At 42.6% G+C, this 144179-nt stretch overlaps 1 protein-coding gene across 2 annotated transcripts; it reads left to right on the top strand.

The window, feature by feature from the left end:
- The first annotated feature begins 16214 nt into the window (after nt 1–16214).
- On the top strand, nt 16215–108353 carry SLC35D2 (solute carrier family 35 member D2). 2 transcript variants are annotated; one of them, XM_040416982.1, is made up of 12 exons: nt 16215–16462; nt 28005–28038; nt 33376–33462; nt 38070–38137; nt 45478–45549; nt 51610–51678; nt 56178–56280; nt 61285–61377; nt 64814–64881; nt 68878–68956; nt 77219–77301; nt 107832–108353. In XM_040416982.1, the coding sequence occupies exons 1-12, from the start codon at nt 16344–16346 to the stop codon at nt 107992–107994; spliced, it is 1038 nt and encodes a 345-aa protein (XP_040272916.1). In that variant the 5' UTR covers nt 16215–16343; the 3' UTR covers nt 107995–108353. The 2 variants fall into 2 exon arrangements, with proteins under 2 accessions (XP_040272916.1, XP_040272918.1); XM_040416984.1 differs by lacking the exon at nt 33376–33462.
- Nucleotides 108354–144179: the final 35826 nt, after the last annotated feature.

Genomic DNA, 144179 nt, shown 5'->3' on the forward strand with positions numbered 1-144179 from the left:
CAAACTACAGAATTAGGGCAACCCATATTGAGTTTTGATTGGCTGTTAACCCATTTTTTCCAGTAATAAAGTAATGGTTAAAATGGAAAATTTTCCAAAAAATAGAAATTTCTAAATTGGTTCTCCATCTGCCATTAACTCTTGTGGAACACCTAAAGGGTTAACAAAGTTTGTAAACCCAGTTTTGAATACCTTGAGGGGTATACTTTCTTAGATGGAGTCACTTTTTTGGAATTTCTATTCTAGGGGTGCAAGGGGGGGCTTGAAATGGGACATGGTATAAACAAAACCAGTCCTGCAAAATCTGCCTTCCAAAACCCATATGGCGTTCCCCTCTTTCTATGTCCTCCCGTTTGGCCAAACAGTGGTTTACGACCACATATGGGGTGTTTTTGCAAACTACAGAATCAGGGAAACCCATATTGTGTTTTGTTTGGCTGTTAACCCTTACTTTATTGCTGGAAAAAATGGGTTAAAATTGAAAATTTTCCAAAAAATAGAAATTTCGAAATTGGTTCTCCATCTGCCATTAACTCTTGTGGAACACCTAAAGGGTTAACAAAGTTTGTAAACCCAGTTTTGAATACCTTGAGGGGTGTACTTTCTTAGATGGAGTCACTTTTTTGGAATTTCTATTCTAGGGGTGCAAGGGGGGGCTTGAAATGGGACATGGTATAAACAAAACCAGTCCTGCAAAATCTGCCTTGCAAAAACCATATGGCGTTCCCCTCCTTCTATGTCGTCCCGTTTGGCCAAACAGTAGTTTACGACCACATATGGGGTGTTTCTGCAAACTACAGAATCAGGGCAACCCATATTGAGTTTTGTTTGGCAGTTAACCCTTGTTTTTTTCCAGGAAAAAATTGATTATATTGGAAAATTTTCCCCAAAAATCTAAATTCTTAAATTTTATGTCCATTTGCCATGAAGTCTTGTGGAAGACCTAAAGGGTTAACAAAGTTTGTAAAAACAGTTTTGAATACCTTGAGGGGTGTAGTTTCTAGAATGGGGTCATTTTTGGATGGTTTCTATTATGTAAGCCTCACAAAGTGACTTCAAACCTGAACTGGTCCATAAAAAGTGGGATTTGGAAGATTTCTGAAAAATTTTAAAATTTGCTTCTAAACTTCAAAGCTATGTAACAGCCCCAAAAAATAAAATATAATTCCCAAAATGATAGAAACAATGAAGTAGACATATGGGGAATGTAAAGTCATCACAATTTTTGGGGGTATTACTATGTATTACAGAAGTAGAGAAACTGATACTTTGAAATTTGCTAATTTTTCCAAATTTTTGTTAAATTTGGTATTTTTTATGCAAAACAATTAACTTTTTTGACCAAATTTTAGCAGTGTCATGAAGTACAATATGTGACGAAAAAAATATCTCAGAACGGCCTGGGTAAGTCAAAGCGTTTTAAAGTTATCAGCACTTAAAGTGACACTGGTCAGATTTGCAAAAAATGGCCTGGTCCTTAAGGTGAAATAGGGCTGTGTCCTTAAGGGGTTAAATGCCCATTCATTTTATCTGTATTCTGTGTTCTTCACTATTTTGCGTTCATTTGGTAGCCACAAAGACTGGTTGGAAAACTGTGAACTTCTTGTGGACAATCGATGTTTGCCTATATTTAAATGGTTTTACTGGCTTCATCCTGAGAGGAACACCTTCTGGAAGCCTGCGGCAGTGCGGTCCTTTACTGAGATTCATTGACGCACTGTGTGAAAGTAACCCACTTCACTCTGGGACCTGCAGCACCACTCATAGGCATCGTGACTGAGAACTTTTAATGATATTAATACACCTACCCAATTTTTTTTGTTTTGTTGATTATTAATTATATTCTGCAGTCCTTGGCAGACCAGATCTTTAGCTGGGCAGAGAGAACTGTTCCATCAATCTCAGCTGTGCACCTAAAAGGTTCTCTGAATCAGTTTCATAAGATACTTAGGTGTAGTACCTTAAAGGTTCAGATTTTGGCCTTAAATGGGTTATGCCGTCAATTACCTTTCACTGTAAAGTTCATCAAGAATTCTATATCACATTCCTCCTTGGATTGTTTTTATTTAATTTATTTTTTTCAATTGTTTTAAATTTAGCTCATTTGTAGTTTTCTTTTACCCCTCCTCACCCATGCTTGAATCTGACTTGCTGTCCCATCATGCCTTAGGGTAGTGAGATGTGTCCTAACATCAGCAAATCATGTGACACTAAGGCCTCATTCACACGACCGTTGTTTTGGTCCGCATCCGAGCCGCAGTTTTTGCGGCTTGGATGTGGACCCATTGACTTTAATGAGGCCGCAAAAGATGCGGACAGCACTCCGTGTGCTGTCCGCATCGGTTGCTCCGCAAAAAAAATATAACCTGTTCTATTCTAGTCCGTTTGGCGGACAAGAATAGGCAGTTATATCAATAGCTGTCTGTGCCGTTCCGCAAATTGCGGAACGCACACAGACGCCATCCGTGTTTTGCGGATCCGCAATTTGCGGACCGCAAAACACACAATGGTTGTGTGCATGAGGCCTAACTAGTTAATTTTCTACCTCCACATATTCAAAATGCTCTGTGTAACTTGATTTATAACAGACAACTTGTGCTAATGTCCATCATTTGTTATAGCAAAATTCATCATTATGTTTATCCATCTGTCTGTCTATTATCTATCTGCATGACCATGATGAAGGACAACATGTGTTTGTCTGAAAATTGTAGCATGTGAATTCACACTCTGCTGCTGGCAAACATTGAATCTGTATGAGGACCAGGGACGTTGCGGTCACAGAGGGTGCGACCGCGACTGGGTCCGGTGGGGGTAGGGGGCCCGCTGCACTCACGTGTAATGGGAGTGCTCTGACGGGGCCCAGCATGAAGTACAGTGAGAATGCCGGGCCCCGTCTGAGCGCTCTTCAAACACGAGGGGGCGCAGACACAAGGAGGGGAGGAGCGCACCCACCCGGCCCAGCAGTTCTTGTCACTGCCGTGCTATTTGTTTTTAGAGTGAAGCAGGGAGACCTCTCCGCTTCCTGCTTCACTGTTCTTCAGAGCTCAGGTGCTCCCCCTGCAGGCCACACATAGCACTGTTGGCTGTGGGAGGAGCGCTGAAGGCCCAGGAATCGGCCTCCAGCACAGCCAGCAGCACAATGCGAGTGTGGGAGCGCGCCATCAGGAAGAAGGTAAGTATGTGGTTTTTTTTTTCCTATAAAGCTGCAAAAAGTGAGAGGGCACAGAAGAGCCTAACCACTGTGAGGGGCACATATGTGGCATAACTGCTGTGAAGGGGCACATATCTGGCATAACGACTGTTAGGGGGCACATATCTGGCATAACTACTGTGAGGGGCACATAATCTGGCATAACTTCTGTGAGGGGGCACATATCTGACTATAAGCACTATGAGGGGGCACATATCTCGCTATAACTACTGTGAGGGGCACATATCTGGTCATAACTACTGTGAGGGGCACATATCTGGTCATAACTACTGTGAGGGAGGCACATATCTGGGCATAATGACTGTGAGGGGGCACATATCTGGGCATAACTACAGTGAGGGGACACAAAAGTAGGCATAACTACTGTGACAGGAACAAAGGTGGGCATAACTGCTGTGAGGGGCCACAAGGAGGACATAACTATTTTGAAGGGGCCACAAGGTTGGCATTAGTACTGTGAGGGGCCACAATGTGGGCATTAGTACTGTGTAGTAGCATTTAGGAGAAATGTCCAAGATTACCCTGCTATACATTGGCATGGCTCAGTCTTACAGGCCAGCACAGCGCCCCCTGCTGGTGATTTCACAGGGGCAGTCACCATCCCTTCCTTATGTGATTATTCTTTTTTTTCTCTATGACGACAGGGACCTTGTTCTGGATCCAGCAGACATCAAGCCGACTCTAGCGACACCCTGGATAAGGTAGGACCAGATTTTATTAGGACTGGGTGAGTGTAGCCATGCATTGGGCTTAGGGCTCTATAACACAAGCGGATCCTGTGTGGGTAATCCACTGCGTGAAAGAGAACCAAGCCCCGTTCCGGACAGCAGAGACACGGAGCATTAACATGACTGATAATGCTCCGTCCCTCTCTGTAATCTTTTTACTACAAAATCACGGTGACAACTTTATCTCACTGTGATTTTGTAGTAAAAATTATGTTAATGCTCCGTGTCTCTGCTGTCCGAAACGGGGCTTGGCTCTCGTTCCCGCAGTGGATTACCCGCACTGCATCCGCTCGTGTGAAAGAACCCTGCAAAAAAAGTTTTTCAAGAGCTCTTTTTGTTATTCCACATAATCTTTATGTTTTTTGGTGCACTGAATCCGAAAATGACCTCCATTTTGTCATAGGACATCACGTTTCCTGACAATTTAGGTAACTATGTTAAATAAGGCAATACCTCAAAATGAGCTCGCCTACACACACTAAACTCGATTCTTCTTCCCTGTGAGGCTCTTCTTGGTGCATTTACGCTTGTGAGTAGCATCTGGAATGTCTCTCTGAAGCATCCAACAGTAGTCTGACATTATTGTAATGCTCCATTTTCCCTGGTATCTCCTTTCCATCTCTTTAACGTCTTGGTGGAATCGTTCACCTTGTTCCTCACTCAGAGCTCCCAAATTTTCAGGAAAGTAGTCAAGGTGGGACTGGAGGAAATGCACTTTCAAACTCATCAAGCAACCTAAAGCTTGAAATGCTTTCAGCATTCGTCCGATGATCTTTTTGTAGTGAGGATCTTTGTTATTGCCTAAAAATTTCTGTACGACTTCTTTAAATGCAATCCACCCTTCTTTTTGAGGATCCGTCATGGTATTGACAAACTTTTGATAAACTATAAGCCTTCTAATGTCTGGTCCGACGAACACACCTTCCTTCAATTTTGCCTCCGACAGGCCTGGAAACTTGGTGACCAAGTATTTGAAGCATTCTCCATCTCTTGGAAGGGATTTTACGAATTGCTTCAGAAGAACTTTATGGGAAGGTACAAAAGTTTCTCGGAGGGCATTTTTTTCACCGACTGTTAGCACCCTTGGCTGCCAACTCTTCTTGGTCCAGACCTTCGACATCGATGCAATAAACCAACTTGTCTTCCTGGGTGAAGTAAGTAACAAACTCCTTTTCATGATGTCTGAACCATGAAGATGACACTCGTGGCAACAATAAATTTCTGCTTTTCAGCCTTGATCTGAGTAACTTAGAGGCATCTTTGGGAAGATTCAAGTCTCTTACCAAATCATTCATCTCCTTCTGAGAAAACAATTTTGGTCTTGTATCATCTTTAAAGTCAGAACTTGATTCGTCATCTGGTTCAGGTATGACTTCACCTTCATCGGAGCTAGGCATCTCTTCCAAGGTAGCAGGGGGCTTGGGTACTGGTATATCTGTGCATTGGGGGATGAGACAAATTGCTGAGTGAAGATTGGGGTATGAAATGGAATGCTTACATTTGGAATTAAACCCTTTCACATCGCATAAACAAAAGTAACAGTCGTCACTATGGTTCTTTTGCTCTCGCCATACCGTTTCTGTACATGAGATATCACAGTGCTGGCCACTCCCCCCTGCACTGACCGGAGCTGCTGCTATCTGCCCTGTATCTCCCTCCCACTGGATTCTTTAGGAAATATTAACCTCTTCTACCATTAGAAGCACAGACTCAGGGCTGAGGCTTACACATACAGCATGCTGCTGAGTATCCCAGTAGTCAGACATGTCACACAGAGCAGCACTTGTATTAACCCCCTTTGCAGGGGGGAGGGGCAGAGATTGTTTACTTGCAAATAACAACAAAGGGCCAAGAAGAGAACTAGGGAAATGATCAAATATAATTTTTTTCCCCCTAAAACTTGCTTAGTTTATGTTTATATTGCTGACCATCAGATTTACAGTGCTATATTTCTTTTTACATAACTCGGACAACCCCTTTAAGTTTTTGTTTGCATTTTATATCTTAAATGCACTTATGTGAATTAATTAATAGTAATTTGGACTTTAAATTTGGTTAAAAACACATAATATATAAAAAAAATACCAAAAATAAAAAAAGTGATAAATTTGAAGACAATTTTGTGGCAAATCATGACGTCTAGGAGTTTTTTTCAATATTTAATTTGTTTTCAGCACACCAAAATACATGGAATTAGATAAAAATAATCAAACAGATTTTTAGTTGTAGACCTAAATCTGCCGCCTTTTTGTAAAAATGGGGGGGGGGGGGGGCAATTCAAAGTTTACACTGGTGCCCATAACACTCTAGTTACGCCACTGATGAGGATGATTGATTACATTATCGATTGCTTCTCCCCATACTGTGGAGGAGATGGCTGCATGTAAATCCAGCTTTCTTCTTCACTGACAAGCAGGAACGCATCTTTCCCGGCAATCATCTGCCCAATTGAGCAGTGTAAAGATTTAAAATGGACAGCGATTAGATATCTGGAGACAATTGAAACTTGGAGGAAGGATATTTACATATCGTTTTCAGGGAGGAATAAAGGAAAGAAGATTAGAAAAGGAACTTTGGCAAGATGACTAAGGCTACTTTCACACTTGCGTTCGGAGCGGATCCGTCTGGTGTCTGCACAGACGGATCCGCTCCTATAATGCAAACAATGGGATCCGTTCAGATTGGACCCGTCTGCATTATCTTTCAGAAAAAATTCTAAGTGTGAAAGTTGGTCAGACGGATCCGTCCAGACTTTGCATTGAAAGTCAATGGGGGACAGATCCGTTTGAAATTGCACCATATTGTGTCAAATTCAAACGGATCCGTCCCCATTGACTTACATTGTAAGTCTGGACGGATCCGTTTGGCTCCGCACGGCCAGGCGGACACCCGAACGCTGCAAGCTGCGTTCGGGTGTCCGCCTGCTGAGCGGAACAGAGGTCAAACGGTGCCAGACTAAGGCATTTTCAGAATGCATTGGGGCCGTACGGATCCGTTCGGGGCCGCTTGTGAGAGCCTTCAATTGGAACTCACAAGCGGAACCCCGAACGCAAGTGTGAAAGTAGCCTTAAATCCACCATTCATGTTGCTTATACTTCTCAGGACTTGTCATGTCCCTTAGACATTACAACCCATTGTACAAGAGCAGTAGCAACATCTTGGGCTGAAAAAGTCAAGGCTACAGTTGACCACATATGTAGAGGCGCTACATGGTTCAGTTTCCACATTTTTTGTAGTTACTATAAACTGAATTTATTGAACGTAAAGGCTCTAGTTCCACCCTGAGTAGTCTAATCTGGTACTACTCCAGCCAATAAGAACAACCTCCATGTGGTGCTGTCATGTTGGACTCCTGGAAAACCAATTTCCGGTAGGACTAATTCCTACTTTCTCTCTCAAGTAAATTGCAACACACTCACACTAGTTTAAAGCCAGATTAATCTGTGCTTGGATCCAAGGATCCTAAGGCTAAATGCACACGATCAGAATTGCGTGTGGATTTTCCGCGTGGATATGCGTGTGGAAAATCTGCACTGTAGGTCATGTACATTTTATTCTATGAGAATTTGAAATTCTCAGTGCACACGATGTGGATTTTTTTCCGCGTGGATTTTGACCAGCGGTGCGGATTTTAAAATCCGCAGCATGTCAATTTATTTTATTTTTCCTGACCGGATTTTCTTCATTCACGTAGTAAAATCTGCATGCGGAAAATCCACACCAAATCCGCATGCAAATCTGCACCAATTGATGCGGATTGACCGCACAGATTTGCCTGCGAACACCTGCGGATTTCAGTGCGTATGCTCCGCACATGAATCCTGAACGTGTGCATGTACCCAATCTGGAGAAAATGGTCATGGGTTCTACTAGTAGCATAGGTCAGTTTATAAAGTGAAAGATCAGTATTAATCAGTTGTATCCACTGGGATACTATGGGACATTTAGGGGGTTTCCAATTAAGAAGAATGACCTTTCCAGTCTAGAACATTAAAATTCTATGTAGCCTTCTGCTATATTATGTAGGGACTAATTCAGAGACCAGGTGCAACAACTAACTGTAGGCAAGTAAACTCCAGGAAGCTCCACATCCTTTGACTGTAGTGTGGCACATCCTGATTAGTCATTTACTGATGTGATGTGGTCGTATATATCCAACTAACATTTATGAGTGTTCCCAGGCTACCAAAAGAAGTCGTAATACGGGTTCTTGGGATCTACTTATTGGAGCTGGTCTTGTAGGTGATATAGATCAGCTGTACACCTATCAAAATAGGTGTGGTGGGATGAAGTGTTAACTATTCATATTACCTGCTAGGTTAGAAAATCTGGGAGAATATATGGTGGATTCATCGTTTGAACACACTTAAACCTAAAAGGTTAAATATAGAATTTCGGGTGACCTCAGGAATGATTAACTGAGGTATGTAGTGGATGGCCCACAAATTGCCACGACCCAGGTGTCTGGCGACACTGGAGTCATTGTATATGATACATTATGATATAAGGATTGTGCAACTTATGTATGATATATTTTTTATATTCCGCAGTTATTTATTGAGAGTTGTGGACACCTGTGGGAGAGATCGCTTTTCCAGGTTTTAACGATTAATATTATAAGGTAACTGAAATGGATACCATTATTACAGAAGGACTTTAATATGTGAGTATATGTATGCAAATGCTTATGTGTCTAATATACAGGGAAGTATTCCGGGGGGGGGGGGGGGGGTATATAGGCTGTGGTCAATATTATATCTAGTCCTCAATAAATATAGGTAACGATTATAATGATTGTGAAACTCAGGCTGGGGTCAGTACAAGGTTTTTACTGCTGCCTTTAGTGAATACAGTGCTTGGATGTGTGGATCCACTATAGATAATGTTAGGTGATATGAAGGTGTAATGTATTACCGCGATGTAATACCGATAGTTGACCAGGTTTCCACATATGGTGACCTTGGTGCTCCTTCGGTGTTTGCCCTGTTATACATATAGGATGCAGGGCAGGATGCTGAGTTAGGCATCTGCCTGTTGCGACATTGGCCCGCCCCGAGTGTCAGGTTTGTGATGTGCTGCTGTATGAAGGAAGCACAGGCGTAGTAAGCAGAGAGACACGCCGAGCTGGGGGAATGCTCCATCTTTAACATAGCGCTGTGAAAGTACGTTGCGAGATCGGCCTGCCTCTAACACCGGGTGATGATGCCTTAATGGTACTTAATAAAACTGAGGAAAAAGTTGCTTGTAAGTCTCCCTCTCTTCCACAGGAACCCACCCACCCATACAGGGAGGGGGATGAGGTAGTGATCAAAACACTGAAGAAAGGAAAATCCCAAGGTGACTTCGCATATGGCCCACCCATTACCGTGGTTGCAGTGACCAGAACAGCTGTGCTGACTGAACAGTCTCCAACTTGGATCCACGCCACCCGAGTGAAGCTTGTGAAAACAAGAGAGGAGGCAGGAACGGAGGCAGACAGCCTTGGCCTTGAAGAAGGACAAGAGGTACTAACGGGGGCAGACAGCCCTGACCTCCAACAAGACCCAGAGGTACTAACGGGGGCAGACAGCCCTGACCTCCAACATGATGAGCTCCTCACTCTTTTCTGGAAAATGGTTGAATGTACTGACTAAGATTGCTTCAATAATCTTGTTGATTTTACCAATTAGCAGTATGGGAGAAGTAGCCGCAACTAGCAAGGGCGGCGTCATCACCTTTTGATATAATTCATCTAACACTCACGTAGCTACCTACACCTTTTGTCTTTGTGATATATTGAAAACATGTTCATATTATAACTACTGTTCCAACAACTATGTAGAAGGACAGGCCTATATATGTGTAACAGACTCATACTGGGGAAAAGGTTGTGCATACTGGGGATCAGTGGGATGGAATACAGGGACAGAATGGGGATATAAACCAGAAAGTGCCCTCAAAAGGAGGGATAAAAATTCTAAGTCCCTTTTGACTAGAATGACACTCCTTGAGAGAGGGACGTGTTATGTGGACACCTCCTCATTGAATTATTGCAAAAAAAGGTCAGCGGAAATAAAAATTGTATTGACAATAGAAAAGCCTGGTAAATATGATGAAGGAGATTATGTATTGGGATGGTACTTCCATAAAATGTGGGGAGCTGCGACTTCTCGGGTAACACAAATGTTCAGACTTAGGCCCCTTTCACATGGGCGAGTATTCCGCGCGGATGCGATGCGTGAGTTGAACGCATTGCACCCGCACTGAATCCCGACCCATTCATTTCTATGGGGCTGTTCACATGAGCGGTGATTTTCACGCATCACTTGTGCGTTGCGTGAAAATCGCAGCATGCTCTATATTCTGCGTTTTTTACTCAACGCAGGCCCCATAGAAGTGAATGGGGTTGCGTGAAAATCGCAAGCATCCGCAAGCAAGTGCGGATGCGGTGCGATTTTCACGCATGGTTGCTAGGTGACAGTCTATTCACTGTATTATTTTCCCTTATAGCATGGTTATAAGGGAAAATAAAAGCATTCTGAATACAGAATGCTTAGTAGGTGATCAATTGAGGGTTAAAAAAAAAATAAAAAATTAACTCACCTTCTCCTCTTATTCGCGTAGTTCCCGGTCTCTTCTTTACTTCTTTAATGATGAACTACCGGCTAGGACCTGTGGTGACGTCAGATCACATGCTCCAATCACATGGTCCATCACCACGGTGATGGACCATGTGATTGGAGCATGTGATCTGACGTCACCAAAGGTCCTTTAGCCCACAGCTCATCATTAAAGAAGTAAAGAAGAGACCGGGAACTACGCGAACAAGAGGAGAAGGTGAGTTAATTATTATTATTTTTTTTAACCCTCAATTGATCACCTACTAAGCATTCTGTATTCAGAATGCTATTATTTTCCGTTATAACCATGTTATAAGGGAAAATAATAACATCTACACAACACCTAACCCAAGCCCGAACTTCTGTGAAGAAGTTCGGGTACCAAACATGCGTGATTTTTCTCACGCGAGTGCAAAACGCATTACAATGTTTTGCACTCGCGCGGAAAAATCGCGGGTGTTCCCGCAACGCATCTGCACATTTTCCCGCAACGCCCGTGTGAAAGAGGCCTTAGAGATATGTATAAGTCTAAGGAATACCAACCCATCACAGGTGTCCCCAAAAACCCACTAGCCCCACATATAGTTTCTCTAAAAAACCTAAGGGCCATATCTGATCCCACATATGAGGATACTTTGGCCATGGAGACGGGTTTTTCTGATGTTAATTTGTGGCTGGAGTGGATGAAGTATAGTGCAGCCTCTGTGAATAAAAGCAACTGTTACATATGCGGTGCTGCCAAACCACACCTAGGTACCGTACCCCTAGTGTTACCAGAAAGCGTTGAAGAATGTTTTTTGACTCTTTTTGTTAATATGTCTTATAACTACAGTGTATGTACAGAATGGAAGTCAAAATACCCTCTGTTGTTAAAAAATCCTCGCCCTGGGGCAGGAATCCAGGTATATCCAGGTAACTACACATGTTACAAAGGGAGTACACATGGGAGGAATGTACAGAATTTCACCAAAGGTTATTGTCACAAATACAGCAATCTGAACATATCCCTCACTCAGAACCAAGTATACTCCATAGGAGATGTGTACTGGATCTGTGGAGATGGAAAAATAAGATCCAGATTGGAAGGTGCCTGGAAAGGTGAATGTGCGCTTGCCAAAGTTATAATGAATCAGATATTATAGAAAAAGGGGTGCTAAAGATAAACAAAAGAAGCAGCCCCCTTTCAAGTTTTGATCCCCATGTGTATATAGATGCAATAGGTGTTCCAAGAGGGGCCCCAGATGAGTTCAAAGCTAGAGATCAAGTAGCTGCCGGATTTGAATCAATATTTCCCATCATTACTGTGAATAAAAATGTGGATTGGATAAATTACATATACTACAATCAGCAAAGGTTTGTAAACTATACCAGAGATGCATTACAAGGGGTTGCAGAAGAACTACAAGCAGACTCAATCATGATATTCCAGAATCGAATGGTGTTGGATATGATTCTTGCAGAGAAGGGCGGAGTGTGCCGAGTATTGACTGATCCAAACTCATGTTGCACATACATACCAAATATTACTGGCCCCACTGGTAAGGTCACAATAGCTATAAAAAAGCTTGAAGATCTGTCAAAAGAACTGAAAAAGAAAACTCAGGTATAAATAATCCATGGGATCAATACTTTGGGTGGTTCACAAGTTGGAAACAAGGTCTCATGCAACTAGGGATTGTCATACTAATAGTAATTGTAGTAATAGGTGTAGTAGCATTATGTGTTATTCCCTGTGTGAGACGAATGCTAGAAAAAGGGCTCTCTAATATGTCATTATATCAGACTACTCTACCCTAGGAGGATCGAAGCCCAGATGGGTATAAGAATTACCTAATATCATATAGAGAGAAAAAGGACAAGAAAGGAAAGAACCATGTAGTGTGATACACTAAAGGTTCTTAAGAGGGGATTTGAAAGGAATCCATGTTTCTTTTTATGTCAAAACTCTGATTGCTGTTAAACTAATTGCTGTTAAGTTTCTTTTCTCTGTAACCCTGGATTTTATCTCTTTGACACTACTCCCGGACAATATTCCTAATATGGAAGTTCCGTTTTTGTTTCTCTTTTTCTGTCTGTAGAATAGAACGTGTTAATATGATAGGTTGAATACATAACTTATGATGATATGCTAATAAAGGGGGTAAAACCCCCTCTATATAAGCTGTGTGCATTAAAAATAAACCTCAGAGTGTTCATTCAGTACATCACTGTTGCGTCTTTTATTACCTACTGAGTGAAGAGCTCTCCTGACGTCAGAACAAGACTCAAACCAAGCCGATACTAGAAGTTTTGTGCCAGGGGTACCAAGTGGGACGTTGAGATTCCTATCACCTGGGTGTGTAGGTTTTTAAAAGCGGCCTATAGATTGAAACCCAGAATTAAAAATATGATCGCTCCATGGAACCTGAATACTGTTCTTACAGGTTTGTCAGATTCTCCATTTGAGCCTCTAGACTCCCTGACTATTAAGTGGCTTACTCTTTTCTTAGTGGCAATATCCTCTGCGAGAAGAGTCTATCCAGGAGCCCTTCCTTAGAGTGTTTGAAGACAAGCTCATATTCAATACAAAAAGGAGTTGTAGAGGCTCACCCACCTGTAGGTGTGGATAGGTGCTCTAGTCGCGTGTTGACCCACACAGTCAAAGGATATAAATGATTATTTAAAATAAAATGTAGCGGCAGGCACTCAACCTGTAGTACCATACAGTGAAGATGTGGAGGTGTAGATTAAAACTTCAATTTATTTGTAAAATCTAGAACCAGACAGATCCTCAATAAAAAAGGACACATGAAATTGTACATAAATGCCACTTCATAAAATAAATACCACTTCATAAAATAACTCTAAAAACTTGCACACAGAATCGCATATGTTAAAATGACACACCAGCATGCAGGTCCAGATATAGTTATTTCATCCAAAATGGCCCTCTATTGATAGTCACTGCTGGAATCAGGCCTATAAATGAGGACTAATGGGGCCTCTTAATCAATAGCCTCCTGAGTTTGTTATATAATTTTTATCTGAGGTAACTGGTTGAGATGACGAATAATATAATCCTCAGTTTATTAGGCTGCGGTCGACATTAATGTATCGTATTAACAGCTGAATAGCTATTCTGTTTGCATTGGATACTGAGTATTAGTTTAGTTTCATTGGCGGCAGTTCTATGCGCTGATATGATAGATAATATAGGTAATGCAGATGATTACTTATTAGTACAATTCGCCTGTTTTTCCTTATGGTTAGTAAAGTGCATATGTTTGTGCATATATAGGTTGGTTGCTGTATAGTAAATAACTTATTAGCAGCCCGTACCTCCGCTACCACGTGGTGTCCCACGGAGCGGTCAGTACCTGACTTGTTTTACCTTCCTCCTGCAGATGACTCCAGCCATGATGTTTCGCCGTCCAGATATACTGGCTGCAATGTTCCAACTGCAATACCTCACGTGGTCCTGGAGGTGGCAGCTCGGCGTCCCACGTGATCAAGTATGTTGGTTTCCGGCTATGCGGTCGGGTCCTGGGTATCAGAGGTAGTACAAAAGTTCGTATAAGAGAAGCGCTTCTACTTATTAGATGCCAAGGCACTTGATTTTATCCATGAATGTTGAGAGTAGGTTCTGGAATATGGGGATCAAACAATACGCGTTTCGAAGTGTATACTCACTCCATCAGTGGCTTTTATGTACAATTTCATGTGTCCTTTTTATTGAGGATCTGTCTGGTTCTAGATTTTACAAATAAATTGAAGTTTTAATCTACACCTCCACATCTTCACTGTATGGTACCACAGGTTGAGTGCCTGCCGCTACATTTTATTTTAAGCTCATATTCAAATTAGATCCCAATTTTCTCTCTAAGGTGGTTTCTACTTTCCACAGGTCAAAAGACATTGTTATTCCCTCGTTTTGGGCCAACCCCCAAAACGACCAGGAAACAAGATTTCATAATTTAGATGTTAGAAGAAGTGTACTTCATTATCTATATGTCTCCAGAGATTGGGGGATAGATAAAAACTTATTTATTCAGTTTTCCAGCCCAAATAAGGGTAAAAAAGCGGCAAAAAGCTCTATATCCCGCTGGATTAGGTGTGCCATTTCTGAGGTCTATAGAGCCTCCGGTAAAGAAGCTCCTCAGTCCCTCAGAGTCCATTCAGCAAGATCCATGTCTACTTCCTGGGCAGAGATAGCCTCTGCATCTTTAGAACAAATTTGCAGAGTGGCCACTTGGAAGAGGGCTCACACCTTTACCAAGGGTTGATGTATTTGCCAATGAGGACATGGCCTTTGGACGCAAGGTCCTAGGTGCTGTTGTGTCCCCCTAAAGTTTACTTTGTTAGTTCTCAGGATGTGCTGTCACGGAGACGACTGGGGAAATGAGTATTACACTCACCGGTAATCCGGTTTCCTAGAAATCTCCATGACAGCACATATATTCCCACCCTTTTGTTGATAATTTTACTTTGGTTTATGTTCTACCCCTTTATTTATTTTTTTATATATATATCTATCTACCAAAACTATTTGTAAGACAACAAGTAATAAGAATGACATCCTCCAACGGCAAAACTGGAAGGTCTGTTTGACCCTATTGGCCATGCCACTGATTAGGAAAACATTTGTGTGGCACTGCCATTGGCAACACACTCTATATAGCTTATTTCCTATGACCAGACACATTGATCCGTAATAACTTCACTCTAGCTACCATTCCAGTAGTAGAGAGGAGAATCTGCCATTGATCACCATAGAGATAGATCACTCCACTGATGTGTGGTCCGTGGTAATAGGAGGCCCACGAGTTGAACTCCTCCTGCTCCCTGACACCGAAATTTTTACAACTTTCACTGAGTTCACTGGTAGCTGTATAAATTTGCATGCACTAAGCTCCCCCTAGTCCTATGCTATGTGAAGGGAGACAGGGGGTCATATTGCTATACTTAAAGTCATATTGAATGTGACTAGTATTTTAGCATCCCTCCAACCAATTGATAAATCTGTTACTGGCTGCAGAAGGTTGCATTTCTGGGGCAATAATAGGATAAGGCTAGTTCCACACTAGCATTTACAGATCCAGCAGGCTGTTCTACATCACTGCCATATGGTGACGGAATGCTGTCCAGTCCCATTAACTATAATGAGGTCTGGTGTAGATCCTGCCGAAGCCCAGCAAGTATGCAAAGAATCGGCTGGACAAATACCGATTTGTGTCCGGTCATTTCCTGGCATTCTATGCCGGAACAGCCTGCCAGAAGGCTGTGTCGGCAGCGTGAAACTAGCCTAACACACGAAAGGTGCATAAAAGCGCCAATCAAATTGTTTACGGTCCACTGGTGCTCTTCCTGCCCAAACATTGGGCAATCTGATAGGGCCCTAAGGCATCTCACTCAGCCAGCCAGAATCCTACCCCAAAACAGCTGTCTGCAAAATGAAATATGACTTGGCTATTATCTAAATTTCCCCTTGCCGTGTTCAAAGGCTTGTTAATAAGTCAGACATTGACTCATAGGGAGCCACTTCCAGAAGGTGGCACAAGTGAGGTATCTGGGAGATGTTGTACATGAGAAGTGTTTCACTATGTTAAGTGCTGCATTGCTCTGTGAGTATTTGTCCTGTTTCACTCCTCTTTCTCCCAGTTTGTGAGTCACTCCCTCCGCCCTTTACATACCACCTGTCCAAAGGTGGGGCCAGGTGACTGCAGTGTGTGTTGTTACTCTGTCACTTTACTTAGTTACGATGGCTGTGCCAAAACTATAAGGCAGACAGTGTCCTGGGTTAGCCGGACCTTCACCCAGAACAACATGTCAGCCAAAATAGAAGCTGCGTCCTCCTGTAGAGCACGGCTCCTCTCAGCTCTTTTCTATGGTGTGACCTCCTTCCTGATTATCCTGGTTAACAAGACTGTGCTCACCAGCTACAGGTAATCCGTGTTGGTAATATTGTGAAAGTGCGGGGGTTGTTGTACAGAAGTAAATGATATTATGGTGGGGGATTGCTACAGAGTAGTAAAAGTTCTGATACAAGGAGGCTGAACTACAAATGTTATCTGGGTTTATGTCAGATGAAAGGTACAATTACTGAATCCAACACATCTAATGATGTGATTATTACAATAATGGTACGGTGAAGCAATAATCGGAAACCTTGTTATAGATAATAGCAGGGCTTTATTTCTCTACAATACATTTTTCTTTTGCTATAAAATCTTTCTCACCTGTCAAGAGGAATCTGCAAAAAAAAAAAAAACTAAATGGTCCAGCGCACATGTTGAGATTGTAGGAATTTAATTTAACAAATCAAGCTGCATATTTTTGTGAGCCCCCCCTCCCCATTTTCCCTAAAAATCTAAAAAGATAGGGGGCTATTGATCATCCCAATACATCATTTTTTCGGCCTTAAAAAGTCACAAATCCAAGCTATTGTGCTTAAATCTAGTAGCAACTGGCATTTCTACACTACCCTTGCCACTCTCTGAAAAGGGTCATTGGCCCCTGCACATTTATCATAATTTACGCAGTTTTGTTGTGTAAATCTTGACTTTAAAATCTACGCCAGGTAAGTGCTGACATATATTTCATTCAGGAGCACAGACTGCCGGGGGATGTATTTCACTTATGATGAAGCTTGTGTCTTGTCATAAATTAAGTGCACCCTCCTCCAGCACAGTGGATATCAGGACCAAAAAGATCTGTTAGGGAAAATGAAATGTATTCACTGAGCTGATGTCTCCTGGAGCACTGGAACGGGACTGTGTTATCTACTCTGTATTTACAGACACATACGGTATATGTGCAGCAGATTCTGTGGATCTGTTGCGTTCACTCTATGTGTCCAGCTCAGGCATAGGGTCTGTTGTCTGGATATATGTATACACACAAACTGCACCACAACTATCCAAGATCTCTGCTCAGTAACCTCATTACAGTAAGGTTATATTCGCACAGCCATTAAAAACAGACTCGGGGCTCATGCTCACGCGCGTAAGAGCTTAGTGTCTGTGCTGCAGACCGCAAATTGCAGTCCGCAATGCATGGGCACGACCGTGGGGCAGCTGCATGCGGATCATGGACCCATTTACTTGAATGGGGTCCACGATCCGCATCCGACGGTCCGCACAGCTTTTACGGAACGGAAGCAAGGAACGGAACCCCACAGAAGTACTTCCGTGGTTCCGTTCCGCACAGTATCTCCGGATTTTCCATATGTGGGCCGCAATATGGCCACGACGGGGCAACGGTCGTGGGCATGAGCCCTTACTGTCAGTTTTTCATGGCCATTCTGCATCCATTTTCTGGCTGTTTGCTCATTTTTAATGGCCGTTAAAAATGGCCATGAAAGACAGTTGAATTGCATTTATTTATTTTTTGCATCCAAACCCCTACAGTGCCCGCAAGTACACCGCCGCAGTGCCCCCAGTATCTATAAAGCCCTCCCTGTAGTGCCCCCAGTGTCTATAATGCCCCCATAGTAGCTCCAGTATTTATAATGGCCCCCTGTAGTGCCCCCAGTGTCTATAATGCCCCCCATAGTAGCTCCAGTATTTATAATACCCCCCTGTAGTGCCCCAATGTCTATAATGCCCTCATAGTAGCCCCAGTATTTATAATGGCCTCCTATAGTGCCCACAGTGTCCAAATGCCCAGATAGTACACCCATTATATATAAGGCCCCCCATAGTGCCACCCTATATACACTCCCCCATTAGTGCCCCCCTGTATATAAAATGCCCCCAATAGTGTTCCCCTAGCATAAAAAGGCCCCCAATAGGGCCCCATGTATAAATAAGGCCACCATAGCGGCACCAATTCTACTGGATACAGAAAAAAAATCCCCTTCCGGATCTCAAAACTGGACAGCAAAAGCACGGATATGAAAGTAGCCTTAAAGAGGATCTGTCACCTAAATATATTGCCCTATATAAGACAGCTTATTTCAGAGAGAGAGAGAGATCCGCTCTTCTCTTCGCCCAAAAGGGGGAAAAATATTGTGCCATTTGGCTAATAGAGGAGATGAAAGAAAACTCATTGTTATGTACTCTCTCCAGTGAATTATAGCAGACTGTGGTGTAACCAGTTAATCCTGTTTCCCTGCAAAATCTTTGACATTTCACTATACCATCCAGCTTTTGAGAAGAGACATCAGGAGGTGCCAATGACAGAAACATATTTTTTCCATATGCTCCAGCCATTTATGTAGGGAATGCCTCAAACTCATGACATTTGAAACAAATAGAAACCACATACTAGGCCAATAAGAGTGGGTGTGAACGTTGTACTACTCCTTCCCCCTTAAAGGGGGCATCAACTCCTTTAATATTGATTAAGCTGTCTTCAGGAGAGGCCTGAATATCTGATCAGCAGGCGTCTGACAGCCCGTACACCCATCGGTCAGCTGTTCGGTAGTAGCTTTGGCACCAGAAGTGTAGTGGAAGGAGCTGGTAACTGCAGTGCTGCTCTCATTCACTTTGTTCACTCCATTTATCACAATATCTAATGCTGGATCATAAATTTGGCGCACCTATAGACTTCGTAGTCTAACTTTAAACCACCTATGAGGGATGAGCGAACTCAACATTTTCAGGTTCGGTGTTCGGGCGGTGGAGGAATTATGTTATGGATTCCATTGACGGGAATTCTATGACGGAATGCAAAACGGAAGCCTTTAAGAGCCATTCCATTTTGCATTCCATCATAATAGAAGTCAATAGACAGCATAACGGATCCGTCTGGTTTCCGTTATGCAGGGCAGAACAGGCTTCCGTTTTGCCTTCCATCATAGAATTCTATTATATTCTGTGCTAACGGAATCCATAACGGAATTCCTCCACCTCCCAAACGCGGAACCCGAAAATGTCAGATTCGCTCTTCCTTGCCACATATGTCAGCAAATTTTGGAGCATTTTTTTGCTGCACATTAAGCCACGGGTCTTCTCCCGCAAAACTATGCCCTTCTGCAAAGCGACACCGCTCATCAGACAAGGAGTAAAAAAAAGTTTAAAAAAGTGTCTAAAACACTTGATACATGCAGTGCAAAGCATGTACCCTAGTTTTTTGTGCAAATGGCACCAAACACTGGTTCATTTTCAATAGTTTATCTGCCCTTATATATATATATAACATATATAGTGTAGTTTCCAAAGATGAGGCAGCACTCCAATAGATATAAAAAGTGGATTCTTTATTCCCCTCTTTATTCCCCTCTATAGTGGATTTGGAAAGTCTTCAGACCCTTTCACTTTTTTCACGTTTTGTTATGTTGCGGCCTAGTGCTAAAATCAAAAAAAATCATCTGCACTCAATACCCCATGATAAGAAAGAGAAAACAAAATTTTAGAAATGTTTGCAAATTTATTAAAAAGGAAAAACTGAAATTTCTCAAACCCTTTGATGTGACACTTGAAATTTAGCTCTGGGGACCTCCCATTTTACTTAACCATCTTTGAAATGTTTCTACACAATGATTGGAGTCAACCTCTGGTAGATTCGGTTGATTGGACATGATTTTGAAAGACACACCCTGTCTATATAAGGCATCACAGCTGACAATGCATATCAGAGCAAAAACCAAGCCATGAGGAGAAAAGAACTGCCTGTAGAGCTCATAAACAAGATTGTGTGGAGGCACAAATCTGGAGATGGGTACAAAATAATTTCTGCTGCACTGAAAGTTCCCAAAAGCACAGTGGCCTCCATAATTATTAAATGGAAGAACACTTCCAAGGACACTTACAAGGGCTGGCCGCCCTACCAAACTAAGTAATCAGGGGAGAAGGACATTAGTAAGAGTGGTAACCAAGAACTCAATGGTCACTCTGGCTGAGCTCCAAAGATCCTGGATGCAGATGGGAGAAACTTCCAGTAGGTAAACCATCACTGTAGCACTTTTATCGCTAATATTGGCACTTCGAGAATTCGCGAATATCTAGAATATAGTGCTATATCTTCGTAATTGCGAATATTCTAGATTTTTTTTCATCATTACCCATGATCCCTCACTGCTTCTTGCTTGTGGGCCAATGAGAAGGCTGCAATATCTTTGAATTTTAAGTGTAGTGTTGATCGCAAATTTACGTATCGTGAATTTTTATCGCAGATCACGAATTCGCGAATATATGACGAATATTCGCCCAAATATTCGTGAAATATCACAAATTCTAATATTTCCCCTGCCGCTCATCACTTTAGCCCTCCATCAGTCTGGGCTTTAACTTGAAACAGCCCTGGAGAGATCTGAAAATGGCTGCTCAATAACATTCCCCATCCAACCGGACAGAGCTCGACAGCATCTGCAAAGAAGAATGGCCGAAAATTTCCAAATCTGTGCAAACCTTGTGGCATCATACCCAAGAAGACTGGAGGCTGTATGCTACAAAAGGTACTTCAACTAAGTTCTGAGTAAAGGGTCTGAATATTACTTATGTCAGTGCAAGATTTTTGTTTTTCCTTTTTAATAAATATTGAGTACAGTTTATTTATTTTAGCACAAAGCCGCAACATAAAACTTTAGAAAAAAGATATAAAAAAATAAATGTATAAATGTTTTTCTATATATATGCCAGGAGGACATTCAGCAAACTGCATAAGCAAGCAGTTTTGTTGAACTCTTGCAGGCAGTGGGGAGCCTTTTCCCCGACATTAATGGAGTCTGTAAACTATACTGTGCTGAAGGATGTGAAGGAGAGGCAGGAAATACATCTGCGACAGGTGAGTTGTGTAAGTTTATTGTTTTCAAAGTTTTTACTACTAAGCTGCCCAATCCCTATCCATACATGGCCAATCCTGCCCAGTCCTCTTAGAAACCCGTTTCTCCACTCAATTACTTGCCAGCTCGACTACCTCATCCAAAGCCAGGTTTTGCATCAGCCGTTGGCTACCTGCGACTACTTGACCCTCACAAATAGCTGGTACGCGGGGTCTGCCAGGTATCACCTGGTACCGCCTGGCTGGTTGAAGCACCGCAATTCCAGCCTTACATACTGTAGCTGCAATATTATTTTCATCATTACCTTTTGTCCTGATGACCTATCTCCCACCCCAGCCTCTCTCTCCAGCTCCTTTTTGTCCTCACTGCTGCCCACCCTGCTTCTTACAGACCCACAGCTCTCTCACCCCCTGTAGCTATCTGTAAGCTCTCCTGACATGTCTGCTTTTACTAACTACTTATATTTGCCATAAAGTAACAATTTTGGAGCATCTATTCTTATGCTATTCCTTTATGATGCCTGACACTATCCAGTCAATGCTGCCACTGTCAGACCGTGTTGGGTCACACTCCAGCTGGTAACACCCATCTGGACCTTTATTGCGGACTGCTTAAAATTTTTTCATAACTTCTAGAAGGAATAGTACAGGAATGGCACAATATTGAGCCATAAGAATAGATGCTCCAGAATGCAAGTAGTTACTAAAACAGACATGTCAGAAGAGGTGACAGCTCCTCTTTAACATTCAAGTGTCACCATAGTGAATATTAACTGAAAAAAAAGTAACAGTGACACCTAAAAAACAGAAGCCTGATTTTATTGTGTGGCTTGGACAGGACAGTACTGACAGTAAAACTGTGGTTGTTGCCCATAGCAACCAATCCGAGCTCAGCTTTCACTTTACCTGAGCAGTTTAAGAGATGGATGTGACCCTTGTTATGCTTCCCTGCCCGCTGAGTGGTGCACTTTGCGGAGGGCAGTAGTGTTGTGTCCAACATGTCATATTGACTTGAACAAAGAATTGCGATAGTGGAGGCCTATAACACACAGGCTCGTAAAAAGAAACACAGGGCTATTTGCTGGTCAATTTTCACATTTTCCCATTTCAGCAAAAAGCAGTATATATGGTTTGGTGCAAAAGTGGCATACGAGGTACATGGGGGAAATTAATCAAACCTGGTGTAAAGGTAAACTGGCTTAGTTGCCCATAGCAACCAATCAGATTCCACCACTTATTTTTCATAGCTCCTTTGGAAAATGAAAGGTGGATTCTGATTGGTTGCTATGGGCAGCCAAACCAGTTTTCCTTTACATCGGTTTTGATAAATCTCCCGAAGTATCTGTGGCTATTGCAAAGAACCATAAGACAACCATGTGTTTGGACATCCATTGTCACAGCAGAAATCCAGGAGAGGATCATACGATACAAGAATTATTCTTGCAGAACATGTTGACGTGTACTGAAATCGTTCCACATTCATACCAAGTGTCTGCTGTGCAAGAGTTTCAGGAAGGGGCAAACAGAAGTGTGTGGTGGATTGTAATTAGATACTGACGAACATATGGGCGCACTGCAATACCTCATGTTTTATATGAAGCGTCCTTACTCCTAACCGGGTGTGTAAATTGCAGAACAAATAGTGACTGGCACACAGAAAAACAATAATGACTGGCACACAGAAAAAACAACACGGACTGGCGCACAGAAAAACAATAATGACTGGCACACAGAAAAAACAATAGTGACTGGCACACAGAAAAAAACAATAGTAACTGGCACACAGAAAAACAATAATAACTGGCACACAGAAAAAACAATAGTAACTGGCACACATAAAAACAACAAGGACTGGCGCACAGAAAAACAACAAGGACTGGCGCACAGAAAAACAACAGGGACTGACGCACAGAAAAACAACAGGGACTGGCGCACAGAAAAACAACAGGGACTGGCGCACAGAAAAACAACAGGGACTGGCGCACAGAAAAACAACAGGGACTGGCGCACAGAAAAACAACAGGGACTGGCACACAGAAAAACAACAGGGACTGGGACACAGGAGAACAATAGGGAATGGCACACAGAAAATTCCCATGAGCTGCACAAACAGCCACTTTGTGATCTAAAATTAGCATTTGGTGCGCAGCTTTGGGTACAACAGTGCCCGAAATGAAACAAAACATTTAAATGTATGTCTGGAATATGGAACAGTTGGTACAGAAGGTGTTCCTGGACATAAGACTGGCACAAGTTACACAGGTGCTGGCAGAAACCACGTCATCTCCTGTAATGGGTACATTCGTCATTCTTCCATGATCCTGTACAAACCACACAAGGAAAACAGGGTTCTATTTTTGGTGGGCCCACCCTTTGTATAAGATATATGGTACCTCCCAACTTTTTGGACGTTTTAAGGCCCCTTTCACACGAGCGAGTTTTCCGCGCGGGTGCAATGCGTGACGTGAACGCATAGCACCCGCACTGAATCCGGACCCATTCATTTCAATGGGTCTGTGTACATGAGAGTTGTTTTTCACGCATCAGTTCTGCGTTGCGTGAAAATCGCAGCATGTTCTATATTCTGCGTTTTTCACGCAGCCCTGGCCCCATAGAAGTGAATGGGGCTGCGTGAAAAACGCATTGTATCCGCAAGCAAGTGCGGGTGCGATGCGTTTTTCACTGATGGTTGCTAAGAGATGTTGTTTGTAAACCTTCAGTTTTTTATCACGCGCGTGAAAAACGCATCAAAACGCATCAAAACGCATTGCACCCGCGCGGAAAAAACTGAACAACTGAACGCAATCGCAGACAAAACTGACTGAACTTGCTTGCAAAATAGTGCGAGTTTCGCTGAAGGCACTCTGAACGCATCCGGACCTAATCCATCACGCTCGTGTGAAAGGGGCCTAAGAGGGACACTTATGGTTCATTGTGTGAAAGATCCATTTTATCTGCATATCTATACACTTCAATAGTTTTCTCTTACGAAATAGCACAAAAATGATCTGAATATAGAAATTTCCTAAAATTCATATTGCATCAAATAATGAAATAATATACAAGGTGGGCTGTAATATGCATATGAGAACCAGCCAAACACTTTCTGGATCAAAATTGTAAATACAAAAATGTAAATCTATACCGCAGATCAAAAAAGGACATTTATGGAGTAATGAGGGACTTGGTTAAAAAATAGGGACTGTCCCTCCAAAAGAGGGACTCTTTGGAGGTCTGGATAAGGTACAGAAGCCTCCTGGATGTTCCAGGAGAGTTTACAATTATGTATTATACTATTCAATATCTCAGTCACCGTTTGTCACTAGTTTTATGCTACTGTAACGCTTGTAGATAGGGACAGACACAGACAGTTAGCCCTGACCTGGACCCCAGCCCGCTTACTCATCCTACATGCAGTACGAGCCCTAGGTAGCTAGATCGCAACTGGTCGACAGTCCCTATACTACTAAGGTGCAGAGACAGCCAAACACCAAGAGGCAAACACAACACACAGGGATAGTCGTATGTAAATAGGTCAGAATCAGGCGGACGATGCAGTGGGAGGCAGAGAAAAGTCAAAAGACAAGATGAGCTCAGAACCAGGCGGGATGCACAGTACAAAGCACGAGAGACAGAGAGTGGTCAAAAAACAAGCCAAGGTCAGAGGAACAAGCAATCCAATAAGCACAGGTACCCGGAATACAGCTAATGAGTCAGAGACTGGCAATGGACAGTCCTGGATTTCCACAGCTGTCCTGCAGTCCCAGGATGGCTGAGGAACAGCTGCCTGTGCGGCCTAAGGAGCACTGGAGCTGGATTAGCCACTGCAGGTGGAAAATAAAACAGACTATGGCCTTTCACATGAATGATGGGGATTTTCAGGATCTGTTCAGGAAAAAAAGTTTTTTCTGTGCGGGTGCAATTAGTTTTTGATGTATTTTTCACGCTCATGAAATAAAAAATTAAGAATTACAAAGTACCGTAAATCTCCTAGCAACCATCATTTAAAAACGCATTGCATCTGGGTTGCCTCTGGTTTTCACACAAGCCCCATTCACCGCTATAGAACCAGAGCTCCATGAAAAACGCACACTATAGAACATGCAGATTTTTTTCCTCAACGCAGAAATGATGCGTGAAAAACGAATTCAAATAAACAGGTCAGGATTCAGTCTGGATGCTATATGTTTGCTTCACACATCACACCCCGATGGAAAACTCGCTCGTGTGAAAGGAGTCTACATATTTTACGGGGGTGCAGAGGGTATAGGCCCCCATTCTCGTGATTGGTGGGGGTCCCAGCGGTGGGAACCCCACCAAGCTAATAGTTATCCCCTATCCTGTGTAATAAACGGAATACCCCTTTTACGGCTGTTTCACATGATCAAGTCCATCCGTGTGAGCGTGATCCTCCGTTCTGTACTCATTATCATGATTTATGGCAGGATCATACTGGCAGTTTATGATCCTGTAGAAGTAAGGTGAAGCAGATGCACACAGCATTATAAATCAGTATAATGCCGTGCGCTCCTGCAAGTCCAGAACGGGGGATCACGCTCACACACGGAGCGTGATTCTGGCAGTTGACTCGCTCGTGTGAAACAGCCCTAAGGCTGCGGTTCACACGGGCGAGATTTCCGCGCGGGTGCAATGCGGTAGGTGAACGCATTGCACCCGCACTGAATCTGGACCCATTCATTTCAATAGGGCTGTTCAGATGAGCGATGATTTTCACGCATCACTTATGCGTTGCGTGAAAATCGCAGCATGCTCTATATTCTGCGTTTTTCACGCAACGCAGGCCCCATAGAAGTGAATGGGGTTGCGTGAAAATCGCATGCATCCGCAAGCAAGTGCGGATGCGGTGCGATTTTCACGCACGGTTGCTAGGTGACTGTCTATACACTGTATTATTTTCCCTTATAACATGGTTATAAGGGAAAATAATAGCATTCTGAATACAGAATGCTTAGTAGGTGATCAATTGAGGGTTAAAAAATAAAAAAAATTAACTCACCTTCTCCTCTTGTTCGCGTAGTTCTCCCGGTCTTTAGTTCTTTAAAAAGATGAACTATGGGCTAAAGGACCTTTGGTGACGTCAGATCACATGCTCCAATTACATGGTCCATCACCGCGGTGATGTACCATGTGATTGGAGCATGTGATCTGACGTCACCAAAGGTCCTTTAGCCCATAGTTCATCTTTTTAAAGAACTAAAGACCGGGAGGACTACGCGAACAAGAGGACAAGGTGAGTTAATTTTTTTTATTTTTTAACCCTCAATTGATCACCTACTAAGCATTCTGTATTCAGAATGCTATTATTTTCCCTTATAACCATGTTATAAGGGAAAATAATAACATCTACACAACACCGAACCCAAACCTGAACTTCAGTGAAGAAGTTCGGGTCTGGGTACCACAGTCGTTTTTTTATCACGCGCGTGCAAAACACATTGCACCCGCGCGATAAAAACTGAACATCGGAACGCAATCGCAGTCAAAACTGACTGCAATTGCATTCCTACTCGCGCGGGTTTGCCGCAACACACCGGGACGCATCCGGAACTAATCCGGACACGCTCGTGTGAACGCAGCCTAATAGTGCTTGCCTGGCAGCAACAGACTACCTTTGAAATGCTGTATGGGAATCCATGCTAAGAATATTTAACTCATAGTGCCTGCTGCTGGGCAGTAATGTAGTATGGATGGCATGTGTATGAGGGAATTGACAGCTGTCGTATGCGTATGACCGCCCTTAGTTTTAGACAGCGTTCTCTTTATGTATGGGGTTTATAGTAGACTAACCTTATACTGACTGACATATTGCAGACAGATCCGTGAAAAGGTGGTCAGTGATGCCTCCATGAAGATGTCTGTGATGGATCTGTGTTGGGTCTGTGTGTCATCCGTGTTTCACTGACACAGCTGAAAAATAATTTTCAAAGCATCTCTTCCTAATGATCTATGAAACACGGATGGCATCCATGTTGCAACCGTGGTTTTCACAGACCCATAGACTTTAATGGGCGGGATGAACAGACAAAAAAGAGCATGCTTCTGTACTAAAAACACGGACCCACAGAACCTGGTAAAAAACTGATGTGCGAATACACACATTAAAATGAATGGGTACATGTGCTCAGGGGTGCACCTAGCCTTTCTGCTGCCTGAGGCGAAAACTGAAATGGCGCTCCCCCAATGCCAATTTCTTAACCTAATCCCTTTGCCACAAAGAAAGCGCTCATTGCCCATGACCCTTGCTGACACGTACAGCACACGTACTTTGATCACTGACCTGTGAATGAGGCTTTAGGGCTCATACACACTAACATATTTTTTTTCTGTGTCTGTTCCGTTATTTTTGTGGCCTGTATTCAGAACCATTCCAAAAAACCCAGAAATGACACGTGCATTTCGTTTCTGTATGTCCGCACGGCCGTTCGGCAAAAGAAAAGAACATGCCTTATTTTTGTCCATATTACAGACCAGGATAGGACTGTTCAATTAGGGGCCCGCCCTTCCATTCCACAAAAAGGGGAATGATCACGGCAAGTATCCGTGTTTTGCGGATCCACAATTTATCGACCACAAAACAGGCAACGGTCATGTGCATGAGCCCATAGGATAGGAGCAATGGATGTTAGTGACAAATAGAAGTATCAAATCCTAGGTTGATAATAATTTGTTATTGATTTGTATCTATGTAATTCATAGATATATTCTATATATTAAAAACTCTTTATATTTTTCTTTATCAAGGTTTCCATCTTCAACATTTCTTGGAGTTGGCCAGGTAGGTCTACAAATAACCTTAAAGGGGTTGTACCCTGATGGATGTGAAAAATTAAAATCAGACATATAATACATGACAATATCTTTCTAGCGATCTCCACATTCACTGCTCCATTTGCTCTGCTAGAAAGCTGGAATCTGATTAGTTGCTATGGGCCACTAAGCCAGTTTTCCTTTACACCAGTTTGATAAATCTTCCCTGACTGTGTGAAAACGGCTTTAGTCTATAGAAAAATAGCAAGTACTCAACACAAAGTTTGATGTAGGAGCACTTCTTTAGGCCTCTTTCACACATCAGTGAATCACGGCCATGTAGTCTCTGTGTTCTCCACGAACCGCACATGGATCCATTGACTGTTTATTCACATTTCAGCAACAGGAGACATGCATTACATTGGTTTGTGATGTAGACCAAACGCCCATTGAAGTCTACGGGTCCATAAAAACCACTGACAGAACATGGATGGCATATTTTTCCAGTCAGTAGTTTTTGAGGGACCGTGTATAGGAGATGCTCTGGAAGTCCTCTTTTCAGCCTAGCAGTGCACGTGGAATGTGGATGAGGGCTCAGTCACACGACTGTATGAATGAGTCCGCATTCGTTCCGCCTTTTTGCGGAACGGGCGCGGACCCATTCATTTCAATGAAAAAATATAGAGCATGTCCTATTCTTGTCAGCAATTGCAGACAGAAACGGCATTTTCTATGATAGCAGTGGCCATGTGCAGTCTGCAAATTGCGGAACGCACACGTGCCGATATCCGTGTTTTGCGGATCTGCAAAACACTACAGTTGTGTGAATGTATAAGGAAAGAAACGTGAAGGACGGCTCTCCTTTTGCCTGGTGATGTGTTGGTGCTCCAAACTAGTGCCACACACTGGTCACAAAATGGAGGTAAGTTAAGAGAAAAATGGAATCACATAGAATCAATAAAACATTTTTTTAGAACTGGATATAATAGATAAACAATAAAAAATAGACTAGATAAAAGTAAAAATGTATGAAAAAAATATAAAATAAATGGATAAAAAAAATATCCAAAATGTCTAGTCGACTGGTACAGTTGATGGTAAGCTTTGGGATTGAGTTGGTCTGGATGGTGGATTGCGCCTAAAGTGGTGCGCTGTAGGATTGGCGCATCAGATCGATATGATAATAGAACCAGCTATTATGGTAGCACATATAAGTGAGCAAAATATAGATGAGCACAAAGTATAAGTCCTCTTAGGAAGTACTGAGTGGAATTTATATACTGCTCAAAAAAATAAAGGGAACACAAAAATAACACATCCTAGATCTGAATTAATTAAATATTCTTCTGAAATACTTTGTTCTTTACATAGTTGAATGTGCTGACAACAAAATCACAAAAAAATAAAAAAATGGAAATCAAATTTTTCAGCCCATGGAGGTCTGGATTTGGAGTCACCCTCAAAATTAAAGTGGAAAAACACACTACAGGCTGATCCAACTTTGATGTAATGTCCTTAAAACAAGTCAAAATGAGGCTCAGTAGTGTGTGTGGCCTCCACGTGCCTGTATGACCTCCCTACAACGCCTGTGCATGCTCCTGATGAGGTGGCGGACGGTCTCCTGAGGGATCTCCTCCCAGACCTGGACTAAAGCATCTGCCAACTCCTGGACAGTCTGTGGTGCAACGTGACGTTGGTGGATAGAGCGAGACATGATGTCCCAGATGTGCTCAATTGGATTCAGGTCTGGGGAACGAGCGGGCCAGTCCATAGCATCAATGCCTTTGTCTTGCAGGAACTGCTGACACACTCCAGCCACATGAGGTCTAGCATTATCTTGCATTAGGAGGAACCTAGGGCCAACCGCACCAGCATATGGTCTCACAAGGGGTCTGAGGATCTCATCTCGGTACCTAATGGCAGTCAGGCTACCTCTGGCGAGCACATGGAGGGCTGTGCGGCCCTCCAAAGAAATGCCACCCCACACCATTACTGTCCCAATGCCAAACAGGTCATGCTGGAGGATGTTGCAGGCAGCAGAACGTTCTCCACGGCGTCTCCAGACTCTGTCACGTCTGTCACATGTGCTCAGTGTGAACCTGCTTTCATCTATGAAGAGCACAGGGCGCCAGTGGCGAATTTGCCAATATTGGTGTTCTCTGGAAAATGCCAAACGTCCTGCACGGTGTTGGGCTGTAAGCACAACCCCCACCTGTGGACGTCGGGCCCTCATATCACCCTCATGGAGTCTGTTTCTGACCGTTTGAGCAGACACATGAACATTTGTGGCCTGCTGGAGGTCATTTTGCAGGGCTCTGGCAGTGCTCCTCCTGTTCCTCCTTGCACAAAGGCGGAGGTAGCGGTCCTGCTGCTGAGTTGTTGCCCTCCTACGGCCTCCTCCAGGTCTCCTGATGTACTGGCCTGTCTCTTGGTAGCGCCTCCATGCTCTGGACACTACGTTCACAGACACAGCAAACCTTCTTGCCACAGCTCGCATTGATGTGCCATCCTGGATAAGCTGCACTACCTGAGCCACTTGTGTGGGTTGTAGACTCCGTCTCATGCTACCACTAGAGTGAAAGCACCGCCAGCATTCAAAAGTGACCAAAACATCAGCCAGGAAGCATAGGAACTGAGAAGTGATCTGTGGTCACCACCTGCAGAACCACTCCTTTATTGGGGGTGTCTTGCTAATTGCCCATAATTTCCACCTGTTGTCTATCCCATTTGCACAACAGCATGTGAAATTGATTGTCACTCAGTGTTGCTTCCTAAGTGGACAGTTTGATTTCACAGAAGTGTGATTGACTTGGAGTTACATTGTGTTGTTTAAGTGTTCCCTTTATTTTTTTGAGCAGTGTATATTCCCAAAATGGTAAATATTCTGGTAATCTGTTTAATTGGTTGTGAAAGGTCTCCTTTGAAAGAATATCTCTAATTTTGTGTTGGTTGTATTAATGTTACCACACAGTAATCTCAGATATTATTCATGTGCTTCTCTAATATTCATTCATTGGTCAGAATACATTTTCAGACTTAATATGGTGGTGTCTGTTAGTACTCACAATTGCAGAAACAGTGTTCATTCGTGGCATCCCACGTGGAGTACCTGAACGGTAAGCTTACCTCTGTCTGTGCACTATGTCATGCCAGGAAGGAAACTTGATGATAGCTCACTTATATTGTGTGTAGAGCAGGTACGTTCCACTGTATCTTTTTGCCGATGGAGTACTGTGCCCCGCTGTTTGTCTGCGGCAGTCCCGATGTCTCGGCTCGCTGTACTGTCGGCTCCGTGTCTTTAGTGTCCCACGTGTCTCAGGTTGCGCAAGCACAGGTAGTGGAAGAGGGCTGGCTGATTGATTCTTCCTGTAGCGTGCCAGTAATGGTGTGGGGTGGCATTTCTTTGGAGGGCCGCACAGCCCTCCATGTGCTCGCCAGAGGTAGCCTGACTGCCATTAGGTACCGAGATGAGATCCTCAGACCCCTTGTGAGACCATATGCTGGTGCGGTTGGCCCTGGGTTCCTCCTAATGCAAGACAATGCTAGACCTCATGTGGCTGGAGTGTGTCAGCAGTTCCTGCAAGACGAAGGCATTGATGCTATGGACTGGCCCGCCCGTTCCCCAGACCTGAATCCAATTGAGCACATCTGGGACATCATGTCTCGCTCTATCCACCAACGTCACGTTGCACCACAGACTGTCCAGGAGTTGGCAGATGCTTTAGTCCAGGTCTGGGAGGAGATCCCTCAGGAGACCGTCCGCCACCTCATCAGGAGCATGTACAGGCGTTGTAGGGAGGTCATACAGGCACGTGGAGGCCACACACACTACTGAGCCTCATTTTGACTTGTTTTAAAGGACATTACATTAAAGTTGGATCAGCCTGTAGTGCGTTTTTCCACTTTAATTTTGAGTGTGACTCCAAATCCAGACCTCCATGGGTTGAAAAATTTGATTTCCATTTTTTTATTTTTGTGTGATTTTGTTGTCAGCACATTCAACTATGTAAAGAACAAAGTATTTCAGAAGAATATTTAATAAATTCAGATCTAGGATGTGTTATTTTTGTGTTCCCTTTATTTTTTTGAGCAGTGTATAAATTCCACTCAGTACTTCCTAAGAGGACTTATACTTTGTGCTCATCTATATTTTGCTCACTTATATGTGCTACCATAATAGCTGTTCTATTATCATATCGATCTGATGCGCCAATCCTACAGCGCACCACTTTAGGCGCAATCCACCGTCCAGACCAACTCAATCTCAAAGCTTACCCTCAACTGTACCAGTCGACTAGACATTTTGGATATTGTTTTATCCATTTATTTTATATACATTTTTACTTTTATCTAGTCTATTTTTTATTGTTTATCTATTATATCCAATTCTAATAAATGTTTTATTGATTCTATGTGATTCCATTTATAAGAGTGCCCATCCATTTTTCTCTTAACTTACCTCCAGTTGTGTGAATGTAGCCTGACACAAAGAGGGCCAACATGGGAATAAACACAGAACCTTCACAGCTGAAACACTGACCGTTTTTTCACGGATGTCATCTCTTAGGCCTCTTGCACACGAACGTGTGCTGCGGTCCGCAATGCACGGGCACCGACCGCGGGCCAGCCGCATGCGGATCACGTCCCCATTCACTAGAATGGGCTTCGCAATCTGTTCGTTCCACAAAAAGATAGGACAAGTTCTATCTTTTTGTGGAACGGAAGCACAGAATGGAACCCCACAAAAGCACTCCATAGTGCTTCCGTTCCATGGTTCCGTTCCGTTCTGCACTGCATCTCCGGATTTGTGGACCCATTCTAGTGAATGGGTCCGCATCCGTGATGCGGAATGCACACGGCCGGTGTCCCATGCATTGTGGACCCTCCATATGCCGGCCGCAATACGGCCACGGGGGACACACGGTCGTGTGCAAGAGGCCTTACACAGATGTGTTAAGGAGGCCTTAGCATTTTTGAACTTGGTCGTATAATTTTTCAAAATTCTGCCGATGTATTTCTTACCTTGTAATGGCAGTGTGAGAGGCATGGGAAACGCTTGCTAATGAAATCTACTGGAGATACCACAATAGGTGGACAGATCTCTTTGTACATGTTCACACAGTGGAAATCAGAAATCACGTCAGAAAAATACACGTTGTGTATTTCTATTGTGGAACCCGAAACAGAATTCTGTGTCTGACCCTTGGATTTTGGCCATGGTTGGCACTGCCATGAAAGTATGTAGCATGCTACTTATTGAAATATGCTAATTTCACACACCTGAACCAAGTGTTTATCATTAAATATTGAGAAAAGATGCATTAACTGTGTAATAGTCACTAAAATTATGTCTCTGCTTTATTAGATGGGATTCACACTTCTTATATTGTACATAGGAAAGGTGAAAGGAATAATCACATTCCCAGATTTTGACAGAGAGATCCCGAGAAAGGTCAGTATTTCCCTTGAACCTGTGAACCTCCTGATCCTGAAGGAGCTTGCATGCACATAATGTCTCAAGATTTTCCTGCTTTAATTCACTATTTACCATATCACCTTTTCTGCAAAGGTTTCAATGCGTGTGAATAAACTCTAGGCCCGTGTTTACACATTTAGGTCACTTATTATCCACCAGCAATGGGGAATAATGTGAGGAATATTGAAGATCATTTATAAAGACCGCCTTTTTCCGATGCGCGATCGTAGCTTGTGCCTAATTTATGATGAGACAAGCACCTTGTTCTAAATTAGGCGCATCTCCGGCATCGCGTGCCTGTTAGGGCTCATTCAGACGGCCGTATGTGTTTTGTGGTCCGCACATGGCCGTTACTCTCATAGAAAATGCCTATTCTTGTCCGCCCCATGAAGTGAATGGGTCCGCATCCGTGATGCGGAATGCCCACGGAATGGCGCCCGTGTATTGCGGATCCACAAATGCGGTCCACAATACGGCAACGGGCAGCACACGTTCGTGTGCAGGAGGCCTAAATGTGTGCCTCGTCATAAATTAGGAGCATTTTTGTCAGCAAAGCCAGCGCAAAAAGGGAGTAAAAGACCAGCGTAAAAAGCTGTTTTTTGTAAATGACCCGCACTGATTTCAGTTAACAGGAAGCAGTTTTAAAGAATTTAGCTGATTTCTCTGATAAAATGCTTGAAATGCAAGCTGCCTCCACCCTCTGGACAATGATTGACAGTTTTTTTCCCTGTTGTGCATAGGAAAACACTGTTAGGCTACATGCACAACACTGTATGTGTTTTGCGGTCTGCAAATTGCGGATCCGCAAAAAAAAACTGGATGATATCCGTATTCCCTCCTGGTCCCCGCATCGCTGCTGCTTCTCCCCGTGCTCGGATGAAAACATCCGGGGCAGGCGGGGATGGGCACAAGCCTCCCAAGCGTCACCCGCAATGCTACGGAGGCTCGTCCCTGTCTGCCATTGGCTGCTCCCTCCCGACACCGGATTTTTTCATCCGTCCACGGTGAGAAGCAGCAGCAGCGGTGCGGGGACCAGGAGCGGCGCGGGGAGCCAGGTAATTATATTCTCTGTGAGGGGCCCGGCATATGGAGGGGCAGTTTATAGTATTGGATAACCCCTTTAACGCCAGTCCTCAGGGCCCATGATTTGCGCATATCCCACAGAATGAATACCGGTGGTAAGTCCTGATGCACTGACACTAATTATATCACCTGCTAAGTACTAAGGAAATCCTGAAAACATGACCCTGAGGTCTGGAGTTGAGGAACCCTGTTTTACTACACTATGCTGCCCTCAGAGGCAGTATCACGGACGTTCCTGTGGCAGGGGCCAGAAGATCAGTGAGACTGGCAACACGTGGTTTGATCTGACAGGTTCCTTGTGGATCAATTTGTGTCTGTGTTTTTGGTAATGGCCACACCCCTTGCCTCAGGTGTTGCTTATGTGGTCATTTTACCTTCCCTATTTATTGTGGCTTCTCCCACCATGCTGTGCAGTTTATAGCTTCAGCCTAGTTTTGGATTGCTGGTGTTTGGATCTCTGCGGAGTTCCTGTGCTTCCTTAGCTATTTGAAGTTAGGTGTCTTCTTCCCTTTTTGTTTATTGTTTGGGTTTTCTTGTTGCTCTTTTCCCTGTCATATGTGTTTAGGCCTAACGAGACTCCAGTTCGTCTTACCGTTTGGAAGAACATGTTGTCTCTTGTCCTGACATTAGTACCAGGGTCCTACAGGGTGAGTTAGGACTTTAGGTTCCTGTGTATGAACTCACCTACCCTTTGATTAGGGTTTCTCTAGGAGGTGACCTGATCCTTTCCCTAGTTTCCAGGCCTTTTTGCCTTCACCCCTTTCCCTCTTACATTCGGTGGGAAATAATGTCCCTTATAGTGGTCCCAGCAGTAATAATGTCTCCCATAGTGGTCCCCAGCAGTAATAATGTCTCCCATAGTGGTCCCCAGCAGTAATAATGTCTCCTATAGTGGTCACCACCATTAGTAATGTCTCCATAGTGGTCTCCAGCAGTAATAATGTCTCCCATAGTGGCCACCACCATTAGTAATGTCTCCCATAGTGGTCCCCAGCAGTTATAATGTCTCCTATACTGGCCACAAGAATTACTAATGTCCCCACATAGTTGATCCCTGCTAAAGTAATTCCTCCCATAGTGACCTCAAGAATTAATAATGTTCCCCATTGTGCCCCATAATGTCCCCCATAGTGGCCCCCAGCCCCCAGGGAGTGGAGTGGTTTCTCTCCTTGCACACGTCTGCTGTAGAGCCACCTAATCTTCCTCGCCTCGTCTTAATAAATGACTCCCAGTGAGTAGGGATGAGCGAACTTCTGTTTTCAAGTTCGGCGTACAAGGTCTGTGTTCGGGTTATCTAAGAATTCCGTTATGGATTCCGCTACCACAGACCATAAGTTGTGGAACGTGGTAGCGGAATTCATAACAGAATTCTTAGAACCTGAACCTTGTACGCCGAACTTGAAAACAGAAGTTCTCTCAACACTACCAGTGAGTGAATCAGGCCATAGTCTAGATACAATTGTAGCAAGCTATTAGGTACTGTAAGTATTACATCAGCACAGGCTTTCATCCTCTGTAAGGAACCAAGAATGTTTCCAGGAAACAGATCTCAAACTGATAAGGAATTTAAATACATACACATATAGAAGAAAGTGGCAGAACCTTTCATTATACAACAATGATTAATCTTTATTTACATAAAACAAGAAAAACCCTTTTAGGGTTAATTCACAAGACTGTATTTAAGGGTTCGCATCCATTCCATAATTTTGCGGAACGGATGCAGACCCATTCATTTCAATGGGGCTGCAAAACATGCAGACAGCACACCGTGTGGTGACCACAATTATATGTCCTTTTTACGGCCACGCAAAAAAGATAGAGCATGTCCTATTATTTTCTGTAATTGCTGACAAGAATAGGCATTTCTATAATAGGGCTTGCCGTTTACATTCCGCAAAATGCGGAATCCGTGTTTTGCAGATACTTAATCCGCAAAAGACATACGGTCATGTACCCTTAAGGCAGAATTCACACAGTTTTTTTTAGGCAGCTTTTGATGCAATTTTTATGCATTTTGACCGCACTTTTTGGTGCTGAAAGTCCATGGAAATTTTGAAATGTACTGTAACACAGTCCTGAAATCGGCTGCATACATTAGAATGGGGTTGTGTTTGAAGTATATGGATGTTCATTTACAAACCCCATTCAGTACGGGACAATCGTAGAAATTTCTGCAACAAATCTGCCACCCGAAGGCCATAATCAGATGTGGCAGATTTGTTGTAGATCTGTGGTATGGGTTTTGGCACGAAAATCCACAATATAGTACAGTGCAATACAAGAAAATTGACATTGAAAACCTAATTCACTTGTACTAGATTTTTCCACTGCACATTTGAGGGTATGCAATTAATTTTTTATCTGCCACATATAATAAAGAAAAAATATAACAACTGTCAAAAATGCTTATAAATTAGTTACACTGCGAAGTACACTGGGTACCCAGAAAGATTATCAAAATTAGGGTTATTCACTTTAGAAAAAAGATGACTAAGGGGAGATCTAATTACTATGTATAAATGTATCAGGGGTCAGTACAGAGATCACTCCCATCATCTACTGATCCCAGGACTGAGGGGACATCCTCTGCGTCTGAAAAAAAGAAGGTTTGTACAGAAACATAGAAAAGGATTCTTTACGGTAAGAGCAGTGAGACTATGGAACTCTCTGCCTGAGGAGGTGGTGATGGTGAATTCACTAAAACAGTTCAAGAGGGGCCTGGATGTATTTCTGGAGCGTAATAATATTACAGGCTATAGCTGCTAGAGAGGGGTCGTTGATCCAGGGAGTTATTCTGATTGCCTGATTGGAGTCGGGAAGGAATTTTTCCCCCTAAAGTAAGGAAAATTGGCTTCTATGGCCTCATGCACATGACCGTTGTTGTGTTCCGTTCCACAAAATGGGGTTCCGTTGTTCCGTTTCCATTTTTGTTTCCGTATGTATTCCTTTATTTTTGGAGGACCACCAGACATAAAGGAATGTAAAAAAAAGTCTAAGACAGGTTTGCCATGCAAATGATAGGAAAAAAAACGGACGCGGATGACAATCTTGTGTGCCTCCGTGTTTTTTAGCGGTCCCATTGACTTGAATGGGTCCGCGAACCGTTTTCCGTGAAAATAATAGGACAGGTTATATTTTTTTGACAGATTGGAACCACGGATCACGGACGCGGATGAAAGTCAATGGGTCCGCGGAAAATCACGAAAAATGGCACAACGGACACGGAATAAAACAATGGTCGTGTGCATGAGGCCTACCTCAGTTTTTTTTTTGCCTTCCTCTGGATCAACTTGCAGGATAACAGGCCGAACTGTATGGACAAATGTCTTTTTTCGTCCTTATGTACTATGTTACTATGATCAAACCTTCATCTAATGTGGTGAACTGCTCAGATCCAGTGCTGACAGAATTCCAATGTATTATAAAACCAATGTGTAAATTAACCTCAACAGTTACGTCAACTGTTTAAACTGATTGTCACTTCCTTCTGTTTGCAGTTATTTCCTTTACCTTTATTATACATTGGTAATCATTTAACAGGATTATCAAGCACACAGAAACTAAGGTAAGGGTAACCATTCAATTTTCTGACCTAGCTGAGTTAAGCCTTCATCTATATAAAGTCATGTACATGTTAAATAAGAAATGCCTAGTTCTAATCTTGACAATGCAAACACCATAGAAACTTCAGCTTCATTCAGTGATGTTTGCCAGGGGCCTTCTGAAATCCGCCCTTGTCAATAAACGTAAGGGCTCGTTCACACGAACGTTTTTTGCGTTCCGTATATGGGCCGTTTTTTGCGTTCCGTATACGGTCAGTATACGGAACCATTTATTTCAATAGTTCTGCAAAAAAAACGGAATGTACTCCGTATGCATTCTGTTTCCGTATTACCGTTCTGTTCAAAGATAGAACATGTCCTATTATTGCCCACAAATCACGTTCCGTGGCTCCATTCAAGTCAATGGGTCCGCAAAAAAACGGAACACATACGGAATGTACTCCGTATGTCAATGTACTCCGTATGTCTTCCGTATCCGTTCCGTTTTTGTGGAACCATCTATTGAAAATGTTATGCCCAGCCCAATTTTTTCTATGTAATAACTGTATACTGTATATGCCATATGGAAAAAATGGAACAGAAACGGGAATACTACTGAAACAAAAAACGGAAAAATGGATCCGTTAAAAACGGCCCGCAAAACACTGAAAGAGCCATACGGTCGTGTGAACAAGCCCTTAGGGCTCATGCACACGACAGTATGGCTTTTTCAGTGTTTTGCGGTGCGTTTTTTACGGATCTGATGTTCCGTTTTTTGTTTCCGTTGTGTTTCCGTTTTCTTTCCATTTTTCCGTTCCGTTTTTCCCGATGCCATATACAGTATACATAGAAAAAATTGGGCTGGGCATAACATTTTCAATAGATGGTTCAGCAAAAACGGAACAGATACGGAAGACATACGGATGTGTTCCGTTTTTTTTGCGGACCCATTGACTTGAATGGAGCCAAGCACCGTGATTTGCGGACAAGAATCGGACATGTTCTATCTTTTCACGGTACGGAAATACTGAAACGGAATGCACACGGAGACACTTCAGGTTTTTTTTCTGAACCATTGAAATGAATGGTTCAGTATATGTACCGCATACTGACCTCAAAAAACGTCCAGTATACTGAACGCAAAATACTGTCGTGTGCATGAGCCCTAAGGCAGAGGCTACATGGCCATCTTGGCTGCAACACCCATCTCACAACTAAAGATCGCTGTGCAGCCATTGAACTAAATGGGGTTGCAGTGTGGCTGTCTAGTTGCTATGATGTGACCCCAGAATCTTTGGCAGGACGACAAGGGACATGTAGACATCAGAATCCATTATATTATTGACATAAGCAGCAAAGAATTTAATCCCAAATGTACGTGTAACGGATCACCTGGCACCCCGACTGAGTACCTCCGTTGACGGATGCGCCTAGCGTTTTCCTGAGGCTTCCAAGCACTCTGGCAGACACCACAATCACCGAACCGAAGCAGCATATAAATCCTCTCCCAAGCATATGAATGCTGTAGACAGTTGAATAGGAAACCATACGAATAGGTTTTCACTCCTAGCAGTCAAACTGGGACAGCATGCAATCAATCCTCCCCCAAGAATGAGACGACACTTCACCTGACCTTGAGGGTTAAAACAGGAACTCCCTTTATTTTAACACAAGCATTGATTTATACACATCTTCCAACAAGGTACCACCCACAGGGCTCTGCAAAAACAGCCAATCACATGTATCCACAGTATTCAAACCTTCCCAGCAACTGTACACAAAATCCCCTTCCCTCTGCCTCTGTCTGTAACGCAATAAACAAAACACAATGAGCATTGTCTGAGATGTAATTAACCAACACAATAAGCATTGTCTCAGACGCAATCCACAAAATACAATTACCAAACGTAATGGACTAACTTGAACCCTGGCATGCACATATTCAATTTAACCGAACACATAATAACATACATAGTATTTAAGACAGCCTGAATGCAATCTGCTACACAGTCTTAAAGGGGCATTGTTCCTAAAAGTCATAACATGTCCACGGATGGCCATTAAAGGGCCAGTAGCAGCAATATCAAATACCACATGCCCAAATATTGCATTCAAACGTACCAATTCATCAGGGGCCATAGTCAGCAGGTAGGAGGCGGGCAGCCAGGCCTCTCCAATGCCCAGTGGTGAGGCGGGTTCCGCCACAGTACGCAAGAGAAGCCACCATGAAGTCTAAAATCTATTGTGAATACAGGACCCTTAGGCCTCATGCACACAGCCGTTACGTTTTTTGCGGTCCGCAAATTGCGGATCTGCAAAACACGGAAGCCGCCAGTGTGCCTTCCGCAATTTGCGGAACGGAACAGGCGGCCCATTGTAGAAATGCCTATTCTTGTCCGCAAAACGGACAAGAATAGGACCTGCTATATTTTTTTTGCTGGGCCACGGAATGGAGCAATGGATGCTGTCCGCATCTTTTGTGGCCCCATTGAAGTGAATGGGTCCGCACCCGAGCCTCAAAAACTGCGGCTCGGATGCGGACCAGAACAACGGTCGTGTGCATGAGGCCTTAGCTGTAGCTTTCCCTTGATAAAAATATGCCGCGATTGTCTTCCTTAGTGTGACTCATTTTAGCAGAATTATGGTGCATTTAGGTTAGTAAATCCCCCCAGTGTTTTTTGACACCTTTCTCTACCTTCTCAATCATTAAAGTGTTTTCCTGTGATTTACATTTGAAAGCCCATGTTTACGGCCCTATTACACGGAGCGAATATCGTACAGATTCTCGTGTATGCAAGCGAAAATTAACGAGAATCGTGTGAGGTAATAAGTATGAACGATTCAAAGATTAGCGACAAATCGCTCTTTTCTTATCCACCGTGATCTTGCAGCATGCAAAAAAATCATCGCTCCTTGTTAATAGAGCCTTTCGTATAATATGGAGTCGACTACTCGCTAACAATTCATACATGTCTCTTGACTAAGCATCTGTCCCCCATCTTTACATGTAATAACAAGGAACGATTTAAAAGCGAACGAGTAACGACCGCAAGTACGAACGAATATGTGTATAATAAGCTAAATTATCGGTAACGAGTCGCTACATCTTTAATCGTTTATCGAGCTCTGTATGACATCTGCTGGTGGAATAGTACCTTCAGGATAAGCCATCAATGTATAATTGGCGGGACTCACATTCCCGAGAATCCTACTGGTCATGATTGGCAGAACAAAGGATAGGTCATCTACTGAATACATGTTCTGTGTCCCTGCCTCTATCCTAGTGATTACGTGATTGTTAGGGTCCATTCACACGTCTGCAAGTGTTTTGCAGTCCGAAAATTGCGGATACGCAAAACACGGACACTGGCCATGTGCGTTTCGCATTTTGCAGACCGCACATGGCCGGCACTATAATGGAAATTACTTTTTTTGTCCGTGTCTGCAGATAAGAATATGACATGTTCTATTTTTTTACGGGGCCGCGGAACGGAAGTGCAGATGCGGACAGCACACTGTGTGCTGTCCGCATCTTTGGCAGCCCCATTGAAAATGAATGGGTCCGCACCGATTCTGCAAAATTGCGGAACCGATGCGGAGCCATTTTGCGGATGTGTGAATGGACCCTTAAATAGATTTCATGTGAACCAGCTCTGATTCTTGTCAGGGCTGTTTTCCCTTGTAACTGGGGCTATTATGACCATTCCTGTGACAGGGGAAAATGGAGCTTTAAAAGTAAGGCATCTTCCACACGGGCGTCATGTTTTTGGCCCGGATAAGATGCGGGTGCATCAGGGGAAAATGTGCGATTTTTCCGCGCGAGTGCAAAACATTTTAATGCGTTTTGCACGCGCGTGAGAAAAATCGGCATGTTTGGTACCCTAACCCGAACTTCTTCACAGAGGTTCGGGATTGGGTTAGGTGTTGTGTAGATTGTATTATTTTCCCTTATAACATGGTTAATACAGAATGCATAGTACAATAGGGCTGGAGGGGTTAAAAAATAATAATAATAATTTAACTCACCTTAATCCACTTGTTCGCGCAGCCCGGCTTCTCTTCTGCCTTCATCTGTGAGGAAAAGCACCTGTGGTGATGTCACTGCGCTCATCACATGGTCCATCACATGATCCAGCACCATGTTTGTTTGTTTTTTAACCCCTCCAGCCCTATTGTACTATGCATTCTGTATTAAGAATGCTATTATTTTCCCTTATAACCATGTTATAAGGGAAAATAATAATGATCGGATACCCATCCCGATCGTCTCCTAGCAACCGTGCGTGAAAATCGCACCGCATCCGCACTTGCTTGCGGATGCTTGCGATTTTCACGCAGCCCCATTCACTTCTATGGGGCCTGCGTTGCGGGAAAAACACACAAAATAGAGCTTTCTGCGATTTTCACGTAACAAACAATTGATGCGTGAAAATCACCCCTCGAGTGCACAGCCCCATAGAAATGAATGGGTCCGGATTCAGTGCTGGTGCAATGCGTTCACCTCATGCATTGCGCCCGCGTGAAAGGGGCCTAAATGAGAACACAAGTATTTCCTTTCTGACACGTTATGGAAAAATAGATAAAACCTCTTTAACCCTTTCAGGACCAAGCCATTTTTCACCTTTCTGCCTAGGCCATTTAGCAAATCTGACGTGTCATTTTATGTGGTAATAACTTTAAAACAAATTTTTTTTTTTTATTTATAAAAAAAATACCTAATTTCTAAATTTTAATTTCTCTACTTCTATAATATATAGTAATAACTCCAAAAATAGTTATTACTTTACATTCCCCATATGTCTACTTCATGTTTGGATCATTTTGTGAATGCCATTTTATTTTTGGAGACGTTAGAAGGCTTAGAAGTTTATAAGCAAATCTTGAAATTTTTCAGAAAATTTCCAAAACCCACTTTTTAAGGACCAGTTCATGTCTAAAGTCACTTTGTGAGGCTTGCATAATAGAAACCACCCAAAAATGACCCCAATTTAGAAACTACCCCTCTTAAGATATAAAAAATTGATTTTACAAACTTTGTTAACATTTTAGGTGTTCCACAAGAATTAATGGGAAATGGAGATGAAATTTCTGAATTTTTTGGCAGATTTTCCATTTTAATCTATTTTTTTCCGCTAACAAAGCAAGGGTTAACAGCTAAACAAAACTCAATATTTATTGCCCTGATTCTGTAGTTTACAGAAACATCCCATATGTGGTCGTAAACTGCTGTACGGGCACACGGCAGGGCGCAGAAGGAAAGGAACGCCATATGGTTTTTGGAAGGAAGATTTCACTGGGATAATTTTAAGCTGCCATGTCACATTTCATGACCCCCTGATGCACCCCTAGAGTAGAAACTCAAAAAAATGTTCAATAGATGGTTACGCAAAAACGGATACGGATACGGAAGCATTTCCGTATGTGTTCCCTTTTTTTTGCGGACCCATTGACTTGAATGGAGCCAAAGAACGTGATTTGCGGGCAATAATAGGACATGTTCTATCTTTCAACGAAATGGAAAAAGGGAAATACGGAAACGGAATGCATACAGAGTACATTCCGTTTTTTTTGTGGAACCATTGAAATGAATGGTTCCCTATACGGATCGCATACGGAACGCAAAAAAGGCCCGTAAACGGAAAAAAAAAACGATTGTGTGAAAGAGGCCTGAGGAAGGCATTGGGCTGCCTTCTCTGCCATCGGGTCCCCGTCACAGCTCCGATCCCCGCAAGGACACCGCACATGCTATTGTTAGCACTGACAGCGGCACATCAAGGGTTAATGCGCCGGCATCAGTGTTTTCACTGATGCCGGTGCATACAGCAGGGGGCTGGCACTGATGCCGGATCGGGCTGCCGCAGCTCCTGCACCCGCCTGATCAGCGTGCCGTACCTGTACGGCGCTGGGCGTTAAGTCACGTCCGGTTGCGCCGTACATGTACGGCACAGGTCGTTAAGGGGTTAAAGAAAATCCGTAGCCAGATTCATGCTTCCCGAACTATGGGCAGCACGAAACCTCAACATGGTCCCTCATGACAGAGAGCAATGTTTTACTATGAAGATTTAAAAACGAGGCAGACAACGGGGGAAGATTCCAGGCATGGATAGATGACTTCCTCTGCCCTGCTCAGCTTGACTGACAAGCCTAGGTATGGGGTGTATACAGAGAGACCTATCAATCAAGCTGAGCAGGACTAAATTTAGGGAATTCAAGTGCCGTTTCTACGCCGTCCTCGGCACTTTCCAAAATGGGGGTGGCGGGGGTGCGTTGTGAGCGGGATAATAGCACTGGCACATTTACCATAATTTATGACAGTTTACTAATGTACAGTAAATGATGATTGAAATCTGCAAACAGACTGCCAGAGGATGCACTTCGCTTTAAATTATGTGAATCTTCTGGGGATATCAAGACGGGCGTGGCAATGCCTGTCTTCATAAATGACTCCCAATATTTCTGTTAAAAACCACTGGGTTTTAGAATAAAACATGACTCTCTGTTATGAGGGACCCTGTCAGGATTTTACGTTGCCAATGGTTCAGAGGCATAAACCTGATGACAGGTTCTCTTTCCGTCATTTACCAGCACCTGCAGTGCTCCCTTTACAGGATTAGTCAAGTAATTGTAGTGGTTGGATTAGGGCGGGTTCGCACTTGCGTTAGGGAATTCAATTGTAGGTTCCATTTATAATTCCGACGGAATGTAAAACGGAAGCGTTTAAGAGACACTCCATTTTGAGCCGTCATAATAGAAGTCTATGGGGAAGCATAATGGTTCCTTCTGATTTCCATTATGCAGGACGGAAAAAAGTCCTGTCAACGGGACTTTGTTTTCCGTCCTTCATAACGGATAGCAGACGATCCCTTATGCTTGCCCATAGATCTTTATTATGGCGGATCAAAATGGAATGCCTCTCTAAAGGCTTCCGTTTTGCATTCCGTCTGGGAATTCCATTATATTCCGTTATAATATATTATTATATTCCACATGGGAGAATTCACACTTATCTAGGCCTTGCCCTGGAGGCACAGACAGCAGAACTGGGAATTATTCCCTTTTGCACACAAGCTTCATGTGGGATTTTGACCAAAATTGGTATTTGAAAAAAAAACAAAAAAAAAACAGGTTTATCAAAAAATGTCACCTACAGAGGGCGTTAACAAATGAAATACTGTCTAAACATTTACTTTGACGCTGAGCAAACATTCCTCATTTGTGCAGGGTTGAAAGTGTACTGAAAATCCATTTAACATATCTGAGCATGAGGAAAACTGAGATATTTTAACTTGTTCTAGCTCTGAAATCATAATCTGCCCAAAAATGTATCGACCTTACCCCTGTGTATTTTACTGTGTTCTTGCAGCTTGCCGATGTTTACAGTTCTTCGGAAATTTTCTATTTTGTTTACACTCCTCCTTGAAATAATCATTTTAAGGTAAGTTTGACAGAAAAAGAAAATGACACATGGTAATAGTATATCAGGAAATCAGTTCTCGCCCAGAAGGAAGTAAGGGTGCATTCACATCACCGTTTAGCTTTCCGTTCTTCTGATCCGTCAGAAGAAGAGAGAGAGAGAGAGAAAAAAAAAACAGGATCCTGTAAAAAAACGGATCCTGTTGCATCAGTTGTCATAAGTGAAAAAAAAATGGAAGGTTTACAAACAACATCACTTAGCAACCATCAGTGAAAATCGCATTGCAATCCGCACTTGCTTCCGGATGCAATGTGTTTTTCACTGAAGCCCCATTCAGGTCTATGGGGCCAGAACTGCGTGAAAAACGCAGAATATAGAACATGCTGCGTTTTTGCACGCAACGCAGAACTGATGCGTGAAAAAAACGCTCATGTACACAGACCCATTGAAATGAATGGGTCAGGATTCAGTGCGGGTGCTATGCGTTCATATCACGCAACACACCCGCGTGGAAAACTTGTTCGTGTGAAAGGGGCCTAAGGAGAACCAGTACCTTCTATTAGTTTGTCCAGGGAGCTGAGACAGACACCGGGGGGTCTTTAATATGAGTGAGTTTTCTATCTTGATGAGGGGCATGTAGTGAATGAATGGCATCCGGACTGAATCCTGGCCCATTCGTTTTTCACTCATCATTTCTGTTTTTTGCCCGCCCTCCTATTCCCTTGCGTCATCCTTCGGTCCGGCCGAGATCTCGCGCCTGCGCACTGCCTCGCCGGGCTGGGGCATGCACACTGCGATGCCCATTCTTGGCACAGCATCGCTTTAACTACTGCGCATGCTCCGGCAAACGCCATATTGCCGCTGGTTTCGCGCAGTTCGCCGGCGCATGCGCAGTAGTTAAAGCGATGTTGTGCCAACAATGGGCATCGCAGTGTGCATGCCCCAGCCCGGCGAGGCAGTGCCCAGGCGCGAGATCTCGGCCGGGCCGAAGGATGACGCAAGGGAATAGGAGGGTGGGCATAGGCAGAGGCTGGGGCGGGGAAGCAATAAAAAAAGGCAGAACAGCCTGGGCTCCTACACAGTGAACGCCACCCGTGGCGACTTGTGAGTGCTCATTTGCATATGAATCAAAGTTCGATTTTCCAGCTTCTGCAAGTGTAAAGAAAAAGACAAAGGTACTATTACATTCATGTGTAGGTGTGCTATAGGACAATGTAAGCACTGTATATGGCCATATGGAGGTGACAGACTCCCTTTAACCAAATATCACAATAAAATGTATTATTTTATTTTTAGCGTCCTTCTAACAACTGTGAGTTAGCTCATAGAATTTCCCTACCTCCTGATATGACATTTTGTTTCCCTAGAGGTCTATGGGGGTGAAGAGGTCATAGTAAGAAACTTGGTGGTCTATAACATCTTCAGTGATTTAGGGCTCATGCACATGACCGGATGTATTTTGCGGTCCGCAATAAATACGGATGACGCCTGTGTGCATTCCGTATTTTGCGGAACAGAATAGCTGGCCCCTAATAGAACAGTCCTATCATTTTCCATAATGTGGACAATAATAGGATATTTTTGCGGAACGGAAGAACGGACATACAGAAATGGAATGCACACGGAGTACCTTCCGTTTTTTTTGCAGACCCATTGAAATGAATGGTTCCGCATACGGTCCGCAAAAAAACGGAACAGACACGGAAAAAAAATACGTTCCTGTGCATGAGCCCTTAGGCCAGGGATGGCTAACCTGCGGCCCTCCAGCTGTTGCAAAACTACAACTCCCAGCATGCCCAGACAGCCTACAGCTATCAGCCTACAGCAGGGCATGGTGGGAATTGTAGTTTTACAACAGCTGGAGAGCAGTAGGTTGGCCAGCCCTGCCTTAGGCAGTGAAGGCATTCACTCCAATACAGGCTATATCAGTGACATGCTTGAAAGGGACTGGCTGCCACCCATCTTTATACAGATCATGGACATAGTCTGTGTCAGAATAAATGTGAAAGCTTAGCTTTGGAGGGATTCGGAATCAGAACAGATGACATGATACATATCAAATTTACATTAGTAAGTTAATTTTTTTTTACATTTTATTTAAAGAAGACCTGTCACCACAAAATGCAGTGCAATCTGCAGGCAGCATGTTACAGAGCAGGAGGAGTTGAGCAGATTGATGTATATTTTTGTAGAAAAAGATTCAGTAAAACATGTAATTTGTATATTTAAAGTCTATGTACACCTTTGGCGACAATTTTCTATCCAGTCCAAGTCATTGGGGGAGACTGGTGCCTTAGATGCCCATAGCAGCCAATCCGATTTCAGCTTTCATTTTCCAAAGGAGCTCTGAAAAGAGAAAGGTGGAATCTGATTGGTTGTTATGGGCAACTAAGCCAGTTTTCCTTTTCACCAGTTTAATAAATCCCCCCATTAAAAGGGCACCTGGAGTAAGGACTGTTGAACTCTGACTTATAGGAGTATATTGACAGTCTTGCGTTGTTGTGGTTCTCCCTGGCAATCACATATAGGGGGAGATTTATCAAAGCGGTGTAAAGGAGAACTGGTTTAGTTGCCTATAGCAACCAATCAGATTCCACCTTTTATTTTCAGAAGGAGCTGTCAACAATGAAAGGTGGACTCTGATTGGCTGCTATGGGAAACTAAGCCAGTTCTACTTTACACCAGTTTGATAAATCTCCCACATATCTTCTAGACACTGTGCATATATACTGTATATTTAGTTTAAGAGACCTTTAGTTGTGTGCTGGTTTCACATATAACATTTCTGTGTTATATTTTCTGCAGTAAAGAACTGCTAATTGCACCACCTACCTTAGCTCTGTTGTGGCCATCCACCTGCAACTTTAGAATTGTACGTCATATATTGTAACATCCAGGTCACTTAATTTCAATAGTTTATGTCTTTTCTATTGTGTTTATTCAGAGAGACATTTTTAACAATGGTTGAAATCGGTTGAATGTGTTATCTCTCCTGAGAACAAAAGGATTCAGCATGTTGAAATCTGAAAGCCCTTTTCTTTTCTCCTCGGACAACTGCCATCCGTGGAGTTGGTAGGCCCCCATACACATTAGAACTTGCAAACAGTGTCCCTGGTCCTTTGCACAGTATAGTTAGATATCCTCATATATGGGCTTCAGATAGTTTTGTAAACATAACCGGCAGTGGGCGCTCTTGGTGTGCAACCACTGAGTGACATCACAGGTTTTCTTTCTTCACCACTGCACAGTGAGATCCTTGAACTATTGATACTAAAGCCTCTTTCACAAGTCAGTGTTCGGTCAGTGCTTTCCATCAGTGATCTTGAGCCAAAACCAGGTGAAGCTCTAAACCCAGTACAGGTGCAGATCTTTCCCTTATACCTTATGTCTGTGGAGGCTCCAATCCTGGTTTTGGCTCCCAATCACTGATGGAACTCAATGACCAAATAACTGACGCGTGAATGAGGCATAACTCCCTCACTGAGCTGAGAACCACTGAAAGGTCAATAGAAGATCCAGATGCAATTTAGAGAGCCCCTCACTATAATGTGTTTTATTGGAATATGCTCTATAATCTCCTAAAGCAGCTTCTCATGCTTTGCATCTACTGATAGTCCCTGAGAAGAATTTACAGGACATTGCTAAATTGCAATAAAGGGCGACATCTGCTGTTCATAGAGTAGAATTACTGTTCTATCTGGTTGTAGTTTTTCTTTTAAGAACAGCTATAGATAAAATGCAGTAAAAAAAAGGGGGGTGGGGGGGGGGGGAGGGGGGGAACAATGTAAAGTAAGAATGCCTGCAAAAATAGAAGTTAATAATGTGATAATTTATTTTTATCATTTATATTTAACAAAATGCAAAGTGAATGAATGAAATGAAAATCAAAATTAATATATTTGGTGTGTCCACCCTTTGCCTTCAAAACAGCATCAATTCCTAAAGGTACACTTCCACACAGTTTTTGAAGGAACACAGCAAGGAAGTTGTTCCAGACCTCTTGGAGAACCAACTACAGATCTTCTGCAGATGTAGGCTTACTTAAATCCGAAGACAGACTTGATGATGTTGAGATCAGGGCTCTGGGGACACCACTAAGGCTACTTTCACACTAGCGTTCAGAGCGGGTCCGTCTGGTATCTGCACAGACAGATCCGCTCCTATAATGCAAACGCTTAGATCCGTTCAGAACGGATCCGTTTGCATTACCATGATAATGCAAACGGATCCGTTTTGACTTTACATTGAAAGTCAATGGGGGACGGATCCGTTTGAAGATTGAGCCATATTGTGTCATCTTCAAACGGATCCGTCCCCATTGACTTACATTGTAAGTCTGGACGGATCCGTTTGCCTCCGCACGGCCAGGCGGACACCCGAACGCTGCAAGCAGCGTTCAGGTGTCCGCCTGCTGAGCGGAGGACAAACGGTGCCAGACTGATGCATTCTGAGCGGATCTGCATCCACTCAGAATGCATTAGGACTGGACGGATCCGTTCGGGGCCGCTTGTGAGAGCCTTCAAACGGAGCTCACAAGCGGAGCCCCGAACGCAGGTGTGAAAGTAGCCTTACCTTGACAAAATCTCCGACTCAATTTGCTGACACATTGGCACACTTAAATGGGTTTTCCAAGATGTTTTTATTGATGACCTATCTTTAGGATAGGTCATCAACATCAGATCGGCAGGGGTCTGACAGCCAGCACCCCTGCCGATCAGCTGGTTGAAGAGAAGGTGTGCGCTGTGCCAGCACAGCCTTCCCTTCATTGTTTACCTGCTTGCCGTCGACATAGCAGCGGTGAGCAGCTGCAATTACAAGAAACCCTCCCATTCACTTCAATGGGACAGCTCTGTAGTATAGATTTGTATAGGAACGAGCTGTCCAATTGAAATGAATCTGACGGCCTCTTGCAATACACCTGCTCACCACTGTGATGTCGATGGTGAGCAGGTAAACAATGAAGGGAAGGCTGTTCTGGCACGGCGAGCGACTTCTCTTCATCCAGCTGATCGACGGGGGTGCCGGGTGTCAGACCTCTGTCAATCTGATGACCTATCCTGAGGATAGGTTATCAATGAAAATATCTCGGAAAACTTATTTCATTTCCTTAAAAATCAGATGTCCAGCATTGCCATTGGCACAGAACTGGCAAAAACCAGTGGGACCCAGGTGCATAATTTACTGTTTAGAGACATCTGGCCAGAAGCAGTCCTCATGGAAGGGTTGCATCCAAGAAGTCATACCTTTGATGAAGAGACAAGGCCAAGCAACTCAACCATGCACAAAAACATAGGAACTAAGGCACAGAAAAATAGCAGCAGGTACTCTCGACTGATAGGTAAAAATTTGAAATATTTGTCTGTAACAGAAGGCAGTTTGTTCACGAAAGCGCTGGAGAGCAGTACAATAATGAGTGTCCTGTCGCCAACAGTGAAGCATTGTGGAGGTTCCATGCAAGTTTGGGTTGCGTTTCAGCAAATGAAGTTGGGGATTTGGCCAGGATTAATGGTGTCCTCAATGCTGAGAAATACAGGCAGATACTTATTCATCATGCAATATTATGAGGGAGGCATCTGAATGGCTCCAAATTTACCTTGCAGCAGGACTATGACCCCAAACATACAGCCAATGTCATTAAGACCTATCTTCAGTGTAAAAAAGAACAAGGAGTCCTGCAAGTTATTATCATAGAGTCTGGAATTACATGAAGAGAAGGATTTGAGCAAGCCTATATACAGTACATAGATCTGCAGTTAGGTCTCCAAGATGTTTGTAACAACCTCTCTGCCGAGTTCCTTCAAAAATTGTGTGCAAGTGTACCTAGAACTGATGCTGTTTTGAAGGCAAAGGATGGCCACACCTAATATTTGTTTGATTTGTCTTTTGTTCATTAATTTAGCATTTTGTTAATTGAAAAAATAAACTATTAACGCTTCTGTTTTTTAAAGCATTCATACTTTGGTGCATTTTTTCCACACCGGCCTAAAACTTTTCTACTTTATTTCGTACATTTAGAATTTAGTACATGTATTACTATCCGACTGCCTGCAAATCCCTGTCTGCATATTTTCTGTCTCACAGGAAACGATATTCATTATCTGTTACACTGAGTATATTAGCAATTGTAATTGGAGCTTTCATAGCAGCAAGGTAAGATTTTGGCTTCACATTTTTTAAACATGTCTGCCTTTTATACAACTTGTGAGTTTTCTTATTTTGGTGTAGTACAGATATTAACTCTTTCATAGATGTTCCGCTGATACAGATGTCCTTCAGTTTTCTTGATTTTTAAATACATTTTTATCATTTTTTTTTTTTACCGCCACTTTGATACTCCTACTAAACACTCATAACGCAAAATAATATTTTCTCTCATAGTAATGATGCAGACTTCTATCTGGCAAGATTTTGAAATTAGATTTAATTTATTTAAGAAATTACTAGGGAAAAGAATTGTCCTGAAATGCTTTATTGATATGCACTATATAGACACATCGTTTAATCATTGAATTCAGCTATTTCATTCACTCCCATTGCTACAGGTGTATAAAATCCAGCACCTTGCCATGCAGTCTGCCTCAACTATGAAGTGGCAGACCATATATAGTTTCAGAGTTGGGTTCCCCAAGTGCTGAAGTGCATAGTGCATAAAAGTTGCCAACGCTTTGCTGATTCAATAACTGCAGAGTTCTAATCCCCCTCTGCCATTAACGTTAGCACAAAAACTGCGTACCGAGAGTTTCATGGCATAGGTTTCCATAGCCAGACAGTTACATGGGATTCTTACATCACCAAGCACAATGCCAAGTGTTGGATGGATTAGTGTAAATCACACCACCACTGAACTATTTCTAGTGAAGGGAATTGTTAACACTTCAGCATATCAAAACATATTGGACAATTGTACTCTTTTTGGGAACGGTTTTGGGGGGGTTCTTTATGTTGCAGCATGACTCTGTCTCAATGAACAGAGCAAGGTCCATAAAGGCATAGTGGGCAAGTTTGGTGTGGAAGAACATGACTGGCCTGCACAAAGCCCTGACCTCAACTACATCGGACATCTTTGGGATAATCTAGAAAAAAGATTGTGAGCCAGGCCGTATCATTAAACATAAGTGTGTCTGACCTCACAACTGCTCTTCTGGATAAATGGGCATAAATTCACACAGACACACTCTAAAACATGTAGAAAGCCTTCCCGGAAGCGTGAAAGCTGTTTTAGCTGGATCTAGGGGATCAATTCCATATTAATGCTTATGGATTTGGAATGAGATGCAATGAAAGCTAGTATACAGTTGCAAGATAAAGTATGTGAACCCTTTGGAATGATATGGATTTCTGCACAAATTGGTCATAAAATGTGATCTGATCTTCATCTAAGTCACAACAATAGACAATCACAGTCTGCTTAAACTAATAACACACAAAGAATTAAATGTTACCATGTTTTTATTGAACACACCATGTAAACATTCACAGTGCAGGTGGAAAAAGTATGTGAACCCCTAGACTAATGACATCTCCAAGAGCTAATTGGAGTGAGGTGTCAGCCAACTGGAGTCCAATCAATGAGATGAGATCAGAGGTGTTGGTTACAGCTGCCCTGCCCTATAAAAAAAACACACCAGTTCTGGGTTTGCTTTTCACAAGTAGCATTGCCTGATGTGAATGAGGCCTCGCACAAAAGAGCTCTCAGAAGACCTACGATTAAGAATTGTTGACTTGCATAAAGCTGGAAAGGGTTATAAAAGTATCTCCAAAAACCTTGCTGTTCATCAGTCCACAGTAAGACAAATTGTCTATAAATGGAGAAAATTCAGCACTGCTGCTACTCTCCCTAGGAGTGGCCGTCCTGTAAAGATGACTGCAAGAGCACAGCGCAGACTGCTCAATGAGGTGAAGAAGAATCCCAGAGTGTCAGCTAAAGACTTACAAAAGTCTCTGGCATATGCAGATGAAACCAAAGTTGAGTTGTTTGGAAGAAACACACAACACTATTTGTGGAGAAAAATAGGCACAGCACACCAACATCAAAACCTCATCCCAACTGTGAAGTATGGTGATGGGGGCATCATGGTTTGGGGCTGCTTTGCTGTGTCAGGGCCTGGACGGATTGCTATCATCGAAGGAAAAATGAATTCCCAAGTTTATCAAGACATTTTGCAGGAGAATTTAAGGCCATCTGTCCACCAGCTGAAGCTCAACACAAGATGGGTATTGCAACAGGGCAACGACCCAAAGCATAGAAGTAAATCAACAACAGAATGGCTTAAACAGAAGAAAATACGCCTTCTGGAGTGGCCCAGTCAGAGTCCTGACCTCATCCCGATTGAGATGCTGTGGCGTGACCTCAAGAAAGCGATTTACACCAGACGTCCCAAGAATATTGCTGAACTGAAACAGTTCTGTAAAGAGGAATGGTCAAGAATTACTCCTGACCGTTGTGCACGTCTGATCTGCAACTACAGGAAACGTTTGGTTGAAGTTATTGCTGCCAAAAGGAGGTTCAACCAGTTATTAAATCCAAGCGTTCACATACCTTTTCCACCTGCACTGTGAATGTTTACATGGTGTGTTCAATAAAAACATGGTAACATTTAATTCTTTGTGTGTTATTAGTTTAAGCAGACTGTGATTGTCTATTGTTGTGACTTAGATGAAGATCAGATCACATTTTATGACCAATTTGTGCAGAAATCCATATCATTCCAAAGGGTTCACATACTTTTTCTTGCAACTGTAGGTGTAATGTGTAGGTGTCTTAATAGTTTTGTCCATATAGTTGTAGTTACTGCTATTTAAAACAATTCTGTCACCATGAAATGCAGTGTAATCTGCAGGCAGCATGTTATAGAGCAGAAGGAGATGAGAAGATTGATATATAGTGTTGTGGGAAAAGATCCAGTATTTGAAATTTATTCATGTAAAGCCTCTTTCACACAACCGTTTTTTTCCCGTTTATGAGCCGTTTTTTGCGTTCCATATACGGTCTGTATATGGAACCATTCATTTCAATGGTTCCGCAAAAAAAAAAAACGGAATGTACTCCGTATGCATTGTTTCCGTATTTCCGTTCCGTTGAAGGATAGAACATGTCCTATTATTGCCCGCAAATCACGTTCCTTGGCTCCATTCAAGTCAATGGATCCGCAAAAACAAATGGAACACATATGGAAATGCATCCGTATGTTTTCCATATCCGTTCAGTTTTTGCGGAACCATCTATTGAAAATGTTATGCCCAGCCCAATTTTTTCTATGTAATTACTGTATACTGTATATGCCATACGGAAAAACGGAAACAAACAACGGATTCGTAAAAAACGGACCGCAAAACACTGAAAAAGGTCTTCTGTACACGGTATGTCTTTTTCAGTGTTTTGCTGTCCGTTTTTTATGGATCCGTTGTTCCGGTTGTGTTTCCGTTCTGTTTTTTAGTTCTGTTTTTAGTTGGGCTGGGCATAACATTTTCAATAGATGGTTCCACAAAAAACGGAATGGATACGGAAGACATACGGAGTACATTCCATTTGTTCAGTTTTTTTTTGCGGACCCATTGACTTGAATGTAGCCACGGAACGTGATTTGCGGACAATAATAGGACATGTTCTATCTTTCAACGGAACGGAAAAATGGAAATGCAATGCATACGGATTACATTCCATTTTTTTGGGCGGAACCATTAAAATTAATGGTTCCATATACGGAACGCAAAAAACGGCCCGTAAACTGAAAAAAAAACAACGGTCATGTGCAGGAGGCCAAAGCCATACGGTCGTGTGAAAGAGGCCTAAAGCAGATGCCCAAGACATAAATACTGATAACCCCCACCAATCTGGGGGTTATCAGTGGAGCAGAAAGGAATATATATTTTTTTTAACCCTAGCTCCTGTCCCCTTTCCTGCCAGTGTGAAAGTGGTTCCCAATTTTGGAGAATCCCTTTTAAATGAATAAATTACAAGTTGAATATTTTCCTACAAAACAAATCTGCTCAGCTCCTCCTGCTCTATAACAGGCATTTAATGGCGACAGGTTGTCTTTAATAATAAAGAATTTAGGGGTTTTACTAAACCTCAGTTTACATCTCTGTTGTTGGTCAGTAGCACACTATATATTCTTAAAGGGGGGTCCAACTTCATATAGATTTTTAAATCCCCCCCCACCCAACCCAGCAGGATCTGTCTAGAGAAGCATACTTACTTGAACTCTGACACTCAGTTTGAGATCTGTGGGTCCATCATTGTCTTTACACTTCATTTCCTACATGTCAACTGCCAGCATAGGCAGGGACATGTGCACCACTGCAGTCTATGAATGCCCGCAGCAGTGATGTGTCCCCAAGTGGCATGCGACCCATAGATATGACACTGCCATGGCCAGTCATTGGCTGCAATGGCGCATGTGTCCCCATCAATGCCAAAAGTTTACATGTGGGGACTGAAGTCCAGTGAAGACAGTGATGTGCCAGAACTGAGCATTTGGGAGCAGGTAAGTATGTTTTCCTCGACAGGTACCACTGGGTTGGGGAATATTTAAAAACTATATGACCTTGGAAAACCCCTTCTCTCCCTTAATATTTTAATGCTATATCACCAAGAGACCCATTGAGCATGATCAACCTACTGTTTAAAATGAGTATTTGTTTTTCAGTTTTGATCTTTCTTTTAATTTGGAAGGATACATCATTGTGCTGTTGAATGACCTATTCACAGCGGCCTATGGGGTTTATACTAAAGAAAAAATTAATCCCAAGGTAATTATTAAAGAAAATACTGGTAACTTATTTGTCAAAAACTGCATGCATCTTCTAGATTTTTATGCCAGAAAAGTTATATGCTTGTTTACTTTCTTAAAGGGAACCTGTCATGTTGAACATGGTATCTGAGGTGTAGGCAGCATGTTATAGAACAGGAGGAGCTGAGCAGATTGATATATAATTTTGTGGGAAAAGATTCAGTAAAACCTGTAATTTATACGTTTAAATCTCTGCTCTTTCAATACATAGGTAGCATGTGGGCAGTTCTACTTAGGGCTCAGGCACACGAACATATTTTCTTTCCTTGTCCATTCCGTTTTTTTTGCAGACCGTAAGCGGAACCATTCATTTCAATGGGTCCGCAAAAAAAAACTCCTCGTGCATTCCGTTTCCGTATGTCTGTTCCGCAAAACAATAGAACTTTTCCTATTATTGTCCGCATTACGGACAAGGATAGTACTGTTCTATTGGGGGCCATTTGTTCTGTAAAATACAGAATGCACACAGACGTCATCCATATTTTTTGCGGATCCGTTTTTTGCGGACCGCAAAATGCATACAGTCGGGTGCATGAGCCCTTACTGGCTGAGTTCATTCCCGGCAAGCACCTGCTCATCATTGGAGGAGACTGCTGCATTTACATTCAGCGATCTCCTCAACAGTATGGGGAGAAGCGTTTGCTAATGCCATAGCCTTGTTGTTTACTGGCAGCAGAGTGTGTTTAGACAGCACAAATTGCTGCTGTCAAACAATGATTTAGGTGCCTACACAAACAATCCCATAACCCGACACCGGCAGATAATCGCTAAAGAGCGTTCCTATGATTATCTGGGGGATTCTCGGCCTGTATAAAGGGCCCTTAAGCATACAGAGATGACTGTCAATCTGTGTGTAGGACCTCCAACGCAACTCGTATATATAGAAAGAGCAGAGGTTTGACTGACTAAAATACAGTCCTGATCAAAAGTTTAAGACCACTTGAAAAATGGCAAAAAATCTTATTTTACATTGTTGGATCTTAACAAGGTTCCAAGTAGAGCTTCAACATGCAACAAGAAGAAATGAGAGTGAGACAAAACATTTTTTGAGCATTCAATTAATTGAAAATAACGATTAAACTGAAACAGGCTGTTTTTCAGCTGATCCAAATTTTAGGACCACGTGCCTTTAAAAGGCCAAATCTGTGCAAAGATGTGGATTCATTGTAATTTTCTGTCAGGTAGTCACACGTTGTGATGGCAAAGGCAAAAAAACTCTCCCTTTTTGAACGTGGTTGGGTTGTTGAACTGCATAAGCAGGGTCTCTCACAGCGCGCCATCGCTGCTGAGGTGGGACGCAGTAAGACAGTCATTTGTAATTTCTTAAATGATCTTGAGGGTTATGGAACAAAAAAGTAAAGTGGAAGACCCAAAAAAAGTTCATCAGCACTGAGCCGGAGGATCCAATTGGCTGTCCGTCAAGACACTGGACGATCCTCGACCCAAATTAAGGCCCTTACTGGTGCTGACTGCAGCCCCATAACCATCAGATGGCATCTGAGACTGAAGGGCTTCAAAAACAAAAAACGTCTTCAAAGACCTCGTCTCCTTGAACGCCACAGAACTGCTCGTTTGGACTTTGCAAGAGAGCACCAAACATGGGACATTCAAAGGTGGAAAAAAGTTTTATTCTCTGATGAGAATTTTTTTTACCTTGATGGTCCTGATGGTTTCCAACGTTACTGGCATGACAAGCAGATCCCACCTGAGATGTTTTCTACGCGCCACAGTGGAGGGGGCGCCATAATGGTCTAGGGTGCTTTTTCCTTCAGTGGAACAATGGAGCTTCAGAAAGTGCAGGAGCGTCAAACGGCCGCTGGCTATGTCCAGATGTTGCAGAGAGCATTCCTCATGATGAGGGCCCTCGTCTGTGTGGTAACGACTGGGTTTTTCAACAGGACAACGCTACAGTACACAATGCCCGCAGGACAAAGGACTTCTTCCAGGAGAATAACTCTTTTGGCCCATCCTGCGTGTTCCCCTGATCTAAATCCAATTGAAAACCTTTGGGGATGGATGGCAAGGGAAGTTTACAAAAATGGACAACAGTTCCAGACAGTAGATGGCCTTCGTGCGGCCGTCTTCACCACTTGGAGAAATGTTCCCACTCACCTCATGGAAACGCTTGCATCAAGCATGCCGAAACGAATTTTTGAAGTGATAAACAATAACGGCGGAGCTACTCATTACTGAGTTCATGTTTGGAAGTTGGATTTCTGTTTTGGGGGGGTTTAGTTTTTTTTGGGAGGTGTGGTCCTAAACAGCCTGTTTCAGTTTATTCGTTGTTTTCATTAAATTCAATGCTCAAAAAATGTTTTGTCTCACTCCCATTTCTTCTTGTTGCATGTTGAAGCTCTACTTGAAACCTTGTTAAGATCCAGCCATGCTAAATATGATTTTTTGAAATTTTTCAAGTGGTCTTAAACTTTTGATCAGGACTGTATCAGTTTTACCAAATCGTTTTCCATAAAACTACTGTATCAATCAATCTGCTCAACTCCCCCGCTCTATAACATAGTGTCTAGAGATTGCACTGCATTTTAATGTTTCCCTATGAGGTGGCCATAAACATTAGAAAAATGGTCAGCTGAACCTGCCATTTAGGCTACATGCACACGACCGTGCCGTTTTTTGCATTGTAGACATGCCTATTCTTGTCCGCAAAATGGACAAGAATAGGACATGCTATATTTTCTTTGCGGGGCCTCGGAACGAAGCAACGGATGCGGACAGCACACTGAGTGCTGTCCGCATCTTTTGCGGCCCCATTGAAGCCGCAAAAACTGCTGGTTGTTGTTAATTTATCCTGTATTGGGTTGGGGGAGCTAAGGCTACTTTCAAACTAGCGGCACGGCCCTCCAGCAGGCTGTTCCGTCAGGTAAACAGCCTGTGGGATCCGTCCTGCCGCTAGTGACCTTGTGCCTCCGGACTGCCGCTCCGTCCCCATTGACTAAAAAAGAGTCGGGGGCAGAGTTCCGGCGAGGCATGGCAGCGCACGGCGAGAGGCTGCAGGAATAAAACTACTACATGTCCGACATTTATTCCGGCAGCCTCTCGCCGTGCGCTGCCGTGCCTCATCGGAACTCCGCCCCCGCCTCTTTTATAGTCAATGGGGACACGGTCACTAGCGGCAGGACGGATCCGACAGGCTGTTTACCTGACGGAACAGCCTGCTGGAGGTCCGTGCCGCTAGTTTGAAAGTAGCCTTAGCTCCCTCAACCCAATACAGGATAAATTAACATCAACCAGCAGTTTTTGCGGCTTCAATGGGGCCACAAAAGATGCGGACAGCACTCAGTGTGCTGTCCGCATCCGTTGCTCCGTTCCGAGGTCCCGCAAAGAAAATATAGCATCTCCTATTCTTGTCCATTTTGCCTGCCAACTGGTGGCTTTACTCCACTCTCTCGATTTATGACTCATCAGAACCGATCATACATTTGTTCAGGAAGTTTAAGAGAAACAGCTTTCAGCTGGACAGCCATAGAATGTGCATGGTCACCTTTAGCTGCGTGTGCTCTATTTTTCTTTCCTTTGCTGTGTGACACAGGACGTAATGGTGCACCAGATACAATTGTTAGTCAGACTAGCTCTCCTAGGTCACAGAGATGCCCCCATGCTTTCTGAGTGCACCCTGGTAGTGAGGTACACTTTGATCCCATACCTACACAGCGTCATGTTTGAATCTATAGATGTAGAGTATGAAACAATGAGGCATCATAAATATCATAGCATTCCTCATTTTATATCTTTCATATTATTTTTTAAAACATTTTTTGAAAAACAGTAAATACTGAAAAATTTAGTTTATTAGTGACAGGGAAGAAGTAACTAGCTTAATTTTCTATTTTTCTTCATTTTTATAGAAATTAAAAGGATTTAAAATTATTGATACCCCATCTTCATGACATGCCATTAATATCATATTGGTCGAAATTTTATTCTTGGCTACCCTGGTTACTGCAGCTTTGTCTCATGTTATTTTTTAATTTTAAACCTTTTTTAAAAAAAAAAAATTATGGTATAACCAATATTAAGGCCCAGCCATCATAATGTTCTGGTCTTTGAATCTCCAGTAGAAAAACATTTAGAAAGTAGACAAAAATATCAATTGAATATTTCACTTCCAGAGGGTAGTGAACCACATTGAAGCCTAGATAATCATATATTTATAATGAGACATTAGTTAGAAAAATTTGTCTAAGGCCTCATGCACACGGCCGTTGTTTTGGTCCGCATCCGAGCCTCAGTTTTGTCGGCTCGGATGCGGATCAATTCACTTCAATGGGGCCGCAAAAGATGTGGACAGCACTCTGTGTGCTGCCCGCATCCGTTGCTCCGTTCCGTGGTCCGCAAAAAAAATATATAACCTGTCCTATTCTTGTCCGCGCTTTCCGGACAAAAATAGGCAGTTATATTAAAGCCTGTCCGTGCCGTTCCGCAAATTGCAGAACGCACACGGACGCCATCCGTGTTTTGCGGATCCGCGATTTGCGGACCGCAAAACACACCGGTCGTGTGCATGTAGCCTAAAGAGTGCAGAACCAGAGTTGCCACTCCATTTATTCTATATGGGACTGCCAGAGATAGCTGAGCGATCCCATAAAGAATGAATGTAGCCACAGTGTGCATGCTCGATTACAGCTTCAATCATTCTGGAAACTCAGAGACTGCCATTCTCATGATCGGTGGGGATCCCTGTTGTCAGACCCCCACCCTTATCCTTTGGATAGAGGATGAGTTTAAATTTTAAGATAACCACTTTAAAGTGTATCACTTATTAACCTGTTTGTTATGTATTACCTTTAAGAATGATACAATCTTACAATGTGACCCTCAGACCAGAAAAGGTTGTGCACTGCTGGTAACAGTAACCGCATAGTCTAATCTATTTGCAGCCTTTGGTTTGATGTAGACGTACAGTTTTTTCTGCTGTTTCTGATTTACATTTTGTGTTACTTTACAGGAATTGGGAAAATATGGTGTCCTTTTTTATAATGCTGCTTTCATGATTTTACCTACATTGCTTTACACTATATGGACTGGGGAATTTGAAATGGTAATTTTTTTACTTGCATTCTTTTTTTAATATGCCTACAAATATGTTCAAGCATAGTAAAAGTAACATTAATTTAATAGTTTTATAAGTTGCATACTTGGCTCAAAATTGATATGAATTAACCCCTTTAGATGGGGGCATACACAGATCTCATAGGGCCCAATAGCAAAACTAAGTACAGCCACCTCCCCCACCCAGTTTCCCAGGCAACGGGGAGCACAGAGTGACACCCCATTTTTCAATGACTTTCTGATTATTATTTTTTTATCAAGCCGAAGAAGAAAGCAGCTCTGAATCCTCTGCTGCCCTTACATAATATGTTCTAAAACTGTATGCCTGAAGCAGCTCAGTGCATAGGAATTTCTGCAGTTATTATTGACTGCAATGGAAGCTGTAAGATCTCATTGCATAGAAGTCCTCCTAGTGGTGGCTGCATGAAAACGTAGTGTTTTTATGTTTAGACAAAAGAAGGAGTTTCGTGCCCATCCCTCCTTATCCTGGGACCCATAGCAGTCATGTGGTCTGCCTCCATTAAAGGTACTCCACTGCCTTTAGGCACCGAATAGTTATCCCCCCCCCCCCCCCCAAAAAAAAAACAAACAGCCAGAAACCATAAAGCAAGATCTCACACAGCAATGTCATTGAAAACCCTAAAGGGTCAAAGGGAGTTTTCAGTTCCAAAATCGCTAACTAAACAAATAGGGTAGGTGCTCAGCCACATAAATGTAACAGGCAGTGGGTGTGGACCCACTGTGCCAACTATACAGTTTGAATTTGCGCTAAACCTAAGGGTGCTGTCCTGGCGGTTCCCTGGTATCCTCTATACATGGATCTGGACTTCATCGCAGGGAAACAACCTGGCTGCTACCTTCTGGAGTAGTCCTGGTGTAGTTGACAGCTGACCCACAGGGGTCATAGACACCAGTGAGAAGCACCAACGACGTGTAGTCTGAACACAGTCCAAGATCAGGGCAGACTGAGTACCTGCATATTCCAGATAGCAATTCTAAGTCGGGGAAGGCTGAGTACATGCGTAGTCCAGGTAGCAGTTCCAAGGTCAGAGCAGGCAGCAAGGAGCAGAATCAGTAGACAGGCAAGGTACAGTACATAGGTAGTCAGACAAGAGATCACACCTTCACTGGTTACTAGAGACTAGAAAACCTCAAAGCTCTGGTGAGGAGGTGGGATCATAGCTCAGCTAATGGAGACTGATCAGCAACTTAACAAAGCAGCTGGACAAGGAGCAAGAGGAAAGGATTAACTCTCACAGTGCTGAAAGGAAATTCACTGACCACTAGTCCCAATGCGCACAGAGAGAGAGGAGTGATGCCTGCACCCACCTGGGATCGCAGGTCAGTGATAGCAGAGGTGTAGCTAGGTTTTCCTGCACCCGGACAATGATTAGGGATCACAGTCCCCTACCTGCACATGTTCTACTGAAATTTACACAAATAGGCAAACGTTAAGCAGTGCACATAGAGCGCTGTGCCCCTTAACAATAGTTATGCCCGTCTTTGTGCCCACTTTTGTGCCCCTTCACAGTGGTTATGTCCTCCCTGTGCCCCCCTTTGGCCCCTAGTGCCCTCTCCAGCTCCATGTGCTTCCCTGATGATCAGCACATCCAGCAGCATGACGCGCTCATGTGTAAAATTTAAATGGTGACATCCACTATTGAATAATGTAATCCAATGTAAACTAGTAACAACAAGTGCCAGGCAGTGATTTGCCCCACCACCACCACCACCTTGAGAAAGCATCACTTTCAATAATAAGAAATTAAAATGTACAAGTAGAAAAATACCAAAATTGCAAATAAATATCTGCGAGATATATTCTCAGATAAAAATATGTGCCTAAAGCATCATGTTGCGATCTTGCGATCTGCAATACATTTTCAGCAACCATGATCATGAAGAAAATTAAAGTGATCGGGGACTTAGCGGAGCAATCACAGTGCCAACTTGTCTACTGACCTGTCTTACTTACAGTTTTGGGAGGGATATCCTACAAATGCTTGTACATACGAGCTTGGGGCCATGGTAATCTCACCCTATTATGTCCTTTTCAACATCCCTGCCTACAAGTGGCTAATCCCTATGCTCTACCTTTGTGATCCTATACACAAAGCAGAAATCCTTGTCACCTGTCAGAAGTCCCAACATGTTTCCACCGGTGATAATTGGTTCTTCAGGGGATCAAAGTGCAAATGAAATATAAGTTCACACGATAGGTCTGACACAATGATCTTGTGGCACATCTGTATGTTCCAGGCCCATATGTACAAGCATTTGTGTGCTATCGCCCATGAAACTGTAAGGCCTCTTTCACATGAGCAATGTTCAGAAAAATACAGTTGGTTTTGCACATAAGTTCAATCAGTTTTGTCTGCGATTGCGTTCAGTTTGTGCGTTTTTTCCATCCGGATTGCATGCGTTTTTCACGTTGTGAAGAAAAACTGAAGAATAAAAATCTACATCTCCCAGCAACCATCAGTGACAAAAGTATTCCATCCAGATTGTATTTGGTTGCCTTCCGTTTTTCACTCCAGTCCCATTCACTTCTATAGAGCCAGGGCTGTATGAGAAACGCAAAATATAGAACTTATAGGCCTAAACCCTGTGACACATTAATAGGCCCCTAATACAGCAAGGCAGCAAAGGTCCAGCAGATGACAACCCTATTTGGAGCCAATGAATTGGGACTAGGGTATTATTAATGTGGGCTGATTGGCAAAAAAAAGTATTAGACTTTATTAAAGGTTTTTTTCCAGGGGTAGGATAAGTCATCAATATCTGATCAGTGGAGGTCTGACTACTGGCACCCCTGCTGATTAGCTGTTTGAAGAGGATGCAGAGCTCCTGTGATCGCTGCAGCCTCTTCCAAGGCCAGTGATATCACATTGATCGGTCACATGGTCTAGGCGCAGCTCAGTCCCATTCAAGTGAATGGGCCTGAGCTGCATTAACAAGCTCAGCTGCTTTACAATGTACGGAGCTGTACTTGGTCAGCTATGAGAAGGTCACAGCGGTCACTGGGCTGCCACAACCTCTTTAAACATCTCATCTGTAATGGTGCTAGGTGTTGTAAACCCACAGATCAGATATTGATGACCCTACCTGAGGATAGGTCTTCAATATCCTACTCCTGGAAAACCTCTTTAATGATATGTGCGGAGTAAACACTGCTTGGTTTAAAAAATAAAAATGTAGAAAAAAAATATAATTAATAGGCCTGGATTTTTTTTAAAAGTGAAAAATTAGCAAAAACTATACTTAGCCTTTACAGTAATGAATGGTTATGTTTATTTACTGCATTAGTTATGAAATACTACAAATCTTTCAGGTTTACCTAATGGTGAAAACAAAAATGCTAAGTATAATTCCTCTTGTTACTACAAGAATTGTATGAACCTAATAAATATGCACTATTCTTTTAGGTTATACATTTTAGCAAGTGGACAAATATTTATTTTGCTTTCCAATTTCTCCTTGCCTGCATGATGGGGTGAGTAGTTAGAATTTTTTTTAAATCAATGAGAAATATAATTGATGTACATAGCTACATGCATTGTCCTATTAATCCTTAATTAGCAAAACATTCCCATTAAGGCCTCTTGCACATGAACGTGCCGTGTTTTGTGGATCCGCAAAACATGGATGCTGCCCGTGTGCCTTACACAATTTGCGGAACGGAACAGACGGCCCATTATAGAAATGCCTATTCTTGTCCGCAAAACGGATAAGAATAGGACATGATCTATAATTTTTGCGGGGCCACGCAACGGAGCAAAAAATGCGGCCCGGATGCGGAACCAAATCACGTTCATGTGCAAGAGGCCTAAGGCTTTTACGAAGTTAGTGACACATGTACTGCCAGCAGCTCTATTGCACATCTAATTCATCATTCAGCTAGAAGATGGCCATTGAGCTCCTAGTTATCTTTTCCATCGCGAAAATGTTAAAATTAAAGACCACCTAACACTGCTCAATTAAGGGTCTGTGGCAGCGTATCCCCGTATCAGTGTCGTCTTCTGTTCACTCAGTAGTCTGGCAAAGTCTCCTCTTGGGAAGGAAGGAGGAGTGATCGCAATTTCCCCCACTCATCCCTATAGAGAATAATTGTTTGTGGGCAGCAGAGGCTGTCGGCAAACAACGATTCAGGTGACTGCACAAACGATCATATTACCTGATGAAAGATGTTTCATTTGTTTATTAGGTAATTGGCAGCACCTTTACACTGGCAAATCATCGCTATAGTTAGAGATTATCTGCCTGATGCTTGGGCAGTGTAAAGGGGCCTTAACTTGCAGGTAAAAGTTCAGTTTTCGGCCTTTGCCCTCAACTAAATTAAACCATTGTATGGATATGGTCTAGAGCCAGTCCAATATTAAAATAAGACTGACAATTTCACCTGTTACGAATAACGAATACTTAGGGGATACCCTTAAAACTGAACTCTTCCCAGTGGGACTGTTCTTTCTATTATCAGCAGTTGTATGTACAGGGTGGGCCATTTATATGGATACACCTTAATAAAATGGGAATGGTTGGTGATATTAACTTCCTGTTTGTGGCACATTAGTATATGTGAGGGGGGAAACTTTTCAAGATGGGTGGTGACCATGGTGGCCATTTTGAGGTCGGCCATTTTGAATCCAACTTTTGTTTTTTCAATAGGAAGAGGGTCATGTGACACATCAAACTTATTGGGAATTTCACAAGAAAAACAATGGTGTGCTTGGTTTTAACGTAACTTTATTCTTTCATGAGTTATTTACAAGTTTCTGACCACTTATAAAATGTGTTCAATGTGCTGCCCATTGTGTTGGATTGTCAATGCAACCCTCTTCCCCCACTCTTCACACACTGATAGCAACACTGCAGGAGAAATGCTAGCACAGGCTTCCAGTATCCGTAGTTTCAGGTGCTGCACATCTCGTATCATCTGAAGGCAATCGTCTATGCTGTGAAGATACGAGATGTGCAGTACCTGAAACTACGGATACTGGAAGCCTGTGCTAGCATTTCTCCTGCGGTGTTGCTATCAGTGTGTGAAGAGTGGGAGAAGAGGGTTGCATTGACAATCCAACACAATGGGCAGCACATTGAACACATTTTATAAGTGGTCAGAAACTTGTTAATAACTCATGAAAGAATAAAGTTTTTCTTGTGAAATTCCTAATACGTTTGATGTGTCACATGACCCTCTTCCTATTGAAAAACAAAAGTTGGATTCAAAATGGCCGACCTCAAAATGGCCGCCATGGTCACCACCCATCTTGAAAAGTTTCCCCCCCTCACATATACTAATGTGCCACAAACAGGAAGTTAATATCACCAACCATTCCAATTTTATTAAGGTGTATCCATATAAATGGCCCACCATGTACATTGAATGTACCTGTTGTGAGTTTAAAATTATTATGGCCTCTTACTGACTACCCTTTGCTGTGCCACTACTTGTTTGGGTTTTGATCAGGTTTTGAAGCTAAAGCCAGGAATGGATTAAAGGGAACCTGTCACCTCCAAAAACCATCCCAAGCCGCCAGCAGTACCTGACAGTAGCGTGTTTCGGCCAATAATTTTCTTCCTAAAGGCCGATGTGGCTAAAGCTCAGAAAACGTTCTTTTATCACCTGCCAGCGCGCTTCTCTAGTCATGCTTGAAGTCAAGGGGGCAGCGGCCTCCTTGCTTCAAGTCAATATAACTACGCCCCCTTCCCCGCCCCTTTGCTGTGATAGAAAAATAAAATAAAAGTTATAGCTCTTGGAAGGCGATGAGAAAAAAAAGAGAAAAAAAAATGCTTGGTCATTAAAGGGGTTATCCCATGACTAATGTAAAAAATAAAAATCGGACGTTATATAGTACATGTGCAGTGGCCAGGTTTAGGGTGGCCAAAACGGTACACTGGGTCCCCCGGACACCGTCGAAGTGACACCACGTGTTGCTGCTCTCTGGAAGGGATGGTAAGGTGTGGTGCACCCCAATGGGAAATAAGTCTAGAGAGTCAAGGTCTGCAGTAAACTATGGTGCTTCTTTACTGGAGGAATTCAGGTACAAAACAATACAGGCGAGGCATTGGGCTGGCTTCTTCAGTCTCCTCCCTGGCAGAAGAAGCGTTTGTTGCTGAGGAAAGGGCTGAGCTAGCTGTCCCTCTTTCTCTTTAGAAGGCTGGTACCCTGGTCCAAGGCTGGTGTACCAGGGTCTGTGGCAGCGTATCCCCGTATCAGTGTCGTCTTCTGGTCACTCAGTAGTCTGGCAAAGTCTCCTCTTCCAAGCACTATTCCCTAACTTCAGCACACTAGGGGCTATGACTGCTCTCATTATATACACTTTTTGCTAGACTAGAGCCTTCTAGTGGGAGGGGTGGAGTGGAGAAACTCAGCACAGACAGATAGATTGTTTCAGCTCCCGTCTGGTATAGACTTCCATTAAAGCTTCAATGATACTCAATGGCAATGACACAGCAGGTTTTCCAGACAAAAACAAGTTTCCAGACATAACAACATAGCTAAAACCAGACATTTAAAAGTTCAGGCTGTCTGCTTTTGGTGATAGACAAGTCTGTTTTTTTTCCTCCAAAACAGGGTGGTAAACAAGTCTGGGTTTTTCCCTCCAAAACATGGTCTTCTTTAAACCCTATGGCAGTTGTGAAAAATTACCAGCTTCTCAATCAAAGCCCTAACAGTTTCTCAGTATTCATTAACCCTTTCCACAGAGCCATGTAAATACAGTGATAATGAACAGGTGATGTATCACAACTTATAAAATGCAGGTACACAGTATTAAACAGTAAGAAGTTTTAACTTTGCATAGGGGATATAGGCAAATGTCAAAGTACTCTCTGCTATAGGGCACTACACATGACAATCTCTTTCTAACAAAGCTAGAACCAGCCATGTACCTTACATGTATCCAGAGATCTCCACGTTCATTGCTCTGCTAGATTTATATCAAGCTGTCAGCTCAAGGGGAGTGTCCTTTAAGCTGTAGCTAAGGGGGCGTGATTCAGCTCTCCCTATCACAGCTCAGGAGGAAGTTGAAGGATGAAACTGAGCATGTGCAGCCTTCTCAGTGAGCAGGTCAAAGAAATTAGAAAAAAATAACAATCAACAGGTGGCGCTATACAGATACATTTTATTGAATATGCTACATTTTTAATTACATTCTATTACAAAAGTATTCATATCCAGGTGCTGGTTTGAAAAATTAAGGATATTTTTTGTGGGACAACCCCTTTAAGACCCAAAACAGGCTGGTCAGTAAGGGGTTAAGCATTGTTAAACTAAAACCAGAAAACCCCTTGTAGGTAATTATTTACTCATAACATTTCTAGACTAAAAACCTTTCCTGCCCTAGGAACGATATAAATTATTTGTTTGCACTTCAGTATCCTAAGATTTTCACTCCTATGGGCATCTGTACATTATTTTCATTATAAGTGTTGATCAATTCAATTAAATACCAAATCCTTCCATATTCTGCTCTTTTTTCCATGACAGATTTATTCTACTTTATGCGATAGTACTCTGCAGTTACCACAATTCAGCACTTACAACTACAGTCGTTGGTGCCCTGAAGGTAAATCTAAATTTTGACAAAATTGACAGTAATTAGTGGCTCTAACTCAATCTGAGCAGGGAATGGGTGCTCACTCCAAACAGACGTACCCAATGTCTGAGCAAAAATTAGATAAAATATAATGGTTGGCACTCACTATCTGGTGCTGCATGGAATAGACATAAGCCTAAAGGTCAAAAAAATTTACAACATTTATTAATATACATTAAACCATCTAAAAACCTAAAATAAAAACAATAAAAATATCTTGATATTTGAGATACTGCCTTGTGGTGATTTACAATGGAGCGTGGGTTAGTAATCAGTAAGTACAGTATCTCAAATAAGAGCAACAATCATATATATAAAAAAGTACAATATATCATCAAACAATATCACAAGATCATATATTTAGATGTACGGATATTCTTGCATCCTATAAAATACCACACTGGATATGACTTTATATTGCGTATATCAGATATAAATCACCATTAGTTACTTTCTTATTTATGACAATTAGTATTTGTTAGGAAAAGACACAAATGCAATGGCAACCAGCATTCTGCCCTGCCTCTATGCTGGATGAGGCATTGGTGTACATTTTAGCCAAAGCGTAATAAGCCACTCACCACGTCAAGGTCGCCTCTATGGAGTGGTCCCTAACACTAGTTCCTACCTGTTTATGGGCCATGACAGCCACACAAAGTCCAGGGAATGCAGGTGCAGCATGAACGCCAAGCACACTCTGCTTTTAACCCCGTCCGGTGCCATTACAGCTTTCATCGGATCCAGGGATGCAAGTACCAACATGCATGCTGAGCCCACTATATACTTCTCCTGGAGCCAAATGGCTACTGGTAGGTGCTATATATGCAGACTCAGTTTTATACTGACTTTAAAACCAGCCTCCAGGACAGATTGACTGGTCAGGTGTGAATTTGTTAGGAAATATTAAAGTCCCTGCTGCATGTAACTTCACCGATGATTCCTTTCCTGTTAGTAGAAAGTTAGTATGTCCGAGGATCTTACAGTACCCTCTTCATATGTTACAGTTATCCTCTGCATTAGACCACAAGTCCAAAAAATCCTGAGGTAATCAATAGCGCAGTATGTCTGTATATATGAGCGTTGTATAAAACATTTAGGTTACGTTACTGTCACGGCCTATGGTGTGCGCTGTGACACTGTTGCTACACTTGCGGTGTTGCTGTTAGAGCATGCGGTGGCAGTGTCTCGGCCTTCTGCATGATTGCCAGGACATGGTTGCCACGCATGCTGTTGCCGGTGGTAACATGTGCATTGGTATGCTTGTGTGTGTACTTCCACTTTAAGTGGCTTCCTTCCCTTGTCTGGTGTTGGAAGGGTTAACTCCCTTCCTAGTGTTTGGTGAACACTGGGTTTATGTGTGTGTGGGTGTGGCTGCTTGGGCTATTTAGCCTCTGCTGGATGCCTGAAGCTGTGGGGTACTCCAGCCATGGTGTATGCTGGAGCTATCTTCCTGGTCTTCATATTCCATCTGTCCAGTGAGGGCCACCCTTGTGGTCATAGATGTTCTTGTGGTGTTTCACGTTATTGCAGCTATGGTGTCCTGGGTTCCTGTGTGGTTTGTGCTGTGTGCTGTGTCCTTTTATGTTGGTGTGGACATCAGCACTTGTGCACGGGTTCCAGTCAGTGTGTCTGTGGCAGGTAAGTGTGTTACTGGTTTCACTTACCTGCCATCTCCTTATAGCTGTATGTGTTCCCCTCTCCTTGCAGCCTGGCCTCAGATAGAGACTCCTGCTCCTCCATTACTGGGATGAACAGGTCGTCTCTTCCCTGCTCCTTGGTGAGGGATTACCAGGGCGACTTAGGGTTTCTAGGAATCCTGAGTATGAGTCGTCCTACCATCGGGGTCCGCTCATACAGTGAGGAGTCAGGGAGAGGATTAGGGACGTGGTAGGAGGTGACCTGTTCCCTTATTACATCTTTTGGCCAGGCTGATCCCCTTTACCCTCTGACACCGCACGGTGGGGGGTTTCCCCCACTCCCCGCCGTGACAGTTACTGCTCCTAATGTCTGCACCGTGGTGTAGTCTATTTCCCGCTGTGTTTGCCGGCCGATTCAGATGGCGTCCCACGTGATCGGGAAGCAATCTCTGTGCTTTATCACCGGGTCCTAGAGCGGGTAGGGTAACACCCTCTGTATAGGATTAATACAAAAGTTGTAGTCCTTAGTAACATAAATGTTACAATCCTTGTGGATCACACAATGTATTAAGGAATCTCGTTGGATGCCAGATTACAGCTTGCAAAACACCAAATGCGTTTCGGAGATACATTCTCCTTCCTCAGTGGTGAGCAGTAATGGCACATTCATTGCTTTATATAGGGTAACAGATATCTCAAAGGAGGAGTCCAATTGATATAAGGTTATCTTCAAACCCTGAGATGGATTGTATGGATCAATTGTTAATTCAATAATGTAAAAAAAATGCCCTTTTATATCTAAAGAAATGATAAGAGATGATAAATCAACACTTAGTATCACAATATGCAGATATACATACCATCATATGCGTTTTTGGTCCGATTTTTCACATAACACTTCCCATTCATTCCAATAATGAAGAGATAATATCCCATGTTGTATAAAGTGTCAGATAAGCTTAAAAATTGCATATTTCAATGTTTGCTTGAAAGTGCTAGTAATCATGAGGGTTGGAAGAAAAAGAGGGTAGGAGCCAGCCCTGGAGGGGAGATCCGCGCTCTGATTATCAGACGCGGATATCCTGTCCCTGATCGGCACCCACCCTGTCTCACAAAAATCCAAATAATTAAATTTCAACATTCAAGCCTGAAGGCATAAGTGTGTCAAATTCATATACCCTTTTGGATTCTGCTCTAGACATTTTGGCCACATAAATTCCCCCTCTCCATTGTCTCCAAATTTTCTCCAGCGCTACAAAGGATAATTGACTGGGATCCCTATCATGGAAATCTCTAAAGTGCTTAGATACAAAATGCTGCTCATAGCCGTTTTTAATATTTGTAATATGTTCCGCTATACTTTTTTTAGGGCTCGTTTGGTCCTACCTATGTATTGTTTGTCACACGTGCATTGTAACAGATATATTACACTTGAGGATTCACATGAGAGGTGTTCTTTAATCTCAAAGTGATAGGAATTTTGAGTAGAGTTTATTTCCATGGTCCTTTTTTGAAAATTAGTGACCTTGCAACTTTTACACCTGCCACATCGAAAAAAAAACCTTTAAAGGATAACCAGTTTTCCTTAATCTTAGTGGTCTTACTTTTGACAGTGGGAGCAATCTTTATGCCTAGATTTGGGGCTTTGGTGTAGGTAATCTTAGGCATAGTGGTTAGCATAGGTCCAATTAGTTTATCTTTTAAAAGATGGTGCCAGTGGTTCTTAATTATGTTTTCCCCTTTTTTTATATTGTGCTTGAAATGGTAGTATAATTCGAATATCTTCCTGAGTTGGTTCCTCCTTTATTCTCTCTGCGAAAAACTCTTTTCTATCTATAGATTTGACTTTGTTGAGAGAGGCCTCCACTATTTCTGCTGGATAATCTTTCTCAACAAACTGTTTAAGAATGTTTGCATCAATTTCAAATTGTGTATTGTCCATTCAATTACTCTTTAATCTCCTAAATTGGCTCGTCTGGATATTGATAAGCTATCTAGGCAGAAGGCAGCTGGAGAACAAAATAAAACCATTTTTCATTACTGATTTGTAATATGTGTGACAAAATAATCGATTGTTATCAATTTTTATTGTTAAATCTAAGAATTCCACTTGTGATCTGCTTGTTGTCGTTATGAATCTTAGGTTCCTATCATTGTCATTAATCTCCTGCAAAAAGGAGTTCAGTTCTTCCGAGTTTTTCCAAATAAACAAGATGTCGTCTATATAACGACGCTAGAGTACCAAACTCACTCCCAGTTTAGGGCGTATCACGTCCTCTTCCCATTGTGCCATAAAGAGGTTTGCATAACTGGGAGCGAATCTGGTACCCATGGCTGTAGATTCGCCCCCAGATTTGCCCCCAGTTATGCAAACCTCTTTATGGCACAACAGTTTGTTGAGAAAGATAATCAGAGCGTGGATCTCCCTTCCCGGGCTGGCTCCTACCCTCTTTTTCTTCCAACCCTCATGATTACCAGCACTTTCAAGCAAACATTGAAATATGCCATTTTTAGGCTTATCTGACACTTTATACAACATGGGATATTATCCCTTCATTATTGGAATGAATGGGAAGTGTTATGTGAAAAATCGGACCAAAAACACATATGATGGTATGTATATCTGCATATTGTGATACTAAGTGTTGATTTATCATCTCTTATCATTTCTTTGGATATAAAAGGGCATTTTATTTACATTATTGAATTAACAATTGATTCATACAATCCATCTCATGGTTTGAAGATAACCATATATCAATTGGACTCCTCCTTTGAGATATCTGTTACCCTATATAAAGCAATGAATGTGCCATTACTGCTCACCACTGAGGAAGGATTGTAACATTTATGTTACTAAGGACTACAACCTTTTTATTAATCCTACGCAGAGGGTGTTACCCTACCCGCTCTAGGACCCGGTGATAAAGCACAAAGATTGCTTCCCGATCACATGGGACGCCATCTGACTCGGCCTGAAAACACAGCGGGGAATAGACTACACCACTGCGCAGACGTTAGGAGCGGTAACGTAACCTAAATGTTTTATACAACGCTCATATATACAAACATACTGCGCTATTGATTACCTCAGGATTTTTTGGACTTGTGGTCTAATACAGAGGATAACTGTAACATATGAAGAGGGTACTGTAAGATCCTCAGACATACTATTTTTCTACTAACAGGAAAGGAATCATCGGTGAAGTTACATGCAGCAGGGACTTTAATATTTCCTAACAAATACTAATTGCCATAAATAAGAAAGTAACTAATGGCGATTTGTATCTGATATACTCAATATAAAGTCACATCCATTGTGGTATTTTATAGGATGCAAGAATATCCGTACATCTGAATATATGATCTTGTGATATTTTTTGTTGATATATTGTACTTTTTTATATATATGATTGTTGCTCTTATTTGAGATACTTACTGATTACTAGCCCGTGCTCCATTGTAAATCACTACAAGGCAGTATCTCAAATATTAGGATATTTTTATTGTTCTTATTTTAGTTTTTTACAGGGTTTTATGTATATTAATAAATGTTGTAAATTTTTTTGGGCTTATGTCTATTCCATGCAGCACCAGATAGTGAGTGCCAACCATTATATATTATCTAAATCTAAATTCTGTATTGATTATAATTTTCTGATTTCCTGAATTACAGTACATTAAGGTAGGCAGTTTTAGTAGTAAGCAGATTTGCAAAAGTCTGTAACAGGCCACGTAATTACCATGTGCCATTTTAAAGGAGTTGTCCACTCTCTAATTATTTTCCAAAATGTGTTGGAAATAGCACATAAAGTAACTTACTAATATAATGTATGGAGAACATTAATGCCTCCATTGATTTGCACTATGCATGGTAGTGTGCAGACATTGCCTTTCCTTGACATGTACAGTCGTGGCCAAAAGTTTTGAGAATTAGATAAATATTGGAAATTGGAAAAGTTGCTGCTTAAGTTTTTATAATAGCAATTTGCATATACTCCAGAATGTAATGAAGAGTGATCAGATGAATTGCATAGTCCTTCTTTGCCATGAAAATTAACTTAATCCCAAAAAAAACTTTCCACTGCATTTCATTGCTGTCATTAAAGGACCTGCTGAGATCATTTCAGTAATCGTCTTGTTAACTCAGGTGAGAATGTTGACGAGCACAAGGCTGGAGATCATTATGTCAGGCTGATTGGGTTAAAATGGCAGACTTGACATGTTAAAAGGAGGGTGATGCTTGAAATCCTTGTTCTTCCATTGTTAACCATGGTGACCTGCAAAGAAACGCGTGCAGCCATCATTGCGTTGCATAAAAATGGCTTCACAGGATATTGTGGCTACTAAGATTGCACCTCAATCAACAATTTATAGGATCATCAAGAGCTTCAAGGAAAGAGGTTCAATTCTTGTTAAGAAGGCTTCAGGGCGTTCAAGAAAGTCCAGTAAGCGCCAGGATCGTCTCCTAAAGAGGATTCAGCTGTGGGATCGGAGTGCCACCAGTGCAGAGCTTGCTCAGGAATAGCAGCAGGCCGGTGTGAGCGCATCTGCACGCACAGTGAGGCGAAGACTTTTGGAAGATGGCCTGGTGTCAAGAAGGCCAGCAAAGAAGCCACTTCTCTCCAAAAAAAACACCAGGGACAGATTGATCTTCTGCAGAAAGTATGGTGAATGGACTGCTGAGGACTGGGGCAAAGTCATATTCTCCGATTAAGCCTCTTTCCGATTGTTTGGGGCATCTGGAAAAAGGCTTGTCCGGAGAAGAAAAGGTGAGCGCTACCATCAGTCCTGTGTCATGCCAACAGTAAAGCATCCTGAAACCATTCATGTGTGGGGTTGCTTCTCATCCAAGGGAGTGGGCTCACTCACAATTTTGCCCAAAAACACAGTTATGAATAAAGAATGGTACCAAAACACCCTCCAACAGCAACTTCTTCCAAAAATCCAACAACAGTTTGGTGAAGAACAATGCATTTTCCAGCACGATGGAGCACCGTGCCATAAAGCAAAAGTGATAACTAAGTGGCTCGGCGACATTTTGGGTCCATGGCCTGGAAACTCCCCAGATCTTAATCCCATTGAGAACTTGTGGTCAATCCTCAAGAGGCGGGTGGACAAACAAAAACCCACTAATTCTGACAAACTCCAAGAAGTGATTATGAAAGAATGGGTTGCTATCAGTCAGGAATTGGCCCAGAAGTTGATTGAGAGCATGCCAAGTCGAATTGCAGAGGTCCTGAAAAAGAAGGGCCAACACTGCAAATACTGACTCTTTGCATAAATGTCATGTAATTGTCGATAAAAGCCTTTGAAACGTATGAAGTGCCTGTGATTATATTTCACTACATCACAGAAACAACTGAAACAAAGATCTAAAAGCAGTTTAGCAGCAAACTTTGTGAAAACTAATATTTGTGTCATTCTCAAAACTTTTGGCCACGACTGTACACTGCAGTTCGGTGAAAGCCTCCGATGGACTGATCAGATCACATGACCCTCCATCAGTGGCCATGTTGGACCAGAACACCCTACAGCATGGAATGCAGACCTCTGTAACCCATCAGGCGGCTGTTTTGAAAGCAGAGAACCAGGGCAGGTGTTCTCTATATATTAGTAAGTTACTTTATGTGCTGTATCCAGAACATTTGGAAAATTATTGAACAGTGGTCAACCCCTTTAATACTGGTGTCTTCCTTTGTGGCTGAGGTGCCTAGGGCTCCTCCAAGTCACTGGGGCCCAGTCTTGCTTTTACTCTCCCCGTTCCACTCTCTGTAGCTTTGCCCTGGATGAGAAATATATGGCATTTCCAAGACATTGTTGATCTAAAAAGTAGGAAGAATCAAAGAGAGATGCAATGTACATGGGGCTTAATGACATATACACTAATTATGCATGTTCAACCATAGTGACTGGAATTGCCCTTTGACACAATAGGATTCACTAATAAACAACTGAGCTAACTCCCAAGGTTAATCTGTATATTAACAATTTAAAGAATGTGGGGCACATTTATTAAGACCGCATATTTAGACGCCAGTCTTAATTGTGCCTGCACTGGTGGAGGAAGCGCCAAAGTTATGTGGAGGAGCAGGCCTCTACATAACTTTGTCACTTCCTCCAGCAGGATGTGAGTTAATCTAAAATCTACTTGAGTTCCCTTGCTGGCGTAGACTTAAATAATTTTGTACGCCGATAACTGACATACAAAATGATGAATGAGACAGGCCTGCTGGACCAACCTCTTCCATGCTTCCTTTTTTTAAGACCTGTAGACAGGATAAGGGCACGAGCAGGGAAAAGGCGCAGATTTTGTTGCAAAATGGCTTGCGACAAAATCTGTGACTGATATACGCCACAAAAGTGGTGTATATCAGTACATAAATAGGCCCCTGTGTTTCTGTTTTAGACAATTATGGCATATACAGGATATCGCTTGGCTGTTTCTCTCATAAACTTCCATGGAGAGCAGATCATATGTGTGATTACCTCTTCATCCAGTCTTTGCAGAAGTCAGGTGGGATATGCCCTAAATGTCTAAGATGGGAAAACCCTTTAAGGATCATTCTGACATTTTTTTGTTTTTGTTTTATAGAATGTATCAATTGCCTACATTGGAATTTTTATTGGAGGAGATTATATATTTTCTTGGCTAAACTTCATAGGTTTAAATATTTGGTAAGTACCATGCATGTTTTATTATTACCAGCTCATTGCACCTAAATCACACTTTCCTATGTTTTTTGTTTTAATAAAAATCAAGGAATGTCCAATAATAGGCTCACTATGATATATGCAAAGATTTTGTAAAGTATAACCTCAATAGTGAAAAAAAAAACAGGACTTTTTAGAGTTTAAAATGTGAAGTCTAATGTTGGTTTGGTGTCCACATTCCTAGTCCGAGAAACAAACTAGATTGTATATAAAGAATCCACTTCCTACATTTTTTATCCTTCTATGGGTTTAACATCTATCAATATAGTTGGATCTTATTTTTTTTTAAAATTCTAACATGGAACTCATCGCATGTCTTGGCAGGTCAGTAATAACAACTTCATTAACTATTTATGTGTTCACATTTCAACTCAGAAGTACTGTTCTATCTAACATTTTTGATAAAAAGAATTCTCAAAATTATATATGACCCTAAAGGCCCTATTACACAGGCATATAGAGCAGACGCTTGTTGGGAAGGAAGTGTTCCCTTCCGTCAATCGCCTGTTCGCTAGAGGACGAGATCGCTGCATACTCAGTATAGGGATGAGCAATAGCTAATGCATCCCTATACTGTCTGTTTGCCGGCAGCAGAACGCCTATTATACGGTGTCATCTGCCACTGGCAAACCAGGATTTTTTAACATGTTAAAAGATCCTGATTACCTGATAAACGAGCGTTTGTATTAAATGGCGGCAGTATTACACTGCCAGATGATCGCTAATGAGCCTTCATATGAAGGCAATCATCTTAACAATATTCTGGGGTCATAGGATAGATTATGCATATCAGATCTGTGGGGGTCTGACACCTGGCACCTCTGTTTAGCTGTTAGAGGTGGCCATGGTGGTCCCATAAGTGCTGTGGCCTCCACTCAGCTTGCAACACTCAGCGCCATCCATTGGATAGCGGTTGTGCTTGGTATTGCAGTTCCGCCCCATTCACTTAAATTTGACCATAGGCTAGGTGACCGATGAATGTGATGTCACTGGCCTAGGAAGAGGCCATGGCACTCACAGTGGTCTCTTCAAACAGCTGATGGGTTGGGGCAGGAGTGGTACCCCCACTAATCAGATATTGACGATCTATCCTGAAGATAGGACATCAATATCAAAATCAATATCAAAATCTCAGACAAGACCTTTAAGTCTTGAAAATATTAGTATGTAATAAAATCATATTGTCATCTAATAAAAAAAGGTGTAAATCTAGAGTATATAAAAAAATTCTTCACATATGTTCTTCAGCTTCTAGATTTGTCAGTTTGCGGGCTATGGAGGCCTTGTGGGAACATCTTTTTACTGGAATGCATGTATTTTGGCTAAAAATCTTTTTTGTAATTGAGTTTTATTAAAAAATATCAGCTGAATATGCATAATATGCATCCATAGCTTTCGCATGCACTTAGTAATTTGTACACTTACTTCAGTTCAGTAATGGTTCAACATGGAACAGAACCAAAAATCTAAAAATATACTTACGCCCAGGGCCGGTACAAGGCAGGGGCCGAAGGAGCGGGTGCCCTGGGCGCTACCATTTGCGGACAGGAGGGGGGCGCAGGTGAAGTGCCAGCCACGGCCCCCCCTACATCATGCTGTGCCCCCCCATGTGCCCCCCCAACTAAAATGACCCCCCCCCCAAGTGAGCAGCCGCCGCCGGGCACAGGGAGATGAGCGCTTCCATTGCGCTCATCTCCATTGTAAACTGTCTGTGCCAGCGGAGGTGCAGGGGAGGGAGAGGCGTGTCCCTTCCCTTTCCTCTGATAGGCTGCAGGCAGGCACCGAAGTGGAGGAGAGGCCCCGCCCCCTAATTACTCCTGTTTACCTTTCTAAAGCTAAAGGACCTTTGATGATGTCATCACAGGTCCTGTAAGGGAACTGCACAGTGTAAAGTGTAGTTCCCAGGTTAGAACAGTGCATCTGCCAGGACCTGTGATGACATCATCTTCAACATCACAGGTCCTGCAGAATCTAGCAAAGCAACTGCACCAAAAATGGTGTAGTTCCTAGGTTTCAAAGGTACATCTGCCAGGACCTGTGATGACATCATCACAGGTCCTTCAACCCCTAACAGCAAGTATTAAAAGTTCACAAGCAGCTCTGTATTGATCCATACAGACTGGAATGGAGAGGTAAGAGGAGGTCCTCCACTTTTCATCATTTACCCCCCCCCCCTCCATGCCCTGTTTTTACTCATTGCTCACTCATGTATACTACTTCAGACAGTTACCACTACCTCATGTACCTCACAGTGACTATAATGCATAACTGACCACATATTTCTATAAACACTGCATCTACAGTATTATACCTTCTATGTGTCACATCAATACACTGCTCTGTATATATATATATATATATATATATATATATATACACACACATACATGCACACACACTGCATATATTACACAGTATTATACATGCAATATGTACAGATATATAGTATATACCGCAGTGCACTGATATGTGAGGTATGAGGTATAATAGATGCTGTGTGTACAGATATCAGTACACTTCTGTATATACTATATATGTGAGGTACGAGGTATAATAGATGCAGTGTGTACAGATATATAGTATATACAGCAGTGTACTGATATGTGAGGTACGAGGTGTCAATACACTGCTGTATTTACTATATACCTGTACACACTGCATCTATTATACCTCGTACCTCACATATTACACTACTGTATATACTGTATACACTGCATATATTATACCCCGTACCTCACATATCAGTACACTGCTGTATATACTATATACCTGTACACACTGCATCTATTATACCCTGTACCTCACATATCAGAACACTAGGGAATATACTATATACCTGTACACACTGCATCTATTATACCGCGTACCTCACATAACTGTACACTGCTGTATATAATATACATCTGCATCTATTATACCTCTTTTGTGTGCCAGGGCTGTTTTGTAATCCCATTCCGGCCCTGATGGCATAAATTATAAAACGCAGCAGCAAGAATAGTTCATGGAACAAAGGGAGGGGCTATAAAAGGGGAATGGGGGCCCAATTTAGATTCCTGCTATGGGGCCCAGTGATTTTTATGTACGCCCCTGGCTGCAGGCACTAGGCCGGCAGCCTATCAGAGGCCGGCGCAATGACGTCATCGTGCCGCCTGAGCCTTACATTACAGCGTGGGACACAGGAAGAGGCTGCATCGCATCGCTGACACTTAGGTAAGTATAAGTGTTTTTTTTTTTGTTTTTTTTTACAATAGTGTTACTGGCACATTGGGGGGGCTTATTACAAAACTGGCACATGATGATGGGGGGGAACTTTATAGTGTCTGTGACTTTCAAAGTCCCACAGTCCTTTGTTCTATTGCTTTAAGTATATTCTTGTTTTGAAACAACATTGATTCTTTCTTAAAAACGGGGGGGGGGGGGGGGGGGGGGGGCGCAGTTTGCCATCTTCGCCCTGGGCACCAAATGGCCTTGTCCCAGCCCGGCTTACGCCAGCTGAATCAGCATGATGAAAATCTAGTGCAAGGGCTCCATTTCAGTAAACGTAACATCTCCAAAAGTAATTGTCCAGCACTTGGAAATCATGATGACTTCATTCACATAGATATCTATGTCATAAATAAGATTGGTTGACAATCAAAATGCGTTGCCTGGGCTACGGTATGCCACTGGAGAGATTTTTATCTGCTATGTGAATAAAGTTGCCATGATTTTAATTTCCGAGTGCTAGACAATTACTTTTGAACAGAACCAGAATACCATAGATCAGGCATGCTCAAACTGTGGCCCTCCAGCTGTTGCAAAACTACAACTCCCAGGATGCCCGAACAGCCTACAGCTATCAGCCTACAGCAGGGCATTGTGGGAGTTGTAGTTTTACAACAGCTGGAGGGCCGCAGGTTGAGCATGCCTGCCATAGATGATCAACATAACATTCCTTTGAGCAGAAAGCTCCAGTCTTCAAACAAGTGCAAACTTTTATTAAAAAAAAAACACACAACCTGCATACATACACAAGCATTTTAATTAATCTCTTCACAATCAATGAACGTGCATGCATGCCTTTGGTTGTTAAGGAAAGTATGGAGCAGGCTAACAAGCTTAGGCCAATCCATACATGGCGGATGCTGGCTGTTACGCAGCTAACACATACGGTACATCCAGTTGCCTCTCAACCCATTCATTTAGCAAACAGGCAACAGTGACTACAGCATCTGACCGGTTAGACAAAGAGAGTGCACACCCTCTGTCCTCTGATCAGCAACCAGAAACACAATTGTGGGGTGACTATTGTTTGCAATGGTTGCCGGGGACATTCTGAAGTCTGCCAGACCTGCCATGTTATGGCTGCTATTAACTTGGGCCTCTGGTAGCATATAATAGAATACTGGTAAAATAGTTATTCTCAGCAATGCAGGAGTACTGCTGTGCAGCCATACAAGATATCAAACTATCTGAGTTTCAAGTCCCAAAATTGGATTAATAAAAAAAAGTAAAAAATCAGCTGAATAAAGTTTATAAAAATCTTAAAAAGGAAAATATTAAAATAAAAAACCCTTTTCCCACTTCTCATATACCGTACATGGTATCGCCATGTCTGAAATATTAAAAAATAATTTATGACAGCATAGGGAAAATAGTCATAGGGAAAAAGGGAGAATAGTCATTTTTGGTCACCTTGACCAGGAAATAAAATGATATTGATAAAAATACAGCTCATCTTGCAAAAAACAAACAAAAAAAACAGCATTCACATAGCTGTCTGTTAATAGAAAAAAGGCATAATTGTGAGTTTCCCATGTTTACCCTACAAATGATTTTTTTTCTCATAATTTCTCAATGCATTGTATAACCCATTAAAAGGTACTACATCCGTCTAAAAAATACATAAAAAAAAGTTATTATTCCTTGAATGCAGGGAAAAAATGAAAACATTCCCCCCAAAATTTGCTTGGTCCTTAAGAGTTTATTAACATCTATGTCCACCATTGCAATCAATTTTTGTATCATTCCAACACTAGTGATTTTTATTGTAACTGCTTTTGTCTGTCCTCTCCTTTTTGCTAGTAATGTACATTTTGTAGCAAGTAGGCCACCGAAAGGGACTATGACTACAGGATCAGACTACTCTGGGATCGTTTTTAGTCTGTAACTTTATGTTGTCATCATTTTCTAATCATCATTCTTTATTACTCAAGCAGCCAGTTTATTCACATTTTAAAGATTATTAGTAGAGACTACTTTTCTAGGGTCAATTCAGTTCTGAAGTGACTTTGAGGGCATAGGTGATAGAAACCCCTATAAATGACCCCAACAATTTTTTTTATATTTTCTCAGTACATAATATAAACCATTTAATGGTTCCATTAAAAAGTACAAGTAGTAAGAAGGGCACAGAAAGGGAATATGACCACAGGATGTTGGTAGTCTGTAACCATGAAGACACATGGGTAAGCACAGGAGCTGTAGACAGATGTTTTCAATTAACACCATTTGTACAAAGTTGCTTTCTTTTCTATTTTTAACGCAGTAAAAAAATGGTTGCAAAGGTGGACATACCATTTAAGAAAAAAAATTATATTTCCTATCACCTACAGTATGTGAACAGTACACTGAATAACTGGATGCTGGTTTATTTATCCATAGAACATTATCCTTAAGACTGGGTTTATACATTGTGGTTTTTACATAGTAAGGTTGATGTCACACTTCCGTTATTTGGTCTGTTGTTTCCATAAGTTATTGTGAGCCAGAACCAGTAGTGAAGCCTCCGCAATAACATAGGTTATAAGCCTGAAATAAGACATCTGTCCATCCAGTTCAGCCTGTTATCCAGCAATTTGATCCAGAGGAAGGCAAAAAAAACAACAACCCTGTGAGGTAGAAGACAAAAAGAGTTTTCTCACTTTAGGGGAAAAAATTCCTCTTGACTCCAATCAGAGTAACTCCTTGGATCAACAACCATCTCTAGTAGCTATGGCCTGTAATATTATTACACTCCAGAAATACATCCAGGCCCCTCTTGAATTCCTTTATTGAACTCACCATCACTACCTCCTCAGGCAGAGAGTTCCATAGTCTCACTGCTCTTACAGTAAAGAATACTCTTCTATGTTTGTGTGGAAACCTTCTTTCCTCCAGACGCAGAGGATGTCCCATTGTCACAGTCACAGTCCTGGGAATAAATAGATGATGGGAGAGATCTCTGTACTGACCCCTTATATATTTATACATAATTATTAGATCTCGCCTTAGTTGTCTTTTTTCTAAAGGGAATAACCCTAATTGTGATAATCTTTTTGTGCACTGTAGTCCCCCCATTCCTGTTATTACTTATTACCCCTTCTCTGAACCCTGTCCAGCTCTGCTATGTCTGCCTTGTTCACAGGAGCCCAGAACTGTACACAGTACACCATGTGTGGTCTGACTAGTGATTTGTAAAGTGGCAGAACAATGTTCTCATCACAGGCATATATGCCCCTTTTGATGCAACTCATTATCTTATTTGCCTTCGCAGCAGCTGCCTGACACTGGTTTCTGTTCACTAAAATTCCTAAGTCATTTTCCTTGTCAGTGTTACCCAGTGTTTTACCATTTGGTCCATCTGTAGCAGTATACTGTTCTCTTTTGTGTTAATTACATTATGGAAATAAGGGTCTGTCTATGACCTTACTTAATTCTCTTAGGATACGGGGGTGTATGCCATCTGGACCTGGTGATTTGTCTATTTTAATCTTTTAAAGACACAGCTGCACTTCCTACTGGGTCAGACAGTAAAAATGCAACAAAAACGTTATTGTATAGACTGAGTGAGTGCATTTAACGGCTTTTTTATGGTGAAACATGTTATATAAATGTGTTTCACTTGAAATAACTGTGTGGGGAATTATTGCATTGCAAAGCGACAGCAATTGCTATGGGCAGATTGGCTATAGACACTACAGGGAAATTTCAGGCCTCCTATTGGCCATTAGCGATGCACATAAAGATCTGAAGCTCTCAGCATTATTTAATGTAGGTGCATCAGGCACTTGTGCACTTGGCCAGTGGCTGCAGGTGCCCTCCTGAATTCAAAGATAGTAGCGTCCTCAGGATGATGATACAGCTTCATATTGTGGGGTGGGTATTTTCTGCTGCACTGTGGTATTTGGCTCTGCTGATGCAGTACTTAGTGCCGCACTAAGGTATCTGGTTCTACTAGGGCAGTATTTTGTCCTGCAGTACGGTATTGCTGGCCCCGCCTACTTATATTGGCCCACCTTCTGTCAAATTGGACTAGGGTGGCCACTGGCTTCACCCCAGAAATCCGCACCTCTCCGACCACGCCCCCAAATGGCTAAAACATACCCCCAGTTCAGTGAAGCCAAGCCCCAATCGTCGGCCGAAAAAGAGGGTGGGGGGGAGAACTTTCTGACGGGAAGGTGAGCTAAGGGCAGCCGGGGTGCTTCTCTCCCCCTCAATCAGCCACAGGGAGCCATGTTTGCCTGCTCTAGGGACTGACTGGGGGGTGAGAGAAGCCTCAGTCAGTTAATATGTTGCTGCAGCTCACACTCAGATACTGTAGCACAGTGCTACTGTCTGAATGTGAGCTATTGAAAAGGAGGACATCCCTGCGTCCATCCAGGACAGTTTGAAAGCCGGACTGTCCAGCCTAAAACCGGACATCTAGCCACCCTAATTTGGACCCTCACACAACATGAGGCAACTTTTTTCTAGGGCCACTTTAATTTCCTAGTCCGCCCCTGGCAATTGTGGTAAAAATTGACATGGTTTTAACAATACAGTTTTTGTTGTGGTTTTTACAGTGACAAATATAAAAAGCAACATGTAAACCCAGCCTTAGACCTGGGCTGCTTGAAGCATTTAGCAATGCTACTTATTACTTACAGCTTTACTACACAAGACAGAATATAATGCAGTGGCTCAGATTTACCAATCCTATACATTATCTAATCTTAGGATTATCTAATCATCATTATCTAATCATTATCTAATCATTATCTAATCTTAGGATGTCTAGATCATGCTCGATGATAAATGTGGTGCTGGGCTAGAAACTTTGTCTAACAACTATTGGTTGGCCTACTTTACTCTAACAACTATTGGTTGGACAGAATTTTATACCAGATTTAAAGCACAGTTTTGGCACATGGTGCATCTTAGGCCATATGCCCTTTCCAGTGAAGCTTGGTATCCTTCCTGTTACCCCCACCCTGTTTTTGAAAAAATGTTGCCCTAAATTGTGGCACTTTTTAGACAATTTCTAGGTGCAGACACAATAGTAAATTTAGGCTAATGTATTTAGTTTGCACCTGTAGCTTAATAGTAAAGATGGCTTCTTTGCTGAACTTCAACAAGAAATTTGGTTCATTACAAATTACTTTGCCATGAATCTCTTTCCAGACGCAAAGATGGGGAATGAGTATTGCGTGCCCCCCCTGTCATTTAACCCCTAAGATGCCATGTTCAACACTGATTGTTGCATCTGTGAATCACAATAAACTGTTCGAGGGTTAATCAGGGGTTCAAAAAAATTATAATACACCCCTCATCCGCTTGCTCGCAGAGAGGCCTACAACACCATATGCTAAGAGAATTAAAGTGGTATTCCCATCACAGACAATGGGGGCATATCGCTAGGATGTCCTTATTGTCTGATAGGTGCGTGTTCCACCTCTGGGACCCACACTGAGAATGGAGCGGCGAAGGTGGTGGTGGGTGCACTGCACTGCGCAGGCGCAGCCGCAGCCGCCCTCCATTCATTTCTATACGGCCGTGGAAAATAGCCAATCGCTGGCTTGCTATAAACTGACTGCAGGCCCTGGAAACAGCTGTTAACAAGCTTTAGTAGGCAGGGGATAGGATAGCTCGATAGACTTCATAATCTCTCAGCTGTGTGCTCTGTGTGTTTGTAAGTTGTGTACTGGGGTGGGCTCCCCAGGATACAGTTAAAGGGATTCTGTTATGACATTTGAGGCCTATAACCTAAACATATGGCCAGGTCCCTACTAATACCCTGAATCCGAAACTGACCTTATTAAATGTGCCTGTGGCTCTATTAGCATATAAAACAGGTTTTTATAACCTGTCACTCACGTACCAAATGTCTCACTCCGACTAGAAATCCCCGCCCTCCCTTTCAATAGAGCCGCCTACCTCACCTCATCGCCGCCTCCCTCACCTCAGCGCCGCCTCCGAAATCGTCCGCTCTCCTCAGCCAGATCCCGCGCGTGCGCACTAGGTATAACCTGATGCGCCCGTGCGGACTCCTGGCAGCGGCCTCGTTGTGCGAAGTGCGCATGCGCCGGCTGGCGCACTTCGCTCAAACCTGCTTTGAACGCCCTATTGCAGCCATCCAACCTCTTACAGTCAGGTGCAAAGCTGTTTGGAGGTTCGGAGCGCACAGGCTGCTTTTCTACGGAGGCTCCCTTTTGATCTATTTCTAGTTATACCTAGTGCGCACACGTGGGATCTGGCTGAGGAGAGCGGACGATTTTGGAGGCGGCGCTGAGGTGAGGGAGGCGGCGATGAGGTGAGGTAGGCGGCTCTATTGAAAGGGAGGGTGGCGATTTCTAGTCGGAAGGCGGCTGCAGCCGGGCACCCTGCATGATGAGACGTCCCCTTGGACACATTTGGTACGTGAGTGACAGGTTATAAAAACCTGTTTTATATGCTAATAGAGCCACAGGCACATTTAATAAGGTCAGTTTCGGATTCAGGGTATTAGTAGGGACCTGGCCATATGTTTAGGTTATAGGCCTCAAATTTCATGACAGAATCCCTTTAAGTCACGAAGGAGGAAAGCAACCCCAACACCAGCTTTTGCCAAAACAGAATTTTACTTAAATGTGGCAATAAACGCAACCACAAATGCTGAGAACATATAATTAATTTACATACACCCAACCAGAAGGCTGAGACCCTTGTGCTGCACAGCACGGCGCCCTCCGATGGATGAAGGAAAAAAGTGAAGTCATTTTCCTGCTGGGGGGCACAACTAAGCTGCCACACCTTGCCTGTTATTCCCCTAAAAACAAGAATCACTGTATGGGTGTGTATTGCAGGCTATCCTGCGGTGCAGCACAACAGCTTACAATCTTAACAAGTTCAACAGTATTCCCCCTCCCATAACTGGTCTTTTAGCACGTGCCTGAGTATTCCTCCTGAGCAAGAGAACGCCAGCCTGGCTTGAGTTTGTGAGAATTTTATCATCTCCCCAATGTGAAATGTCGCTTTAAGTTTTAAAGTCCTTGAAATGAACAGGAGTAACACTTGTGGCCTGACACAAACAGAAACCCTAACTAACTAACTAACTAACTAACTACAGGCCTGGTCTCAGTCTCTAGGTGCCAACTCTGTGATGAGATGCGTGCACGATCTTACCGACCCGGGTCTGCTTTGCATCCACTGGTGACTCTGAACAAAACAAACGTCTCTCCAACAAGCATGCGGTACCACAGTGTGTGTTGCTTTGTTCCTCTGCTCTCATCAGCGTTCCTGGCAGCAATCCTCCTTCCTCTGCACAGGATCAGGGTCTTGGACACGATCAGCTTCGCTTAGCTGCAGCTCTGGTATCTGAGGGATGCTCCCACACCTGGATGCCGTCTGATTCTCTGCTCACACAGTTCCTTAGTTTTCACCTCCCTCTAAGAAGGCTGCTCTGTCTTTCTCTTCCTCTCCAGGCTCTGTGTGTAACTCCACCTCTTATGAATATGGAGATATACACTCACCTATAGAATTATTAGGAACACCTGTTCTATTTCTCATTAATGCAATTATCTAGTCAACCAATCACATGGCAGTTGCTTCAATGCATTTAGGGGTGTGGTCCTGGTCAAGACAATCTCCTGAACTCCAAACTGAATGTCAGAATGGGAAAGAAAGGTGATTTAAGCAATTTTGAGCGTGGCATGGTTGTTGGTGCCAGACGGGCCGGTCTGAGTATTTCACAATCTGCTCAGTTACTGGGATTTTCACGCACAACCATTTCTAGGGTTTACAAAGAATGGTGTGAAAAGGGAAAAACATCCAGTATGCGGCAGTCCTGTGGGCAAAAATGCCTTGTGGATGCTAGAGGTCAGAGGAGAATGGGCCGACTGATTCAAGCTGATAGAAGAGCAATGTTGACTGAAATAACCACTCGTTACAACCGAGGTATGCAGCAAAGCATTTGTGAAGCCACAACACGCACAACCTTGAGGCGAATGGGCTACAACAGCAGAAGACCCCACCGGGTACCACTCATCTCCACTACAAATAGAAAAAAGAGGCTACAATTTGCACGAGCTCACCAAAATTGGACTGTTGAAGACTGGAAAAATGTTGCCTGGTCTGATGAGTCTCGATTTCTGTTGAGACATTCAAATGGTAGAGTCCGAATTTGGCGTAAACAGAATGATAACATGTACCCATCCTCTGATGGCTACTTCCAGCAGGATAATGCACCATGTCACAAAGCTCGAATCATTTCAAATTGGTTTCTTGAACATGACAATGAGTTCACTGTACTAAAATGGCCCCCACAGTCACCAGATCTCAACCCAATAGAGCATCTTTGGGATGTGGTGGAACGGGAGCTTCGTGCCCTGGATGTGCATCCCTCAAATCTCCATCAACTGCAAGATGCTATCCTATCAATATGGGCCAACATTTCTAAAGAATTCTATCAGCACCTTGTTGAATCAATGCCACGTAGAATTAAGGCTTTTCTGAAGGCAAAAGGGGGTCCAACACCGTATTAGTATGGTGTTCCTAATAATTCTTTAGGTGAGTGTATATGTGCAGTCTGTAGCTGTGTTAAGGAAACAGCAGAATGTCAGTCCTGAACATTTATATTAATCTACACAGTGTTCAGTCAAGGAGAGCTGTTTCCCCATCTCACATGTTCAAAAGACATATCAGGAATGTATCATATTCATTAATTGAAACAGTATATTGAAATATTGTTATAACAGCAGATCCCTAAAAAGTAGGCTGTATGGCACATATTCCCCTGCAGTCCTGTATATTGTTATATGGTGCTCTGTTGGGTGCCGCATGTTAGATATTCTCCTATAAAAGTATCACTTCAAAGGGGAGATTTCTTCTGAAATGTACAGGTGAAACTCCAAAAATTAGAATATCGTGCAAAAGTCCATTTATTTCAGTACTGCAATTTAAAAGGAATTGCATTAGTGCAGCTTAAAGGGAACCTGTCACCAAAAAATCGACTATTAAGCTGTTAAGAGTACCTTATAGTGCTACATAGTTGTGTCCTATAGCACTTTTTTGTCCTTTTCCTGCATTTATTGTCACTGAGAAATCGATGTTTTAATCAGCCGCTGCCCCGTGTTTCCAATCCTGCTTTTCTGGCCTCTCGCCGCCTTGATTGACACGCCACATTTCAGTGCCGGGACCGCGCTCTCAGCCCGCATGCGCAGTAAAGGGCTGCTGTAGCGTGATCCCGGTTACGGCTCGTACACTCAGCCAGCTTCAGTATCACTACTGAGCATGCACCCGCCAGCCTTACATACTCGCGCTCTGTATGCGCATGCAGGAAGAGAAGATGCCGGGCGCGGGCGCGAGTATGTAAGGCTGGCGGGCGCATGCGCAGTAGTGAGACTGAAGCCGGCTGAGTGTACGAGCCGGAGCCGGGATCGCGCTACAGCAGCCCTTTACTGCGCATGCGGGCTGAGAGCGCGGTCCCGGCACTGAGATGCGGTGTGTCAATCAAGGCGGCGAGAGGCCGTAAAAGCAGGATTGGAGACGCCTAGGCCGCTGCCCCCTTGACTTCAAGCCTGACTTGAAACACGGGGCAGCGGCTGATTAAAACTTTGATTTCTCAGTGACGAAAAATGCAGGAAAAGGACGAAAAAGTGCTATAGGACACAACTATGTAGCACTATAAGGTACTCTTAACAGCTTAATAGGCGATTTTTTGGTGACAGGTTCCCTTTAACCACCTCAGCCCCCTTAGCTTAAACACCCTTAATGACCAGGCCACTTTTTACACTTTTGCACTACACTATTTTCACCGTTTATTGCTCGGTCATGCAACTTACCACCCAAATGAATTTTACCTCCTTTTCTTCTCACTAATAGGGCTTTCATTTGGTGGTATTTCATTGCTGCTGACATTTTTACTTTTTTTGTTATTAATCAAAATTTAACGATTTTTTTTGCAAAAAAATGACATTTTTCACTTTCAGTTGTAAAATTTTGCAAAAAAAAATGACATATATACATTTTTCACTAAATTTATTGTTCTACATGTCTTTGAAAAAAAAAAATGTTTGGGTAAAAAAAAAAATGGTTTGGGTAAAAGTTATAGCGTTTACAAACTATGGTACAAAAATTTTAATTTCCGCTTTTTGAAGCAGCTCTGACTTTCTGAGCACCTGTCATGTTTCCTGAGGTTCTACAATGGCCAGACAGTAGAAAAACCCCACAAATGACCCCATTTTGGAAAGTAGACACCCTAAGGTATTCGTTGATGGGCATAGTGAGTTCATAGAACTTTTTATTTTTTGTTACAAGTTAGCGGAAAATGATGATTTTTTTTTTTTTCTTACAAAGTCTCATATTCCACTAACTTGTGACAAAAAATAAAAACTTCCATGAACTCACTATGCCCATCACGAAATACCTTGGGGTGTCTTCTTTCCAAAATGGGGTCACTTGTGGGGTAGTTATACTGCCCTGGCATTCTAGGGGCCCTAATATGTGGTAAGTAGTTTGAAATCAAAATCTGTAAAAAATGGCCGGTGAAATCCTAAAGGTGCTCTTTGGAATGTGGGCCTCTTTGCCCACCTAGGCTGCAAAAAAATGTCACACATGTGGTATTGCCGTACTCAGGAGAAGTTGGGCAATGTGTTTTGGGGTGTCATTTTACATATACCCATGCTGGGTGAGAGAAATATCTTGGCAAAAGACAACTTTTCCCATTTTTTTATACAAAGTTGGCATTTGACCAAGATATTTATCTCACCCAGCATGGGTATATGTAAAATGACACCCCAAAACACATTGCCCAACTTCTCCTGAGTACGGCGATACCACATGTGTGACACTTTTTTGCAGCCTAGGTGGGCAAAGGGGCCCACATTCCAAAGAGCACCTTTAGGATTTCACCGGCCATTTTTTACAGATTTTGATTTCAAACTACTTACCACACATTAGGGCCCCTGGAATGCCAGGGCAGTATAACTACCCCACAAGTGACCCCATTTTGGAAAGAAGATACCCCAAGGTATTCCGTGAGGGGCATGGCGAGTTCCTAGAATTTTTTATTTTTTGTCACAAGTTAGCGGAAAATGATGATTTTTTTTTCTTACAAAGTCTCATATTCCACTAACTTGTGACAAAAAATTAAAACTTCCATGAACTCACTATGCCCATCACGAAATACCTGGGGGTGTCTTCTTTCCAAAATGGGGTCATTTGTGGAGTAGTTATACTGCCCTGGCATTCTAGGGGCCCTAATGTGTGGTAAGTAGTTTGAAATCAAAATCTGTAAAAAATGGCCGGTGAAATCCTAAAGGTGCTCTTTGGAATGTGGGCCCCTTTGCCCACCTAGGCTGCAAAAAAGTGTCACACATGTGGTATTACCGTACTCAGGAGAAGTTGGGCAATGTGTTTTGGGGTGTCATTTTACATATACCCATGCTGGGTGAGAGAAATATCTTGGCAAAAGACAACTTTTCCCATTTTTTTATACAAAGTTGGCAATTGACCAAGATATTTCTCTCACCCAGCATGGGTATATGTAAAATGACACCCCAAAACACATTGCCCAACTTCTCCTGAGTACGGCGATACCACATGTGTGACACTTTTTTGCAGCCTAGATGCGCAAAGGTGCCCAAATTCCTTTTAGGAGGGCATTTTTAGACATTTGGATCCCAGACTTCTTCTCACGCTTTAGGGCCCCTAAAAATCCAGGGCAGTATAAATACCCCACATGTGACCCCATTTTGGAAAGAAGACACCCCAAGGTATTCAATGAGGGGCATGGCGAGTTCATAGAAATTTTTTTTTTTTGCACAAGTTAGCGGAAATTGATTTTTTATTTTTTTTCTCACAAAGTCTCCCTTTCCGCTAACTTGGGACAAAAATTTCAATGTTTCATGGACTCAATATGCCCCTCACGGAATACCTTGGGGTGTCTTCTTTCCAAAATGGGGTCACATGTGGGGTATTTATTTATACTGCCCTGGCATTCGAGGGGCCCTAAAGCGTGAGAAGAAGTCTGGAATATAAATGTCTAAAAAATTTTACGCATTTGGATTCCATGAGGGGTATGGTGAGTTCATGTGAGATTTTATTTTTTGACACAAGTTAGTGGAATATGAGACTTTGTAAGAAAAAATAAATAAATTTCCGCTAACTTGGGCCAAAAAAATGTCTGAATGGAGCCTTACAGGGGGGTGATCAATGACAGGGGGGTGATCAGGGAGTCTATATGGGGTGATCACCCCCCTGTCATTGATCACCCCCCTATAAGGCTCCATTCAGATGTCCGTATGTGTTTTGCAGATCCGATCCATGTATCCGTGGATCCGTAAAAAACATACGGACATCTGAATGGAGCCTTACAGGGGGGTGATCAATGACAGGAGGGTGATCAATGACAGGGGGGTGATCAGGGAGTCTATATGGGGTGATAACCCCCTTGTCATTGATCACCCCCCTATAAGGCTCCATTCAGATGTCCGTATGTGTTTTGCGGATCCGATCCATGTATCCGTGGATCCGTAAAAAACATACGGACGTCTGAATAAAGCCTTACAGGGGGGTAATCAATGACAGGGGGGTGATCAATGAAAGGGGGGTGATCAGGGAGTCTATATGGGGTGATCACCCCCCTGTAAGGCTCCATTCAGACGTCTGTATGTGTTTTGCGGATCCGATCCATGTATCCGTGGATCCGTAAAAAACATACGGACGTCTGAATGGAGCCTTACAGGGGGGTGATCAATGACAGGGGGGTGATCAGGGAGTCTATATGGGGTGATCACCCCCTGTCATTGATCACCCCCCTGTAAAGGCTCCATTTAGACGTCCGTATGTGTTTTGCGGATCCGATCTATGTATCCGTGGATCCGTAAAAATCATACGGACGTCTGAATGGAGCCTTACAGGGGGGTGATAAATGACAGGGGGGTGATCAATGAAAGGGGGGTGATCAGGGAGTCTATATGGGGTGATACCCCCCCTGTCATTGATCACCTCCTATAAGGCTCCATTCAGATGTCCGTATGTGTTTTGCGGTTTCGATCCATGTATCCGTGGATCCGTAAAAAACATACGGACGTCTGAGCCTTACAGTGGGGTGATCAATGACAGGGGGGTGATCAGGGAGTCTATACAGGGAGTGCAGAATTATTAGGCAAGTTGTATTTTTGAGGATTAATTTTATTATTGAACAACAACCATGTTCTCAATGAACCCAAAAAACTCATTAATATCAAAGCTGAATATTTTTGGAAGTAGTTTTTAGTTTGTTTTTAGTTTTAGCTATTTTAGGGGGATATCTGTGTGTGCAGGTGACTATTACTGTGCATAATTAGTAGGCAACTTAACAAAAAACAAATATATACCCATTTCAATTATTTATTTTTACCAGTGAAACCAATATAACATCTCAACATTCACAAATATACATTTCTGACATTCAAAAACAAAACAAAAACAAATCAGTGACCAATATAGCCACCTTTCTTTGCAAGGACACTCAAAAGCCTGCCATCCATGGATTCTGTCAGTGTTTTGATCTGTTCACCATCAACATTGCGTGCAGCAGCACCCACAGCCTCCCAGACACTGTTCAGAGAGGTGTACTGTTTTCCCTCCTTGTAAATCTCACATTTGATGATGGACCACAGGTTCTCAATGGGGTTCAGATCAGGTGAACAAGGAGGCCATGTCATTAGATTTTCTTCTTTTATACCCTTTCTTGCCAGCCACGCTGTGGAGTATTTGGACGCGTGTGATGGAGCATTGTCCTGCATGAAAATCATGTTTTTCTTGAAGGATGCAGACTTCTTCCTGTACCACTGCTTGAAGAAGGTGTCTTCCAGAAACTGGCAGTAGGACTTGGAGTTGAGCTTGACTCCATCCTCAACCCAAAAAGGCCCCACAAGCTCATCTTTGATGATACCAGCCCAAACCAGTACTCCACCTCCACCTTGCTGGCGTCTGAGTCGGACTGGAGCTCTCTGCCCTTTACCAATCCAGCCACGGGCCCATCCATCTGGCCCATCAAGACTCACTCTCATTTCATCAGTCCATAAAACCTTAGAAAAATCAGTCTTGAGATATGTCTTGGCCCAGTCTTGACGTTTCAGCTTGTGTGTCTTGTTCAGTGGTGGTCGTCTTTCAGCCTTTCTTACCTTGGCCATGTCTCTGAGTATTGCACACCTTGTGCTTTTGGGCACTCCAGTGATGTTGCAGCTCTGAAATATGGCCAAACTGGTGGCAAGTGGCATCTTGGCAGCTGCACGCTTGACTTTTCTCAGTTCATGGGCAGTTATTTTGCGCCTTGGTTTTTCCACACGCTTCTTGCGACCCTGTTGACTATTTTGAATGAAACGCTTGATTGTTCGATGATCACGCTTCAGAAGCTTTGCAATTTTAAGAGTGCTGCATCCCTCTGCAAGATATCTCACTATTTTTGACTTTTCTGAGCCTGTCAAGTCCTTCTTTTGACCCATTTTGCCAAAGGAAAGGAAGTTGCCTAATAATTATGCACACCTAATATAGGGTGTTGATGTCATTAGACCACACCCCTTCTCATTACAGAGATGCACATCACCTAATATGCTTAATTGGTAGTAGGCTTTCGAGCCTATACAGCTTGGAGTAAGACAACATGCATAAAGAGGATGATGTGGTCAAAATACTAATTTGCCTAATAATTCTGCACGCAGTGTATGGGGTGATCACCCCCCCTGTAAGGCTCCATTCAGACGTCTGTATGTGTTTTGCGGATCCGATCCATGTATCCGTGGAGCCGTAAAAAACATACGGACGTCTGAATGGAGCCTTACAGGGGAGTGATCAATGACAGGGGGGTGATCAGGGAGTCTATATGGGGTGATCACCCCCTGTCATTGATCACTCCCCTGTAAGGCTCCATTTAGACGTCCGTATGTGTTTTGTGGATCCGATCCATGTATCCGTGGATCCGTAAAAATCATACGGACGTCTGAATGGAGCCTTACAGGGGGGGTGATCAATGACAGGGGGGTGATCAGGGAGTCTATATGGGGTGATCAGGGGTTAATAAGGGGTTAATAAGTGACAGGGGGGGTGTAGTGTAGTGGTGTTTGGTGCTACATATTACTGAGCTGCCTGTGTCCTCTGGTGGTCGATCCAAACAAAAGGGACCACCAGAGGACCAGGTAGCAGGTATATTAGACGCTGTTATCAAAACAGCGTCTAATATACCTGTTAGGGGTTAAAAAAAAATCGCATCTCCAGCCTGCCAGCGAACGATCGCCGCTGGCAGGCTGGAGATCCACTCGCTTACCTTCGCGAGATGACGCATATATGCGTGACTGTGTGCAGGGCTGCCGCCTCCGGAACGCGATCCTGCGTTAGGCGGTCTGGAGGTGGTTAAAATTAGAATTTTGTGAAAAGGTCCAATATTCTAGGCTCAGAGTGTCACACTCTAGTCAGCTAATTAATCCATATTCCCTGAGCAAATGGTACCTCAAAATTGTGACTTTGGGGTTTCATAAGCTGTAAGCCATAATCATCCAAATTATAACAAATAAAGGCTTGAAATATCTCGCTTTGCATGTAATGAGTCTATCTCATATGTTAGTTTCACATTTTAAGTTGCATTACTGAAATAAATGAACTTTGCACAATATTCAAATTTTTCGAGTTTCACCTGTATATGACATTGTAGGCTTTACTGCGCATTATTATGTCGTGTCATACTCAACTACATGCCGTTGCCCTATTTCTAAGAAAAACTGTGAAAGTTTTATGTTTGCAGAACATTTTTTTGAGAATGTTTACTCAAAGAAAAAAATAAAAAGCAGGCCTGCCGTCCGATCCCATTTCCCGCCCTCACCTTGCTCACTTTTTTAGACCTGGCATGAGCGGGGAAAAGTCGCAGATTGCGGCGCATCTAATGCTTGAGCCACAATCTTCACCAGAAATACGCCTAATATAGGTGTATTTCTGAATAACAAAATGACCCCCATAGAAGACTGATGATGCCCAATGTCTGTGGTCAGGAATGGTGCAGATTTATCATCTTGTGTAAAGTAAATTAAATGGGAGGTACACATTTATGAAAATGTCCCACAAAGAATAATGCAGAAATTCAATCTTGGTGGTAGAGCTTATACCTACAAACTTTAGGTATGGGATAGGACATCTCATTTCATACATCTTTTGTAACTATAAGCAATTGGGGGGGGGGGCAGAGCTATTATAAATAAGACAATTATGTCAAGCATTGTGTAATATTACTCTTTACAGTGATAATGCCAGAGCTTTTGAAGATGTACAAAATATGGAACGATTTTGCACATTTCGTCTATTTGGAAAGTTCGGAAACAAAGTGTCTTTTCAGATTCCCAAAAGGATAATGTTTAATAAAAAAATAAAAAAAGAATGTAACACTATAATTATCTGCCAGGGATTAGCCAGAAAAGAATCAGGCAGATGTTCTTTTATATTGTCTCTTTCATGAAAAACATGTTGTTACCAGGACAGGCTGCTATTAGTTATCATGTAAGCATGTGTTTGGCAGAAGTACTGCTTTGGGCTCGGGTACCCTTTTAAATTTCGATTTCAATCAGGTTTTTGTCCCTCAAAATCTCCAAATACTGCATATTAATATGTTTTGACATTGAGATATTTTGCCGAGATATCCATGCCTTCATGTTAGAAACCAGTCCATAGTTTAGAAACCTATTATACTGTAACTTTTGTAGTTGCATGTGTGTAAATATTTTACTTTGTTTTAAATGACCCAAGATGAGCATGACATTATTTTGCTAATCTTAAGAAATTTGTAAAGGGGGTAATCTTGCCTAGATTTTTAAAGGGGTATTCCATCCTCTAAGAATGGTGTTAAAAGTGCAATGGTCTAATATTTATCACCTATACGGTGGAAACAAAAAGGTTTCAAAACTCAATCCACAAGTCAGTGATAGAAGACGATAGGAGTACTGTGACTATAGTCTGATGTTTCTGTCCTGTCCCGGACCTTGGTCACAGAGTCACTGAAAGGAGAAAACAAAAGATATAAGTGTACAGCAGACTAAATACAAAACATAAATACATTTTCTGTAGGAAGGTATTTATTGGTAGTATATAATGGGAGGAGGGAACTGCAGGTATGTACACGATGTACAATGCATGTTCTGTGGAGTAGAGATGCAACACATAAATAAGACTTACAATAGTAAAACTAGTCCCAGACTCTGAGTATATTACAAGCTCGCCAGCAATTGCCTGTGGCTGATGTATACTGGAATATGCAGAAAACAGTATGGGTGAAGAAACATGTCCCTTTAGGAAAATGTATATGTTTGGGAGCAACCCCATATGCCAGCTAGAGAAGGCTTATCAAATAAGAGAGAAGCAAGTGGCATTTATAGACCAGCAGATTCGCACTGCAGGGGCAGGGTGCATGGAGCACCTGCGTGGTAAAGTGCTTTTGTGCAGTGCAGTAGGGAGTACAGGAAAAGGGCAAGTAAGGGTACTTTCACACTTGTGACAGAGGATTCCACCAGGCAGTTCCGTCGCCGGAATTTCCTGCCGGATCTGACAATCCGGACGCAAACGGATGCATTTGTGAGACGGATCTGGATCCGTCTCACAAATGCATTGCAATACCGGATCAGTCTTTCCGGTTGTCATCCAGAAAAACGGATCCGGTATTTATTTTTTTCTCATTTTTAATGCTCTGCGCATGCGCAGACTGCAAAACCGTATCCGGCATTAATGCATTTCAATGGAAATTAATGCCGGATCCGGCATTCCGGCAAGTGTTCAGGATTTTTGGCCAGAGAGAAAACTGCAGCATGCTGCGGTATTTTTTCCGGCCAAAAAATGTAGGAGGGACTGAACTAATGCATCCTGATGCATACTGAACGGAATGCTCTCCATTCAGAATGCATTAGGATAAAACTGATCAGTTTTTTTACGGTATTGAGCTCCTGTGACGGAACTCAATACCGGAAAACAAAAACGCTAGTGTGAAAGTGCCCTTAGAGCTCATGCACACTGCTGTATATATTTGCAAACTGCAGATGTGCAAAATATGCATGCCAGCCTCGTGCATCCTGCAATTACCACAGGCCCCATTGTCAAAATGCCTGTTCTTGTCCTCAAGATGGACAAGAATAGGCCTTGTTCTATTTTTTGGCAGGATGGAGATGTGCTAATAGTGAGATGCAGTGGAGGAATGATGTGAGGAACAGTAAAGGAAATCAGAGGATAACAGATTGGAAAGGAGTAGGAAAAAAAAGAGGTGAGGAATCGGACAAAAAAAAGTAGGGAGTATAGTGAAGGATTAGTGGTGCCCAGAAGGGAAACCAAGAAAAAGTGGCATATGTGTATTCAGAAACAAAGGAAGAGAGACAAGAGGAGGGCAAAAGAACAGAGGAGAAAAAAGGTAATGGGGAGGGTAGAGGAAAGGTAGAGGGAGAGGAGGGAAGAAGGAAAGGAAGGAGGGGAAGGAAGAGAGAGAGAAAAGAAGGAAAAAAATTAGGGGCGAAGAGCATGAACGGGGAAGTGGGGAAAATGGAAAAAAGTGGATAAAAAAGGGGAAAATGAGAAAGGAGGGAAAAAAAGAGGGGAGAGAAAGAAAGGAAAAGTGGGGAAAAAGAGAAGAATGAGAAAAGAAGAAAAAAAAGAAAGAAGGTAAAATGGAAAGAAAAGAAAAAGGCCACACTGGGGGGCATACTACCTCAACTACCTTAAAGGTCCACCAAAGAAACATATCAGCGCTTCTAGGGACAGAAAAGGCCTTAAACACAACAAGAGATGTCCTAAAAGAGGTTACATAAAAATCTATCTAGAAAGTGATTGTTCTTTGTAAGACTGATAATTTTAAACATTACAGACTGATTTAATTTTATCACAGAATTGTTATTTAAAAAAAGCAAAAACACATTTCTAAAAACACTCTTATTAACCACCTCCGGACCGCCGAACGCAGCGACGCGTCCTGGATGTGGTTGATTGATTCCTCCTGGACGCGTCGGCGCGTCCTCTCGCGAGACACGAGATTTCCTGTGAACGCGCGCACGCAGGCGCGCGCATTCACAGGAACGGAAGGTAAGCGAGTGGATCTCCAGCCTGCCAGCGGCGATCGTTCGCTGGCAGGCTGGAGATGTGTTTTTTTTTAACCCCTAACAGGTATATTAGACGCTGTTTTGATAACGGCGTCTAATATACCTGCTACCTGGTCCTCTGGTGGTCCCCTTTGTTTGGATCGACCACCAGAGGACACAGGTAGCTCAGTAATATGTTGCACCAAGCACCACTACACTACACCCCCCCCCCTGTCACTTATTAACCCCTTATTCACCCTTGATCACCCCTGGTCATCCCATATAGACTCCCTGATCACCCCCCTGTCATTGATTACCCCCCTGTCATTGATCACCCCCCTGTAAAGCTCCATTCAGACGTCCGCATGATTTTTACGGATCCACTGATAGATGGATCGGATCCGCAAAACGCATACGGACGTCTGAATGGAGCCTTACAGGGGCGTGATCAATGACTGTGGTGATCACCCCATATAGACTCACTGATCACCCCCCTGTCATTGATTACCCCCCTGTCATTGATCACCCCCCTGTAAAGCTCCATTCAGACGTCCGCATGATTTTTACGAATCCACTAAACGCATACGGACGTCTGAATGGAGCCTTACAGGGGCGTGATCAATGACTGTGGTGATCACCCCATATAGACTCCCTGATCACCCCCCTGTCATTGATTACCCCCCTGTCATTGATCACCCCCCTGTAAAGCTCCATTCAGACGTCCGCATGATTTTTACGGATCCACTGATAGATGGATCGGATCCGCAAAACGCATACGGACGTCTGAATGGAGCCTTACAGGGGAGTGATCAATGACTGTGGTGATCACCCCATATAGACTCCCTGATCACCCCCCTGTCATTGATCACCCCCCTGTAAAGCTCCATTCAGACGTCCGCATGATTTTTACGGATCCACTGATAGATGGATCGGATCCGCAAAACACATACGGACATCTGAATGGAGCCTTATAGGGGGGTGATCAATGACAGGGGGGTGATCACCCCATATAGACTCCCTGATCACCCCCCTGTCATTGATCACCCCCCTGTCATTGATCACCCCCCTGTAAGGCTCCATTCAGACATTTTTTTGGCCCAAGTTAGCGGAAATTATAATTTTTTTTCTTACAAAGTCTCATATTCCACTAACTTGTGTCAAAAAATAAAATCTCACATGAACTCACCATACCCCTCACGGAATCCAAATGCGTAATTTTTTTTTGACATTTATATTCCAGACTTCTTCTCACGCTTTAGGGCCCCTAGAATGCCAGGGCAGTATAAATACCCCACATGTGACCCCATTTCGGAAAGAAGACACCCCCAGGTATTCCGTGAGGGGCATATTGAGTCCATGAAAGATTGAAATTTTTGTCCCAAGTTAGCGGAAAGGGAGACTTTGTGAGAAAAAAATAAATAAAATCAATTTCCGCTAACTTGTGCCAAATGCCTGAATACCTTGGGGTGTCTTCTTTCCAAAATGGGGTCACATGTGGGGTATTTATACTGCCCTGGCATTCTAGGGGCCCTAAAGCGTAAGAAGAAGTCTGGGATCCAAATGTCTAAAAATGCCCTCATAAAAGGAATGTGGGCCCCTTTGCGCATCTAGGCTGCAAAAAAGTGTCACACATCTGGTATCGCCGTACTCAGGAGAAGTTGGGCAATGTGTTTTGGGGTGTCATTTTACATATACCCATGCTGGGTGAGATAAATATCTTGGTCAAATGCCAACTTTGTATAAAAAAAATGGGAAAAGTTGTCTTTTGCCGAGATATTTCTCTCACCCAGCATGAGTATATGTAAAAAGACACCCCAAAACACATTGCCCAACTTCTCCTGAATACGGCGATACCACATGTGTGACACTTTTTTGCAGCCTAGGTGGGCAAAGGGGTCCACATTCCAAAGAGCACCTTTAGGATTTCACAGGTCATTTACCTACTTACCACACATTAGGGCCCCTGGAAAATGCCAGGGCAGTATAACTACCCCACAAGTGACCCCATTTTGGAAAGAAGACACCCCAAGGTATTCACAAGTTAGTGGAAAATTATGATTATTATTTTTTTTTTTTCTTACAAAGTCTCATATTCCACTAACTTGTGACAAAAAATAAAAACTTCCATGAACTCACTATGCCCATCAGCGAATACCTTGGGGTGTCTTCTTTCCAAAATGGGGTCACTTGTGGGGTAGTTATACTGCCCTGGCATTCTAGGGGCCCAAATGTGTGGTAAGGAGTTTGAAATCAAATTCTGTAAAAAATGCCCTGTGAAATCCGAAAGGTGCTCTTTGGAATGTGGGCCCCTTTGCCCACATAGGCTGCAAAAAAGTGTCACACATGTGGTATCTCCGTACTCAGGAGAAGTTGGGGAATGTGTTTTGGGGTGTCATTTTACATATACCCATGCTGGGTGAGAGAAATATCTTGGCAAAAGACAACTTTTCCCATTTTTTATACAAAGTTGGCATTTGACCAAGATATTTCTCTCATCCAGCATGGGTATATGTAAAATGACACCCCAAAACACATTCCCCAACTTCTCCTGAGTACGGCGATAACAAATGTGTGACACTTTTTTACAGCCTAGGTGGGCAAAGGGGCCCACATTCCAAAGAGCACCTTTCGGATTTCACTGGCCATTTTTTACAGAATTTGATTTCAAACTCCTTACCACACATTTGGGCCCCTAGAATGCCAGGGCAGTATAACTACCCCACAAGTGACCCCGTTTTGGAAAGAAGACACCCAAAGGTATTCGCTGATGGGCATAGTGAGTTCATAGGACTTTTTATTTTTTGTCACAAGTTAGTGGAATATGAGACTTTGTAAGAAAAAAATAAAATAAAAAAAAAATCATAATTTTCCGCTAACTTGTGACAAAAAATAAAAAGTTCTATGAACTCACTATGCCCATCAGCGAATACCTTAGGGTGTCTACTTTCCGAAATGGGGTCATTTGTGGGGTGTTTGTACTGTCTGGGCATTGTAGAACCTCAGGAAACATGACAGGTGCTCAGAAAGTCAGAGCTGCTTTAAAAAGCGGAAATTCACATTTTTGTACCATAGTTTGAGAACGCTATAACTTTTACCCAAACCATTTTTCTTTTTTACCCAAACATTTTTTTTTTATCAAAGACATGTAGAACAATAAATTTAGAGCAAAATTTATATATGGATGTCGTTTTTTTTGCAAAATTTTACAACTGAAAGTGAAAAATGTCATTTTTTTGCAAAAAAATCGTTAAATTTCGATTAATAACAAAAAAAGTAAAAATGTCAGCAGCAATGAAATACCACCAAATGAAAGCTCTATTAGTGAGAAGAAAAGGAGGTAAAATTCATTTGGGTGGTAAGTTGCATGACCGAGCAATAAACGGTGAAAGTAGTGTAGGTCAGAATTGTAAAAAGTGGCCTGGTCTTTAAGGGTGTTTAATCCATAGGGGCTGAGGTGGTTAAAATAGAACAGTAAGGCTGGGTTCACACGAGCGGATGCCGTGCGTGGCATCCGCTCCGTGAAAGAGTGCCAAGACCCGATGCAGACTGCAGAGGCACGGAGCATTAACATGACTGATAATGCTCCGTGCCTCTCTGTGATCTCTTTACTACAAAATCACAGTGACAACTGTGATTTCGTAGTAAACAGATCACAGAGAGGCACGGAGCATTATCAGTCATGTTAATGCTCCGTGCCTCTGCAGTCTGCATCGGGTCTTGGCACTCTTTCACGGAGCGGATGCCACGCACGGCATCCGCTCGTGTGAACCCAGCCTAAGGCTACCAAGAGGAATACCATAGTAAAGTAAAATACCATGAATTGATAAACTGGATATAAACAAAAAAAAAGAGAGTTGGAAGAGTGATAAAAAAGTGAAGTCAACAGAGAGTGTAGGCTGCACATATGCGTTAAATGAAAGCTAGCCAAACCAACAGTTTTTTGTGTTTCTGGCTGACTAACATGTATGACATAAAAGCTCCAATAGTGAAGAGCCGCTTTTCAGTATATAAAACCTTTTTTAATAATACTCACAAATGTAGGTGGACACACAAGGGAATAAAACAATTAGCAGCCTATTGCTCCTGCCAGGAGCAGGAGCAATTTATTTGCTTGTGTGTCCACCTACATTTGTGAGTATTATTAAAAAAGGTTTTATATACTGAATAGCGGCTCTTCACTATTGGAGCTTTTATTTCATATAGAACCATTAAGGAAAAAGAACATTGGAGGAATTGTGGTGCCTACTGTGTTTGAGGTGCCTGATTTCCACCTGCCCCAGGGAGTATAATAGGGAAAGGTGCAGGTGAGAAGCATTTACTGTGCTACACTATTGGTGCGCGTTTCCTACAGGAGCTGTAGTGGAAAGAGGAATATTTGGAGTATACGGCATCCCACTAGTGCTTGCATAATTGAAAGATCTTTCTGAGGGAGGAGGAATTAGTGAAAAATCGCGTGGACCCGAAAAAACGCATGTTGATATTGTGAATTGAGACCACTTCACTCCTGGGATCCGCAGCAGTAAAACCATTGTGACACCACGGTTTGGATCTTTTTGTGATTTAACATAGTATATAAGGCTGAAAAAAGACATTTGTCCATCCAGTTCGGCCTGTTATCCTGGTCAGGACTTTTACTTGTCTATTCCAAAACTTTGGGGGAGATTTATCACACTGGTGTAAAGTTGAACTAGCTTAGTTGCCCATAGCCACCAATCAGATTCCACCTTTCATTTTCACAGCTACTTTGGAAAAATGAAAGGGTGAATCTGATTAGTTGCTATGGGCAACACCAGTTTGATAAATCTCCCTATTTAACTTTATCCTTCTTTAACCATTTTATGGTAGAAGAACTTGTGTGCTTAGGGTCGTTGTCTTGCTGCATGACCCATGTTCTATTAAGACTCAGCTCACAAACAGATGTCCTGACATGTCTTTGTTTCATAAATGATGGCAAGCCGTCCTGGCCCAGATGCAGCAAAACAGGCCCAAACCATGATATTACCTCCACCAACTTTCACTTTGTCCAAACATAACATTTCTCATTTAACCCCTTCTACCCCAGGCCAGTTTTCACCTTCCTGCCCAGGCCTATTTTTGCAAATCTGACATGTGGTAATAACTTTGGAATGGTTTTACTTATCTATCTTTCTGGTGACATATTGTACTTCATGTTAGCGATAAATCTGGGTCAATATTTTTTTCCCTTTATATATAAAAAAGAAAATCTAAATTTACAAAAAATTTTGAAAAATTCACAATTTTCTAAATTTGAAGTTCTCTACTTTAAAGGCAGTCAACTAAACTATTTAATAAAATAGTTAATCAGAATTTCCCATGTCTACTTTATGTTGGCACCATTTTGTAAACGTCATTTTATTTATTAGAAGGCTTAGAATTTTAGAAGCAATTTTTCTAATTTTCAGCCTTTTTTTTTTAAAGCCCCAATTCAGTTATGTAAACAATTCAAAATACATTATAAGAGACCACCCATAAATTACCCAATTTTAGAAACTACACCCTTAAAATTATTCAAAACTGATGTTACAAACTTTGTTAACCCTTGAGATGTTCCACAAAAGTTAAAGGAAAATGGAGGTGAAATTTAGAAATGTCTTTTTCTTTTGCTGATTTTTTTTATGTTGATGCATTTTTTTGTGCAACACAGCAAGAGTTAATAGCAAAATAAACCTCAATATTTATTACTCTGCAGTTTACAGAAACACCCCATATGTGGTTGTAAGCTGCTCTATGGGCACATGACAGTGGTCAGAAGGGAAGGAGCGCCACATGGTTTTTGGAGGGTAGATTTTGTTGAAATGGTTTTTGGGCACCATGTTGTATTTGAAGAGACCCTGAGGTACTCCTACAGTGAAAAACTTCAAAAAGTGACCCCATTTTGGAAACTACACCCCTCATAGAATTTAGTAAGGGGTGTACTTGGCAGTTTGACCCCACAGGTGTTTTAAGGAATTTAGAAATACTAGGCTGTGAAAATGAAAAAATTCATTTCTTCCAATAAAATGTTGCTTTAGCCCCAAATTTTTCACAAAGGGTAACAGGAGAAAAAACACTCTATAATAAGCAGAATAAAGAAATGTAACCATTCTGCCATTTCTTTTTGGGTTTTGTTATTGTGGTGTACACCGTGCGGGAAAAATTACATATTATATTTATTCTGCTGGTCAGTACGATTACATAGATACAAAGTTTATATATATATTACGTTTTACCACTTTTACCCAAAACATTTTTATAAAGAAAAGCATGTTTTTGCATGGCAATTTTCTGTATTTTTTTTTATATTTGGGCGATACTCTTATGTGTGGGCTTATTTTGGAGTACATACGACTTTTTGATCGCTCAATATTACGCATTTTGTAAGGCGAGGTCTGGCACTGTTTTTATTTATTTCTTTTACAGCTTTCATCACCTGTAATGTGATATTTTTTATAGAGCAGGTTGTTATGGATGCAGCAATACCTAAAGTGTATTTTTGTTAAGTTTTACATAGTAAAAGCATTTTTTAAAAGATATTTTTTCTGTGTTGCCGTTTTCTGAGAGACTTTTTTTTTTTTCTAATTTTTTCGGCTGATTGTCTTATGTGGGGGCTTGATTTTTGGGGTGCATATAACTTTTTGATTGCTTGGTACACTTTTAAATTTTTTGGGGTAATTGTCTTATGTAGGGGCTCATTTTCTGTGTGATGAGATGACCGTTTGATTGGTACTGTTTTAGGGACTTTTTGATTGGTGTTGCACTTTTTTTTTATATACGGTGTTCCCTTGATGGGGTAGGTCATGTAATATTTTAATAGAGCCTGTCGTTATGAATGTGGTGATACGTAATATGTCTATTTTTATTTTTTTTCTATTTTATTGCAATTTTATATAACATTTAAACTTTTATATTTTTATTATATAAAATACTTTTTTTTAAACTTTTTATTTTTGTCCCACTATGAGACTTCAACTTTTGGGGGTATGATCTGCTGTACAATGCATTACAATACATGTATATTGTAATGCATCGACTGTCAGTGTAATACATTCATAGCCTGCACATGAGACCCAGCCTGGAGGCTGGGTCTCACAGACTTCTGTAGGAGGCAAGCCCCAATGTCTGTGTAGGCCATTGCGCTGCCATTCCAGCCATCGGGTCAACAAAGAACGAGGAGAGGGACCCCCCTGACCCCCCATCTGTCGGAAAACCCCGAACATGCCTCGGCGCTGGTTGGGAAGGGTTTTTTATTTTGGTCTCATCTGTCCTCAAAACATTGTTCCAACAGCATTCTCTCTTGTCCAGGTAATCTTTAGCAAACTGCAGATGGTCAGCAATGTTTTTTTTGGCAGCAATGGTTTTCCAACTTGCAATTCTGCCATATATACTATTATGTTTCAGTGTCTTCTTGATGTTGGACTCATGAACATTAACATTAGTGAGAATGGTCTTTTGTTGCTTAATTGTTGCTTTGCATTCCTTTTTGACCTTGCAGACTATTATCACGCCTTGCTGATGGCATGATCTTTGTTGGACGATCACTCTGGGGAGGGTAATAGTAGTCTTGAATTTTCTCTAGTTGTAGTCCAAACTCTTTAGAGATAATTTAGTAACCTTTTCCAGCCTGATGAGCATCAACAACTCTTCCTTTGAGGTCCTCAGAAATCTTGTTTGTTTATGCCATGATACACTTCCATAAGCATGTGTTGTAAAGATCAGACTTTAATAGATCCCAGTTCTTTAAATAAATCAAATTGCCCACTCTCACCTATCATTCTATTGATTGAAAACACCTGACTCTAATCTCAACTTCAAATTATCTGGTAATACGAAAGGTTCACATACTTCTGCCAATCAAAGATGTGTGATACAATTTTCCTCAATAAATAAAAGATCATAGCTAATATTTTCAAATCATTTGTTTGATTTGGTTATCTTTATCTACTTTCAGGACTTATCTGATGTAGTTTTAGGTCAAATTTATTATTTTTTTTTATATATAATCAGCGATGCTACTGACCCAAAAAGTATCCCTATGCATTTTTCTGAAGTTATGAATTAGTAAAGTGTTGCACTCTCATTTTCTTCTTTTTCACGTTTCTTAAAATGTTTTCAATAATATATGGCATGAATTAGGACAGGTCCATTTTTGGACACCATAAAGAGAATGTTGTGAGAATAACAAAAGTTAATTTGGGTTTTATTTATCTTATGTTTCAGCATGGCAGGTGGAGCAGCATATTCTTTTATAACATTTTGGGAAGCCCCACCATCAGAAGATAAGCATCCAAATCTGTATAGCAGGGAAGAACAAAAGACTGCTTTCTCACAAGTCATCAAAACAGACCAACTTATCAAATCCAAAGCCATTACCAAATATTGAATAAAACATTATTTAAAACACTTCAAGGGTTCATGATTTTGGAAAATCCAACAGCTCTCTGAAATAGCAATGAAGATGTTGGGTATATGAAATTTATTATAGGATGCATAGTGAAGAAGACTTACTTTCTACGCAGTGCTCACACACTGGTAATGGTAATGTATTCAAGAAGTTTAAAGGAACACTATAAATCTGACAAGAGAGCTTCTAAGATCATTAACTCATGGGTAACTAGCTCTGGAGGTTCTCAGAACTTGAGAAATGTAAGAGAAGGTGCGATCATGGAAACGGGCATGTTTCAGGAATGCAATTTTTATTGAAAACCACTAGACCAGAGATAATGAACTATTCTTAGTAAAGGGCAGCATGCTCGCTCAGTGGTTAGTACTGGTGTTTTGCAGCACTGAGGTCCTGAGTTTCCATCCAATCAGGAACAACATCTGAATAGAGTTTGTATATTCACCCTGTGTTTGCGTGGGTTTCCTCAAGGTACTCCAGTTTACTCCCACACTCCAAAAATATACAAATAGGCATGTTGACTTCCCATTAAATTGACCCTAGTGTGTTTTGGGATTGATCGCATATACAGCAGCCTCTGACTTCCCAGGGAGTTGCAAAAGGCACATAACTATCCCTACACTTTGAGCCCAAAAATATGGCCCCCACAATGCCCTCATCTCAACATTAACAAGTCTGGATTTATATGAAGAGAGGGGTTTGACCAAGCCTACATCCACAGAAGATCTGTAGTTAGTTCTCCAAGATGTTTGGAACAACCTCCCTTTTGCTTTCCTTTAAAAACTGTGTGCAAGTATACCTAGAGCAGGAGGCTCCAACTCAATTTACCTGGGGGCCGCAGGAGGCAGAGTCTGGGTGAGGCTGGGCTGCATAAGGGATTTCACAAAAAAAAAGTCCTCAAATGTCATTATTAACAGTTTTAATTATTTCTTCTGAACATTTAGGCTGGGTTCAGACCTGAGCGTCTTTGATATGCGCGTTTAACGCGCGTTTTTGACGAGCGTTTTTTGCAATAGTAAACGCGCGTTTGACGCGCGTTTGTGTGATTGACTGCAATGTCCTATGGCCACAAACGCGCGTCAAAACGCCCCAAAGAAGCTCAAGTACTTGTTTGAGCGTAGGGCGTTTTACAGCCCGTTTTTCAGCGCTGTAAAACGCTCAAGTGAGAACCAGGGCCATAGGGAAGCATTGGTTTTCATGTGTTGAGCGTTTTACAGCGCGTTTGAACGCGCTGTAAAACGCTCAAGTGTGAACCCAGCCGAAGTGTCCTGAACATGAATAGAACATTGAGTGAAGATCATGAACAGTTCTTCTGAACATGGCATCTTTTGCCTACTCCTTGCTGCCAGAGACTTGACAGCGCTTCTTCTCACAAATCTGAACCACATTTGGCTTTAGAGAGGAAGCAGTTGAGACCCTCAGTATGGCTTGAAGATGATCATCATTAAGTCTAGACCTGTACTTTGACTTATTGAAGTTCAAGGTGGAGAATAACTTTTCACACAAATATGTGCTCCCAAAAAGGCACATGGTCCGCTTGAACATTCGGGAAAGCTCAGGGAAGCTGGGGGGCAATTCTCTCAAAAATTGCCCATGCATGTCTGCTTTTCCACTCATCTCCCTGAACTTGGCTTTGAGATCAGAGTTGCATTGGAGGTCAATGAGCTCCATTTGAAGGGGCATCTTGCACATCAAAGGAAAAGGGGTCCACAAAAATTTGGAAAGTGGCTCTGTGGGTTTTGAAGTCTGCAAATCTGTGATCAAATTCCTTCTCTAGCTTAAAAATAGCATCAACATATTTCTCACCACTGAATGGTATGCCTGCATCCACAAGTGCCTTGCATGCTGGGAAATGGCAAAGGTTTGTCTGAGAGAGCTGGGATTTCCATAACACAAGTTTTGTGGAGAATGCTCTCACGTTGTCATAGGCTCCCTCCATGTTGTTACATTTCTCCCCCTCTGGCTCCCTCCATGTTGTTACATTTCTCCCCCTCTGGCTCCCTCCATGTTGTCACATTTCTCCCCCTCTGGCTCCCTCCATGTTGTCACATTTCTCCCCCTCTGGCTCCCTCCATGTTGTCACATTTCTCCCCCTCTGGCTCCCTCCATCCTCCATCTTGTCACATTTCTCCCCCCCATCCATTTTATCATATTTCTCCCCCTCCATGCCATCCATGTTGTGTTGTCACTCACATCACACTCGCTACCCTAACATAACACAACCTGACCTGTCCTGACTCTCCTGCTGGCTTTCTGCTCTTCAATTCAATCTTTTTCTGATCACTGTGGCTGTGTCAGACTGCTCGCCTCTGACAGTCCCTCTGCTCTGGCTGCTTCCCGCCGCCGCGGCGCTGCTCACTCACTCTGTCACACCCCCGTGGCCTGCCCTGAGCCCATGTGACCGTGTGTTGCCATGACGGCACTCGCAGGCTGGGCGGGCGGCGCGGCGCTGCAGCAATACTACAGTAAGTCAGATAATTTTATTTTTTTCATTCATTCATTTTTGCGCAGGCCGGCCGTTGGTGCGGGCCACAAAATATTGTACTGAGGGCCGCAAATGGCCTGCGGGCCGCGAGTTTGAGACCCCTGACCTAGAGGAATTAAAGCTGTTTTGAAGGCACAGGGTGGTCAAACCAAATATTGATTTTATTTAGATTTCTTCCATAATTGCCTAAAGCTTTTGCACAGAACTGTACCACTAAAGTTAATCAAATCCCAGAACAGAGCTCTACATTTAACTCATACCCCAGGACAAACCACTAAAATTAATTAGACTCCAATCCAGCCCCTAAAATTAAAGGGAACCTGTCACCGGGATTTTGTGTATAGAGCTGAGGACATGGGTTGCTAGATCGCCGCTAGCACATCCGCAATACCGAGTCCCCATAGCTTGCCTAAGACAGGAGAGAATCAACCAGTCTTCTGGTTATTCGACGACGTGGTTGCGATGGAGAAAGCATTCCAAAAAACAGTTTCTCTCCACCTGGAGACAAATCCTGTCAAGATTGATGCAAGTGCGGTATCTGGCTGCTCATCAAGCCAGACACGTCTGGGGAAACCTGCCTGGCATGAACAGGCCTCTAGTAGCTACAGACAATGAGAAGACAAAGCGTCAAGATTGGTTGGAGCCCAGAAGAGTCACAAAGTTCATTAAGATTCAAACTATAACTACCAGCCCCTGGTCTCTTTGTCAGGGAAAACATCACGAGTTCCCAGTCATCATTGAAAAAGCTTACAATCAACATTGAAAAATATATGGCATCAGAGGTGTGTGAGGACGCCATCACGATAGGATGGGCAGATTGTGTATGTGGGAGACATACAGAATATAACCAGGAAACAGATTGAAGAATGGGGACAATTCGATCTGATAATTGGCGGCAGTCCTTGTAATGAATTATCTGTGGTTAACCCGCACCGGAAAGGCCTTTATGGGGGCAGTGGACAACTGTTTTTTGACGATTACTCAATAAAGTGTTGCTTAAGACAGGAGAGAATTGTCATGCCCTGCTCAGGTCATGTGCGGAGGTCTGCCAGGTTAGCAGCACGTGTGTAGTTTTTTGTTTTGGGTTTGGAGTTGAGCTGTATTCACCTCCCTTCAGGTGCACTGGGTGGGGTCGTTGGTATGAGTTTAAATTACGCCCCTTCCCAGTGTCCTGTGCGGGTTATAGCTTCTATCTTGCTCAGAGGAAGGAAGGAAGGAAGGAAGGAAGGATTTGCTGTTTCTGCTCAGTAACCAGATAAGTTGGTTTTGTTTTCTTTTTGTTTTCTGTCTAGGCTGTTAGAGAGACGCCTGCCCCCTCCAGGTCCTGAGGAAGCAGGCTGTCTATTTCCCCCTTTCACCATCTTAGGGATTTTAGGGATTCTTCAGCCTTAGGCATGGGGGAACATTTATTCCCACCTTTAGGGTCTGAACGTGGGCACAGAAGTCTAGGGAGAGCTGGTTGGGATTAGTCAGGAGGTGACCTTTATCCCCAGCTTCTGGCCTAGACACTTGTTTTGTGGTTTTCTGTTTGTCTATTGTATCTTGTATCCTGTCCAGCGTGACAAGAATTGTCCAGTCTTCTGGTTATTCGAGAACGTTGTTGCGATTGAGAAAGCATTCCAAAAAACAATTTCTCTCAACCTGGAGAAGAATCCTGTCAAGATTGATGCAAGTGCAGTATCGGCTGCTCATCGAGCCAGATACTTCTGGGGGAACCTGCCTGGCATGAACAGGCCTCTAGTAGCTACAGATAATGAGAAGACAAAGTTTCAAGATTGCTTGGAGCCCGGAAGAGTCGCGAAGTTCATCAAGATTCAAACCATAACTACCAACCCCTGGTCTCTTTGTCAGGGAAAACATCACGAGTTCCCAGTCAGCATGGATGGGAAGGAGGACAGCTTGTGGTGCAAGGAGATGGAGAGGGTCTTGGGATTCCCCACTCACTATACTGACGTCTCAGAAATTAACTGCTGCTCCCAACAGAAGCTCCTGGGAAGGTCATTGAGTGTACCGGTCATCTGGCATCTATTCGCCCCGCTGAAGGATTATTTCACACTGGGCCCCCAAGCTGCAGATTTATCATGGAGACACCGGATTTTATAATATTACATTATTATATAAAGAAAAAATAAATAAATGAAGCCCATTCGTCACCCGGCTCCTAAGTGCGATCAGCTACATCATCATCCCTGGGTCAGGAGCCTGACCGCTCGCAACACCAGCTTCCATGCCACTCTCCTCATCACAGCTTGTCCACCTAGTGGAGAAAAGGACAGAGGCAGGTTGAGGACAGGTGAGGGCAGGTGAGGGCACAGGGCCTGCTCCCGGGTTGTGTCTGATGAACCTACCGACTGTTCGCTGGGGGTGTCTGATGTCACTTGGGATAAAGTGGATGACTGAGTTAACCAATCAAGTACTGCTGGGCTTGCTGGTCAAGACACGACCGCTAGATGACACCGGGAGATCAGGCCTCTCACGACTCCTGCTGCCACGCCCCCTTACTCTGCTGCGACCTCTGCCTGAAACATTTAGGCCTCTGCCACTCCTCTGTGCATGGCCTGACACTTCTTTGTCTGACATACTTTTAGCTGAACTAAATAAATAAAAAGCAAATTAAAACGCCCCTAAAAGCGATGAATATATTTGTCTTTTTGTACTGAAATAGGCCACTAAACGCTTTCACCACAAATAACTGCAACAGTGAAGTGCGTATATATATTTTTCTTTTTGTACTGAAATAAGCCACTAAACGCTTTCAACACATTTAACTCTGAAGTGAACTGAGAATAAATTTTTCTTTTTGTACTGAAATAGGCCACTAAACGCTTTCACCACAAATAACTGCAACATTGCAATGCGTATATATTTTTCTTTTTGTACTGAAATAGGCCATTAAATGCTTTCAACACATATAACCACAGAAGTGAACTGAGAATATATTTTTCTTTCTGTACTGAAATAGCCCACTAAACGCTTTCGCCACAAATAACTGCAACAGTGAAGTGCATATATATTTTTCTTTCTGTACTGAAATAGGCCTCTAAATGCTTTCAACTTATAACTGCAGAAGGGAACTGAGAATATATTTATATTTTTGTCCCTTTAAGGCCACTAAACGCTTTCACCACAAATAACTGCAACAGTGAAGTGCGTATATATTTTTCTTTTTGTACTGAAATAGGACACTGAACGCTTTCACCACATATAACTGCAAAAGTGAACTGAGAATATATTTTTCTTTTTGTACTGAATTAGGCCACTAAACGCTTTCACCACAAATAACTGCAACAGTGAAATGCATATATATTTTTCTTTTTGTACTGAAATAGGCCACTAAACGCTTTCACCACAAATAACTGCAACAGTGAAGTGCGTATATATTTTTATTTTTGTACTGAAATAGGCCTCTAAATGCTTTCAACACATATAACTGCAGAAGTGAACTGAGAATATATTTTTCTTTTTGTACTAAAATAGGCCACTAAACGCTTTCACCACAAATAACTGCAACAGTGAAGTGCGTATATATTTTTCTTCTTGTACTGAAATACGTCACTAAACGCTTTCACCACATAACTGCAGAAGCAAACTGCGTATATATTTTTGTTTTTGTAATGAAATACGCCACTAGATGCTTTCATTACATATAGCTGCAGAAGTGAACTGAGAATATATTTTTCTTTTTGTAATGAAATATGCCACTAAACGCTTTCAACGCATATAGCTGCAGAAGTGAACTGCGTATATATTTTTCTTTTTGCACTGAAATACGCCACTAAACGCTTTTACCACATATAGCTGCAGAAGTGAACTGCGTGTATATTTTTCTTCTTGTACTGAAATACGTTACTAAACGCTTTCACCACATATAACTGCAAAAGCAAACTGCATATATATTTTTGTTTTTGTAATGAAATACGCCACTAGATGCTTTCACCACATATAGCTGCAGAAATGAACTGCGTACATATTTTTCTTTTTCTACTGAAATACGCCACTAAACGCTTTCACCACATATAACTGCAGAAGTGAACTGCGTATATATTTTTCTTTTTCTACAGATATAAGCCACTAAAGGCTTTTCAACATAGCACTTGCACCCCAAGAACAAATTGCTGGAATGACAGAGCTGTATAATGGCTATTTGGATCCCCAAATAATCTTTCCCTGCACTTGTAAATCACTTTTCTAGCACTGTTCCTAGCACCTTCTGACGTCCCTCCCTGCACTAAGATACTGTGAAATGATTCCTCCCTATCCTTTCCCTGCACTTATAAATCGTTTTTGAGTTTTTTTCCTATAGCTGTCCTTCTCACGTCTGTCCCTGCACTCCAAACGCTGGAAAATGTCTGAATCCAAGATGGCCGCTGTATATATAGGGCTGTGACATCACAGGGCTGGCTGGCTGCTGATTGGCTGCATGCATGGCATTATGGGTCATCCCGCTTTACCAGAGTTCCTTGCCCCATGTCCTCACACGTGTAGCTGCCATTTTAGCTGCAATTTTAGTAAAAATTGCCATTTGTTACCACGAAGCGCGAGGAAATTCGCATTCGTTGCAAAACAAATTTTTCCTGAAAATCTCTCATCTCTAGTTGGTATACATCAAGGATACCATTTTACTGTACTGTATGGACTGAGCTGTTCCATACAGAGGCTTTTTTTCTTTAGTATGGGAGCCTGTGTATGATGGATGCCATACAGTAACATCTGTCAGAGGTATACGTCTGAAGATTCTGTGTAGAATCTTTGCAATGGAAACGTTGGACAAGCACTGCAAAACACAGTATGAAAAGAGGTTTGTGTGTGTTAATCTATACGAAAAATATTTGAATTGGATGTGCAGATCTATTTTATGATTTACCAGTAGACCTAGTGGCTATAACACAAAGCAAAGGTCTATAGCCTATGGCTCTCCAACTGTTAGGAAACTCCAAACGTCTGAAAGTTCTAGCTTTCTAAATGCTGCAAAGCTACAGGCTTCGGACCAGTGATGTAGAGAATGGAAATAAAATGTTGAAAATGTTGAAAAATTGTTGTCTTAGTTTTGTACTAATCTTCAGTGGTATCATCACCAGCTTCACCCAGAGCTACATTCACAGTTACAATAAGAGTTTCCTAGTTCTAACCTTTTCTTGGAGATTCAAAGTCTGTAAACAGCATGTTGCTGACTTGTAGCGTTGAATCTTTACCACAGGCACTGTTCACTATTTAAATGCAGAAAACGCAAGCACTAAAAATTTAGACTGATTCCAGTGGCATCCAGCAGATTTCTGACCAAAGCCTCATTTACATGTCAGTGTTTTGGTCAATGATTTCCATCAGTGATTGTGAGCCAAAACCAGGATTGGAGCCTCCACAGACATAAGGTATAAGGGAAAGATCTGCACCTGTTCTGTGTTTAGAGCCGCACCTGGTTTGGGCTCACAATCACTGATGGAAATCACTGACGTGTAAATGAGGCTCAATACAAGACAGAGATGGAATTTTTAACATCCCCCCCCCTCTTTTTCCAGAAAAGCAAAATCCCAAAGTTGTAGATTGCGTGACTTTTGCAATGTTTATTCCATGATCATAATTTTTTTTAGTAGGTGTGGCAAGGCAGGGTTTAGTGAGAGGAGCATGGCCTTCAGAAACTGGTCTAAATTATGGTTCAAATCTATGCCAGCTCATAGCAGGTCTAGATGTGACTTTCTGGTGCATAGAGAGTCAGAGATATGCCTAACTTATCAAGAGACCCATATCGTCTGAACTGAATTTCATAAAAAACCCTCCACACATGCAGTAAAATGTATTGGCTTTAATGAGGCTGTTTAAAGATGGCCGCCGTTATCGCAAGACTATCTTAGCTACCAAGGAGTGTGGCAAGAAGTACTAAATACAACCTGGAGTGCTTCCCATGTGTACAAAGTTCAGCTGCCCTTGCTGTGCTGCGGGGTTTGGTGTGTGTTTTTTATAGTTTGCACATTGATGTTTTATCATGGTTATTTATTGATAGATGCTTATACCTATTTTGAGGGTTACATCCCTATTTGATCATGTGCCTTTGATTCATTTGCCATAAAGATATGTTTTCCATCCACTTTTTTTTAAGTGCATACCGATGGCTTATTATGGTTCCATATTGATTGAATTGTGCATATTGTAATCATGTTTTCTTTATTTCACCAGTGTTAGGCCTCTTTCACACTTGCGTTGTCCGGATCCGGCGTGTACTCCACTTGCCGGAATTACACTCCGGATCCGGAAAAACGCAAGTGTACTGAAAGCATTTGAAGACGGAACCGTCTTCCAAATGCTTTCAGTGTTACTATGGCACCCAGGACGCTATTAAAGTCCTGGTTGCCATAGTAGGAGCGGGGAGCGGGGGAGCGGTATACTTACAGTCCGTGCGGCTCCCCGGGCGCTCCAGAGTGACGTCAGAGCGCCCCATGCGCATGGATGACGTGATCCATGTGATCACATGATCCATGCGCATGGGGCGCCCTGACGTCACTCTGGAGCGCCCGGGGAGCCGCACGGACGGTAAGTACACTGCTCCCCCGCTCCCCGCTACACTTACCATGGCTGTCAGGACTTTAGCGTCCCGGCAGCCATGGTAACCACTCTGAAAAAGCTAAATGTCGGCTCCGGCAATGCGCCGAAACGACGTTTAGCTTAAGGCCGGATCCGGATCAATGCCTTCCAATGGGCATTAATTCCGGATCCGGCCTTGCGGCAAGTGTTCCGGATTTTTGGCCGGAGCAAAAAGCGCAGCATGCTGCGGTATTTTCTCCGGCCAACAAACGTTCCGTACCGGAACTGAAGACATCCTGATGCATCCTGAACGGATTTCTCTCCATTCAGAATGCATTAGGATAATCCTGATCAGGATTCTTCCGGCATAGAGCCCCGACGACGGAACTCTATGCTGGAAGACAAGAACGCAAGTGTGAAAGAGCCCTTAAGGTCACATGAGTTGGGCTTTCCCTTGCACCGGATTAGATTGTTGCTGCATTTTGTGGGGGGGGGGTGGGGGGGGGGCGGGGGGGGGGGGGGGTTTCCACACCAGGGTACCCCGGTCCCCCCCCCCCCCCCCCCCCGTGGAATATTTGTAGTGTTTTAAATTGACCCAATAAAGTTTGAACTCTTGGATTGCTTCCTGAGTTTGGTATATTTTCTGTCCTATTTTGTTGCATGTCTGGTTATTGTGAGTAGCAGCACATGCATAAATGTATTTCACAGCAAATCTAAACCCGGATTCGTTAATGATTGTGGCAAGTGCTAGAAATTGGGTTTTGGATTCATTATGAAAAATATTCATGCATGCGACGCTACTCACAGTAACATTGCATGCCTGAGACTAAGATAGTCTAGCAAAATTGGTAGCCATCTTTAAACAGCCTCATCGGATCCAGTACATTTTACTGCATATACTGAGAAATTTTAATGAAATGCTGTTATTGAGCTGAACGGGTCCAAACATAACAAACCCAATCCACTCATCACTAAACTAGTATAAATGGCTAAAGTTAAACTCCACATGGCTTACAGTTATTGTAAAAAAGGGTAATAAAGGATAAAAAAGGGCAGTTTAAAAATACAAATCTGCAAAATACAAAGTAAATCACAGGTGGCCAGAGTGCCAAACAAATCCTAAAAAATTTAAAAGGCTTCTGTCAGCAGATTTGTACCTCTGAAACTGGCTGACCTGTTACATGTGCACTTGGCAGCTGAAGGCATCTGTGTTGGTCCCATGTACATATGTGCCTGCATTGCTGAGAAAAATTATATTTTAATATATGCAAATTAGCCTCTAGGAACAATGGGGGCGTTACCGTTACACCTAGAGGTTCTACTCTTTCTGCAATTGCCTCTGCACTTTGATATTTTCACTGCCTGGCCCTGTCAGTCAAAGTAGAGAGGGCGCAGCAGTTACAGAGAGAACAGAGCCTCTAGGTGTAATGGCAACGCCCCCGTTGCTCCTAGAGTTTAACCACCTCCGGACCGCCTAACGCAGGATCGCGTTCCGGAGGTGGCAGCGCTGCGCACAGTCACGCATATACGCGTCATCTCGCGAGACGCGAGACTTCCTGTGAACGCGCGCACACAGGCGCGCGCGCTCACAGGAACGGAAGGTAAGAGAGTTGATCTCCAGCCTGCCAGCGGCGATCGTTCGCTGGCAGGCTGGAGATGTGTTTTTTTTAACCCCTAACAGGTATATTAGACGCTGTTTTGATAACAGCGTCTAATATACCTGCTACCTGGTCCTCTGGTGGTCCCCTTTGTTTGGATCGACCACCAGAGGACACAGGTAGCTCAGTAAAGTAGCACCAAGCACCACTACACTACACTACACCCCCCCCCCCCGTCACTTATTAACCCCTTATTAGCCCCTGATCACCCCTAATCACCCCTGATCACCCCATATAGACTCCCTGATCACCCCCCTGTCATTGATTACCCCCCTGTCATTGATCAACCCCCTGTAAAGCTCCATTCAGACGTCCGCATGATTTTTACGGATCCACTGATAGATGGATCGGATCCGCAAAACGCATCCGGACGTCTGAATGAAGCCTTACACGGGCATGATCAATGACTGTGGTGATCACCCCATATAGACTCCCTGATCACCCCCCTGTCATTGATTACCCCCCTGTCATTGATTACCCCCCTGTAAAGCTCCATTCAGACGTCCGCATGATTTTTACGGATGTACTGATAGATGGATCGGATCCGCAAAACGCATCCGGACGTCTGAATGAAGCCTTACAGGGGCGTGATCAATGACTGTGGTGATCACCCCATATAGACTCCCTGATCACCCCCCTGTCATTGATCACCCCCCTGTCATTGATTACCCCCCTGTAAAGCTCCATTCAGACGTCCGCATGATTTTTACGGATGCACTGATAGATGGATCGGATCCGCAAAATGCATCCGGACGTCTGAATGAAGCCTTACAGGGGCATGATCAATGACTGTGGTGATCACCCCATATAGACTCCCTGATTACCCCCCTGTCATTGATTACCCCCCTGTAAAGCTCCATTCAGATGTCCGCATGATTTTTACGGATGCACTGATAGATGGATCGGATCCGCAAAACGCATCCGGACGTCTGAATGAAGCCTTACACGGGCGTGATCAATGACTGTGGTTATCACCCCATATAGACTCCCTGATCACCCCCCTGTCATTGATCACCCCCCTGTCATTGATCACCCCCCTGTCATTGATCACCCCCCTGTCATTGATCACCCCCCTGTCATTGATCAACCCCCCTGTCATTGATCAACCCCCCTGTCATTGATCACCCCCCTGTCATTGATCACCCCTCTGTAAGGCTCCATTCAGATATTTTTTTGGCCCAAGTTAGCGGAATTTATTTATTTTTTTCTTACAAAGTCTCATATTCCACTAACTTGTGTCAAAAAATAAAATCTCACATGAACTCACCATACCCCTCACGGAATCCAAATGCGTAATTTTTTTTTGACATTTATATTCCAGACTTCTTCTCACGCTTTAGGGCCCCTAGAATGCCAGGGCAGTATAAATACCCCACATGTGACCCCATTTCGGAAAGAAGACACCCCCAGACTTCTTCTCACGCTTTAGGGCCCCTAGAATGCCAGGGCAGTATAAATACCCCACATGTGACCCCATTTCGGAAAGAAGATACCCCCAGGTATTCCGTGAGGGGCATATTGAGTCCATGAAAGATTGAAATTTTTGTCCCAAGTTAGCGGAACGGGAGACTTTGTGAGAAAAAAATTAAAAATATCAATTTCCGCTAACTTGTGCCAAAAAAAAAAATTTTCTATGAACTCGCCATGCCCCTCATTGAATACCTTGGGGTGTCTTCTTTCCAAAATGGGGTCACATGTGGGGTATTTATACTGCCCTGGCATTCTAGGGGCCCCAAAGCGTGAGAAGAAGTCTGGTATCCAAATGTCTAAAAATGCCCTCCTAAAAGGAATTTGGGCACCTTTGCGCATCTAGGCTGCAAAAAAGTGTCACACATCTGGTATCGCCGTACTCAGGAGAAGTTGGGGAATGTGTTTTGGGGTGTCATTTTACATATACCCATGCTGGGTGAGAGAAATATCTTGGTCAAATGCCAACTTTGTATAAAAAAATGGGAAAAGTTGTCTTTTGCCAAGATATTTCTCTCACCCAGCATGGGTATATGTAAAATGACACCACAAAACACATTCCCCAACTTCTCCTGAATACGGCGATACCACATGTGTGACACTTTTTTGCAGCCTAGGTGGGCAAAGGGGCCCATATTCCAAAGAGCACCTTTAGGATTTCACAGGTCATTTACCTACTTACCACACATTAGGGCCCCTGGAAAATGCCAGGGCAGTATAACTACCCCACAAGTGACCCCATTTTGGAAAGAAGACACCCCAAGGTATTCCGTGAGGGGCATGGCGAGTTCCTAGAATTTTTTATTTTTTGTCACAAGTTAGTGGAAAATGCTTATTTTTTTTTTTTATTTTTTTTTCATACAAAGTCTCATATTCCACTAACTTGTGACAAAAAATAAAAACTTCCATGAACTCACTATGCCCATCAGCGAATACCTTGGGGTCTCTTCTTTCCAAAATGGGGTCACTTGTGGGGTAGTTATACTGCCCTGGCATTCTAGGGGCCCAAATGTGTGGTAAGGAGTTTGAAATCAAATTCTGTAAAAAATGACCTGTGAAATCCGAAAGGTGCTCTTTTGAATATGGGCCCCTTTGCCCACCTCGGCTGCAAAAAAGTGTCACACATCTGGTATCTCCGTAATCGGGAGAAGTTGGGGAATGTGTTTTGGGGTGTCATTTTACATATACCCATGCTGGGTGAGAGAAATATCTTGGCAAAAGACAACTTTTCCCATTTTTTTATACAAAGTTGGCATTTGACCAAGATATTTATCTCACCCAGCATGGGTATATGTAAAAAGACACCCCAAAACACATTCCTCAACTTCTCCTGAATACAGAGATACCAGATGTGTGACACTTTTTTGCAGCCTAGGTGGGCAAAGGGGCCCACATTCCAAAGAGCACCTTTTGGATTTCACAGGTCATTTACCTACTTACCACACATTTGGGCCCCTAGAATGCCAGGGCAGTATAACTACCCCACAAGTGACCCCATTTTGGAAAGAAGAGACCCCAAGGTATTCGCTGATGGGCATAGTGAGTTCATGGAAGTTTTTATTTTTTGTCACAAGTTTGTGGAATATGAGACTTTGTATGAAAAAAATAAATAAAAAAAAATCATCATTTTCCACTAACTTGTGACAAAAAATAAAAAATTCTAGGAACTCGCCATGCCCCTCACGGAATACCTTGGGGTGTCTTCTTTCCAAAATGGGGTCACTTGTGGGGTAGTTATACTGCCCTGGTATTCTAGGGGCCCAAATGTGTGGTAAGGAGTTTGAAATCAAATTCAGTAAAAAATGACCAGTGAAATCCGAAAGGTGCTCTTTGGAATATGGGCCCCTTTGCCCACCTAGGCTGCAAAAAAGTGTCACACATCTGGTATCCCCGTACTCAGGAGAAGTTGAGGAATGTGTTTTGGGGTGTCTTTTTACATATACCCATGCTGGGTGAGATAAATATCTTGGTCAAATGACAACTTTGTATAAAAAAATGGGAAAAGTTGTCTTTTGCCAAGATATTTCTCTCACCCAGCATGGGTATATATAAAATGACACCCCAAAACACATTCCCCACCTTCTCCTGAGTACGGAGATACCAGATGTGTGACACTTTTTTGCAGCCTAGGTGGGCAAAGGGGCCCATATTCCAAAGAGCACCTTTCGGATTTCACAGGTCATTTTTTACAGAATTTGATTTCAAACTCCTTACCACACATTTGGGCCCCTAGAATGCCAGGGCAGTATAACTACCCCACAAGTGACCCCATTTTGGAAAGAAGAGACCCCAAGGTATTCGCTGATGGGCATAGTGAGTTCATAGAACTTTTTATTTTTTGTCACAAGTTAGTGGAATATGAGACTTTGTAAGAAAAAAAAAAAAAAAAAAAAATCATCATTTTCCGCTAACTTGTGACAAAAAATAAAAAGTTCTATGAACTCACTATGCCCATCAGCGAATACCTTAGGGTGTCTACTTTCCGAAATGGGGTCATTTGTGGGGTGTTTGTACTGTCTGGGCATTGTAGAACCTCAGGAAACATGACAGGTGCTCAGAAAGTCAGAGCTGCTTCAAAAAGCGGAAATTCACATTTTTGTACCATAGTTTGTAAACGCTATAACTTTTACCCAAACCATTTTTTTTTTACCCAAACATTTTTTTTTTATCAAAGACATGTAGAACTATAAATTTAGAGCAAAATTTCTATATGGATGTCGTTTTTTTTTGCAAAATTTTACAACTGAAAGTGAAAAATGTCATTTTTTTGCAAAAAAAATCGTTAAATTTCGATTAATAACAAAAAAAGTAAAAATGTCAGCAGCAATGAAATACCACCAAATGAAAGCTCTATTAGTGAGAAGAAAAGGAGGTAAAATTCATTTGGGTGGTAAGTTGCATGACCGAGCAATAAACGGTGAAAGTAGTGTAGGTCAGAAGTGTAAAAAGTGGCCTGGTCTTTCAGGGTGTTTAAGCACTGGGGTCTGAGGTGGTTAATTTGGATATTTTTCTCTACAAAGTGGGCACATATGAACATGAGACCAACACAGATGCCTTCAGCTGCCAAGTGCACATGCTTGTCAGCCAGTTTCATAGGTACAAATCTGCTGACAGGTGCCCTTTAAATATATTAATGCTCAGTATATGCAGAAGAAGAGAGTATAGCTAGTGGTGCCAGGGCTGTTAGTACATCCAATAATATACTTAAATGCTGTACATATGGTCTAAAGAAACTAAGCTACATAAAGTAAATGTGAACAAGGCTTCAGGTCCAGATTTGGGTTGCCACCAGTCCCAACAAAAAATACCTACCAAGTTTACAAGGGTAAAAGGGGGCATGGTTTGGGGCGTGGATAAACACAGTGTGTTATTTGGCATCAATGTTTGATCATATATACATATTCTTTATAAATAAAACAAAATTGTTTGGCTGTTGGGGACGCCTTGTGTATTTAACATTTATTAAAGGGTTATTCTGGTTTAGCAATTTTCAGCTTTAATTGACAGGAAACAACACATACTATCACTTACTAATAGTGATTGTTTATCTGTAATGCCCCGTTTTCCTGCACTCCACCATGGTCATGTGACATTTTCCACTGTGTTGTTTGACTATCTCAATGACATCATGTCTACATCTGAGGCGTGGCAAGTCTTGTAAGGTTCTTTCCTGCAGATACATCATCAGTGACCTTGTCTCTCAGGGGGTGTTGCTTATTCTCCCGGACCCTGCCCTGTAGACGTGATGTCAGCAATGATGCTGTGTCCTAGGGTGGTTTTTTTTCCAGCAGGGCTTCAAGCAGACTTGGATCCAGGGCTGCCTTCGGAAATTTCAGGGCTCCACATAGACAAACCTTAACCTCCCCCCATTTTTATTCACACTGTTTACCAATCACCATAAATAACATGTTTACTATATTGTATGGGTTATTATGATGACAGGGATAACAAACACTGTTTTGTGAAATGTAATAAATAATAATTTAATAAAATAAACACAAACTATAAAGGCATAAAAAAATCCCATCTTCGCAGCAGAGCTTTTCTATAGGAGTGGTTAAGGCAGCTGCTTACTGTGTAGATGGTCTGGTGTCTGGTCTGGCCAAATCGCACTGAAACCAGTAAAATAATCATTATAGTAAAACTTATGGCAGAAAAATAGAGGGCCACATTTATTAAGACTGGCATTTTAGACACTGGTCTTAATAAAGCCCCATAGCTGGCGGACGATCCGTCAAAGGTATGAAGAGGCGCAGGCCTCTTCATAACCTTGGCGCATCCAGCGCCAGTTCTAAATGTAAGACAGCTTCCAAGCTGGCGTAGAAAATTATGATTGAGACGGGCCTACCGGCCCACCCCATTCCCCGCCTGCGTCACGCCTACAGTTTTAGACCTGCCGTGAGCTGGGCGAAGTCGCAGATAGCCATTTGCCCTGAAATACGCTTAATTTAGGTGTATTTCAGATTAGTAAATGACCCCCCAGAATTTTTACTTTCCAGCTTTTTTCTTTTATGGTAAAAGTTACAATATTCTGCAAAGTTATTGTTACTAAAAAATAATGAAGCAAAAACCATTAAAGTTTTGGTAACATCCTTAGTATGTTACAATATGGTTAACGTATTATTTATGGTAATTGGTAGATGGTGCAATCTTTTTCCCATTTATTATGTATTCAGATATACAATGTACTAGAATCTACAGATATATCTCTATATACTGTATACCAGGACATTGTATGGACATTTTCTTTTTCTATCTATAGACATTTTATATATTTTTTTAGCAACTACAAAAATGTAATAGCACTAAATAAGTTACAATATTCACAAAACCGTCCATAATAAAACAACAATTAAAATAATGAAAGCTCTTTCTCCATCAAATGACAGAAAATGAACATCACTTGATGGGCTGCATGCAACCATATCCGTTTTGTGGTCTGCTATCTGCGGATCCTCAAGATACATATGCCATCTGTGCACATCTGCATTTTTTGTGGGCCTTTTTCAATGGGTAGACCGCATTTTACGGGGCCAGACTAGGACATGTTCTATAGGCCTCATGCACACGACCGTTGTGTGCATCCGCGGCCGTTGTTCCGTTTTCCGTTTTTTTTTTCGCGGACCCATTGACCTGTCCTATTTTTTTCACGGACAACGGTTCATGGACCCATTCAAGTCAATGGGTCCGTAAAAAATCACGGATGCACACAAGATAGTCATCCGCGTCCGTGATCCGTGTCCGTGATCCGTGTCCGTTTTTCCTATCATTTTCAATGGAAACTTGACTTAGTTTTTTTTTTTCTCTTTTCATGTCCGTGGATCCTCCAAAAATCAAGGAAGACCCACGGAAGAAAAAACGGTCACGGATCACGGAACAACGGAAATCCGTTTTACGGACCGCAAAAAAAAACGGTCGTGTGCATGAGGCCATAATTTGCAGAACGCACATACGGATGCGGAAAGCACACAGATGGTGTCCGCATTTTGCAGATCCACGGTTTATGGACTGCAATACTAATACAGTTGTGGGCATGAGGCCTTATAGTCAGAGCCATCATTTTTGTCATTGATGGAGATGACGTTTGTGATTATTGTAACTTATTTTGTGCTATTACATTTTTGGCAATTACTGAAAAAATATAACGTGTCCTGATATATATAGAGAAAAAAACTCCCATTCAATGTCCTGGCATGTATAGAGATAAATCTGTAAATTCCAGTACATTATATGTCTGAATACAAAATACCACTGAGGTTTTTAGCCATAGAAAATTTCCTGTTGTCTAGTATTGAGCCCTATAGCTCAACAATTGAGCCTCTAATCTAAAAGGTTTTCGAGTCCTGGCTGAGACCATTAAAAAATAGACATTGAATGAAAGTGAAATACACAGGGGTGTCCCATGGATAGGGGAATACTCCCTCCACGGTCATAGCACTGACTCCATATAGACACAGAATAGGGACTCCCAAGCAGCGCTGGGAAGTCAATGGTACCGGCAGTCTGAGTAGAATTCCAGTTTAGTTGTTGATGTACCCCTATTCTTAATTTTTAAGAGATTCTCTAGTGACTGCTGCAGTGTCATCTGTAAATTATAGACCAGATAGCTTAACGGGGTTGTGTCTCTTCAGCAAATTGCATTTATCATGTAGGGAAAATAAGGCACTTACTAATGTATTGTTGTTATTCACATTGCTTCCTTCGCTGGTTGGATTCATTTTTCCATCATATTATACACTGCTCATTTCCATGGAAACAGCACCAGTTTCTGATAGTCGTGGTCGTAACCATGGAAATGAGAAGTGTATAATGTGATGGAAAAATAAATTTTGCCAGCGAAGGAAGCAATATGGATAATAATAATACATTAGTAAGTGCCTTGTATTAACTTTCTCTACATAACAAATGCCACTTGCTGAAGTGAGACAACCCCTTTAACTTCCATTCTGAAAGAAATGTTTAAAGGGCATCTGTCAGCAGATTTGTGCCTGTGAAACTGGCTGACCTGTTGTATGAGCGCTTGGCAGCAGTAGGCATCTGTTTGGTCCCATGTTCATATGTGCCCACATTGCTGAAAACAAGTTTTTTAATATATATAAATGAGCCTCTAGGAGCAACAGGGGCGTTGCTGTTACATCTAGATGCTTAGTTATCGCTACAACTGCCGCGCCCTCTGCACTTTGATTGATAGGGCCAGACAGTGTAAACGGCGTTACTCCCGGTCCTGTCAATCAAAGTGGAGAGAGTGCAGCAGGAGATATAATGGCAATGCCCCTGTTGCTCCTAGAGGCTCATTTACATATATTAAAACTTCATTTCTCTCAGCAATATGGGCACATATGACAATGAGAGCAACACAGATGTCTTCAGCTGCCAAGCGCACATGTAACAGGTCAGCCAGTTTCATAGGTACAAATCTGCTGACATACAGTCAGGTCCATAAATATTGGGACATCGACACAATTCTAACATTTTTGGCTCTATACACCACCACAATGGGTTTGAAATGAAACGGACTAGATGTGCTTTAACTGCAGACTGTCAGCTTTAATTTGAGGGCATTTACATCCAAATCAGGTGAACGGTGTAGGAATTACAACAGTTTGCATATGTGCCTCCCACTTGTTAAGGGACCAAAAGTAATGGGACAGAATAATAATCATAAATCAAACTTTCACTTTTTAATACTTGGTTGCAAATCCTTTGCAGTCAATTACAGCCTGAAGTCTGGAACGCATAGACATCACCAGACGCTGGGTTTCATCCCTGGTGACGCTCTGCCAGGCCTCTACTGCAACTGTCTTTAGTTCCTGATTGTTCTTGGGGCATTTTCCCTTCAGTTTTGTCTTCAGCAAGTGAAATGCATGCTCAATCCGATTCAGGTCAGGTGATTGACTTGGCCATTGCAGAACATTCCACTTCTTTCCCTTAAAAAACTCTTTGGTTGCATTTGCAGTATGATTTGGGTCATTGTCCATCTGCACTGTGAAGCGCCGTCCAATGAGTTCTGAAGCATTTGGCTGAATATGAGCAAATAATATTGCCTGAAACACTTCAGAATTCATCCTGCTGCTTTTGTCAGCAGTCACATCATCAATAAATACAAGAGAACCAGTTCCATTGGCAGCCATACATGCCCACACCATGACACTACCACCACCATGCTTCACTGATGAGGTGGTATGCTTAGGATCATGAGCAGTTCCCTTCCTTCCTTCTCCATACTCTTCTCTTCCCATCACTCTGTTATAAGTTGATCTTGGTCTCATCTGTCCATAGGATGTTGTTCCAGAACTGTGAAGGCTTTTTTAGATGTCGTTTGGCAAACTCTATTCTGGCCTTCCTGTTTTTGTGGCTCACCAATGGTTTACATCTTGTGATGAACCCTCTGTATTCACTCTGGTGAAGTCTTCTCTTGATTGTTGACTTTGACACACAGTGGCGTAACTACCAGGGAAGCAGGGGAAGCAGCTGCTTCGGGGCCCGGGCTGCCAAGGGGGCCCGGCGTCCCGGCAGCGTGTGTGACAGTTTATTTTCAAGTTCGTTAAATATCAATGTCTTACTGTTCAGGGCCCCTTCACAGCAGCTGACCAGGCCCCCTCGCTAATGTGATCTAATCTTACTGTCTTCCTAAAGTCTTCTGATGTGTCTGGGATTCGAACCCACAACCTCCAAAGTATCAGTGGCAAAGCATTTACCCTCACAACCATAAAGGCTGCATTACAACTGATTGAAAAAAAAAAGAGACTTCTACTGTTATAGCTGGCTAAGTGTACATCTATACACATGACAGCTGCCCCAACACACCCAGCACTGCTATATCTCTATATGACAGCTGTCCCAGCACACTCAGCTCTGCTATATCTCTATATATGAGCAGCTGTCATGTGTATAGATGTACACTTAGCCAGCTATAACAGTATAAGTGTCAGATTTTTTCAGTCAGCAGCAAGGCTTCTCTTATGGTCTTGTGGTTAGATGCTTTGCCTCTGATACAGAAGGTCGTGGGTTCGAATCCCAGCAGAAACCTTTTCTGAAATACAAGCACTGACTCCATATATGGACATACAGGGCGGGACACAATACAGTGCGAGACACAGGAAGAGGCTGCATCGCATCGCTGACATGGAGGTAAGTAGAAGTGTTTATTTTTTTTTTTTTTAATACCCGACTGATACTGCCATGGGGGGTGCACCTGATACTGGCACCTGGGGGGGAGGGGGTTGGCACCTGATACTGGCACATGGGGGGGGGGGAAGGCACCTGATACTGGCACATGGGGGGGAGGCACCTGATACTGGCACATGGGTGGGGGGAGAGGGGTTGGCACCTGATACTGGCACATGGGGGGGAGGGGGGTGGCACCTGATACTGGCACATGGGGTAAGAGAGGCACCTGATACTGGCACATGGGGGGGAGAGAGGGGTTGGCACCTGATACTGGCACCTGGGGGGAGGGGGGGTTGGCACCTGATACTGGCACATGGGGGGGGAGAGGCACCTGATACTGGCACCTGGGGGGGAGAGGGGTTGGCACCTGATACTGGCACCTGGGGGGTTGGTTGGCACCTGATACTGGCACATGGGGGGGGAGAGAGGCACCTGATACTGGCACATGGGGGGAGGCACCTGATACTGGCACCTGGGGGGGGGGGAGAGAGAGAGACACCTGATACTGGCACATGGGGGGAGAGGGGTTGGCACCTGATACTGGCACCTGGGGGGGTTGGCACCTGATACTGGCACATGGGGGGGGGAGGCACCTGATACTGGCACATGGGGGGAGGCACCTGATACTAGCACCTGGGGGGGAGGGGGGGTTGGCACCTGATACTGGCACATGGGGGGGGAGAGGGGTTGGCACCTGATACTGGCACCTGGGGGGGGAGGGGGGGTTGGCACCTGATACTGGCACATGGGGGGGGGGGAGAGAGGCACTTGATACTGGCACTTTTTTGTGGGGGGGGGGAGATGGCACTATGATACTGGGGCATGTGGGGGGGAGAGGCACTTGATACTGGCACATGATGGGGGGGCATTATGGGGGACACTAGGCCGGCAGCCTATCAGAGGCCGGACACTGAGGGGAATTTACTGGGGCACTATATATGGGGCATTTTATACTGGTACATTATGGGGGGTACACAGCGCCAATCGTTTTGAAAAAAAAAAATATAAAAATAAAAAAACGAAAAATAGCTTAATTTGGGGTGGTTTTTGCATTCCATGCAAGAACAGAAAAAGAACAGAAAAATTACAAAAGAGTACGCTAATCAAAAGCACCAATAAAGATAAAAAATTAGAAGTAGTAGGTGAGATGACTTGCCATAGTAAAGGGGTTGTATATGTACTGGAGTGCCCTTGTGGCCTCCAGTATGTTGGACGGACTATTAGACCTCTAAAAGTCCGCATACAGGAACACATAAGAAATATAAAAAAAGGTCTTGAAAGTCATGGAGTATCGGCCCATTATAAAAAATACCACCAAAAAAAACCAGAGGGTCTAAAGTTTATGGGAGTGGAATCCGTACAAAACCATTGGAGGGGAGGCAGTCTTTTGGAAAAAATCAATAGGCAGGAAACAAAGTGGATATACCAATTAGGTACACTACAGCCGGGAGGTCTAAATGTGGATTTTGACCTGCAGGCTGTATTGAATCAGTGAAAAAACGTTATATTAAAAAGCATGCTCATGTGAATGGGGACGTAACTACATGCGTCTTCTTTCCCCTGGGGATGAGGAGAGTCCAGTATAGGGTTAATAGCAGGATAGGAAAATACTGTGGAGGAACACACCTGATTCCTGATTAGTTGCAAGGAATGAATAAGAAGGAGGGGGAGGGTGAAAACAAGTGTGCCCCTGACGAAGCTCTAGGAGTGAAACCCGGGGTCGGGCAGAAGCAGCAGACGCTGGGAATTTCATGTGTTTTAAAAGCTGTTTTAAGAAAGTTGTCTTGTGAGTATGGACAAATAAAAAGTTTTAAAGAAGTATTACGGAGCTTCACTATTGCAGAAGCCATTCTTGTCCACAGAATACTTCCAGGAATCTGAAGAAAAGAAATACAGATTTGTCTGTGGTATATACCATTTGAGTCCGTGTGGGGACTGAACCAGATTGTATGGAAACGTGGCTGTTTCGATAGAATAAGAGCAACCTACCACGGAGAGATTACATTTACGCCTTGTGTGATACGCAGTGTGTGAGTACAATCAGTGCAATGCAGGTTATTGTTACATACGGATTTACACTATTATAATTCCATTGGTTGCAGGATATCTACTTGAGGGATATTTGCAGCCCTCAGGCTCTCTCTGCAAACGAGGAAGTGAGAAGGATTAAAGAACTTGCATACTGACCTGGACCAGAAGCGCGGTCCGAACCCTATATATTGTACCTGGGCACTAGCAGGAAGGGGGGGGAGGAGCACTATGGAGGCATTTACTGGGGGCACTATATAGGGGTATTTTATACTGGGACATTATGGGGGCACTATGGGGACATTAGCTCAACTGGGGGCATTACAAGGGGGTATTTTTGCAATGTCACATTATAAGGAGAATTATTACTACTGGGGGGGCATTATGGTGGGCTTTATTACTCCCCCATGGTATGACCCCCTAGTAGCAGCACCAGCCTCTCCCTGCCCCTGCGACCCCACTGCCCCTTCTCCAAATCCTTATTATGAAATCTTTCTCATTAGGATAAAGCACAACATCAGCTCCACTGAGCCCCCGGCCAATTGTTGAAGTGGTTTCCGAGATCCCCAAGGGTCAAGTAACTGTAAGTTTTCATGTGAAATATGTTTATGTTATACACATATTGCATCCACTGTGCCCCACAATATACAGTATACCGCTACACTGTGCCAAAGGAGTGGGGTTTACACAGGAGGAGGCAGGTGCGAAGCGCGCTGGGGGGGCCCTTACAAATATTTGCTGTGGGGCCCAGTCACTTCTAGTTACGCCCCTGTTGACACACATACACCTACCTCCTGGAGAGTGTTCTTGATCTGGCCAACTGTTGTGAAGGGTGTTTTCTTCACCAGGGAAAGAATTCTTCGGTCATCCACCACAGGTGTTTTCCGTGGTCTTCCGGATCTTTTGGTGTTGCTGAGCTCAGCATGTTCCAAACAGCATGTTCCAAACAGTTGTTTTGGTCAGGTCTAATGTTTTTACTATCTCTCTGATGGGTTTGTTGTGTTTTTTCAGCCTGATGATGGCTTGCTTCACTGATAGTGACAGCTCTTTGGATCTCATCTTGAGAGTTGACAGCAGCAGATTCCAAATACAAATAGCACACCTGAAATGAACTCTGGACCTTTTATCTGCTCAATGTAATTGGGATAATGAGAGAATAACACACCTGGCCATGGAACAGCTGAGAAGCCAATTGTCCCATTACTTTTGGTCCCTTAACAAATGGGAGGCACATATGCAAACTGTTCTAATTCCTATACCGTTCACCTGATTTGGATGTAAATGCCCTCAAATTAAAGCTGACAGTCTGCAGTTAAAGCACATCTTGTTTGTTTCATTTCAAGTCCATTGTGGTGGTGTATAGAGCCAAAAATGGTAGAATTGTGTAGATGTCCCAATATTTATGGACCTGACTGTATGGCCTTGAAAGCACTCATAAGGGACTATATACTGGAGTACTTGACCTTAAAGGGTCACTCCAGGCAAAAAACTAAAATTAATTCTTTGGCTAAAGTCATGGAGCTGTGCATGCTCCTAAAGTTTAATTCACCTGAATGGTACCTACAGATATCCCTTGCTGTTCTCTACTAGGCCGAAGCTGACGCCTGACATAACAGAACAGTGCTGTCCTGAGTCACCTCAGAATTAGTATAAGAAATATAAGCTCCCCTGCGGGATACTAACAGAACAGCAGTGATGGTGGGGCTTTGATAACTTTAAGATGAAAAATTACCTCAGACTTATGTTTCTCAGGCTCCTTGACACATCAATTTTCACACTCCATGAGAGGGGCTTATTTGTGTGCAGCTCCCCATTGACATACATAAGTCATGGAGTTAGGGCTCTTTCACACTTGCGTTGTTCTGTTCCGGCATAGAGAGAAATCCATTCAGAATGCATCAGGATGTCTTCAGTTCCGGAACGGAACGTTTTTTGGCCGGAGAAAATACTGCAGCATGCTGTGCTTTTTGCTCTGGTCAAAAATCCTGAACACTTGCCGCAAGGCCGGATCCGGAATTAATGCCCATTGAAAAGCATTAATCCGGATCCGGCCTTAAGCTAAACGTCGTTTCGGCGCATTACCGGATCCGACGTTTAGCTTTTTCTGAATGGTTACCATGGCTGCCAGGACACTAAAGTCCTGTTTGCCATGGTAAAGTGTAGTGGGGGAGCAGTATACTTACCGTCCGTGCGGCTCCCGGGGCGCTTCAGAGTGATCACGTCATCCATGGGGCGCTTCGCATGGATCACGCCATCCATGCGCATGGGGCGCCCTGACGTCATTCTGGAACGCCCCGGGAGCCGCACGGACGGTATGTATACTGCTCCCCCGCTCCCCACTACTACTATGGCAACCAGGACTTTAATAGCGTCCTGGGTGCTATAGTAACACTGAACGCATTTTGAAGAGGGATCCGTCTTCAAATGCTTTCAGTTCACTTGCGGTGTTACGGATCCGGCGGGCACTTCCGGCAAATGGAGTACACGACGGATCCGGACAACGCAAGTGTGAAAGAGGCCTTAGCAGCCACTTGATGCTGCCATAGTGAAAATATGTAGTAACGGGAAATAAAAGAGCACAAAACTTGAAGAAATGTAAAAGTAGGGAACACATATACCATGTGATGTATAATTTTTCATTTTTAACTGGAATGCTAGTTTAAAAGAGTATTAACTGAAAGTCCCTAGTCTGCCTCACCTATTGAACTATTCATACTTATTCACATACTCCCACTGCTCCAGTCCTGCATACGACGATAGCTCCTGTTTCTTCATACTTTGGGTCTGAGCTTGTTTACTTCCGGCCAGGGCATGGACATAGTCACCTAGGCAGCTACAGGCAATGACTTCAATGGTGATGGCATCAACTTGTGGGACAAGAGCATAATATTTCTACAGTACAAAATAATAGTGGAATATACAGTTCAGTTCTGGGCTTCAGGACGCCCTGGAGCTGTAAGAAGTACTGTTATACATTAAATCCCCTTAGCAGACAAGGTGTCTGTCTCCATCTGCAGAAGTAAAAGTTCAGTCTCCAAAGGCAACAAGGCTTTATAAAAGTTGTGAATTTGTGGTATAGTCACTAGTGATAAAATTCTATTTGGCTGCTTCATCGAAGTACTTCGTCACGAATCGCATTCCATTGTATGTAATAGGCGCATCTGAGAGTCACATTGAGACCCTTCAGGGGTTAATCAGGGGCTAAAAAAACCAAAGCCAAAAAGACGCATACCTCATCCATTTGATCACAGAGAGGCAGTCACGCCCATCTTGATTGACTGATGACGTCACCGCGCCAGGCCAGCGTGCTGATGTCACACGTCAGCGTGCCCGAGATTTGGAGTGTTTCCTTCAATTCAGATGGCCTCTCCGCAATGAAGTGGGTGAGGTGAGTATGTTTTTGTTTTTTTTAGCACCATTTTGGGAAAAATTGATTCATTACCATGAAGTGCCAAAAAATTCAGATATGTGGCAAATCTAATTTTTCCTGAAATTCGAATCAAATTCCAATTTGTTAACTTCAATTCATTTATCACCAATAGTCACCTCAGAAGGCGGTCACAGCAGGAGCGGTTGACGGTTTCAAAAAAGTCTTAGATGATCTCTAAGAACAGAATAAAATTCATGCTTCTGTAACTATATAGAATTTTTATTCTCCACATCCCCTCACATCCCTTAGCTGAACTCCAGTAACCCAGAACTGAGTAGCTGCAATAGTTGTTTAATGTTTGTCATGTTATTTAATGCCATTCATTGTGATTTAAGATCATGTATACCCAGTATGGTTATGGATGGAAATGACAGAGTTAACCAACTCTGATAAAGTCCTACAGGAAGTTTTGGTGTAGATCCTGAATCCATCCCTAGCTCAGTCTAAAGAGTTTCAGTTAGAGGAGGAAGAGTGAGAAAGCTAATCCACATGCTCCTATCCTCACAGGACTGGACTAAAGTTGCAGAGAATCACATTCTCTGAAGTTTATCTATTGAGAGAGATATCTCACCATTTCTAAAGTACTCAAGAAAGAGAGACATCAGTCATGATAAATTCCCCCAAAAGAGTGCAAGATTCAACTTATATGTAAATAATGGGGATGTATGAGTTGTTCAATGATGTTTAACCCGTAGAGGACCCACGCCGTACATGTACGGCGCAGCTGGACGGGACTTAAAGGGACTCTGTCACCACTTTCTAACCCCCCCTTTTAAAAGTATTGTTCTCTCCATGGCGCCCTTGTGATTACAAAGGTGTTGTTATAACATAAATTCGCCGTCTCGTTTTGATAAAAATACCTTTTATCTAACCTGTCAATCTTGTGGATAAGGTGCCCAGGGCGTTTCTGAAGGTCTGAAGCTGCCGCCCGCCGGGAGCACCAACCAGAGTACGGGTGCTTGGTCCAACGCAGGGTAGCGGCAATCCCCAATGGTATAGGAAACGAAGAAGTAGGACTGCACTCCAAAATTGTGATAAAACCAGCAGTAATTTATTCACCCATATTATGGCAAGTCTTGCGACGTTTCGGCTCACAAGAGCCCGGCTGCGTCAATGTCCGCTGTATGCTGATTTTCTTTGGACCTGCATCTGCTCTGACCAAATGATCTTTAAGATTTCTATTTTTACGGTATGATAGAAGGGGAGGAAGTTTAAATTCTGGTACATCTTTAATAGACCTGCTTAAAATGCCCCAGTTGTCTTTAAGGATACGTCCTATCTCCATACTGCACCCAGAGTATGTGGACATGAATGGTATCCTTTGTATTTTTTTAGAGGTAGTTGGTATTGTTTCAGTATTCATATGTAGGATTTTATTCTTGTGTTCATCTAGCAGTCTACGAGGATAACCCCGTTCCCTAAATTTGTCTGCCATCGTGTCCAATGTGGTCACCAACTCAGTGTGGTCCGAGACAATGCGTTTCGTGTGGAGGAATTGCGAATGAGGGAGATGTTTAACTAGACTGCGTGGGTGATTGCTTTCATAGCGTAAAATTGTATTCCTATCTGTCGACTTAACATACAAGCCTGTGCCAATTATACCGTCAGCCAATTTGACATTGGTGTCCAAAAATGACAATTGTGTTTTGGAATATGATATGGTATATTGAAGATCAGGATCTATGTCATTGAGGTATGTATGGAACTCCCTTAATTGTGGTTCCGTACCAGACCACAGGAGGAAGACGTCATCTATGTATCGCCACCACCTGATAACAACCAACCTGGCTTGTATGTTAAGTCGACAGATAGGAATACTATTTTACGCTATGAAAGCAATCACCCACGCAGTCTAGTTAAACATCTCCCTCATTCGCAATTCCTCTGCACGAAACGCATTGTCTCGGACCACACTGAGTTGGTGACCACATTGGACACGATGGCAGACAAATTTAGGGAACGGGGTTATCCTCGTAGACTGCTAGATGAACACAAGAATAAAATCCTACATATGAATACTGAAACAATACCAACTACCTCTAAAAAAATACAAAGGATACCATTCATGTCCACATACTCTGGGTGCAGTATGGAGATAGGACGTATCCTTAAAGACAACTGAGGCATTTTAAGCAGGTCTATTAAAGATGTACCAGAATTTAAACTTCCTCCCCTTCTATCATACCGTAAAAATAAAAATCTTAAAGATCATTTGGTCAGAGCAGATGCAGGTCCAAAGAAAATCAGCATACAGCGGACATTGACGCAGCCGGGCCTTGGATGTTATCCGTGTCTCGGTTGCGTTAATTGTCGGCATATTTGTAAAACTAGATCTTTTATACATCCATTTACCAACAAAGAGTATCCCATAAAGTTTCATCTAAATTGCTCCTCGTCATATGTAATTTATGTGTTGGCCTGCCCCTGTAACCTACTATATGTTGGGGAAACTTCCACAGAATTGAAAGTAAGGTTGAATAATCATAGGAATTCAATAAGGAAGAAACGTACTGATCTACCAGTATCCAGACATTTTGGATCCCTTGGGCACTCCGAGCGGGATTTAAGATGCTGGATCATTGACCAGGTTAGGCTTCCTAGAAGAGGCGGTGATCGCCTAACACTTTTGAAGAAAAAAGAGTTACGCTGGATATATGATCTGGACAGTCTGCACCCCAGGGGTCTTAATATCGAGTTCAGGTGAGAGTCTTTTGATTTGCGACTCACTTTCAGTTCTACTGCATATTTGTGTTTTGTCTTTCTCATACTTGTATATTGGTGCTAGATAACTGTGAAAGATTAATATGTAATTGTAACAAAATATATTTAGAAACTAAAATACTTATTTCTCTATTTCTCTTTGCTTTTTAGGATTTTTATATTTTCACTATATTGGATGTGGATCCTTGAACCTTGACCTTTTGGAGGCTATGCGGCCCAAAGTAGACATCAGCGTTCTTGTACTTACGCGTTACTCCAGATGTATAACTGTACTTCAATATGATATGGCTGTTGAAATGGTAGAGGGATTATCCCTCCATGACTGCTATATTGCTAACAGTTGGGCTTTTGACTGTCGGCGGGGATCATTGCGGTGTCCCCCTCTGACACTCGTGGCTTTCTGGTCTGGTATCCCGCCCGTAAGATCGGGATCCCGGTCCAGATGCTGTTATATGTAGGAGATCCCTACAGCGGTCGTAGATACAATTATCCTGTTTAGACAGCAGTTAGGTATACAACACGAACGTAACTATAGGGTATGTTTCCCTTATGTAAAATGACGCTCTTATGTTGATCACACAGAGCGCATGCGTATGACCTCTGCACTGTGACGCATCTGATGATGTCAGTGTGGTCATGCGCAATGAAGAGTTGGAGACGTGCAACGAACGCGATGGTATATGAGGGCCCCATCGCTACCTATGGTCTGATTTCTGTGATCCATATTCATCATATAGTCACTCTTGTAATTGTGAATTTAACCTAAACAAAGTATTGTAAACATTTTAACTCACATTGAAGGGATGGTATCCCTAAGCTATAGATTGTACGTCACTTGTCACTTTATGCACACGCACTTTATTTACCCATTTGTATCAGATGTATGTAATTGTAATAGATTGTAACCACACCCTTATGGGTTGGACACTTTGTAAATGCCTTTATATGCTTTCACTTTTCACTGTTACCATGCTTGAGGAAGGCTCTTGTGAGCCGAAACGTCGCAAGACTTGCCATAATATGGGTGAATAAATTACTGCTGGTTTTATCACTATTTTGGAGTGCAGTCCTACTTCTTCGTTTCCTATACCATTGGGGATTGCCGCTACCCTGCGTTGGACCGTGCCCCCGTACTCTGGTTGGTGCTCCCACTGGACCTTTTCTTTTCTACAATATCGGCATCGTGAGTGAGCACATTCGACGGATTTACCATGTCAAACACGGAAACACCCTATGGCGGCACCTATACTGTTGAGGAGGTCGATCGCATTATGCGGGGAATTGAGAGTGATGCCTCGTTTCTACAGGCTCCAACCGCAAAGGAACTCAAACGCAAGTATGTCGCATTATCCAGGCGGCTTATCGCAATGAAATTGCATATGGCTACATTGGGGCAGTATTACAAAGATAAGAAAATTCCGAGAGGAATGCGTTCAAATTTACGGCCAAATCTTTTTCCGAATAATGATTTATTTTGTAAACGTTTTGAAACATTATCAAACAGATATTCACTTGATTATATTTTATTAAACATTGAGTTTCTACAAGTGGAAGTGGCTTCACTCTCTGAAGATCTGGTAGAGGTTGAACGGACATTACATATACAAATACCTGCTGATGATTTTACACAATACAAAGAGGAAGTCAAAAATCAGCTAAATAAGTTTCAGATGGAATTGGAGGAGGGGAAAAGGAATAAATGGTCACGTGATGCAGATGATTACAAACGAGGTGATATATATACATGGCAAACCGACCAGCCGTCTACGAGCTTCAACCGTGACAACAAGAAAAGGAGGAGGTACTGTATATACAATCCCCCACAGATGAAGACAAAGTTTTTTTTTTAGGGGTGGACCCGGATACAAAGAAAAGAAAAGAACAAGAACCAGGAGAGGAGGTCGCCGGTACAGAAGACAAGGGAAAACAGCGGTACAACAGAACCAGACTACAATCAACAAAGACGCCATCACAGAGAAAGAGACAATAGTCTTCAATTTATCATCAGTTGAACTGACTGAAGCTCAGTTGAGTGTCCTGTCCAAGGGGCTTACTTTTTGCCCGAGCACTAAGGTAAACTGGTTTGATTTAGAGATGGATTTGAATGATTTTTTTCGCTCAATCAAACTAAAAGTGTTCTTTAAGGGACGTACTGCAAACACACAAATATGCTCGAGTGAATTCTCACTTAAGGGATTAAGTTTAACAAATAAAAGTGCTTTTTTTCCCAATATAGATGAGCCTGCGATAGAGGCCTACATTTCTGCAGTTCAAAGAGACGTCAGAACGCTGAAATCCCTGTCAGGGGATACGGCAAGATTAAGCAATCCTAATCTGACCACTGCAGAAATTGAGGCCCTATCCCAACTCAAGAACAACCCCCAGTTAACTATTAAGCCGGCGGATAAGGGCGGCGGGGTAGTTGTTCTTGACACACAAAATTATATCAGAGAAATTGAACGACAATTGAATGACACAAATGTATATGGTGTGTTGCAGAGTGACCCGAAATTTCGTATTATGAACATCATTAATAGGAGTCTTTCCGATGCGGTGGCCGGGGGTATCATAGACGAGGGATTGAGGGAGTATTTGACGGTAAAATCTCCCATCACCCCTGTTATATATATACTACCCAAGGTCCACAAAAGTCTTGTGGACCCCCCCAGCCGCCCCATCGTATCTGGTTCTGACTCTGTTTTCAGTAGAATATCCATCTTTCTTGATAGGATATTGAGAGATTTTTCAATGGCCGGAAAGTCTTATATTAAAGACACAGGTGACTTTCTGCAACAGCTGAGGTCAGTTGATGTCGGTGACTTGCAGACTGTCACTCTCGTGTCCTTTGACGTTGTTTCTTTATACACGTCAATAGGGCATGAGAAGGGCATTTCTGCAGTTAATAAATATTTGGATGACTCGCCCATAACACAGAATGCAAAATGCTTTATAAATACTTTGTTGAGATTGATCCTTGAAAATAACTATTTTCTGTTTCAAGATGTTTTCTTTAATCAGAAACGTGGCGTCGCGATGGGGTCCAATGTGGCCCTAACGTACGCAAACATCTATATGCGCCACATGGAGGAGGACTTTATCTATGTATCCCACCACTTTCAACATGTTATCAGGTGGTGGCGATACATAGATGACGTCTTCCTCCTGTGGTCTGGTACGGAACCACAATTAAGGGAGTTCCATACATACCTCAATGACATAGATCCTGATCTTCAATATACCATATCATATTCCAAAACACAATTGTCATTTTCGGACACCAATGTCAAATTGGCTGACGGTATAATTGGCTCAGGCTTGTATGTTAAGTCGACAGATAGGAATACTATTTTACGCTATGAAAGCAATCACCCACGCAGTCTAGTTAAACATCTCCCTCATTCGCAATTCCTCTGTACGAAACGCATTATCTCGGACCACACTGAGTTGGTGACCACATTGGACACGATGGCAGACAAATTTAGGGAACGGGGTTATCCTCGTAGACTGCTAGATGAACACAAGAATAAAATCCTACATATGAATACTGAAACAATACCAACTACCTCTAAAAAAATACAAAGGATACCATTCATGTCCACATACTCTGGGTGCAGTATGGAGATAGGACGTATCCTTAAAGACAACTGGGGCATTTTAAGCAGGTCTATTAAAGATGTACCAGAATTTAAACTTCCTCCCCTTCTATCATACCGTAAAAATAAAAATCTTAAAGATCATTTGGTCAGAGCAGATGCAGGTCCAAAGAAAATCAGCATACAGCGGACATTGACGCAGCCGGGCCTTGGATGTTATCCGTGTCTCGGTTGCGTTAATTGTCGGCATATTTGTAAAACTAGATCTTTTATACATCCATTTACCAACAAAGAGTATCCCATAAAGTTTCATCTAAATTGCTCCTCGTCATATGTAATTTATGTGTTGGCCTGCCCCTGTAACCTACTATATGTTGGGGAAACTTCCACAGAATTGAAAGTAAGGTTGAATAATCATAGGAATTCAATAAGGAAGAAACGTACTGATCTACCAGTATCCAGACATTTTGGATCCCTTGGGCACTCCGAGCGGGATTTAAGATGCTGGATAATTGACCAGGTTAGGCTTCCTAGAAGAGGCGGTGATCGCCTAACACTTTTGAAGAAAAAAGAGTTACGCTGGATATATGATCTGGACAGTCTGCACCCCAGGGGTCTTAATATCGAGTTCAGGTGAGAGTCTTTTGATTTGCAACTCACTTTCAGTTCTACTGCATATTTGTGTTTTGTCTTTCTCATACTTGTATATTGGTGCTAGATAACTGTGAAAGATTAATATGTAATTGTAACAAAATATATTTAGAAACTAAAATACTTATTTCTCTATTTCTCTTTGCTTTTTAGGATTTTTATATTTTCACTATATTGAATGTGGATCCTTGAACCTTGACCTTTTGGAGGCTATGCGGCCCAAAGTGGACATCAGCGTTCTTGTACTTACGCGTTACTCCAGATGTATAACTGTACTTCAATATGATATGGCTGTTGAAATGGTAGAGGGATTATCCCTCCATGACTGCTATATTGCTAACAGTTGGGCTTTTGACTGTCGGCGGGGATCATTGCGGTGTCCCCCTCTGACACTCGTGGCTTTCTGGTCTGGTATCCCGCCCGTAAGATCGGGATCCCGGTCCAGATGCTGTTATATGTAGGAGATCCCTACAGCGGTCGTAGATACAATTATCCTGTTTAGACAGCAGTTAGGTATACAACATTAACGTAACTATAGGGTATGTTTCCCTTATGTAAAATGGCGCTCTTATGTTGATCACACAGAGCGCATGCGTATGACCTCTGCACTGTGACGCATCTGATGATGTCAGTCTGGTCATGCTCAATGAAGAGTTGGAGACGCGCAACGAACGCGATGGTATATGAGGGCCCCATCGCTACCTAAGGTCTGATTTCTGTGATCCATATTCATCATATAATCACTCTTGTAATTGTGAATTTAACCTAAACAAAGTATTGTAAACATTTTAACTCACATTGAAGGGATGGCATCCCTAAGCTATAGATTGTACGTCACTTGTCACTTTATGCACACGCACTTTATTTACCCATTTGTATCAGATGTATGTAATTGTAATAGATTGTAACCACACCCTTATGGGTTGGACACTTTGTAAATGCCTTTATATGCTTTCACTTTTCACTGTTACCATGCTTGAGGAAGGCTCTTGTGAGCCGAAACGTCGCAAGACTTGCCATAATATGGGTGAATAAATTACTGCTGGTTTTATCACTATTTTGGAGTGCAGTCCTACTTCTTCGTTTCATATATATATATATATATAAAGAAAAAAACCACTGGCAGCACCACCCTAGGAAGTGTGGAAAAACGGGACGGGTGCAATGTCCAAGTACGGTAAAAGGTGCTTACCCACTTATAGAGGACAAAAATCGGACTGCACTCCAAGCAACTCTTCAGAAAATGTGTTTATTCACCCATTTGGTGGCAAAAGCGACGTTTCGGCTCAAGCATGAGCCTTTCTCAAGCGAAGAAAGGCTCATGCTTGAGCCGAAACGTCGCTTTTGCCACCAAATGGGTGAATAAACACATTTTCTGAAGAGTTGCTTGGAGTGCAGTCCGATTTTTATATATATATAAAGTGGGATGCGAAAGTTTAGGCAACCTTGTTAATCGTCATGATTTTCCTGTATAAATCGTTGGTTGTTACGATAAAAAATGTCAGTTAAATATATCATATAGGAGACACACACAGAGATATTTGAGAAGTGAAATTAAGTTTATTGGATTTACAGAAAGTGTGCTATAATTGTTTAAACAAAATTAGGCAGGTGCATAAATTTGGGCACCACAAAAAAGAAATGAAATCAATATTTAGTAGATCCTCCTCTTGCAGAAATTAAAGCCTCTAAACGCTTCCTGTAGGTTCCAATGAGAGTCTGGATTCTGGTTGAAGGTATTTTGGACCATTCCTTTTTACAAAACATCTTTAGTTCATTCAGGTTTGATGGCTTCCGAGCATGAACAGCTCTCTTTAAGTCACACCACAGATTTTCAATTATATTCAGGTCTGGGGACTGAGATGACCATTCCAGAACGTTGTACTTGTTCCTCTGCATAAATGCCTTAGTGGATTTTGAGAAGTGTTTAGGGTCGTTGTCTTGTTGAAAGATCCAGCCCCGGCGCAGCTTCAGCTTTGTCACTGATTCCTGGACATTGGTCTCCAGAATCTGCTGATACTGAGTGGAATCCATATGTCCCTCAACTTTGACATGATTCCCAGTCCCTGCACTGGCCACACAGCCCCACAGCATGATGGAACCACCACCATATTTTACTGTAGGTAGCAGGTGTTTTTCTTGGAATGCTGTGTTCTTTTTCCTCCATGCATAACACCCCTTGTTATGGCCAAATAACTCAATTTTAGTTTCATCAGTCCACAGCACCTTATTCCAAAATGAAGCTGGCTTGTCCAAATATGCTTTAGCCCACCTCAAGCGGCACTTTTTGTGCTGTGGGCGGAGAAAAGGCTTCCTCTGCATCACTCTCGCATACAGCATCTCCTTCTGTAAAGTGCGCCGAATGGTTGAACGATGCACAGTGACTCCATCTGCAGCAAGATGATGTTGTAGGTCTTTGGTGCTGGTCTGTGGGTTGACTCTGACTGTTCTCACCATTCGTCACTTCTGTCTATTCGAGATTTTTCTTGGTCTGCCACTTCGAGTCTTAACTTGAACTGAGCCTGTAGTCTTCCATTTCCTCAATATGTTCCTAACTGTGGAAACAGACAGCTGAAATCTCTGAGACAGCTTTCTGTATCCTTCCCCTAAACCATGATGGTGAACAATCTTTGTCTTCAGGTCATTTGAGAGTTGTTTTGAGACCCCCATGTTGCTACTCTTCAGAGAAAATTAAAAGAGGAGGGAAACTTACAATTGACCCCCTTAAATACTCTTTCTCATAATTGGATTCACCTGTGTATGTAGGTCAGGGGTCACTGAGCTTACCAAGCCAATTTGAGTTCCAATTATTAGTTCTAAAGGTTTTGGAATCAATAAAATGACAACAGTGGCCAAATTTATGCACCTGCCTAATTTTGTTTAAACAATTATAGCACACTTTCTGTAAATCCAATAAACTTCATTTCACTTCTCAAATATCACTGTGT

This window comes from Bufo bufo, chromosome 2, assembly GCF_905171765.1.
Source record: "Bufo bufo chromosome 2, aBufBuf1.1, whole genome shotgun sequence".
NCBI lineage: Eukaryota > Metazoa > Chordata > Amphibia > Anura > Bufonidae > Bufo > Bufo bufo.

Bases quoted from the DNA above. Each gene is read 5' to 3' on its own strand.
- SLC35D2 (XM_040416982.1), top strand. From the start codon at position 16,344: ATGTCAGCCAAAATAGAAGCTGCGTCCTCCTGTAGAGCACGGCTCCTC. The intron at 68,957-77,218 runs GTAAATCTAAAT...TTTGTTTTATAG, and splicing joins CAGTCGTTGGTGCCCTGAAG to AATGTATCAATTGCCTACAT. The intron at 77,302-107,831 runs GTAAGTACCATG...CTTATGTTTCAG, and splicing joins TTCATAGGTTTAAATATTTG to CATGGCAGGTGGAGCAGCAT.